Source organism: Dendrobium catenatum, unplaced genomic scaffold (genome assembly GCF_001605985.2).
Source record: "Dendrobium catenatum unplaced genomic scaffold, ASM160598v2 fragScaff_scaffold_716, whole genome shotgun sequence".
NCBI lineage: Eukaryota > Viridiplantae > Streptophyta > Magnoliopsida > Asparagales > Orchidaceae > Dendrobium > Dendrobium catenatum.
The window spans coordinates 23,482,374-23,602,785 of NW_021319178.1; the positions used below are offsets into that span (position 1 = coordinate 23,482,374).

The 120,412-nt window shown below is 36.0% G+C and overlaps 3 protein-coding genes, 1 long non-coding RNA gene and 1 other non-coding gene across 7 annotated transcripts; 1 reads left to right on the plus strand and 4 right to left on the minus strand.

Moving 5' to 3' along the window:
• Positions 1-27,534: 27,534 nt before the first annotated feature.
• Positions 27,535-27,958, minus strand: LOC114579952. Its single transcript, XR_003701233.1, has 2 exons — positions 27,821-27,958; positions 27,535-27,620 (listed from the first exon to the last, which is right to left on the minus strand). It is a non-coding gene; the product is annotated as an uncharacterized LOC114579952 (long non-coding RNA).
• A 16,857-nt stretch (positions 27,959-44,815) lies between these two features.
• LOC114579916 lies at positions 44,816-55,170 on the minus strand. Of its 2 annotated transcripts, none has more exons than XM_028695943.1 (4): positions 54,904-55,170; positions 46,291-46,432; positions 45,111-45,164; positions 44,816-44,972 (listed from the first exon to the last, which is right to left on the minus strand). In XM_028695943.1, the coding sequence occupies exons 1-4, from the start codon at positions 55,110-55,112 to the stop codon at positions 44,859-44,861; spliced, it is 519 nt and encodes a 172-aa protein (XP_028551776.1). In that variant the 5' UTR covers positions 55,113-55,170; the 3' UTR covers positions 44,816-44,858. The 2 variants fall into 2 exon arrangements, with proteins under 2 accessions (XP_028551776.1, XP_028551775.1); XM_028695942.1 differs by having other exon boundaries at positions 44,817-44,972; positions 46,291-46,435; positions 54,904-55,167.
• A 129-nt stretch (positions 55,171-55,299) lies between these two features.
• TRNAP-AGG lies at positions 55,300-55,371 on the minus strand. The gene has a single exon. It is a non-coding gene; the product is annotated as a tRNA-Pro (tRNA).
• A 10,549-nt stretch (positions 55,372-65,920) lies between these two features.
• Positions 65,921-67,509, minus strand: LOC110094999 (protein MITOFERRINLIKE 1, chloroplastic). The gene has a single exon (XM_020820361.2). It carries the CDS (start codon positions 67,440-67,442, stop codon positions 66,321-66,323), a length of 1,122 nt encoding a protein of 373 aa, XP_020676020.1. The 5' UTR covers positions 67,443-67,509; the 3' UTR covers positions 65,921-66,320.
• Positions 67,510-80,747: 13,238 nt separating this feature from the next.
• LOC110095000 (glycine-rich RNA-binding protein RZ1A) lies at positions 80,748-93,144 on the plus strand. 2 transcript variants are annotated; one of them, XM_020820362.2, is made up of 5 exons: positions 80,748-80,856; positions 91,288-91,418; positions 91,880-92,412; positions 92,487-92,944; positions 93,026-93,144. In XM_020820362.2, the coding sequence occupies exons 2-3, from the start codon at positions 91,308-91,310 to the stop codon at positions 92,387-92,389; spliced, it is 621 nt and encodes a 206-aa protein (XP_020676021.1). In that variant the 5' UTR covers positions 80,748-80,856; positions 91,288-91,307; the 3' UTR covers positions 92,390-92,412; positions 92,487-92,944; positions 93,026-93,144. The 2 variants fall into 2 exon arrangements, with proteins under 2 accessions (XP_020676021.1, XP_028552026.1); XM_028696193.1 differs by lacking the exon at positions 80,748-80,856 and adding an exon at positions 91,054-91,072.
• The last annotated feature ends 27,268 nt before the right edge of the window (positions 93,145-120,412 follow it).

Here is a 120,412-nt window from a genome sequence, read left to right on the forward strand (position 1 = left end):
TTTTTTAAAAAAAAAAACTTAGAAAGCCCTTTAGGAGCCCTTATGGTTACATGCTTCCCAACCTTTAGGACATTGTAGTAACTACAATTTTATTAGGATTCTTTTATTTTTTTTAGATTCCTAAACCCATTTTACATATGCGTATGTCCAAAAGATTAGAAATAAACATTGTTTCATCCTATAAAACACTAGTGACACCTAAAGACAAAAACTAAGGACTGAGTTTTAGAAAATCTAGACTTTTGGTGCATACTCTCTTTAGGATAAAAATATGAAACATAGAAAATATAGTGACATTCTACCATAGGATTAGTGCATTAATATCTAAGTCTAATTAATTATGAGTAATAACTAACCTATGATCAAAACCTCCAACAAATTAGTAAGAATTCAAATCAAATGTGTAAAAGATACTTAACTTCTAATCAACTCATAATTCACATGTATAATCATTAAGAGACCAACTTGGACATAAACTTAAACTAAAGTTAATCGATCTATTAATCATCCTCTCACTAACCTAAACTTGAAAGATATGAACTAAATTAAAAGAACAAACATAAATTAAAACATTTAAGTTAAGGACTTCTAAGCTCTAATTCATTAAATCACTTCATAATTAATTACACAACTAATATAAAACAAATTTAATATCGAATGTAAATGAATTAAAACCTAATTAACTAAGTACACAAGATAAGAACTTATTAAAAGCTTAATCATAAATTAAAGTTTCAGAACTCAATAACTCACATAAAACTTAATTTATCTTTTAAAATCAATCTCTCAAATTGATAATAAATCACTCAATCTATCTTTTTTTAAAATTTCTAACCAACTAAATTAACTTAATAAAATAGGTTACCACTGCGTAACCCAGGCCTACGAGGCTATTAAGTTAGCCCTAATGAAGATGAAATAAACCTCACGGCCTCAGTGAGCAATAAAAGTGATAATCAACTAAACAATAAAATAAAACTCTTAAAATCAATCTTAAAATACTAATATTTAAACTTGAACTAAAATTCTCCTTTGACCTTTAACAAATCAAATCACAAACAACTTTAATTAAATTATCATATATATGATATATCCAAACCACACAACCCGCTACACACCCTAGAACTTATTTGCTAAGATCAGCGACTCTAGTCTTAGGCTAGGCCGCTAGTGTATTTTACTGTAATGCGAATACCTTACCTGAAGGCTATCTTTAATGTGTTTATTTACTAAATTATTTTATTTAAACTTTTATTTATGCACTCATTTCATACATCATTCTCTCTTCTCATGTTTATAAATACTTGTATTCCCTTCCTATTGTACCTCTATGAATGCTTAATATCAATTTCTCTATTCCTTCTTTATTCCTGCGTCTCTCTAGAACTCTCCATCTCCACCGAGATAGAGTTCTCTCACCAATCACTACATGTCAACCATGCAGTGATCAATTAGAAAACAACATGTAAGCCATTTTGACTCATGGTTTAGTGATTATATAACTCGGAGTCGGGGATTTATCAGTGCAATGACAAGTCTTTATAAGACATCTAATCAATCTTCAGATATAATCATCCAATATTCTGTAACCCAGAGATATAGTGCCTTTTACTTTTTTTGGGTGGGAGAAAATTGTGCAAAGCGTGCACTAAAACAATTCGGAATAATTTGATAAAATTGATATTTTAGAATAGAAATTATAAATAATTAATTGATATAAGAAAGTGATATGTAATACTAAAATATTTTTAATAGCTTTATAATGAAATTACTGAATTTTAATATATTTTACTGCACTTCACAATAATATTTTTAAACCAATCATCTCTCAAGTTAATCAGTCGAGTCAATGTTAGCTCAAGCATAGATCATATATAATTGAAATACATAATGGAGCTTTTATGGATGTTAACTTTAAGACCAGAAACTTCATCAAATTCATTTAGGGGCTGTTTGGTATCGGATTTACAGCGGGATTTAAGTCGGATTTACGTTAAATCTAGCAAAACAGTTTTTGTGCCCGCGTTAAATCCCGGGATTTAGTAAATCCCGGATTTACGGATTTACAGCTTAAATCCGGGATTTAGTAAATTCGAGGGTAGCCAGTAATTAAATATTAATATAATTAGATTAATTAATATAACTTAATATATCTATTATTAAATATATAATTAATTGTATAAATAATAATTAATGGGTAATTTGTACTTAACATATTATTAAATTGATAACAAATTATATTTTTTTATTTTTAATTATAAATTTATTTTTAAGTTACAATTATCTTCTTCACATTTAAATATTTAACTGCTATAAATCCTGAAATATGTTACCAAACAGTTTCTTCGGATTTAACATTTGGCATACCAAACATTTTTCAGGATTTAAAACATTTCAGATTTACTAAATCCGGATTTACAGGATTTACTAAATCCCACTAAAGTTAAATCCCACTTGTTGCCAAACAGCCCCTTAGAATCCTTTTCAAAGCCTAAAAATTATCTACATCAGCCTTGCAAAAAATTAGAAAATCGTCAACATGCATGAGGTGGTTGAATGATGAGGTCCCAACCTTAATACCAACAAAAGAGTTAACTTGCACTGCTTGATCAAATTAAGTAAAGTTGTTGACCTCATTATTTGATATCAATTTCCCCGAGTTCATCTCTAACACCTAGGTCTTCAGCATAGTATAGACGTCACCTATAGGATTTCCTTTAGGTGGTTGCCCGCTAACGTAGCTGACTCGATCGCTTATTTCGACCTAAATTGTCGCGAAATAATTTGAACTAAATCTATGTTAATTAGGATAAATCAGACACCACTTGAACTCGTTTTGACCCGATCGACATCACATAAATAAAAAAAATCATTACCTAATTTTATTGCAATTTAAACCCAAATCAATTCAACTCGACTCAATTAAAATCAAATCAACATAAATGAAGGATAAATTTAGTCATTTAAGGTTATCTTAATTTTAAATTTTAATACATAATAATCGTTTAAATCATTAAAATTTATTCCAACTTAATCCTTAAATAAAATTTCCTTTCAACTCAAGGAAAAATTATTCCGTCGGGTTAGCTGACGTAGAGCTACATCAGGTAGCTTATAATATGTCGTCACATGCACTTACTCTTTACAGTGCGGCCCGACGACCCGACTCGGACCGAATCCGGGATTACAAATGTTTGCGTATTGCTAGGTATTACTCGGTATTGCTTGACAATAACGAGTAATACCGCTATGTGAAGACCAATACCGAGCAATACTGAGTAATACCTAAAAGAACTCGGTATTGCTCGATATTGAACTCGGTATTGCTCGGTATTGGTCTTCACATAATAGTATTTTTCATTTTTGTCGAGCAAAATCAACCAATACCTAGCAATACTGAGCTACGTAAACTCCCGGGTCCGTTCCGGATCGGTCGTCGGACCGCGCGGTAAAGAGTAAGTGCACGTGGCGACATATTATAGGCTACCTGATTTAGCTCTACGTCAGGTAATCTGACGGAATAATTTTTCCAAATGAAGATTGATCTTTTGATTTTTTTTAAAGGTATAAACCAATCTGAGCTGTCAAATTGTTTTGAAATTCCATTTGCACGACCTAGGCGGAAATGCCCCACTCTCGGTCTCCTCTCTCTCTCGTGTGAGAAACCCCAGGTCGAACCCCATTTTCACCCTCTCCCAGTTTGCAAGGCTTCCTCCCCCATTGTTCGCAAGAAGATCGAAGCCCCTTTCCCCCGCTGTTCCTCTGTCCGCACATCCAAGATCGTGGAAGAAACCCCCATCCCGTCGGTCTTCTCCTTCTCCCTCGTCGCTCCCCGAATTCGCCAAGGACGAACCCCCTCCCAGCCGCCCGAACTTCATATATCCGACGCCAACCCTAGCCGATGACCCTTAGCAGCTCGTGAGATTTAAGAATGGGCTTTTTGATTTGGTAACTTCCTCTTCTCCGTATTCTTCCATTTTTTCTTTTATCTTATTTTTCTTTCTGATTTTCCTCTTCTTCTTCATGATTTTCTTCTTTCCTGTCGTCCATCCCTACTTCTTATTTTTCTTTGTTGAAATAATATTAATATATTCTGATTGGAATTGAATTCAATGGGCCATAATTGATTGTGTTGATTTAACGAATATTAATCGTTATCAAATAGCGAAAGAGATTTGAAGCATTTCTATATGAACAATATTGCTTCATGAATTAATACGTAGCTCCTAGGTCTTCATAGCCTAGTGTAGACGTCACATTTAAAATTTCTCTTATGTGGATGAACACTGACGTAGCATCGACTCGACCTTATTACTCAACCAAAATCAAAATCAATTCAATCCAAATCTAATGTAATTCCAGATATAATAATCTAATTAAATGCCATCGAGCTTAGTTGGGTTTGACTCGACTTCAATCCATCGAGCTTAGTTGGGTTTGACTCGAGTTCAGCCAACCCTTTTAAAATCCATTATATATATATCTTTGCTAATTAAATCTAATATTTTTTTAGCTAAATAAAATGTTAAAATCAATTAAATAAATTATAAATAAATATATCTTTAATAAAAAAATTCTAATAAAAGTAAACTCAATAAAATTAAAATTTACTTATTTAATGAAATTTTAAGACTTTCTCATAAATCATTTAAATAAAATATTTTAACTTTTTTTTTTGGGAAATTTTGGGGCGATGCCCATATCATTGATAAAATGAATTACAAGTAAAGCAAAATAAAATTATAATTCAAAATCTCAATCAACAAAAAGAAATTTAGGATTCTTAAGAAGCCAAAATGAAAAAAACCTAACAGAATGAAACCAAAAGGAAACAAAGTGGCAATATTTTAACTCTTAAACCAATTAAATGAGAGTTAAACCGGTCCACCCTCCACATCCCACGATCTCCCTCTCTCTCTCTCTCGGGAGAAATTATTGTGTACGCAATCCGAACGCAGAATTGTGTTCGGATGCTGCGTATTTTTTGATACATTATGTTTTTTACGTATTTTTTGTATATTTTTTATGTATTTAGTGAGTATTATTTTTTTGCTACTTATTTGCCGCAATTCAAAAAAAAAAAAAAAAAAAAAAAAAAAAAAAAAAAAAAAAAAAGTCCCAAACCTCCTTGTCATTGCCACGAACCGCCTGCCCTAGCACTCCTCTCCCTCTAATTTCGCTAAAAAGAAATACTCCCGTTCGCCCTTTTCCAGTTCGCAAATCTCCCGTCGTCGCTCTCTGCAGTTCGCAAATCCCGCCTGAATCCTCCTCTCCAGTTCGCGAAAGACCCCAGGTTCCCGTCGCCTGCTGTTCGCAAGCTCTAGCTCGCCCCTGCAGTTCGCAAATCAACTCCCTCTCCGTCTCCTCCCAGTTCGCGAGCCCGTCGCCTCCCTGTGCCGCAAGAAGCCCAAAGCCGAAGCCTAGCCTAGCCCCATTCGCAAGAACCGGCCGCACCTCCCTCTCACGGGTCTCCGACGCCGATCGCTAGCCCTAGCCGCAGACTCCCACCTCGTCTCTTTCTATCTGTTGAAGAAACCCAGGCCGATCCCCCACATATCTCCGGCGACAGCCGGATCGCGATCTCCTACGGCGTGCGGGATTTTGGCGGAGCCGATTCGCAGCTATTGGTAGAAGGTCAAAATCTTTTCTTTTCTTTCACTGCTTCCATAGAAATATAGAATGACAAAGGTTTATCACTAGTTTCTTTAACTCTTTCATATAAAATATTGCTTTGTCCCAATCGCGATTAAGTTCAAGCGACTGCAGTTCATTCTTGTTTCTAGGACTCCAATGCATTTTGTATAGAAATCTGAAGTTTTCTGTGGGATAATGACATCCATGACTTTCCCAATGATGGTGCATTGTATATTTGTTCACTTGCAGATGGTTTTGTTCTTAACTCAAATAACCTTGAGTTTATAAGTTTGATGGCTGCTTCTATTTCATTTTTCATGGTTGCATTGTCTATTTTCTCCATCCTCCTTTGTTCTTTCTAGTTAGAAAAGTATTGGAGGTGTGGGATTGTATATTGCATGCCATGTATGTACTAATAGATTGCGAGTTCTTAGAAAAAATAAATTTCCACTAAACCTTTCTATCTCTCAATTATATGCAAATAGTTGAGTTAAGTTTTTGTTACTAAAATCGATTTTATGACATTTGAAATAATTGCAAGATGTGTTTCCTTCATTCATGTTATATGTCTTTGCAAATGGGAAGCTTATAAGTTTAATTTGGGAGTGGATAACTTATGATAGCTTTGTTCTTACTTGAAATTGGAAAATGACACAAGTGGTTTTGTTCATAGTTGGAAAGAAAATCATTATGACATGTTTTAATTTATGTGAAGGAATTAAAGAGTGTTAGGGAAGATGTGGAAGGGTGTATAACATCCTTTTGCGGTTGTCAGAGAGATATATTGGTGTGATGAAATTTATTTCTTAAATTATTGTTTTGAAAAATTAGAGGCATTGAGATGAAAATTTTCTAAGATATGCAAAGCCTGTTTGAGAAAGTGAATTGACTCGTTGGTAACTTGTCTTGCGTTTCAGTGTTTATATTTCAAACATATCAAATTGTTGGAGACATACATGAAGGTGAAAAATCTTTGTTCTTTAATGAGCCTTGTGTGTGTCTCTTTTAAGTGTGTTAGAAGGTATAATAATGTGTGTGTGTGTGAAAAGTGAATTTGGGATTTTGGAAAGGTGAAAGGTATATGTTTTGAAGGGTGATTTATGGATGTGAGTGTTAAGAGTAAAAATGTGAGATCTTTGAATGGTAAAGTGAAGCTTGATTATTTGGAGAGCAAAAAAAACTTAAACAACGTTCTGTCAAGGGGATGTTGTGCAATCTCTAGGAAAAAATATATTTTTTAAGCCTACTTTTAAAATTGTTTCATAATCATTGTATGCATTCAAGTCAATCAACATGCATTGCATTAAATACAAATTAAATTGAATTTTATTTCTAGGCATCATTCACCCTATTTAAGTTGAGGGGCCAATTAGGATCTGTCTAAGACGTCGGCCTCTAATTCCTCAAAACTTAAATAACGTTCCTACCCATCTTTCATAAAGAGACTAGACACATGGTTTTAAAGCGCATAGGTGGTTAGCTGACTCCTCAATTCAGTCCTAGGTAAGTTCAGATTTGCACTTCATTAGATAGGTTCGGGTTACTACTTTGTAGTGCCCAAATTATATTTAGGTTCTGAGGCAGATTTTTTTTAATCTTAAGTTCTCATCATTCGGGAATATAATCCCAAATTTCTAATAAAATACCAAATCAAACATTAAAATCTTCTTTTAAAATGTAAAACCCAACATAGGATAGATTGAGGTTGCCTTTGAGCTTCTCAGAATTTAGCACCTCATACTTTTTCTCCTTTGACTCGCTAAGAACTGTTCAACATCGATCTTTCTCCTTGGAAAATTCTTACTTATGTTCCTTGTCTTTTACTTTGTAGTCAAAAGATATGAAATCACTATTTTAATCGAGAGTTTTTTTAGGAGTATCCCTTTTAGGATGTAATTAACTATAGGGGCTTGCCCTTATAGAGATTTGAGAACTCCAGATTAAAATAAACTTTGTTTTATTCCTATAAAATAAGGAAAAAATCTTTGGGAACACAGATATTTTTTAAAAATCTCATTTCTAATTTTAAATATACTTATAGAATATTATTATTGTTTTTTTAGGTAATATAATATTCTATTTGTTATATTCAATTTTAGAAATGATGAATTTTATAAAACTCATTCTTTCTTTTGGGTGTTTTAAATACTGTTATGTTCGTCTTTTAAGATGATATAATATTCTCTTTGTTACACCTAAATAAAAGTTTACTTAGATTAATAAAATGTTGGAAATGGATGTTTTCTAAATCACACATAGATCTAAATCTACTTCTCTTGAAAGGAAATATTTCTTTGAATAAAATTTTCTCCTGAAAAATTTTCTTGAGATTTCATGCTAGAAGCGTGGAAAAGAAATTAGAGTCATTATTATGTTCCATTTTTTTTAATGAAGGATTAAAGGTGCAATGTGTTGCTTGAAAGAATTTTGGTTTAGGGAAATTGCTTGTGCTGGAATTCATTTGCTATCAATTGTATATATGACACTTGCTTCTTGAAAGAATGTTTGGTATGAAGAATGTTTGGAGGCATGTTTATCATTGTGTGATGAAAGAGTATAATTATGCTAGACAACTTTACCTGATTTATATTCCGATCATGAAAACGAAGTTGTATAGTTTATGTCTAAATATTTCTCGAATTTTGGAAGAAAATGAAGTTTTTTCCCAACTTCTCCTTCTCTAATTGACAATTGGAATAATTGTTAGGGTGAAACGAGTAAATAAAATGGTGTAATGATTGCAAGAAATGCTTCTTTTTCATATCATCTTCATGGTCAAGGTTATTTATGTTGGTCGCTTTAATTGTAAAGAGAAAGTTGGAAGGTGTTACTTGCATGTTTAGGTCCATTCTCCTTTAAAGCAATAACCTCTTGTTTGAAATCATGATTTATTCCTTTCATAGAAAATGTGTTTGTATTATTTGTAATAGAGATTTCTAAAGAGCATTGGTATATTTTCTTCTTCCCAATAACTCATGATTATGAAAAATTACAATCCTTTCATAGAAAATGTGTTTGTATTATTTGTATCATTGGGAGGGTTCATTTAGGTTTGGAGGGTGGGGAAGGCAGTCTTTTGCCTTTTGATTGGTCTTTGTGTTTAGATTTAGAGTGGCTTGGAGATCTTTTTTTTAGATGAGATTGGATTTTGTGGGGGACAGGAGAAGTCCTCTAAACCAGAAGATGAGGCAAAAAAACTATTTAATAAAAGGTTTGTAGAAGGGGGTGTTCATTCATAAGACCCTTTTAAAAAAAAACTTAAAAAAGTATTATTGAAATTCAAGAGATTTCCATCCAAAGGTCTAGAAGGTATACTTGAAGAGCTTTGTTCTTACTATGGATTTAATTGGGGAGGGGGATCTGCAGGCTTTCTAGGTTCTGAATGAATCACATTGGCGTGCAAAGTAGTGGTGTTAGAAGATGGTTGCTTTAGTGGATGAGGACGAGCTTTGTGACTATGGCTTCTTCCTCTAGTAGGGGGTTGCTGGGTTTGGCTATCTGAAATGGTTGAAGGATTATTTGGCATAAAGAGTGGGAGTGGGTGAGTGAACCACATTCTTGGAAAGGAATTAGCTTCCAATCGTACTGAACTCACATGGAATGTAGCTTCCCTGCAATATTAACACTGATTTCATCAAGGAGCTTAGAGTTTTTGTCAATTTGCACACAAACCTTAGCAAATGCCGATCTAGTTTTGTTTGTAGTGTGATTGTCCACAACTAAGGGATGACCAACAAGACTAGAAATTTTTGAAGTTCTAGTGGGGATTCCAACAAGAGACAGGGAGGTTATGAGTATTAATCCAAAGTGGAAGGAAAACAAACTCATCTTTCTTAGGAAAGAAGTAATAAGACCCATTCATAAAGATGAATGGCTTTCCAAAAAAGAACCATTGGCAGCTATTATCATGCCCAAGAATTTAATTTGGAAAAATTATTTCTTTATCTTTTATCAGACAACAATCAGAACTATATAATTTTATTTATATGCTATAAAATCAAATATCAGCAGAAGCAAATTCTGCTGATCAAAATATACATATGCATCTCTATTCATTTCTAAAAAATGATATACAATACTAAAGAACTATATAAATATATTTCATCATTTCAGTAAAGAAAAAGAATACAAAAAAATAATTACATACAAAAATAAATTACTAATATTAAATCTGATTAGCCTTACACTTGATCGTCTGCCCCGACTTAAAATAATTTAAATCACATTTAATTAGCTAAATAGCATAGTATGTCACCAAATGCTATAATTAAGCCAAAGCATGGTAAAGAAGCAATATGCAGGCCTAATCAATTCAATACTAGTAATAATCATAATATCATAAATTAATACAAAAATAATTAAACTAACAAACAATAGAAGTGTAGTAAATAAATAGAAAATAATATGATACGAGAACCAGTAAAACAATATAGTTTGAAAACAAATAAACCAATGCAAGTGTCAAAATTATAAAGCAATTATCTGATAGGCCCGTTCATCCTGAAGCAGCCCAGGAGCCGGCCCAGAGGCCGACTTATTACTACAGGTGGCAGACCAAGGGGTCCCGCCCCCTTTGAATTGTCGCCCACGTGTAGGGCCCGCTTGAAACAATTGAGGAAGGAGGATTGGGCGGCTAGGGAGAGAGGAAATTTTTGAATGAGAGAGATTTGAATTAGGAAACTAATTGTATTATGAGGAGGATTGGTTCTAGGGTGAGGTTTATGCTTTGTTTGCTTTTCTTTTGAAGTTTCTTTTGCGTCTTGGGCTCTAGGCATCTTGTTTAGAGGTTGGGAGAGAACGATCCTCCTCTCGAATTGAGGATCAATTGTATATTGTTTGGCATTTGTTTTGCGTTTATTCTCTTATCGCAATCTATTGTTTTGGGGCTGTTTTCACCCATATTTTGCAATTATCTCGCTGTTTTCACCAATTATAGATAGGTTTGCTTGTGAACTCAAGTATTCCCCTTAGAGTTACTTGCGAACTCAAGTATTTCCTATCAAATTGGTATTAGAGCAAGTCTCGGGACTGGTGGAGGGCTGTTTTCAATGGATTCCGGCAGCATTTTTTCACTCCAAATAGGAAGAAGTTGCTGTTTTTCGACTCCAAAATCCTATTTTTGTGAATCTACAAACTCCAGATTGTGATGGCGGCCAAAAAAGCGGATGCCTTGGAGGAAATACTTGAAGGGGAGATGAATCAAATAAAAACGATGGTGGAGGAAAAGATTTCTTCCATGGAGGGACAAGTCGCCGACCTCCGAGATATAATGAAGAAAATGTTGGAAATTCAAAATCAAACGGCTGTTTCAGTGGCAAAAGGGATGGAAGGAAAAAGTAAGAATTTTGAAATCCGTATGGAGGAAGATGATTTGGAGATCGTGGAAGGAGAAGGAAGAAGATCCCATCTGGAGCCTGTCCTGAGGGTAGAAAGAGGAGGATCTGGGGAACGCCAAGAGGGATACTACGGCCGTCTAGCTGCTGATTTTGAGAAAAGAAAGGGGATTTCGAAGGGGTTGGGGCTATGGCAGAGTAAGGGAATACCCGGAAACATTTGATGCACCTAGCACTTGGGAGAGGGGAAATTATGTGAGAATCAGGGGAAATGGGAGCGACCAGAAGGTGAGGAAGTTTAAGATGCCCATATTTGAAGGAGAAGATGCGTATTGGTGGATTTACAAGGTAGAGCGGTACTTCGTCGTCAATGGGTTGACGGAGGAGGAGAAGATGACAGCAGCGGGATTGTGCTTGGAAGGTAAAGCCATGTCGTAGTTTCAGTGGAGAGACCAAAGGAGGCCGATCAGGAACTGGAGGGAATTTAAAGACTGCATAATAGAGCGTTTTCAAATCGATCAGGGAGGACACTTCTATGAGCAATTTTTTGCTCTAATACAGGAGGGATCAGTATCAGATTACCGGAAGCAGTTTGAGTACCTAGCTAGCAGGGTGGAGCGACTCTCAGATACAATATTGGAGGGAAATTTCATGAAAGGATTGAAGGCGGAGATCCGAGCAGCAGTGAAGGTTTTGATGCCCCGTGACTTGGGGGGGGGGGGGACGCTTGGGGGGGGGGGGGAGGGGGCATGACGTTGGCCCAATTGGTGGGAAATTATTGGAATTTGGAGAGGGAGCCAGGAGTAGCAGCACCGGGGGCATATACAGGATGACAAACACTCATCTCGCACCTAAAGGTCCTGCAACAGGAGGGAGTCGAGAGGCCACCAAAGAGAAGATAGGAGGAGGACACGTGGGAAACTTCAAGCGGCTGACAGAGAAAGAGATGCAGGAGAAGAGGGCTAAGTGGTTGTGTTTTCGATGCGATGAAAAATACACACCAGTGCATCAGTGCAAGGACCAAACTCTTCAGGTTCTCACAGTGCGATGATGAGGAAACTGAGGAGGGAGGTGAGGAGGAGATAGAGTAGGAGATGGAGGAGAAGCTACACTTGGATCTGGCTGAGGTTTCCCTAAACTTAGTGGTAGGATTCACTACGAATCACACCATGAAGGTGAGAGATAGAGGAGAGGGAGGTGGTGGTGCTGTTTGATAGTGGGGCTACTCACAATTTCATTTCAACTCAGGTCGTCGACCAACTGGGAGTGAGATTTGTGCATACTGGATGTTACGGGGTGATGATGGGTATGGTAAGGTGGAGAAAGGTCAGGGGATTTGCAGAGGAGTGTGATTGACGATCCAGAGGATACATGTGAGGGAAGATTTTCTTCCGCTCGAGCTTGGGAGTACAGACATCATCCTGAGGATGAAATGACTACAAACTTTGGGAAACACTAAAGTGAATTGGGGAGCACACACGATGGAGTTGACGGTGGAAGGAAGGTGGTGATTAAGGGAGATGCGGAGCCTTCCAAATCCCTGGTTTCTCTTAAAATGATGATGAAGGATATTCATTTGGAGGGCGGAGGGTATTTGGTGGAGCTGCATAGTTTGGAGGGAGTGAGAATGGAGGAGGGAGGAGACATACCCATCTCCATTCAACCTTTGATTCAGCAGTTCCAAGAGATTTTTCAGCCACCTTAAGGATTGCCACCGTAAAGAGAGCAGGAGCATGTTATCGTATTGAAGGAGGGAGTACCACTCATATGTGTACGACCTTATCGCTACCCTCAGTTCCATAAGGATGAAATCAAAAGGTTGATTCAAGAGATGCTGGAGGTAGAGTTCATCAGACTCAACATCAATCCTTTCTCTAGTCCCATTCTATTGGTGAAAAAGAAGGATGGTAGCTGGCATTTTTGTGTGGATTATAGTGCACTCAAGAAGGAAACTATACCTGACAAGTTTCCTATACCAGTCATTGACGAGCTGTTAGATGAATTGAGTGGGACCATGATCTTTAGCAATATATACTTGAATTCAGGTTACCATCAGATCCGAATGAAGGAGGATGTACCCAAGACGGCCTTTAGAACTCATGAAGGACATTATGAGTTCATGGTGATGCCATTTGTCCTCACCAATGCTCCAGTTACTTTTCAGGCCCTTATGAATAAAGTTTTCAAACCTTAACTCAGACGATATGTACTGTTATTCTTTGACGACATCCTGGTCTATAACAGGACAGAGGAGGAACACTGGGAGCATTTGAAAAGGGTGTTAGAGATACTGCAGGAGCACCCAGCTGAGGGCTAATTTGATGAAATGCTGCTTTGCACAAGCTAGTGTAGAATACTTGAGTCATATAGTATCAAAAGGAGTGGCAACAGATCAGTCCAAAATTGAAGTAATGCTAAAGTGGATAATGCCAAAAAATCTGAAGGAATTGAGGGGGTTTCTAGGACTGACGGGTTACTACAGGAAGTTCGTTAAGGGGTACAGCTCCATAGCATGACCACTCACTAAACAATAAAAGAAGGATGAGTTCTTATGGGGGGAGGCGGCCACATCAACATTTGAGAGCTTGAAGAAGGCGATGACTACGGCGCCGTTCTTAGCCTTGCCAGATTTCACTCAGTTCTTCATTGTGGAGACAAATGCGTCCAGGTACATGCTAGGTGCAGTGCGGATGCAGAGTCATAGACCCATTGTCTATTTTAGCCAAGTATTGACTGCTAGAGCACGACTGAAATCAGTTTACGAGAGAGAATTAATGGCTATCGTTTTGGAGATTCATAAGTGGTGGCCCTACCTGCTTGGGAGGCATTTCATTGTCAGGACATATCAGCGAAGCTTGAAATACCTGCTAGAACAGTGGATGGTAACGGAAGAACATCAAAGGTGGTTGTCCAAGTTGCTAGGGTACAATTTTGAGATTCAGTATAGACCAGGGGTGGAGAACAAGGCGGCAGATGCTTTGTCCAGATTTATGGGGGAGCTACAGATAGTGGCACTATCCGTTCCTTTAATGTTTGACTGGGTCGCCATCAGGGAAGAAAGTGCTAGAGATGAAGAATTGGGAAGGATCAGGTCAGATTTGCTGAAAGAGGAGGGTAGCCATCCAGGGTACTCATTGGAGGGAGACAGATTGTTGTACCAGGGAAGATTTGTGATGCACTGTACCTCAATCCACATCCCAAATTTACTTCAGGAATTTCATGGAAGCACAGTTGGGGGCCATTTAGGAGTGCAAAAGACCTACAGGAGACTAGCGACCAAGCTTTACCAGAGGGGAATGCATAGAGATGTAGAGGAGATGGTGGCGAGGTGTGAGATCTGTCAGAGGAACAAATATTTGGCTGTCACCATGGGGACTACTACAGCCGTTGGCATTACCAGGATGAGTATAAGAGGAGATATCCATGAATTTCATGGATGGGCTGTCCCGTTCGGAAGAATTCACATTGATCTTGGTGGTGGTGGTGGATAGATTGAGCAAATATGCTCATTTTATTCCCCTCCGACATTCGTACATTGCGATGACAGTGGTTTCAACATAGGTGGTTAGATTGCATGGGGTATCAGAGGTAATCGTGTCAGACAGAGATAAGGTGTTCCTTAGTCATTTTTAAAGGGAGTTGTCAGGTTATAAAGGACAATTTTGAAGAGCACCACTTACCACCCACAGACAGATGGTCAAACAGAGGTGGTTAATTAGAGCTTGGAAACCTAGTTGAGATGTTTTGTGTCGGAGACATCCAAGCATTGAGCCAAGTGATTGTCATGGGCGGAGTACTGTTACAACACCTCTTTTCACTCGGATGACTCCATTTAAGGTGTTGTATGGAAGGGACCCTCCTCACTTGGTACACTTTGGGAGCAGCAGTACTTCAGTTTCTTCAATGGAGGAGTACTTGGAGGAGAGGGATCGAGTGTTAGAGGAATTGAATAAACATCTATTGAGAGCTCAACAGATTATGAAAAAACAAGTTGATGGGCATAGGAAGGACATCCAGTTCAAAGAAGGAGAGGTGTTCTTAAAGCTCCGACCATACCGACAGAAGACAGTTTCCAACAGGAGAAAGGAAAAGTTCGCTCCAAGATACTTTGAGCCTTATGAAATATTGGAAAAAATCGGAGCGGTAGCATATCGGCCGAAACTACCACCCACGGCGACTATTCATCTGGTTTTCCATGTGTCGCAGCTGAGAAGAGCCATTGGACCATTGGAGATTACACAGCCAGTTCAGAGTTCCCGGCCACACTTACTGAGGATTTAGAGGTAATTCTGGAACCCTTAGAGTTGATGGGGGTTCGCTAGAAAGAAGATGAAGCGAAAGAAGTGCTTATCAAGTGGAGGAATATGCCCAACTACGATGCCACGTGGGAGTTGTACGAGAGGGCGAAACAATAGTTTCCTAGTTTTCACCTTGAGGACAAGGTGATTCTTTGGTAGGGCGGTATTGATAGGTCGGTTCATCCTGAACTAGCCCAGCAATTGGGAGAGAACAAGCAGCAGACCAAGGGGGTCCGCCCCCTTTGAATTGCCGCCCACATGTGGGGCCCGCTTGGAACAATTGAGGAAGGAGGATTGGGCGGCTAGGGAGAGAGGGATTTTTTGAATGAGATATTTAAATTAGGAAACTAATTGTATTATGAGGAGGATTGGTTCTAGGGTTAGGTTTATGCTTTGTTTGCTTTTCTTTTGAAGTTTCTTTGGCGTCTTAGGCTCTAGGCATCTTGTCTAGAGATTGGGAGAGAACGATCCTCCTCTCGAATTGAGGATCAATTGTATCTTGCTTGGCATTTGTTTTGCTTTTGTTCTCTTCTTGCAATCTATTGTTTTGGGGCTGTTTTCGCCCATATTTTGCAGTTATCTCGCTGTTTTCACCAATTAGAGATAGGTTTGTTTGCAAACTCAAGTATTTCCCTTAGGGTTACTTGTGAACTCAAGTATTTCCTATCATTATCGGATCAGTACTTTAAATCAACGAAAATTAGTAAACGAATCATATAGATCGGTAAAACCAAAGCATTGGTAAAGACTTATTGACCTCATTTTTGTGTAAGACCATTTACTAATTGACAATCACCCAATTGTCAATCATCTACTTTACAATATGTACTTCAAGTACACTATAATTATCCAATCTTCTAGCAATTGGTCAAACTACACTTCCAGCAGTTAACCAATCAATCAACATACACAAGCAATCAATCAATTAACAAACAATTATACAGCCAATAATCATATGTTTTACAAGCAATCATGCAACTAGCTGTCAATCATTCAACCTACATATCTTCAATCATTTCAAACAATCAATCAATGCATACAATCAACCTGCATCCATCAAACCAAGCTTTAATCAACCATGTATACCCAGTCACGTTGATCAATCATCACTTCTAAAGTCAACATTCACTAAACTACAATCACCTGGACAATTGTAGCCCTACACTTCAATCAGCTGACCCAATGCACTGCCTTGCTCAGTGCATTGACCCATCGACTTCAGTCATGAGCTCACTTCACTAGGAATTTCATAGGGTAAATCATCCATCAATACACCCTTCAGTCATCATCTAACCCAGTTGAGTTAGCTCAGGCTAGCTCAATCAAACTTCAACACCTCAATCACTTCCAATTTAACTCGAAATGAACTCTGATTTTCACTAAACCTTCTTGATTATTGCTTCTAGTTAAGTGGATCGGATTGGTCACCATGACCCAATTATCATAACCTTGTCAATTAAATCCAGTTTTGGCCAAACCAAGTCAAATTAGATGACTTCAATGCATGCAACGAAATCAATCATATCCAAACCTCATCGAGGCTCCAATCTCACTTCAATGCATGGTGTGAACATCCCCAAGAATGCCATGAGTCAACCTATTTGACCTAGTCAAATTATTAGACTTGGTTAAACTCTTATCGGACAAAATTTATAACTAATGGAGCTCAAAATTTTGATAGGCATACAAACAGCGAAAAGAAAAAATTTAGAAAGAGGCAAATTTGCTAACAGCCTTAGCGACTAGTTTGCTGAACTAGACTTGAGTCGCTAACAAGCCAAGCGACTAGCTTGAGGTAAATAAGAAACCAAGAAGGATAAGCTAGAAGAGAACAAGACCTAAAACTCCTAAGATCACTGCTATCGAGGTATTTTTTAAAACCTAGAGTTCTACCTAGGATTTTATTTAGGTTCTTGATGATTCTACCTGAAGCTTTAAAAACATCTTCCCAGTGCTTGTGTAACCAAATTCTACTTCTTTTAAGTTTTTAAAAGATTTCATCCATTGCATAAGAAGTTTGAGCAAAAATCTAAACCTAGGGATTTCGGTTTCTTTGGTTGAAGAAGATTCCCGAACCGTCAGATCTGCTTAAATTGTTTTGACGGTTTTGTTTTTATATTATTTGGCGTCTGATTCAACCGATCTACGCTGTTAAGACGGACGAGATTCGACCGATTGCATCCATATGTCTGCTATAAAGAACGTGAGTCGGACGGCTGAACATCGTGCTAACCTGGTTAAGTTGCTAATCAAGTGTTGTCGCGTGGTTATCTATTGTGCTACCGCGTGTAAAAACGAAGTGTTGCCGGCTGAGTTCCTCCAACTGCCCGCTGACGCGTGTAAAGCCGCGTCCCGCTTGAGTTTTATTAAATGGCTTATTAATAATTTTAATGGCAGAAGCTTGATAAAATTATAATATATTATATTTTTAATCAAATTTGACAAATGAATATTCATTTTCTTCAAAATTAAAAGTTCTTTGTTTTAAAAATAAATTTAAGTAGAGATAACAAGTGTAGAAAGAGTAATTAAGCTTTAAACGTTTTCTCACTTTTCCTAAATACTTTCTAAATGCTTGTTTAATGATTTCAAACTTAAAGAGCATAAATTAGGTATAATCTGAGACATGTAATAATTTTCCTCAGGTCATTTGAATCCAGTTCTATTAATTTTTGAATTTATAGAAACGTAGGTTATAATTTGACATAGTTTCTTCCTAAATTCATTATAAATTATATAATCAGCCATTTAATGAGTATGAATACTCTCTAGAATCATTAAATGATCGTCTTCCAAGTAAATATAAACTCATGAAGATTTTGTGAGCATATAAAGGGTAATTATATTAACCTCATTTTTTTATTTTCCTTTAAGTACTCTCTATATGTTCAAGAGATTAAGCTCAAACTTGTTTACAAAATGATATGATATAATTCTGATATATCATATTATTTTTTAAGCCAATCCAATGGATGATTAAATATTAATTGAAGGTACAAATAGTTAGGCCATAATTTGACCTAACTATTTGTAAACTCTTCATTGTTATCAATCCTTTTTAGAATTGGAACAACATGATTGTTGTGGTTTGATTGTTTATTTTATTATAAGAGTTAGAAACATTGATTGCAAACCATTCAAACATTTGCCATTTAAGGACAATAATTAAGGACCTTGTCTAGCTAACTTAGGCAATTCATAGGAATACATACATACATTCAATAGGGATGAAAACTTTGAACATAGTAAACTTAATGACATTATACACATTGGGATTAAATTCACCCTCATTTTCCATTAATTAATCTACAAGCAACAATTAATCATAATAAACCCTTCATTAAGGGTTAAAACTTCAATAAATTTATTATAATTCAAATAAAATTCATAAAAATACCAAACCACACTCAATAAACTCCAAATTAAACATGTAATCATTGAAAAAAAATCCACATCCAAATTTAATTAAATTAATGAATAATTAATCACTTTTAATTAAATATTAATTAAATAAATTCATAAAAATATAATTAAAAATATAAATTAAATTTAAATAAAAAATAAAACCAGAGATTAAAAATTTAAATTTAAATAAAATTTTGAATTAAAATCTAATAATAATCCATTTCTTAATATAATTAAATAAATGTAATAAATATAATTAAAAAATATATAAGTAATGAAATAAAATTATGAGATAACTATTTAATATTATTTAATTTTATTTAAATATTTGTCTATTTATTTTAATTGGAATGAATATTCATTTTCTTTTGAATTAAAAGTAATTTATTTTAAAAATAAAATTAAGTAGAGATAACAAATGTAGAGAGAATAATTAGGTTTTAAACATTTTCACACTTTCCCTAATTACTTTTGAAATGCTTGTTTAAATGATTTCAAACTGAAAGAGCATAAGTTAGAGGTCATTTGAACCTAGTTCTATTAATTTTTGAATTTATAGGAATGTAGGTCATAATTTGACATAGTTTCTTCCTAAATTTATTGTAAATTATATAATAAACCATTTCAGGTGTATGAATACTCTTTGGAATCATCATTGTTATCAATCCTTTTAGATTTGAGCCACCATGATTATTTTGGTTTGATTGTTTATGTATTTACAAGGGTTAGAAACATTGATTGCAAACCATTCAAACATGAGTGCCATTTAAGGATAATAATTGAGGACCTTGCCAAACTAATTTAACAATTCATAGAATACATACACATGTCCTCTAACACCATTAGACTCCATCCCAGTAACAACATCAGAAGAAACCAACCCCTCCGAAAGATGATCACCCCCTGACCTATTACCCGCAAGAGAGTCATCCCTAGAATCAGACAGAGGAATCACACCTTCATTAATGTCTCCAATAGGAATTGGAAAATCACTAGAACAACCTAACCGATTTGTTAAGCAATTGTGAGGTTCAACAGCCTCACCAGCCTTAGGATCAGGCGTCCCAATCTCGTTACCCATCAAAGGAGAAACCGAAACCAAAGCAGCATTGGAATCCACCTTCAACTCTAATCATTGGCCTCAACAGACACAACAGTATCCAACTCTACAGCTAAATCATGCACACTAGAGTCCTCTGCAACAATTCTAATAGGGGCCACAACTATAGGATCAGACGGAACCTCCACAGGGCCAGTAAGCACACGAACTTCCCCACCTCCTCCTAACATATTATTTACTTTAATAGTAGGCGGAGACAAAGCAGAAGAGTCAAGGTTAGGATGTAAACTCCGACATTCAGCCTTCGAGTGACCCAAAGAAAAGCAATGCATAAAATATTAGGGGAAATCTTCCAAAACCTGCACAAATCCTATGGTCTCCGGACCAATCCAAATTTTATCAGGATAATGTTTGGTCACATCCAGTTCAACCAAAACGCGAGCAACAGATGGATGTGAACTAGAGGAAGTCGCATTATCTATCTTTAAAGGATTACCAAAAATGGAGCCTAATCCATGAAGAATACGCGGAGCAAACATATGAGCCGAAGATTAGGAAAAGAGATCCAGATTGGGATAACAGGCGATTCAATCTCAATGTCCAAGGAAGGAGTTCATTTAATCAATTTCATATAGCAATTACTCACAAAATATGACATATGAGCAAATAACCTACATTAATCCAAATCGTTAAAGAGTTTAATCAACACATTCTGTTGGTTAAGAATGTTAACAGAATAATCACCATTAATGATGTAGACAATGGGGGGGGGGGTCAAATCAAACCCAAAAATATTTGGTTTTGACTTCCCTTGAGCTTACTAGCTCAATAAATTTTGAGCTGAAATTTAGCTCATTCTGAGTTGGTTTTTAGTTCATTTATTGAACTAAAAGTTAGCTCATTATTAGCTAGGTTTTAGTTCATTAATTATCTTAATTATGTAATTTTTATTTATAGTTTTTATCTCTTAAATTTTAGTTTGTCCCTTGGGATTCCAAAATGGCTTTGGAATCCATATGTTGGCTGTTTTTCATGCTTGGCTCCTTGGCTTCCACGGTTGGCTGTTTCCGTGCCTTGGCTCCTTGGCTTCCTCGGTGGGCTACTGGTTTTCCGTGTTGGGTGGCCTTTCCCGTGCCCTGGTGCCTTGGTTCCGTGCTTGGCCTATTGAGTTTCCGCGGCTGCCTCTTCGGGTCTTGGCTGGGCTGTTTCCCGTGAAGTTGGGGGGGCTTTTTTGTGGTTTGTGTTGCTTGGATTCCTATGGGAATTCAATTATGTGGCTGTTTGGTTTCTCCTCTCATACCTATATATATGAGATGTTTTATAATGTTTTAAAAGAGTGATATGATGTGATTTTTGGAAGATAAAACCTGCAGGTTTTCTTTGGAATAGCTTGCGAGCTATGTCATTGTCCTTCTCATCTCCTCTAGGAAAGACTTGCGAGTTCTTTCCACCCTTCGTCTTGGCTTCTAACCTCTTTCGTCTCTCCGCAAGTACCACATCACCTGTATCTTTCTTCTAATGGATGAAATCTTCTTTAGGTGTTTGTTTTGAAGTCATAAATTTGTCAAATGTTTGTAAGCGTCAAAGTTTGTAAGAGTCCTTGTTTGTAAGTCCTTTTATAATATTAAAGTTGTATTTTTTTTATTAGTTATATTTTGTCAAGTTTTTGAGTATTTTATGTCTTTCTATTATCCTAGAAAGAGTTTTTTTTTTGTGATAAAAAATTTGGATCCCTCCCCAAATTTTTGATTGCATTAATTAAGCTTGAGGTTGAAGAAGAAATTCCTAATAGCATCAAGTGATGGCCTTCAGCTAGGGAATTTTTCAACTAGAGCAAATTCAAAAGGAACAACAAGAGAAATGATTTATGCTTCCGAAATCCACAAGGCCATCATACCCTGATGAGAAGAAGCCTTAAGGTTAGGAAAAGAGAAGGAAGAAGGCGACACACCAGATAAAACATCTTTAAAAAAAGAGAGGATCCATCCAAAAAATCAGGATCCCTAAAATGGGAGGCACCATAAAAACAAACCGACCGCAAACAATAGCGAAAACGGAAAATAAGAGAAGAAGGAACTTCCCTGAAGCACTCGAGGAGCATCACCAGGCGAGAGAGGCGGAGAAAGAGCCACAAGGGGCGGCTAGGGAGAAGCTTTAGCACATCCCAGAGAGAACAGGAGAGAAACCATCAGGGATCTACGAATCTAGTTCTATTAAGTTTTGAATATTTAGGAACATAGGTCAAAATTTTGACATAGTTTTTTCTTAAATTCTTTTTAAATTATATAATAAACCATTTCATGTGTATGAATACTCTATGGAATCATCATTGTTAACAATCTTTTTAGATTTGAGACACCATGATTGTTTTGGTTTGGTTTATGTATTTACAAGGGTTAGAAATATTGTTTGCAAACTATTCAAATATTAATGTCATTAAGAATAATAATTAAGGACATTGCTTAGCTAATTTAAGAACAATAATTAAGGACCTTGCTTAGCTAATTTAGGCATTTCATAGGAATGCATACACATCCAATTAGGATGAAAACTTTGAACATATGAACTTAATGACATCATAAACATTAGGATTAAATTCACCCCATTTGCCATTAAATAATCTTCAAACAATAATTTAATTAGAACTAAATGTAATTAATTATAAATGTTTATAATTAATTAAAAATAATAACTACAATTAACCAAAATTAATTAAAACAATTATAATTAAAATTAACTTTAATTAAAAACTAACTCATCTCTCCCTCAACCTCTCTCGGTTTGGCGGATTTAAGGATTTGGCCGAAGAAGCATTCTCAAGGGAGAAAGTTACCCTCACAGCCAAAGAGCTCCTGTTGTTGCTTGCGGTCAGACAGGAAGGGAAGCCGACGAAGGAGCAAAGTCGAACAGCGAAGAGGGAGCCTGAGCGAGCTCCGTTGTTGGTTCCGATCAAAATGTTGGAACTTCCGCTCCAACAGGAAGGAAATGGCGTCGAACGAGAGAAGTCGAACGTCCAGGGAGGAGGCCGAAGAAGCAACGAATGGGAGAAAGTTACCCTCACAGCGTGTGGAGCTCCCGTGCTCGGTTCCGATCAAAATGCGTAACTTTTGATTCGACTGGAAGGGATATCGCCGGAGGAGCAAGTTCGATCAGCCACGGAGAAACAGAAGGAGCGCTCGACCTGGAGAAAGGACCTTCGAAGCTCTCGTTGTCGCCTTCGATCAAAGTCGTAGCTTCCGATCTCACAGAGAGGGAAAGTCGAAGGAGCGAAACCGAGCGACCACGAGGAGCTGGAGCGAGCTCCGTTACTGGTTCCGATCAAACTGTCGTAACTTTCGATCTCACAGGAAGAAGAGAGCGAGAGCGGGAGAATGAGCAGTCGGGAGTGAGAGCTTGCGGGGGAATGAGAGAAGGAAGGAGCGAGAGAGGTTTCTGCCTCTTTTCTTTTCAATTTAACGACACAAAGTCGTGTGGGAGAAGGGACGTCGACGTGCTGAATTCGGCGCTCGACGTGCGACTGCGTGGGATGGCAGGTACGTTGATTTTAATTTAATTTTTTTTGTTTTTTTTTCTCTCTTTTGTTTTATACGGCGGGTTAACAATGCTTTAGCCATGGAGGTTACGCAAGACAAGCAGAACAACCATTGACCATCGAGAGTGGGAATTGTAGAAGTCCACGGTTCTGCTGCAGAAGATTGAAATAGCTGGAAAGACAAGTTAGCATAATACAAGTAGAGAATACGACAGATGAATCCGTGAATATCGTAATTCCTTCATTGCCTTTTTACTGTGACTCTGCAGTGTATATAGAGATAGGCAAGAGTAGAATACACGTGTATGCATGATAGCAAGAGTGTTTGTTACAGATGAGAGACTGTGGGCTCCAAAAATTCGGCCCCGGCCTCCCCGACGTGATGTTATTTTTGCTTTTCTTTGACGAGGGAGTTTTAACGAAATAAGTTACAGGGTAAATTCTGGAAGGCATATGGGTTTGTAGATAAGACACCCAGAGATTTCGCCCTCATTTTGTGAGGACTTTATAATCTAAGTTCTAGTTTCCTATAGGCACAAGCCCCTGTAGTTAATTACCCCCCCCCCCCCCCCCCCAAAGGAAAACTTTCCATACGAGAGAAAACTTTCGATTAAGGCTAGTCGTCGATCAGATACGTAGAAATACGTGTTATTTGGAATATAGTAGCAGTAGGAGTATGGAATGGTTGGAGAATTTGGGAATTTGAAGGATTGAAAGATTTGGAGATTTGATATTTAAAATTAAAAATTGCACCATCTTGCACTTAAAGCGGATGGTGGGGGAATGGATGATAGACCCGATCAAAATCTCATGGTTTCGTCGTCCCGGGCCATCGTGATCCCTGGTCTACTTAGTCAGAGGAGGTAGTCGACCCAACCTGACAGAAGGATCATTGTCAGCAGCCATAGGTTGCTTCGTCCAAGAGGACCTTGTAGACCTGGGGTGAATGTTTGTCTAAGGGGACAAATTTGAATCTACCTTAGCTAACAGAGGGCTTTGTGCCCTATCGATCATATCTTATTGATTCATATCTCAAGGATTTTATGCAAATAAGGAGCATATCAGCTCTGGCCATAACTGGTATTTCGTGGTGCCATTTGGCGGCAAAACTACTCGGTTCAGAGGGCCCTAGGTCATAACCGTTTATCCTGCGGTGTCATTTGAAGGCAAAACCGCCGGTTAGAGGACACGTCCCACGTCCTTATTGGCAGGAGATTGTTTGAAAATGGATCCTGATGATATTTTCGACTAGGCATTTAGCTCTTTATGAGCTGAAGTTATATTTCAGATGTGTCCACCTCGGCAAACTGTTGCAGAGTGTGGATGTGTTTTTGCTTTAAGCATTAGATGGTTTATTTCAATTTTAAATATCTTTGGATTTTGAAATGAGATTGGATTTTTGGATTTTTTGGAGCTTTGAATTTCGTAGGCATTTAAGTGGAATTTAAAATATTTGGAATTAACCCCCTCCAGTTGAGATAAGTATTCAACACGGCCATCATTGGGGTTTTTTTGGGTTATTTTCATTTAAAACTTGAACCTTATCGACCCTATCAACTTGCCGATAGGGGATCAGGTTTCGTAGGCTTTATGCATTTGTTAGTGAATTCATATTGTTATAGACCTTGAATGCCTAATATAAATATATTAAAACAAATATATCGGTCGCCATCATCGTATACTTGTTTGATTGTTCGAACCCTGTCGACTTCTATTGACCCCTATAGAAGGATCGGGTTCGAACTTGAATTCACTTATTGACGCGCGCAGCATCCCTAGACGTCACGTGTGTTCCCACAACACGCTCGTCGGGTCCCATGCGGTGTTTGGGGGGCATTTTGTAATTAAACCTTGTCTACTCCTTTTTATCTGTTTAGGAGGATCGGGTTCAAATTTAGTAACCCGCGCAGCATCCCTAGACGTCACGTGTGTACCAATAACACGCTCGACGGGGCCCATGCAGGTTTCATGATTGCTTTTACCCCTTTTAGTTTACCTATGTGTATACAAACTACTGTGTACGTGCGGGGGTATTTTTGAATATTTATGAAACGCCTTCTATCCGCTCGCATAGAAGTTGCGAATCCGGTAGCACAACATTGTAGTCTTGTGGACGCCTTTTGTCTGCTCGTATGAGTGTTGCAGATCCAGTGGCGTACTGTAGCATATTCTGAATAGAGTTGTTCGCTGCTTTGTACATGTAGACTGTCGTGCACTACTTGCATGATTTATACAGGTAGATTGTAGAGCACTAACAAATCTCCTGCTTTGGGTCGTAGGAGCTTGTACTTGTCATATTCTCCATGCATTTTGTTGTGGTCTTTAGTCTTTTCAGTGCATCCGCTATTGTTGCATGTAGGTAGTTAGATGACTTCTTTCACAGACTGAAATTGACTTCAGGATACTGCATTTACTGAAATCTTTTTGCATCTACCCAGAGATAGCACGTTGTACATACATCTATATCCGTAGAGATATTGTATGCGTTGCAGATCTTTTACATTTGCTCACAAATATCTAGTTGCATGTATAATGGGCCTCCTTCAGCAATTCGTAAGTATTCATATTTGATGTAGTTGCTTTGTACTCTGTTTGTGGACAATACATTAGGTGCCAGCGGTCTTCCATAGCAGCTTGTAGGATTTGGTATTTGTTGGTGATTATCATCGTTGCACATGCGTATGTTTGCTGCAATTGTTATATTTTCTTGTGCGTCTTTCAATTCTTCTAGCAACTGTTGCATTTCCATCAAAGTGATGACTCCTTGCTACTTTATTGAAATCTTGCATTATTGGTTGCAAATGTATTGTTGTATCTTCCTTCAACTTCATCAATTAATATACTCAAGGAAGTTATATTTATGCTTTGTTCATAATGAGTACTTACGAACTTGCTTACATGATTGATACAAGTGTCACCATTATCATCCTTGTATGATTTGTAGTATTTGTTCATGTATTTGTTTGTGAGCATTCAAAAACTTCAAGCTTATTGAATTTCATTGTACGTTGCTTATGTGCAAATTACATAATTCAATGAAATTATTTGGTGTCATCACTATTATTGAATCATACTTTCCAATCCCTTGGTTCACAAAATTCATATGCATTCACTTGCATTTCACTTATGCATTCATCAAGTGAGGGCTCAATTGCTTATGTTTATTTATTCATGATTGATCCTTTGCATTTTGTTCAAGCTTACACTCAATTCATTATTGATTGTTGCAAATGAGCCATGCTTATACATGCTCACTTGTACTTGAGTCATGACTCATTAATATACAAATCATGGTTTCATTCAAAGCATTATATCATGTTCTCTAAGCTTAGTTCAAACTTCATTTTCATGAACTTGATTACATATATATTTTGTTCATTTGAAGTCCATGCTCAAGCTCATTTTGTTATCATTTGTTTTAAGTCCAAATTCTTTTTTTTTTAAGTTTAAATCATTTTGAGTTAAATTCATGATCATTTTAATCATTTGAATTTTATGTCATTTTCCATTTTGTCCAAGTTCAAGTCCAAGTCCAAGTTTCAGTCCGAGTTCAAGTTTAATTTGTCCAAATTCTATCCAAGTCCTTAAATCTTCAGTCAAAATTTCGGCAACCTCCCGGCGTCTCCCCCGTTTAGGGAAAAACTACGGGAAACTGAGCCTTTCCCACCACGCTAAGAAAAGCGTGTATGGGTCATCGGTACCTGTTGCAAAAGAAAATAAGTTATTTCCCCGCAAGCGGGTACTTTTTTGTCACACCGCATGCGTCGAAACGAGTTTTCTAAAATTTCTAAAAAACTTTTTTTTTTTTTAAACTCTCTTTTTCTTTCTCTTTTTTTTTTTTTTTTAAATTTTCTTTTTTCACATTTTTTTTTTTTTTTTTAAACTCTCTTTTTCTTTCTCTTTTTTTTTTTGAAATTCTCTTTTTTCACATTTTCTCTTTTTTTTTGCATGTATATAAATATACACATATAAAAGCACATACATTCTTCTCTTTCCCTTCTTTTGTGACACTTAGACATAATGATACAAATAGTTGATGAAATCAACTCAATTAACTACTGCTCACAATAAAAATAAAAGAAACCTACTCTAGCTAGCCTTCTTTTATATATATATATCTCAAACTCATGTATTGTTATGAACATCACAGCTAGCATGCACATGTTTACTTTGAATTTAATAATAGCATAAAAGTAAGTGACATCCACTCAATTAGCTACAGACCTTGAACAATAATGAAAGTAAGAATCTCACTGCAACTTTATCTTCCCCTTTTTTTTTTTTTTTTTGATATATGGTGAGCTCACGTGAAGGAAGAGTATTGTGAGAGATTTAGGGATGGAGAGATAAACACAGTTCTGCAAATTATATGAGGGAGAATAGGGTCAGCTAAAGACGAACTTGCATGTGGATTATGGTGTGAGTTGCCTTATTTTGATGCGGGGAAGAGACGAAATGATGGACTTTGTCTGATAGCGAGTTTGGATTGTAGTGGGTTGAATGTTTTAAAGCGAGAACCCTCCTAGTTGTTGTGAGAAAACGAAGTAGAGGCCTTTACCTGTTCCGGCCAGTTGCGGCAAAGAAGCTAGGAGGGAGTACGTGGGAGGAAGCAGCAACTAGCTTGGCGGCTCTCAAAGCAGATCGCACAGGCTATAGTGATTGCAAACCAGGAGAAAGGTGAATGAGACCAGTGCTGGAGTTTGATTGTGGAGGGATTTGACGGACTGCTAATGTCGGGTAGGGGAAACGGAGCTGGGATTTGATCCAGTTAGCCTTCAATCAATAGCTCTTGAATGGTTTTGCTTTGGTCTGAAGCAGGTAACAGATCAAACTTTGGCTGAATGAACTCAGTTGTGGAGACGGCTCAGGCTATGGAAAGGGATTTCACGTGCAGCTGTTTGAGGGAGGAAGAATGGGCTACCGGAGCTTTCACGTGAAAGGCTAGATAGTGGAGAGTGGAGCTGCTTGTTTTCGGTTTGAGGTGTCGAAGCAAGTGAACAGAAGTTCTGCAGCCGGGTTGAGTAGTTCAGACGGTGGAGAGTGGAGAGAAGTAGTTGAGCTTAGCTATGAAGATACGGGAGGTGAAGGTAGGTGATGCAGCGCCATGTGCTACACGAGAGCACTTTTTCTGCTTTTCCGTTATTTTGCCCAGACGCACGAACCAGTGCTGTGCTAGCTTAGTAGCTAGTGCACTTTTACCTTTTGGCCCTTTTGGCCTTTTACAAGTATTTTGCTTTTAGAATTCTAGAATACTTATACTACAGCAGAAAGAAGGAGAGGTAACTTTTTGTATTGGGAAAAACTTTATCAGAGCTTCTGCTCCTTCGAAACATTCCCAGGTGTGAATATACCTTGGGATTTACTGTTACATTGGCTCTCATTGTTTTCAAGCTTTTGCAGGTTATTGGCTTGTAGGTCTCGCCGGCGACCTCCTTTCTGGGATTGCATCAGCGTGGTATCAGAGCCAATCTGGCAAGATGACCGACCGAGGTAAAGAACCTGCAACCGACGACGCTCGGAGTCTTGAAGCACTGTGGACGAGCCAGGCCAACATCACACGACAATTGGAAGCATTGTCGACCGATGTCCAGCGCCTCTCCATTGATATGCGCCGCGAGTTTAATCTCAATCGGGTAAGGAATACACACCTCTACCATCGTCGAGGGCCAGAACCGCCTATGGTTCGTGGGGGGCGACGAGGTGGGGGCCTTGAACGGAACGAGCACCGCCACCCCATACCCGCTTCTGATCGTTCAGATTCAGAGGCGGAGTCACAGATGTTCAGGAATGATGAGGATCCTCAGGACACCGATGACGAAGACGACGACGTCAGTCAGATAGAAGAACCACACAGGCAGAGGCGTCGTCCCGTGCAATACCGAGGTTACTATGAATTCAAAGTTAAAATTGATATTCCGTTTTTTTATGGGCATTTACACATCGAGGATTACCTCGATTGGGAGAAAGCTGTTGAAAATTTTTTTGAATACATGGATATAGATCCAACGAAGCAGGTGAAATATGTAGCCTGTCGGTTGAGAAGCGGGGCAAGTGCGTGGTGGACGCAACTCTTAATGACTCGCCAGCGAGAAGGAAGAGGACCCGTGCGCAGCTGGACTCGGATGAAACAGTTGCTTCGTGCCCAATTTCTCCCTACAGATTATGAACAAATCCTCTATATGAAATACCAACAGTGCATACAAGGCAATAGAACTATTAGTGAATACACTGAGGAGTTTCACAGACTCAGCGCCCGCAACAATCTGCAGGAATCAACCAACCAGCTCGTTGCTCGGTACATTGGCGGGTTGAGGTATAACATACAAGAGAAGCTGGAACTTAATTCCTTATGGTCTCTGTCTCAGGCAATCAATTTCGCACTTAAGGTCGAAATGCAGCAGCACCGAGCTTCCCGATACGGGAATTCACAAAGACCGCCCTTGGAAGCTCACACTGACCACGCCAGAGGAACTTCCAATTCGAGTAAAACTTCGGTTGCCCCACCGTCTCCGTCTGCCAAACCTTCTGTTCAAAGCCCCGAGAACAAGACTCTGCCCAAAGCTAAAATTGCAGCCCCCAGCAATCCCTATGCTAAGCCATCCAACTTAAAATGCTTTCGCTGTTTCCAGCCCGGGCATAAATCCAATGAATGTCCCCAGCGGCAACAGTTGCAAATCCTTGAAAATGACGAGGGGGATGCCCTGGATCCCAACAGTACCCGAGAAGAGGAAGAATTTGAAGATATTGAAGGCGATGACGGTGAACCTCTAATGTGTGTCCTCGAGAAATTGTTGATCGCTCCTCGTATTGTGCAGCCGTCTCAACGGAATGCCATCTTTAAAACCCGCTGCACCATTGGCGGGAAGGTCTGCGATCTCCTCATAAACAGTGGCTGTACCGAGAACATCATTTCGCGCTCAGTAGTCCAAGCTCTCAACCTGAAGACAACGCCCAATCCCCACCCCTACAAAATTAGCTGGGTTCGAAAAGGAATTGATATACCGGTATCGGAAATGTGTCAAGTTACATTTTCCATTGGGAGGCAGTATGTCTGCGAAGTGCTCTGCGACGTGTTAGACATGGATGTATGTCACGTCATCCTTGGGCAACCTTGGCGGTTTGATGCTGGTGTTATGTACGATGGTAGAGCTAACACGTATTCACTAGATTGGAAGGGAAGATGCCTTCGCCTATTACCTGGAGTTCGTGATCGCCCGCAGCCCGCCTCTACAAGCAATCCTGCCTTAGTGATGCAGATCGTATCTAGACCGAACTTATTATTATCCTGGAAAGAGTCTTCTACTCTATAGGCACTAGTAATCACTGACGTCTCACCTCCCCAGACAAGCATACTTCCCGCTGGCATCACAGAACTCCTGGAGGAGTTTTGCGATGTATGCCCGCAAGAACTCCCTGCGGTTCTTCCCCCACTGGGAGACATTCAGCACCAAGTTGATCTACAGCCTAATGCATCGCTGCCGAATCTTCCTCATTATAGGCTTAATCCTACAGAGCAACAGATTATGCATGGAATCATTGAAGATTTGTTAAGCAAACAACTTATCCAAACAAGTATTAGTCCTTGCGCAGTTCCGGCTTTGCTTGTCCCTAAAAAGAACAATGAGTGGCGACTCTGTGTAGACAGTCGATCCATCAACAAAATAACAATCAAGTATCGATTTCCTGTACCAAGGATAGAGGAACTCATCGAGAAACTAGACGGAGCTTCAGTTTTTTCCAAGCTCGACCTACGAAGTGGCTATCACCAGATCCGAATACGTCCCGGCGACGAATGAAAAACTGCCTTCAAGACTCCATTTGGTCTATATGAGTGGCGTGTAATGCCCTTTGGCTTATGCAATGCGCCATCAACATTCATGAGAATGATGCAGCAGGTACTCAAACCTGTGTGGGGCAAATTTTGTATTTCATACTTCAACGACATCCTCGTTTACAGCAACTCCATGGAAGACCACAGAGAGCATCTCCGTCAGCTCTTCATTATCCTCCGAGACAACCAGTTATTCCTCAATCTTCTGAAATGCAAAATTGCCACCTCCAGTGTGTTCTTTCTCGGATTCGTGGTTTCCCAGGACGGTGTCAAAATGAATCCGAATAAAGTCAAAGCAATTCTGAACTGGCCAACCCCACGCTCCTTTTTCGAAATCAGGAGTTTTCACGGCCTTGCGAATTTTTACCGAAAATTCATAAAAGGATTCAGCATTATAATGAGCCCAATTACGGATTGCTTGAAGCTAAAAACTTTCCAATGGGGCGATCTTCAACAACGCAGCTTTGAAGCGATCAAGACGGCCTTAACGTCAGCCCCTGTTTTGGCGATCCCCTGCTTCGACAAGTTGTTTACTGTCGAAACTGATGCTTCTGGCGTTGGTATTGGCGCTGTTCTCTCTCAAGAAGGTCGGCCCATAGCTTTTTTTAGCGAAAAACTATGTCCATCTAGGCAGCGCTGGTCTGCATATGAGCAAGAACTCTATTCCATCATACGAGCTCTCAAGGAGTGGGAACACTACCTCCTCCACCAGGAATTTATCCTTTGCACAGACAATCGGGCGTTACAATTCATCAATAGCCAGAAACACGTGAACCGTATGCACGCCCGATGGGTCTCTTTCCTCCAGAAGTTTACCTTCCTGCTCAAGCATCAAGCAGGGAAGAACAACATTGTTGCCGACGCCCTTAGCCGAAAGAACTTATTATTAACTCAGCTCCAAACTGAGTTCTCGGGTTTGATATGTATCCAGCAACTGTACCCCAATGATCCAGACTTCGGGAGTATCTGGACCAAGTGCCAGCAGGGTCAAACTATTTCCGGGTACTACATTCGCCATGGTTTTCTTTTTCATAATAATCTTTTATGTGTTCCTTTGTCCTCTTGGCGATAGCACATTATCCGGGAAGCCCATTGCGGAGCGTTAGCCGCACACATGGGACGGGACAAATCACTAGCTCAAGTGAGGAGCAGGTTTTTTTGGCCGAGACTCCGTCGAGATGTCTTTCGCTTTGTCGACCGCTGCTCGGTCTGTCAAAATTATAAGGGAGGAGCACAAAATTCGGGTCTGTACCTGCCCCTTCCCGTCCCCGACTCCATCTGGGAGGATCTCAGCCTGGATTTCGTTCTCGGTTTACCCCGCACCAAGAAGGGTAACGACTCCATCATGGTAGTCGTTGATCGCTTCTCGAAGATGGCTCATTTCCTGTCATGTTAAAAGACAGCCAACGCTTTGCATATAGCACACCTCTTCTTCCATCAAATTGTGCGGCTTCACGGTGTTCCGAGAAGTCTAACCTCCGACAGAGACGTCAAGTTTATTAGCCATTTCTGGCGAGAGTTGTGGAAGCGTTTAGGCACAGATTTACGCCTCAGCTCAGCCTACCACCCCCAAACTGACGGCCAAACAGAGATAGTCAATCGTACCTTGGGGAGCATGCTCCGTTGTCTAGTGCAAGATTACCCGAAACAATGGGAAGACATGCTAACTACAGCTGAATTCGCGTACAACTCTATGGTCAATAGGTCCACGGATAAGACTCCATTCAGCATTGTTTACACTAAAATCCCAAATCTTTCTTTGGATGTCGCTATCCTTCCCAAGTGTAAATCTGGAGCCGCTACCCAATTCACAAATCAATATTCCAAGATGCTAAATGATGTTCACAGTCAATTGACTCAAGCCAACCTGAAGTATAAAGCCGCTGCTGATCTCCACCAGCGACAGACCCTCTTCAATGTGGGTGATCTTATCATGGTGCCTCTTCGACGGGAAAGATTTCCCCCTGGTACTTACTCCAAGTTGAGTCGCCGTAAGGTTGGGCCGGTTCCTATTACGGCTAAAATCAACGACAACGCCTACACTGTGGAGCTACCGCCGGGTTACACCACCTCCCCCACCTTCAATGTTTCCAATTTATGGCGATATCATCCCCCTGATGATGCCGCCATTGTGTTAAGCTCGTCGGAGTCGAGCTCTTCCGACGTCGGGGAGGACTGATGCAGCGCGTAGCACCATGTGCTACACGAGAGCACTTCTTCTGCTTTTCCGTTATTTTGCCCAGATGCACGAACCAGTGCTGTGCTAGCTTAGTAGCTAGTGCACTTTTACCTTTTGGCCCTTTTGGCCTTTTACAAGTATTTTGCTTTTAGAATTCTAGAATACTTATACTACAGCAGAAAGAAGGAGAGGTAACTTTTTGTATTGGGAAAAACTTTATCAGAGCTTCTGCTCCTTCGAAACATTCCCAGGTGTGAATATACCTTGGGATTTACTGTTACATTGGCTCTCATTGTTTTCAAGCTTTTGCAGGTTATTGGCTTGTAGGTCACGCCGGCGACCTCCTTTCTGGGATTGCATCAGTAGGACAGCTGCGTATAGTAGCTTGAATACAAGATTGGCATGAGGTCCGAACGTTGATCTGTAGCTTGCCGTCAACTACTGTGGATTGGACTTTAGACCATAAGAGCAAGTTTGACTGAGGCCTGATAAGGGCTGGAGTGAGCTCGCAGGAGATCTGGTCCGCTGAAGGAAGCAGAAGAGCTGCAGCCGTGAGGTGTGCCCAGCGGACAGAGCAGAAGTTGGGTTGGGGAGTATACAAGAACTGTGGAGGAGATTTTTGATGGAAGGAGTGGAATGGCCTTCAGAGCACTAGCAGGTAGCTTTGGTTGTTGATGCGGTGAGGGAATATGAGAGCTTGCGGGGTATCCATGAAATGATCGCAAAGCAGAGCAGTGCATCCGACAGGATTTACGGGATTTGATTTAGTGATTCGACGATACGAGGTTCACATTGAATTGGACTTGATTTTAAATTTGACTTTTCGGTTTTGGGCTAAATCTACTGTAAAAGCTAATAATGATTTACTATTATCAGTATTATCATCCATTTAGAATGACATCAATACCTCAATCAATCAAAATGGCGTCGGTTTGCGTGTTATTTTCTCAATTTGCGTGTTGATCGCACCGTTTTGCGTATCGATTTCACTAAATATCCAAATTAGACAAATTGATAGTGCATTTAGGATATTGCCGATGTCTCGATCGCAACGACTCAGTCCGTTTTGTGATCGGGCCTCATTTGAGCATCGCTGAGGCTTTATTTTCTTTGTAATGCGTGCCTTCACAACATATTTGAGTCGCCTTTGAAATTCGCGACACCACCTCAAACGATCCAATTTGATCAAATAACATGTATATTACTAATGTCGACGACGTTCCAGACTCAATGGCGCCATCCGTTTTGCAATCGGGCGTCATCTCGTCATCGACGAGGCTAATTTCCCTCGTAATGCGCGTTGTCTCAAAATTCATGTCACCCATTAGGATGATCCAAATTGAACAAATAAATTACAGTTTTTGAGTATTTACAATATTCTGAACACAATGATGAAGTCCGTTTGTCGATCCAACATCGTTTGATCAACCTCACGGTTTAATTTCGGGTGTTGGTCCCTCTTTTTTGATTGAACTCATCCAATTCGATTGCGAGAGGCCTCGACCCAGCATAATTTAGTGTTCTGATAGCAATGATACCATCTGTTTGGCATTCGAAGGTCATATAACCCCTTAAGTTATGTGTTTTGTCAACGCACGCATTGCTTAAATCATTGTTTTTGCCTCTTTTCACATGGTTTTACGTGTAGGAGTCAACAGAGACTGAGATCATTTACCACATGTGCTGGTTTGTTGCTTGTCAGATAACATGTGCTGGTTTGTTACTGTGAGCCTTGTTACGCCCCTGCATACTGAAGGGTCTTGAGTGACCATCAGTTTGTCCCGCAGAAATGAGAAGCGCCGAGTGAACAGTGGTTTGGTGAGTATGTCAGCCACGTAATCGACTGTGCTGATGGAAAGAATGTGAATGTTGTTATTGTGTATATGATATCTGACAAATCGATGATCAATCTCGATATGTTTAGTTCTCGCGTGAAATACCGAATTTTTTGCGAGAGCAATAGTAGACGCATTATCACAGTATACGTCCGTAGATAGAGGGAGAAAGCTTGAAGTCACAAAGTAGACGTCAAAGCCATGGGATGTTTATTGTGGCCGCTACGGAAGCTCTATCCTCTGACTCCATTGAAGATCGAGCAACAGTGTGTTGCTTCTTAACACCCCACGATATAAGTGTGCTGCCAAGAAAGGAACAATAGCCGCATGTGGACTTTCGTGATATTGGGTCGTGGACTTTCATGATACTGGGTCACCGGCCTAGTCAGCATAAGAAAACTACGTGAGAGATAGAGGGCTCTTAGTGATGGGTTTGTTATGAGATAGCATGCCTTTGATATATCAAAGAGTATGTTTAAGAAGATAAACGTCTAACTGTTGGGGGTTGTGCATATGCTGGGAGAGGAGATTGACGGCATAAGCAATGTCTGGACGCATCAGAGTGAGGTACTGCAGCGAGCCCGTGAGCCGACGATATAGTGCGGGATCTGAAAGCAGAGGATCTAAGGACAGGTCAATGGGTAACTTGGTGAAGGTTGGATTGGAGAGGGGATTACATTTGGTGAGGTTGGCTTGCTGGAGAATGGATAGGGCATACCCTTGTTGGGATAGAAAATACCGACTGGGGTAATGGATGATGTTGATGCCTATGAAGTTATGTACCAGCCCAAGAGCTTTCATATTGAAGCTTCTGTTTAGTTGATGGATGAGAGTGGAAGTGGCAAATGGGTTGTTACCCGTAAGCAAGATGTCATCCACATATATAAGCAGATAAATCCTTGTATCCTATTGACTGAAAATGAGAAGTGATGGATTTGACTTGTTGTGGTTGAAGCCGAGAGACATAAGATGTGTGGTAAAAGTGTTATACCACTGACAAAGAGTCTGCTTTAAGCTGTTGTTGACCTCATTTTTATATGAGGTCACTTGGGCCAATCTTGACCCTAGATTAATCCTGATCCCAGATTAATCTAGACCCTAGGATTTTCCTGAATCCTAAGATCCTTCTAGATTTTAGATCCTAGGTTCTACGATAGATCCTAGGATTCCTCCAGACAAATCTATATCTTAAGATTTATTTCAGATCTTAGGACTCTTTTAGATTTCAAACTTTAAGATTTATCCTAGACTCTAGGATTCTTCCAAGTCAATTTAAATTCTAGGATTCTCTTAGATCCAGACCTTAAAATCTATTTAGGTCTTAGGATTCTTCAGGAGTCTAGATCATATGACCTATCTAGAACCTATGACTCCTCTAAGTCCTAGACCCTATAATCCCTTTAGATTATAGGATCAATCTAGACTTCAAACCAATCCTGACATTAAGCTAACCCAGATCTCAATTCAAATCAAACCTCAACCAAAATCCAGACTCCAGTCCAGTTCAAGATCTTAATCTCCAGTTCAAACCTTAATCTTGTTTCTAATCAAACTTCAACCTTATCCAATCAATTATGATCATAAATGATTTAGATAACTCAAACTTAATTAATCAAACTCAAAATCCAAATCAAATCCAAAATTCAAACCCAAATCCTAAGTCCAAAGGCCCTGTCCTAAAGACCTTTTTCAGGGATTTTTCAAACACTTCAAAACCCAGTCAATTGACCTCTGATTCAGAGTCTGTCAGTTGCATATTGATGGGACATGTCTCTAGAGGCAACCCTCCAAATTTGAGCCCATTCTGAGATTTCTAACCCCAAAAATTAAATCAAAATCAAAAGGCTGTAAAACTTTTAAATATTTACAGCCTATGCCACTAGATCTGCCACCTAGTGGATTTTGACCTTGGAGCTTTCTACAAAGCCTCTAATCACCTCCAGACCCCTGATTATGACCTATTGAACATTAAACTGCACTTTGGTAGACCCAACCTAACCCCCAATTGACCAGGGGTCAAAATGACCAAAATGCCCTTTAATGACAATTTGGAAGTTTTTCAAAGACTTCAACCTACCCTTTTCAAATCAAACCCCAGAACCTCTTCCATACATCCTTATCACCCTTAGGAGTGCATTAGAATTAAGCTCTAACCCTGGTCAAGCCTTTTTGACCAAATCGACCTTTTTAACCAAAATGCCCCTAAGGGATTCAAATGTTGATTTCAAACCAAACGACCTCCAAATTGAATGCAACCACTTCCAGCAAGTTTTAAATGTCAAACCAAACATGTTGGACCCAAACCCAGACCTTGGGTCAACCTGGTTGACCAAGTCAACCTAGGTTGACCAAAGAGGCTCTTAAAGGTCAAAATAAGTATTTTGATTAAATTGACCTCCCTGGACCTTGGGACCACCTCCAATGATCTCCAAATACCATTTCAAACCTATCCAGCCTAGACCCACACTTTGGGTCAACCTGGTTGACTCAGTCAACCTAGGTTGACCAAATCAACCCTTAAGCTCTTTCACTTTGAATTAAACTTCAAATACATTCAAATATCTATCAAACCTCTTCAAGCTATTTTAATCAACTCCTCAACTGTCCTTGGCTGCCACCTCAGCATTGTTGACCATGTTGACTGGTCAAACCAGTCAACACAAGCATTCAAGGTGTGGGGAATGGTTAAAAAGGTGGTCAAATGGTCAAATCTCCTACTCCAAATTAATTCACTCATTATCAAACCACTCCAGCAATCCTAAATAACTTCTGCATGCTGGTTGCTAGCTTTTCGTGCTTTCACTGCATGCTGGTTGCTCGAAAACCCGAGACACAGCAGAAAAGTAAACACCGGCCTAGCATAAAACTAGCATGCAGAAGTTATTTAGGATTGCTGGAGTGGTTTAATAATGAGTGAATTAATTTGGAGTAGGAGATTTGACCATTTGACCACCTTTTTAACCATTCCCCACACCTTGAATGCTTGTGTTGACTGGTTTTACCAGTCAACATGGTCAACAATGCTGAGGTGGCAGCCAAGGACAGTTGAGGAGTTGATTAAAATAGCTTGAAGAGGTTTGATAGATATTTGAATGTATTTGAAGTTTAATTCAACGTGAAAGAGATTAAGGGTTGATTTGGTCAACCTAGGTTGACTGAGTCAACCAGGTTGACCCAAAGTGTGGGTCTAGGCTGGATAGGTTTGAAATGGTATTTAGAGATCAATGTAGGTGGTCCCAAGGTCCAGGGAGATCAATTTAATCAAAATACCTATTTTGACCTTTAAGAGCCTCTTTGGTCAACCTAGGTTGACTTGGTCAACCAGGTTGACCCAAGGTCTGGGTTTGGGTCCAACAGGTTTGGTTTGACATTTGAAACTTGCTGGAATTGGTTGCATTTAATTTGAGGTCGTTTGGTTTGAAATCAACATTTGAATCCCTTAGGGGCATTTTGGTCAAAAAGGTAGATCTGGTCAAAAAGGCTTGACCAGGGTCAGAGCTTGATTTCAATGCACTCCTAAGGGTGATTAGGATGTATTGGAAGAGGTTCTGGGGTTTGATTTGAAAAGGGTATGTTGAAGTCTTTGAAAAACTTCAAAATTGTCCTTAAAGGGCATTTTGGTCATTTTGACCCTTGGTCAACTAGGGGTCAGGTTGGGTCTACCAAAGTGCATTTTAATGTTCAATAGGTCAAAATCAGGAGTCTGGAGGTGATTAGAGGCTTTGTAGAAAGCTCCAAGGTCAAAATCCACTATGTGGCAGATCTAGTGGCATAGGCTGTAAATATTTAAAAGTTTTACAGCCTTTGGATTTTGATTTAGTTTTTGGGATTAGAAACCTCAGAATGAGCTCAAATTTGGAGGGTTGCCTCTAGAGACATGTTCCATCAGTATGCAACTGACAGACCCTGAATCAGAGGTCATTAGGCTGGGTTTCAAAGTGTTTAAAATTTCACTCGAAAAGGCCTTTAGGACAAGACTTCTAGACTTTGGATTTGAGTCTGGATTTTGGAATTGATCTGGATTTTGAGTTTGATTGATTAAGTTTGAGTATCAAAATCATCTATAATCATTTGGGTGATCATTAATTACTGGATAGGATCAGAGTTAACTCACAGGTAGGATCAATACCTGAACTGGAGTCTGAGTTCTGAACTAGGTTGGATTTTAGATTTTCATTGAGGCTTGAATTGAATTTAGATATGGATTGACTTGGGATCATGATTGATCTGGAATCTGGATGGATCCTTAATGACCTCATACAAAAATGAGGTCAACAAATGGACCTCCAATATGTGTAATAGAATGAAATTCTATTGCACATATTGGCGTTGACCGAAGGAGGTCAAGTCTGGAATTTTGATCCTAATGGTAGACAAATTCTATCCCTGGGGAGAAGAAGATCTGGCTGATCGTATAGAAAGGAAGAATTCCGAACTACAGAGGCTTGAATTTGAAATTTGATACTAGGGTAGTGCCACGAGGGGCGTACTCTACCACTAGTGGATCTAATCCTAAGGAGAGAAAGCACGATGACTCACATCTGTCCTTAAAGAAAAAGATAATTAAAGATCTTATGGGAAGGAAGCCTTGCTTCTTACGAAAGATCAGATCTGGATTGATCGTATGTAAAGGAAACTTGCTTTACACAGACGATCAGGTTCAAATGATCGTATATAGAGGAAACTTGCTCTAAATAAGATCAGATCTGGGATGACCACTGGTAGAGGGAACTTGCTCTACAAATGATCGGGTCTGGATTGGTCATATGGATTTTCGAAGAAGACATGCATGATCTGGATGGGGAGCATCTTCAAAGCCCTTTGGTTGTGCCATGTAAATAGTTTCAGTGAGGTTTTCATGGAGGAATGCATTTGCCACATTAAGTTGTTGAACCGGCCAGTCATGATGCAGGGCTACTGCAAGAAGAACATGGATGGTGGGGAGTCTGGCTACAGGATTGAATGTCTCAGTGTAGTCGATGTCATGTTGTTGCTGGTTTCATTGCTACCAATCGAGCCTTAAACTGAGCTATGGACCCATCAGTATGGTGTTTGGTGCGATACGTCCAGCGACATCCAAGAACTGAGGTGTCCGGAGAAGGAACGAGCGTCCACATTCCCTATTTCTGTAAGGCAAAGAATTCGGCATCCATGGCCTTTCTCCACTCTATATGTTTGATGGCATCGAAATAAGAGGTAGGGTCAGATGAGGTTGAGAGTGAAGCTTGATGATGGAAGAGAGTTAGTCGATTTGTAGGCTTTAGAGAACCTGTTTGAGATCGGGTACCATAGGATGGTGAATAGCTTGTGGAAGTGGAGCTGGGTTGTTGGAAGATGTAGATGGAGTAGAGTTTGATTGGTTGACAGGTATGTGATTGGAAGCATGTGATTGGGAGGGTCTGAGTGAGGAGACGAGTTGTGGATCATGGATAGACGGGTAGGGCTAATGCGTTGTATGGGTTGGAGATGTGGGTATAGTGGATGTAGGAGTGAGAAAGTAAGGAGGGGTGGTAGTTTGGTCGGCTAGTAGGGGTGTAATTTGAAGAGAGACGAATTAGTGGGTGGAGAGTGTTTTGCTAAAGGAAAAGAGTGCTCAATAAATGTGACGTGTCATGAAATGTAGATACGATTTGTAGAGGGGGTCTAAGCATTTGTAACCCTTGTAGGAGTCCAGATATCCCAGGAATACCCATGATTTGGATTTAGGTTGTAGTTTGTGGCGAAATTGAGATGGAACTAGTGGAAAGCATTCGCAGCCAAAAGTGTGGAGATGAGAGTAGGAGGGAAGGGTGTTATATAGTAGTTGATATGGAGATTGATTTTGAGTATTTGGAGAGGGCATTCGGTTAATTAGATAAGTGGCGGTGAGAGTTGTGTCAAGCCAATACTGATATGGAATGGAAGCTGTTTAAAGCAGTGTACGAGTTGTGTCGAAAATATGTCTGTGTTTCCATTCAGCTAAGCCGTTCTGTTCCGGGTATAGAGATAGGAGATTTGATGTAGGATGTCTTGTTGTTTACGAAATTGAGATAGTTGATTATTACAATATTCTTTGCCTCCATACGTGCGCAGACATTTAATTTTATGAGAAGACGTGTTTTCGATTAGATTTTTAAAATTGATAAATATGCTAGTAACTTCATATTTAAAGAACATGGGAAATAGCCAGGTAAAACGAGAGAAATCGTCCATAAAAACTATGTAATACTTATAGCCTTGATTAGAAGGGATTAGGGAGGGTCCCCATACATTCGAATGAAGTAAGGCTAGCGGTTTGAGTTGACGATTGAAAGAATTATCGAATGCTAACTTATGACCTTTAAAGGTCTTACAATAAACACAATCAAATAAAAAACTATGTATGTGAAGTAGAGGGTTGGATTTTGAGATGGTAGCTATGACACGTTGATGTGGATGACCGAGCTAGTTGTGCCATAGGATTGCGTTGGAGTTGGTAGTAGCGAAGAAAGTCAGACAAGTAACTGATGAAGTAGAGGAGTGGGATATAATCCATCACGGCAAGGTCCCTGTAATATGATTTGATTTGTTTGTAGATCCTTGAAGAGAAAGCCAGAGGAATCAAATGTGTTAGAGATATCGTTATCTCTAGTTAGATTTGAAATATAAAGTAAATTGTGTGTGATAGCTGGAATATGAAGAAGGGTGGAGAGTTTAATCTTATAAAGCGGGGTAGGAAGGATGCCATCACCAGAGTTTGCAATAGAGATGGAGCTGCCATTACCAATGATAATGCAATTTGCACCTTGATACGGACAGTACTGCGACATGTTGCTGAGCGAGTTTATGAGATGAGATGATGCATCAGAATCAAGGAGCCAGTCTGTAGAGGGAGAGTCTGATGCCACTATCAGAGCTTTGTTCTATGTGGAAGCAACATTGGGAACGTAATTAATGTTCAGGTGATGCCAACATATTGATGCTGCGTGGCCCTTCTTGTTACAGATCTGATAAATTGAGAGAGAAACTGAGCTGATCGGTTGGTATTGTTGAAGTTTTGAGGTGAACGACCTCTGGATCGACGACCGCAACCTCTGTATGAGTAGAGGGTTGTGTGGGGATCGAAAATGGGAATGGCCCGTGCTGCCTCTGATGCTATATTAATTTCTTCACTAAGAAGAAATGACTAGAGGTTATCAAAACTGATGGGTGAGAGAATGGTGCGTATGGAGGTCTTGAAGGCTTAATAGGGAGTTGGGAGACCATTGAGAGTATAAAGGATAATATCTTCAATGTCAACAGTGGATCTTGTGGCAGCAATGTGGTCAATGAGTGTTTTGATCTCAGAATATTGGGTCATGGTTAAATTTTTCATTGATATGTTATGAAGCTCATTTTTTAGCTGAATTACTCCAGAGCGATTTGAGGATTGGAACCTGAGCTCAAGAGTGGTCCAAATAGCAGTTGTAGAGTATAGGTGAAGAATGTATGGTAAGACTGAGGCAGTAATGGTAGAACAGATGGCTGTAGCTAGGTTTTGATCTGTAAGCAGCCACTGTGTGTATGAGGGATTAGGGGTGGTTGTGCCATCGTGTTGGGGAGATAGACGAGGATGAGGTATGGATGAAGGGTCTAGGAAAAAAAACCCATTGGCACAAAAGAGTTTGCTCACCTAAGATTGCCATAAAGAATAGTTATCATTGGATAACTGGGTGGGGGCTAGATGTTTGATGTTGGAGACGACGAATTTCAGGGAAGGAGAAATGGAGGGATTTGTTTGACTATTTGCAGAGAGATCTCCAATTTGAGAGGTATCTGACTGTGCCATGGGTTTTCTTGTACTTCATGCCTGCTCTGATACCATGTAGAAGTCTACAGTTCTATTGCAGAAGACTAAAACAACTGGAAAGACAAGTTAGCCCAATAAAGTAGAGAATAAGACATATGAATCCGTGAATATAGTAATTCCTTCCTTGCCTTTTTACTGTGACGTTGTACAGTTTATATAGAGATAGACAAGAATAGATTACACGTGTATGCATGATAGCAAGAGTGTTTGTTACAGATGAGCGGCTAAGATCATTTACTGCATGTGCTGGTTTATTGCTTATTAGACGACATGTGTTGGTTTGTTGTTGTGTGCATTGTTAGGAATAAAATGGCCTAAAACTTTAAACTTAAACAACAAAGACAAGTATTGGTGCAGCTACTGCAAAAAGTTGAGATACACTTGGAAAAAAATGTCATAAATTGAATAACAATCCAAGGACATTTAAATCAAATTCTCATTTAAATCTAATAAAAAATGTCATTTATAATACTTTCTAACCAAGTCTTTTTAGGTCTACCCCTATCTTTCTTAAAATGGATCAAATTTAATACATCTACTCCCCTAACCGGGTCATCGGAAGGCCATCATTTTATGTGGTCAAATAATCTAAAACGACTCTCTGGTCATATTTGTCACTGGAGCTACTCCAACCTTTCAGGCATATACTCGTTCCATACTTTGTCTCTAAGAGTAAAACCACTCATCCACCTAAGCATCCTCATCTCTGTAACGCTTAATTTTATGCTTCACTTTTAATGGTCAACATTCTGCACCAAAAAGCATTGCAGGTCTCACCATCATCTTATAGAATTTTCCCTTAAATTTGAGGGGTATATTTCTATCACATAACAGACCTGATACATTCCTCTACTTCAACCATTCAACTTGATTTCTATTAATAAATATCTCCATCTATTTCACCATCGCTTTGAACAATAGACCTAAGATATCTAAAACATGTACTCTTATTAATGACTTGATTGCCCAAAGTCGCAATCCCCCAATTAAATCTATTACTCCTAAAATTACACTCTATATATTCGATTTTAGATCTACTCAAACGAAAATCTTTAGACTCTAAAGTTGACTGTTAGGTCGGCCCTAGAGCTAGCTGAACCGGTCCAACCTCGACCGGTTCTTTGCTACAATAGGAGGGGGCGGAACCAAGGGGAAGAGAGAGAGAGGCCAGTTGGAGAGATGGGGCCCACAACTTAATTAAACTTGCTTTGGGAGGAAATTTTTGAATTAGGGGCTGTTTAGGGATTTTGTACATGTCCTCTTTGTTTTAATTAGTTCTTTTGGGGAGGATTAGGGTTTCATCTTGAATTGGAGAGAGATTTGAGATCTATGGTTTGTTCTTTTGGGCTCTAGGCTTTGCTAGAGAATTGGAGAGTTGTTTCTTCCTCTCGAATTGAATAAACTTGTATCTTATATTATTTTTCTTGTTCGTGGATTAAAAAGAAGTTTTCCTTGTGTTTTCTCTCCAATCTTTTGAAATTTCTGCATCGTATTGCTGATTTCACTCTGAAATCAACAGATTTCTCGCTGTTTTCACCAATTATTGATAGGTTTGCTTGCAAACTCAAGTATTTCCTATCATTGACCTCCATAATTCAAGTTTTTATTTTAACTCCCTCTCTAGCTTATCAACAAAAATAATATCATCAACAAAAAATAATATCATCAACAAAAAACATACACCAGGGTACATCCTCTTACAAATGTCTAGTAAGAGCATCCATGACTAAAGCAAAAATATATCGATTTAAAGCTGATCCTTGACGTAATCCAACTAAAATAGGAAAATACTTGGTCAAACCATCTTGTGTTTGAACACAAGTAATAGCTTCTACATACATATTCTTAATGACTTAAATATAAGCATTATTAACTCCTTTCTTTTCTATAAACCTAAACCAAGAATTTAAACAGGATGACCAAATTTTAAAATATGATAAAAAATCAAATGTATGGTATTCCATACCCAATATAGTCTGCAGACGAACGATCAAGGCCACTACACCCAGCCCATGAGGCTCCACGAAAGATATTACCCCCACCAACTACTATAGCAACCTGAATTAATTGAACAAATCGATAAAATATTACATGCTAAACAACTGCCACATTAGCAAAAGTTTGATCTCATAAGATTTGCTCAATTGTATCACCTAAAATACAACACACACAAAAAAAATTAATGAGCAAACACACCTGAACGCCAAGCTTGATCACAGATGCTACTTCTTTGGCTATGGACATTGTAATCTGCATGCAACATAGAGAATGATACCGTGAAAAATCACCAAGAAATGTAGATACATGGTTGCAACACAGTGATTGAGAGTTTCTTTAGGTTCTCAATAAAAAAATATGAAATTTCCATGAGAAAAAAATAAGTCAAATAGAAAGCTTCGTAACATACTAATACTCCTAGAGATACTCATGAACCCCCTAAAAAATCACTTGAAAACTACAACGCCCAAAATAATAGGCCTCATAACATATTAACATTGTTAGAAATACTCATGAAACGGCTGAAGAATCACTTGTTAAGCATAAAAAAGGTGAATACTTCCACATAGATAATAAAACACCAAAGCAGAGTATAGCTAGTCAGCATTATTTGTAGAATTAGTTAGATAAAATGATCAAACTAGTCCATTGACTCATTATAAAGCACCAAAATGATCTCGAATTATATTAAAAAATCATTTTAATCTCTCAAGACTTAAAAGAATCAAAATAGTTTCATGGTCGGGTTGTTTGATTCATTTTTAAAGAGTTGGGGGAACAAAATGATCCTTTAATATGGTTAAAAACTATTTTGGCCCTTATAAAAAATCAAGGAATCATCTTGATCCTGTTCTCAATTAATTTGTATTGCCACATAATATCAAAGTGCTTGAGTATTTATAAAAGTAGGCATAGCAAAAGTTGATGACCAAAACATCAACTATAATTTGTAGCCATAATTTGTGATGAGCTCCTCATTTCTTCTGTGGTTAGCATGGCAATGATACACAGCAGTGAAAATGTTGCTATCACTTGCTGGCCAACGATGATGAACATATTTCTACCAATTATTTATCATTCAGCAATCAAAGAGTGCGGACAGAAGAGGGCTTTAAATTCCTGTGCAGATGTGCTTACTGTTTATCAAGCACTAAAATGACTGCTGTATATAGAATCTGTCTGTATAGAGATTAAGGTTTTATTTGGGACAGTTTTTTTTACTGCTTCTTAAAACAGTTTTTTATTGTACTAAAAAACTGTTTTAAGAAGCATTAAACGAAGCCTAAATCTCCACCTGATCTTTTTCCATTTCTGGGCAAAGTATTGAAGCATATATATTAGAAAACCAAAAAAATGTATGAAAATTCTCAGCTCCTACCTTTGGATCAATATTTTCTGTGCGATCCCCAGCTAGTGCTTCCCCGCTTACTTTCAGCAAGACCCTTTGCCACCTATACGATGGCTTTGGCCTAGAGTCTTCGTCAGAGGCTAAAACGAAGGGTAGCATCGTTGCTATTTGACTTCTGAACAAAATAAAATAAAATAAAATAATCTTAACAAAGAAGCTAAACACACTTATCAATATGCAGTAGATTACTGAGCAACCTTAGATTTCAAGAATGATAATTCCCCTCCACGCCCACCAGCCAAGAACTTATGTATGTTCCTAGAAATCCCAAGCACTCATCTTAACCAAAAAATTTTCTGTAATTTTTTCTCTTCAAAGCCCCAAAACAGCGTACATATTTATTAAATTACTTTTAATAGATTTAAATAATTAACAAAGATATGTTTTTTATCATTCCTGCGTATTATCAAAGGGCAAAAAAAACCAAGACTTCTTAAACATTTTTTTAAGTAAATATAAATTGATATAAGAACACATTAAAACCATGCTCACGTATTAGTATTTTGCCCACTTATTTCATGAAAGAAGGATTAGAGTGGCGTTTAGTCTCCTGAGAGGAAAATGGCCATTCTCTTATAGTTTATATTATTAAGCAAATGAACTTAAAATGTAAGATCAAAGCCCCCAATCCTCTTAAATATAATCAAAACTGATGTCAAAAAAACCTTTTGCAATTTAAAACACATTTGGTCACTCATTAAATGCATCAAAAAAATTCATGATGGTTCAATTGTACCATAAAAAAATAGGTTTGTAAATGCCGTAACTTGGAGCATTTAAAATTTCTGGATCTCAATATGAAGGTTGGCATGTCTGACGTTAAATAATGAATAAAATGAAAACTAACAGAACTTTTACGAGTCATCCTATCTGACATGAATCTCAAAGTTTAAAGCTATTAAAAAAAACATGCGTACATTGAAACAAGCAACCTAAAATTACCAAAATTATCATCACCATTACCCCCATCCCAACTAGTTGAGGTCGGTTATATGAATCATCATTTTTCATTCATTCTAGCTAAGTGATGTCTAAGGTGCTAAACATATTCTTTGTAAATATTTTTGAATAATGTTTCTACAAGTTATGTTAGGTATATACATTTTCCTTTGTAATCCTCTAAAAACTAACTATATCTACACATCTAATGGGTGCATTCTCTATCACCTAAGTCTATTTTCAAGTGCCTTGTAACTTCAACAGATGTCACTCCATTCATTCCTTTTAACTCCAACATAATCATTATTTAACCTATCCTTCATAATTTTGTCGCACATCCATCCTAGCATTTTCATTTTTATCAAGCTCATATTAGACATTCAATGAATTTTTCTATTACCCAATACTTAAATCCATACAATATATCCAACCTAGTTCTAGTTTTATTAAATTTATCTTGAAATCTCCGTGATATCTTCTTATTGAATAGCAATTATAAGGCAATTCTCTATTTTAATCATTCATCCTTAGATTTATAAGTTATATCCTCATTCATATTCATATTTTTCAATAAAAAGATTCCAAATACTTAAACATATCACACCTTAGTATTTGCTTATCTAATAATAATATTAATTGACAACTATTAACATCATACCTACTAAAATTGCATCATATACCAAGTCTTTATTTTAACTAATTTAAAGTCATATCTCCTAAAGAATTCCTTCATTATTATTCTAGCATTTCACTTATTTCAGTAGATTTTCACTAATTAGTACTTTCATTTACAAAAAAAATAATTAGTAAGGCTTTTCACTCGAGTACCTTCATAAACAATACAAAAGGATATAGACAATATGTTAATACTTGATATAATTCTATTGTAAAAAGAAACTATTTCATCACTCCATCACTACTTTTAATACTAGCCAGAGCTTCATTATACATATTTTTAATAGCTTTAGAATACATACTTACATTTTTGGGCTTTCTACACATTGATCATATGCTTATCAAGATTAGCCAAAAAAATGATATGAAGATCAATTCTCTATTAAATATATTTTTCCATTAATTATCCTATAACTAAAATTGCTTTCATAATTGATCTTCTTGGCATGAAACCAAACTAATTCTCTAAAACGGATGTAATATCTTCTAAGCATATGATCCACTACTCTCTACCATAACTTTATTGCATGACTCATAAATCTGATTCATCTATAATTATTGAAAGCATGAACTCCTCATTTGTTATTAAATATGAATACCAATTCATAATCTCCAAACATTTGGCATCCTCTTAGCCGTCAAAATTATTATTATGATTTATTAACCAAATCAATACAATATCCTCATAACTACCCAAAACTTAATAGGTATCTTATTTAGACATAAAGGTTTATTTTTATGCACTTCTTTAGAACTAAGTCTACTTGATTTTTTATGAATTTATAGCATACCTCGCTATATTGTCTATCATGCTCTTCTAAAATAATATTTTCTTAAAACTCTCATGTAATAATTTCTTTAAGTAAATTTTTTCTCTTTTCTTGAGGCCATTCATCTTAAACTAAGATCTTATTATATTCGCCTCAAATGCATCTAGCTTGATTAAAGTTTATGGATCTCTTGTCTTAGTCATTCTATATACCGCATTTTCTCCCTCCTAAATATTGAGCATATAATATAAATCATCAAAAGTTATAATTTTTGCTTTGCTCGCTATACTCTTTAGAAGACCTAAAGCTTTCTTATAATAACTGTTAGTTTCAATAGCTTTCTTACAAGTTTCTACCTCATAGGAGCACGCCATCAATTTCTTTGACTAAACCGTTTGGTTCACTTGCTATTGGAGCCAACTTTTTCTCCAGATATGACCATCATTGGGCTTGTAGATGTGGCTAGGCTAAAGACCATTTACAAATAAAGAATTCATAAACAGTTATGCTTAAAAAAGAATTTAGACTTTGAGAAGTTAAAGTTTGGTAACTCGTATATGTACTTTTATCTTTTTTCAATGATATGTTTATGGTAGTTTCCTATCAACATTTCTTTCAAATTGCAAGCACATTGGCATTTGCTAAAAACTTTCAATTGTGTTTCAGAATATTTTGTTGTCAAGAATAGTGTCTAAACTACTCATCATGCATTCTGGTAGCATAGCTATATTCCATAATGAATTAATCAATGATTTTACTATCATCTATAATTTAATAAATTATATAATAATTATCCTACAATTGTTTCATAATCTACAACTACAGCCGCCTCAAGAAGACCCTAAGAAATTTTCTTTTTTTGTAATTGCATGTTGGTGAAACTAGTAATTACTTTAATATTGATAAAATTATAGTTGCAATCATTGAAAAAGTAAAATGAGTGCTTTGAAATGATATCATGAAAGATAAAATTTTAACAAGATAGCTATTTTAATTTATTTTTATTTTAGAACGAGCTTTGATTTTAGTAAGAGTTTATATGGTCATGCTTAGGATATTATCCTATCAGGGACTTTAATTTGTATTGATGTTCTTATTCCTTGAAGACTTATGAATTACTAGATTACTCTGGCTTCAATAATCCTTTCTTTGTTTGGTGGCTTCTCTATTTGATAGCTTATTCAGCCTCCATGGCTTTCTAACAATGGAGTTTTGAATTAATATTTCAATGCCTTTTTGAGAAATTTTCAAAGTGTTGTAAGCTCTACTCTCTAGTAAGAGTCAAGGCCCAGATTTGAAATTATGCAAATGGGTGTTGAGAAATTTTCTTTTTGTGAGGCAAAATAAGCCACAAGGTATTCGATTTAAAGCATAAGCATAAAAATTAAACCATTAAATTAATTAAAATATAAAAATAAAATATTTTTGAGTGATCCTCCTTAGGACTCAATAATAAGTAATGCCATACAAATTGAGATTTTCTCACAGCAAATTATTTCAAATTAATCCAAAAGTATAAACATAACATCATAAAAAATCATACAAGCACTCGATAATAAGTAAGAAGTCCAAGATAAAAAAGTAAACATAAATAAAAAGTCTAAAATAAACAAGAATGCAAGTCCTAAAACAAACTAGTTATGATTTAGGACTTCTAATTTGAAAATCTCTCACATTCCCATCCCTTAGAGGGTCTTCATTGAAATCATCATCATAATTAATTGCTTTCTCACATCCCTCAATCCTCATCCTCATTTGTATCAATCTCCACCCACTCTTCTTCATCCTTCATCATATTCAACCTCAATCATCTTTTCCTTCCCCAATCAATAAAATTCAATAAAAATATTATTTAAAATAACGACCATATTGACATTTTATAATCTCTAACTTTCTATTACATAAAATTTTATACAACATTTATCTTACTTTCTTGTCAACCCTTGTTGTTTATATTCATGCCTCCATCAAAAATGTCAACATTAAGATATTCCTCTTGTAAGAAACCGAAACTTCTTTTTCATACACCACAATCATTTTCCATGCATTTTTTCCCTTTTTAAATGCTCTAGGTTTAGTTATAATCTCACTTGGGCTTTTGATTTCCAAATAAAGAAGGTTCAACACCACCTAACCCTAAAATAGAGATCTAAATCTCATTGCATGCACCTCAAGATGCGACTTGAGAGACACCTCAAACAACTGAGATGTACACCTCTTTCACACACAATGGTGTATGCCTCAAGGCACTTTATATGTGCCTCGCTTGAGGTCCCCCTCAAAGTGCACAATTTTAACCATGGCATGTACCCTTCTTGGGTATTGTAAGTGAAGTATGGGCATTCTTCCACTAGTTGTTAAGGAGTTGTCAGCTTCATCTCCCTTTCAATCCCTAAGAAAGGTACCTATGTTATAGTATTAGGCCCACCATTGGGCGGCTCTCTCAAGGAGTCAAGAGTTGCATAGCTTATTCCCTTTTCCGAGTTAGGATACCTCACCTCACACATTAAATATAGTGACCATCTTTGTGCAAGATCAATTGAATTGTAACCCATTAGCCTTATTTATGATTTGAATTCCTTTGAGGTTCTCTATGCATCTTCTATGCACAACTATTGAGTTGTGAAAAGGCTTTTTCTGATGATCCAGAGTCACCTGATACTCCAAATATAAATCTCATTAGTTATTTATCATTATTGTCCTTATGTACAACCCACACAATTACCCTTTAATTATTTATGAATTCAAAAGAACATCTTTCGCTCGAGTTTGCTTTCACCAATCTTACCTTACATTAACTCTAATTTCTTGGCATCCATATTTTATGATGGAAGATCTTAATCTTCAAACCTTGTGCCAAAATGAATTATCTCCTCTATTAAAATAAAAGAGTATGTGATAAAGGCCATAATCGAGAGTGTTCTTGATATCACACCTACCGCACATTAGTTACGTTGTTTCGGCTCTGCATGTCATTCAAGAAAAATCTCTCGAATATGTTTCCAATGTCTTCCATTGATTCCCTCGCTAGTTTTGTTTTCCATCCCCAATAGGCCAAGATCATAGTTCTCTGGTGAGGCTCATTTAAAGCTCAGAAGGAGGAATAAAGAGTCATCAACGGAAAAAAATGCATTTTTAAAATAAGATAAAAACTGAATACCGACAAGAATTATAATGTTTACAAGAACACTAGAAGTCTTGTAACGAGAGGTAAGTAAAACAAAATTTACATCTTTTGATGATTTATATAATAGGATTGGTGTTAAGGAATGAGTAAAAGGAAAAAAAAATAAAATAGCTAAGGGAGGAAATAAGAAATCTAGATATTATGATCATGTAGATGCATTATAAGTAAGGATAATAAGTTCTTGTTTAAAAATACAGACATCAAAAAAATATTTAAAAAAAATATTAGTTTTAGAATTTACCTTAGAGTTTAAAGTTTTTCGTTTGAATAGATATAAAACTGAATATATGGAGTGTAATTTAATTGGTAATAGATCTCATGGGGGGATTATGACTTTGGGCGATTAAGTCATTAATAAGAATACACATTTTAGATATCTTCGGTCTATTGTTCAGAGTGATGGTGAAATAGATGAGGATATTATTAATAGTATTTAAGTTGGATGGTTGAAGTGGAGGAATGCATCAGGCTAGTTGTGAGATAGAAAAGTACTCCTCAAACTTAAGAGAAAATTTTATAAGATGGTGGTGAGACCTACAATGCTTTAATGCAGAGAATGTTAGCCATTAAAAGAGAAGCATACAATTAAGTTAAGTGTTGTAGAGATGAGGATGCTGAGGAGGATGAGTGGATTTACTCTTAGAGATAGAATGTGAAACAAGAATATATGTGAAAAGGTTGGAGTAGCTCCAGTGGTAGATAAGATTAGAGAGAGTCGTCTTAGATGGTTTGGTCACAAAAAATGTTGTCTTTCTAATGACCAGGTTAGGAGAGTAGATGCATTAGATTTTACCTATATTAAGAGAGGTAGAGGAAGACCTAAAAAGAATTGGTTAGAAAATATTAGAAATGACATTTTTTATTATATTTAAATGAGAATTTAACTTTTAACATGACATAATGGAGAAAAAAGATTAATCTAGTCGACCCCACATAGTGAGATAAAGGTTTGATGTTGTTGTTGTTGTTAGAAATTACCAATGTGTGTGAATAGATAGATAAAAAGGAAGGGATGGAAAGGAGGTAGGCAATGCTCCTGTTAAAATTCAGAAATTGTATTAAGTTCACCATCTTTTATTGTCTACACATATAAACCGTTCATTCTCATCTTTTAGTAAAACTACTTATGGTGGAGTTTCATCACTATTATTAATTCTGGCCATTTATGGAGCATGCATAAGAAATTTGAAGGATATTGTTGAAGATCTTAGTACATAGTGTACAAGATGTAGAAAAATCATATAATAAGCACACTTCGCTGTCATAAATTCTTAAAATTTTAACAATTATTCAATCATTTCAATTTAGAGTTAAGAAGTTCGCACAAATAATTTGGAATCTATACACTTGTAGAAAATCATATTATGCCAAACTAGATTAAAATCAATGATAGTTTAAAATAATAGCAAATTAGGAAAAAATAGAAGGGGAATAATTCACTAGCTGTAAGCCTTAAACTTTTACAAGGAGATCATCTATCATAAAAATATTCAAATCTCTTACTTTATCAAGTTGCTGCCTCTAAAAAGTTAAAAAAAGAACATCAAACTAGAATTTTTTATTCAAGAAATAGCATGCCCAACAGCCCAACATATTGGACTCCTGTTAATGCAGGGTCTAGGGAGGGTTATTGTACTCAGTCTTATCATTGCATAGTAAAGAAGTTGTTTCCATTACATGAACCTAGGACCTCTAGAATTCATTATAGGCAACTTAACTAATGCTTTAGAACCATCATCTAAACAAATGCTTTTGCAAATGCCTTAGACCTTTATATATATATATATATATATATATATATATATATATATATATATATGAAAGCAAAATCAAAGATGTAATAGAGGTAAGGAGAAATAATCGTACACTCGGCGACATAATGAATCAACACCAAATCATTTCATAAATTGCAAAAAAAATTGAGCGTACATCCAAGTATCATCTAAAAAGTTTTCCTGTTTGGTTCTTGTGCATCCTGAACACTATAAAAGAATTTGAGATGAAGGGTTATTGTTTTGTGAAGGGATCTCCTCTTGCTGTCAAGTTTTGGAAGAAAAATATGAAATTGAATAACGATTAATTTAATGGTGTGCCAATTTTAGTTATGTTTCTCAACACGTTTTATGCCAAAAATTGATGTTTACCCCAATTTATTTTTACACAACACTGAACATCAAAACAAATAACGTAGAGTGGCTGACAATTATGGCTATTAATGCTATCTAACGGCTTGATTCATGATACTTAAAACTGGAAAACAAATAGGTGTTCTAATGCATTATATGAAAATATGAGAAAACAGAATTCAGACACTTGATTCATGCCCACTAAAAGTCTAGAAACAACTAAATGCACACTGGCATTAAAGTGGAATATGTGAAAAAAAAAGCTAAATGATTACATAAACTTTTTTTTTTTAAACGGGAATCCACCCGCTGCCACCCTGAAAGGACCCTTGGTGGCGTGACTAATCCTTGGCTGATCTAGAGGAGTCACCCACTCCAGAAACCTCCTAGCCTGCACTTGATTGGGCCCCGCTTAAGAGTCGTTGCCCCTCGAGGTGGGTGATTACAGAAACTTGATTCATGCTAACTCAAAATCTAGAAAAAATTAAATGCACGCTAGCATTAAAGCGGTACACGTGAAAATAATGTTAAATTATTACACCCCAATGGATAGATAATTCATACTGAAAAAATTAGTATAAAAGGTTTTCGAGAGAAATAAATTTGAACACGCTTTAACAAGCGAATGCTTTATCAATTCCGAGGTTGCAAAAACTATGTTTACTATTGCAAGTCGTCGTTTTTAAAATAAGCCTTACGTTAATTCGATGGTTTCTCATAACCTCAAAGGGATTCTGGCTAGACTTCTCTGGTCTTTTGAAATTTTAAGGCAAACGACAATACAGAATTGACAATAAAAGCATTTGCTCGAAATGAAAAAACAATCAAAAAACGCAATAACATAAACACAAGAAAAGGACGAGATATTGGATTCTGTAGCACCCACCTGCCATTTTCCGAATCAGGCGACAAGCAGCAATACAGAAGACGAGGAGGCTTTATCTGGGAATTCGACAACGAAGGCCATTTTGACCTAGAAACAAAAGAAAGAGAAAGGGAAGAAGAAGTGGCAAAGCAGTAAAGCAATGGAGAATAATGGCGACGAAAGGTGCGAGCACTGGAAGGAGGAGAGATAGAAGCGGAGAAAGTAACCATTCGAAACGAATGAAGCGGACCGACTGTGGTAAGAAAGTGCTCGCTTTTGTTTTTCAACACTGATACGGTGATGCTCACAAAGACACAAACTTATCGAAAATTTACAGAAATCATTCGTAAAATTTTTTTTTTAACGCCATTGTACTGATCAACAAAATAAAAAAGAAATCTCCACACATTCAAAATTGGGGCATTCCGAGAATTGAACTCGGGACCTCTCGCACCCTAAGCGAGAATCATGCCACTAGACCAAATGCCCGAATATGCTCAACTTCTTATAGCATTTATTTTTCTATGTAAAAACTATTACTAAAAGTTTCTCATTTTAATCTTAAATATACAAAACCCTCTTACTTACTAAAGTTTTCTTAATGCACTAAAAATATCAACATATTTAATAGTGAGAGATGGACAAAAATGCTTTTATGGCCAAAAAATATATTTACAATCCTATTTTTAATTTAATCACACACCTCTTCAAATTATCACTTTTCAACATATTCCTCCGTCATTATCGTTGCTCACTTGTAACTTCTCTTTAGATTTCTTCCTTTGAATTTTTTTGTGCAATTTATCACTAAAGGCAAATATTTTCTAAAGATCTCAAGAAGAATTCAATCCTCATCACCCGACTATCATCATCTGACAACCATTTTCTGATCATCATAATTGTTTCATCATTATCCAACTTCTATCAACGGACTATTGTCAATCAATTATCATCGCTCAGTTATTGTCATCCGACTATCACCATCTGATCATTGTCACACAACTCACACCATCCAATTATTTCATCCATAATATTCTATCTCACATTCACATAAATACTAACTCCAATAATATTTGTAATATATATACACATAGGATCATTACATCTGGATCAAGCCTAGTAGTTTTTTCCCTTTCAAATTTTTCATGTAAAAATTATAACATTTTGTGTTTCTTTTTTTAATCCATGAAGATGTGATCTTCGTACCAAAAAAAAAAATTTATCTTTATCACTGTGAATTTCTTATAACACAATTATTTATAATGTTTCTCTTCACCATCTCTTGTAGATCAAGTGTTATGTACAATTTAGATTAAGCGTTCTTTACAAATTAGAGTAAGCGGTGTTTCAAATTATTATTAGTAATGTTTGTGATAGATAAGTAAAGAAATTGTCACAATTAGAATATATAAGCATTCTTTATAGTGCACTCAGAAATGTTGCCGAAAGTTCTAAAATAACCAAAGTGAGTTTGCAGTTGATATGATCTTAGGAATTATTAAGGGAAAATAGCCTCACTTAAAAAATATAGTTTCTAAAAAAAATCAGAATATTTTAGAGAATTAATAATGTTTTACTCTAACTATGCTCTTACCTTACATGAATACAAGGGCGGAACACCTTTGGGGCTGGGGGGGGGGGGGGGCAATTGCCCCCCCTAAAAAAAAAATTATTATACTCTTATTTAGGTGATTTTTAGTCTTTATTATAAGGATTTTTAGGCAATTGCCCCCTCTAAAAATATTAAAATACTATCATTCTGCAGCAACAGAGGATCCCCTACCCCCACCACATCAGGGGCAACAGGACAAACTGGACTTGAAACCGCGAGAACAGTAGCATTCACCAAGGCCAACTCAGCCAACAAATTAACAAGTGCAAATGCAGGCAAACCCAAATTAGAAAAGACAACAACCTCCTCACAAGCACTAACATTGGAGGGAGGGCACAGAATATCCTCAGCAATAGAAACCTTGCCCCCACTGTCTAAAATGTCAACTTCCTTACATTCACTAGAAACATCACAAGCAACCGAAACAACAAGCGGTTCAACCAAATCCCCAGAACCCACCTCACCAACAACTTCATCTAACGCCTGATTAATCATAGGAATCGATTCATCCCCCACCAATACCCCAGGAGCTACTAAAGACGAAACACCTAAAGTAGGATTCTTAACATTTCCAGCCAGAGGGATAGTAGAATTAGATAGCGGATACGGCTCACAATGCCCCCGAAGATGGCCCAGCCGTTTACAAGACACGGAAATCAGGAAAACTCACAAAATGCACCTTTTGAGTATACCCAGATAACTCAGGCCCGAGCCAAATTTGGAAAGGGAAAGTTTTAGTTATGTCCAGCTCCACCAACACACGTGCTAGGGATGGCCGAGAACCTACCGAAGTTGGAGAATCTACCTTCAAGGGTCTACCAAACATAGAACCTAATGCATGAAGGATCCGGGGAGAATAAAGATGAGGTCTCATATTTGGAAAAGGAAACCCAAATCGGAATAACCGGTGATTCACAGCCAATGTCAAGAACCGGAGACCACTTAGTGAGCTTCATGAAGCAATTATTCACAAGATAAGAACGATGGCAAAACACACGGCTATAGTCTAGTTCGTTATTCAGTTTAACAAGCACATGCCTCTGATCAAGCACCGTAACTGAGAACTCATAAATAAATTTGAACGAGAAAAAAAATTCAAATCGCAACGAGAGAAGGACGACGAGTGGGGAAAAAACCGGCCAATGCAAATTGAAAAGGCAAAGCAGAGAATTAATCTCCTCCTCAGAAATCCATAACGAAGGTAAACCGCGAAAAGGACCATGACGAAGCTCGGGGAAACACTCCGACGAGGACCTAGAAAGTGCTTCAACGAACGAACAAGATTTAAATGAAACATTTAGGAAACCCGGATCCTCAACTCGCCGGACCGCCATTCCGGCCAGAAAAGGCTGGAGGAGGAAAGACGAGAATGACAAGTCGAAAAAACTGAACGGAAGGCGTAAACAAGAAAGGAAAGACAACTTCCCTGAAACATGCAGATGATAGCTGTCCGGAGAGAGGCCAGCACGCCGGAAGAGCAGCTAGGGAAAAAGCCCTAGCGGAGCAAAAGGGGCGAGAGTCGAGAGGAGGGGAAAAGCTAAAAGGAAACCAAATGGAGTTCACACCCAGTTAAACTAATGAATCTTTGATAGAAAGATTAGGGATTTTATTTGAGACAGTTTGTGTATTGCTTTTTGAAGTAACTTTTTAATACAAAATTTTTTTGAAAGTAACAAAAAAATAGTTGCTAAAAATTGCCCCCAATGAAACCAAGTCTATAATGTAAATCTTGAAAAAATAATAATAATAATAATAAATAATAAATAAATAAAAAAAGATTTTACGGGTTATCTATATAAAAAAATAAATACTTAAGGCAAACTATAATATATGATATGATCAATATGAATACTCGCTCATCAATAATAATACAAAAAGAAGACCATATTGTGCCCTACTTTGGTGATGCAATGGATCCAGAAATACAAAATGAAAGAATATATTTTAAAAGGTTGAACTTAAAGGAATATTCAAAATCATGAGCAACAATAATTTATACTCTTCTTCAAGATGCAGAAGATTATTATAGATTCAATATAGGAATTCTCATTATTTCTGGCTGGATTATTCGCCGAAAAGCGGAGTTTGAATATCTACCAGCGATAAATGAGCATCGGAAATGCCATTGTGACGGTTTTTTTTTCATCGGAAATCTTACCGACGGATCTCCAAGGGAAGGAAAATACGACCGACTTAAGTTGTTTAGTGGGAGAAAATTACGCCTGCATAACAACAGATTACCAACGGAATTTTCAGCCGATTTTTTCAGCCAAAATTTGTTGTATCAAATTTCCAAAGAAAAATTGCAAAAATCCACCATAAACCTGTAGCACAGACAAAAAAAAAAATCTTCTCCTTTTAATTATTCTACAATAATTCAGAAAACAAGTATGAAATACATAAAAGAGCTAAATTTAATAAAATATTTAAACACACACACAATAACATATTATAGAATTCATTTTACAATGATGAAATAAGATACTTTACAAATAAAAGTAAATTATTATAAAATAAGCCAACAGAGTAAAAAACGCTTCTATGCTGCATATCGAAGCCTATCAGATCACAAATTTGAATATTTTTAGGGAAAACACAACAAAAATTCCTAAGAACATCTGATTTCACCAAGATAAAGAACACAATTTCGCAGCAACTTTTCAACCCACGCAAAAGCATAAGAAATTGATTTAGGAGATATTTGGTTGAAGGAATTTGGAAATCAAATACAATACTTTTTTAATAATGAATTTCAAATACATGTATTTTTAAGTATAATATGGGCGGCAAAGAGGGGGTGGCGGCAACAAGAAATAGCCGGTAATAATAGTGGGTGGCGATGGCGATGGCGGTGGCCAGCTGCACTAGATGGTGGTAACGAGCAACTACGAGCAACAAATATACACGATGCATTTGAAAATCATTCGAATTGGGCAATCTTGAAATACATCAAAAATAAATTAAACGATGAAGTCCAAATATATTAGAAAATCCAACCAAGTGCCTAAATTTTCAAAATCCTCGCATTCCTTTTATTCTGCACTCTACTTCAAACCAAATAACCCCTCAGTGCAGCACAGCATCATCACCAGATGAAGCCATCCATGCACCAAAAAAACATTAGCAGTTTTATTGCATAAGGAAGAAGGTTACACTGATAACAAAAGTATATCGCTTCCCCAAGAGCATTACAGCCTAAGCTATAGGCTGTGTATGGATTGATCTCTGATAGCAATTTATATAAGAGATGAGCATCACATGGCTAGGAGCCTCCTAGTACAGATGGGTTCAACGGCTAGGATGAGGCAGAATAAAATAGCCCAGAAAGTGGGCAGGAAACGGAATGGAAAATACTACTGCAGCAGAATATCCTTAGTCTGCTTTGACAGCCCCCCTCAAGTAAATAGTTCGGTCACAAACTGTTAAATTATTTCAAAGAAGATGAAACGGTTGAAACTCGTGACTGGTAAAGCTTTTGCAAATATATCTGCAAGTTGATCATTAGTAGAGATGTGATGAACAATAATAGTGGACGACTTAATGCAATCACGAATAAAATGATGATCAACTTCGATATGCTTAGTTCTAGCATGAAATATGAGATTTTGAGCTAGAGCTAAGGCAGAGATGTTGTCACAATAAAGAGGTTTTGGTGTTTGCAATGGAAAATATTACTGCAGCAGAATATGCTTAGTCTGCTTTAACACACTAACCCAATAGTGCACATACAGATGTTGATATAGCAGTTTACATTAATTCCAATCCAGAAATATTTTATTAAAGTATTTTATTTAAACATAAAAGACCTTATTTCTTTATGCGTGCCCCAATTAATTAAGCAGAAAGTGCTTTTACAATAAAAGCAAATACACCATCTAATGTACTGTGGGATACTGATGTATTCCCCAATGGTTGCCTAGAAATAAGTATTCAGAAGGACTAGCGTTCCGAGCAAAAGATTTAAGAACTGGCGACAGAAATTATTCTATAGATGTAAGCCTCTCAAGTCCAGATCAAAAATCTCCTTTGCACCATGCGCCCCCACAGCGAAAGCATAAATGTTAGCATAGCACTACAAAAGCTTAAGTGCTTAATAATATTCAAAAGATGCCTGCATCACAAATGCTATTAGCATTTTTGCGAGCTAGATAATTCGCAGCAGCAGAATGGGAGAATTCTGCATCCTAGCTTTACACAAAGGTTCCACTCACAAACAGATAAATGAAAAGAGCTTAAATATCACCAAACTTTTTGAGTAGAAAATCCAAAAAGAGGAAAAATCAAGAGGCCCTGCCCAGTTGGAATACTTCCACCATGTGAATGTTAATTACAAGCCTTTGACCTTCCCCTTAACTTGAAGCGACAAGATTACATGAGCATGAAAAATTAGTAATAAAAATATGGAGGATTCTATAAGAGAAGAAAGGCAATCGAACAGTTGCGGCTAACTGACAATGGTCTGACAGTGAGGTCAGGCTACAGTGGCTCAATGAAGGCGCTAGTCATCTGACGGCAATCCAACGACAACGTTTCGGGTGGTAAAGGGTCAGAAACATGCGGTCAGGTGATGGTTGTTGGGGAAGTAAACACGCAGCGAACACAAACAAAAAAGAGAAAATGCAGCGAAAAGAATGAACACCAGGATTTAATATGAAAAAACCCAAAATCAAGAAAAAATCACGAAGTCACACCAAGCCAGAAATTCACTATGAAAATTGAGATAAACATGTACATATCTATTTCTCTCACACTCTCTTTTTGTCTCTCTTCACTATTCCACTGTTCTCGTACATGAACAAAAAAAAAACCACTTAAACAACCAAAGGATGCAACCCTTCATGAAAAAACGAGAAAGAAAACTGCCCAACCCACCTTGCAGTGCCGTGACGCCAAGTTTGGAGCATCGCAATCCTTCACTTTATTTCCAGTCTACCTGACAGCACCGCAGCTCCTTCGTCTGGAGCGCCGCAACGCTCCTTGGCAAACCGAGGTTTAGAGTGCTACAGTGCTTCGCTCTCTATCTGTCTCCAAGCAAACTATACAGTGCAACAACCCTTGAATACACAACACAGCAGCGCTATACAATTCTATTGGAAAAATATTTTTTCAATAACTCGACCAATAGAATTGAGGCCCGAGGCAACACTACAACTTGATTAATCAACACAATCATATTACACACAAAACTAATAATCTCCCATTTAGAAACTAATTGCGATCAATCCTTCTCTTAATTTGTAGCACCAACAATCATAGTATATCATAGTATTTATAGTGTAGCTCACCCCTGCTCTCATCCTTCATGAAAACCAATTAAAGCTATACATTGCTTCAGTTTACTAATTGTCACCTTCTTCGTTAGAATGTTTCTAGGATTCTTGGTCATGTGAATCTTCTCCAAAGATAATGACCATATTCCATAAGCAATCTGATGAAATGATATCGAAGTTTTTTTTTTTATGGAATAATATCGAAGTTGGATGTGCTTCATCTTGGCATAGAATATAGCATTTTTGGCCAGATGAATAGTGCTCATGCTATCACTATACAACTTCTCATTCCTTTGCCCTCTACAAAGAAACTTCTCAACCATATCATGTCCTTACTAACCTCAGTGATAACAGTATACTTAGCTTCTATGGTTGAGAGCTTAAAAAGGATCTATAATTTGAAAACCCAACTCACTGCAATCTTTTCCAAAATGAAGATTTAAACAGCTATGCTTCTCATACTATCAAGATCTCCAACAAGATCAAAATCTATTTACCCATGTAGATCAATCTATGCATCTTCAAAACAAAGAGCTTTGTTAACTGATCCTTTCAAGTACCTAAGAATTCACTTAACCACCTCACAATGAAGTTTTTCTGGGTTACTCATAAATCTGCTGACTACTCCCACTACATATGTTATATATAATCTCGTACAAACCATAGCATACATCAAACTTCTAACAGCTGAAGAATTCAAAGTCCTCTACATCTAATTTTGCTCAGCTTCAGATTTAGGTGATTCTTCCTTAAATAGCTGAAAAATGATACTCAAGAAAGTGCAACCTAAATTTGCCTCACTCATGTTGAATTTCTAAAACATATTCTGAAACAGTCTCCTGCCAGTCACCGGTTACTATAACTAGATTTAATTTTTTTTTAAAATATTATTTACTTAATTTGATTTACAATCTTAACTACATTAAAAATTTGTCCGTCTTATAATGTTGTTAGGCTTGTTATCTCTCAAATACATTTTGCCCATATCACCTTGAGTGTAGTTCTTGAATATCCCTTATTACGACTGACAAGAAATGAAGCACCTAAATTTATAACCAAATCCAGAGACAAATCAGATAATTTGACTAAAAATTTGTTGGTGATGCATTTGCGAAGTAACTTTTATCTTGACCTCCACCATTAGTCATCTTTGGAACAATATAGTCCTTTTTCAAATGAACTTTTTTTCACAATTCAAGCATATAACTTTCACTTTACTTGAATTAGATTTTTCTCTCTTGAATTTAGATCTTCCTCTACTTGGATTTATATTTATTATTTAAATCCTCTGACTTCAACATTAATAGAAAAATTTATATATTCATCATTCACCTTCCTGCAAACCTCTTTATTAAGCACTAACCCCACAATATTCTCAAAGTTCAACTTTGAAATTCCTAACGAATTACTCACAACAGTGACCAGCCCATCCCAATTATCTAGCAATGAAGATAACAATAACAATGCTCTCGCCTCATCATCAAACTTGATGTCAACTGATTCATCACAGTGTTTAGATATTCAGATGTTCTGCAATTGAAATGTAGTCTAACATCTTCATATTAAATAATTTCTTCATCAAGAACAATTTGTTTGAGGCTAACGGCTTCTCATACATTTTAGTTAGTGCAACAATGAGAGTGACTGTAGTTCTCTAATTTATAATGTTGAATGAAACATATGAAAAAGTGAAAGTCGAATCAAATCTAAGGTTGTATGATCAAGAACCTCCCACTCCTCCATAGTCATTGAATCTAGCTTCTTGGTGACAGCCAACAACAAATACAACTTATATTGGTATAGAAAATCTTCAATTTGCATCTTTCAGAATGCAAAGTTTGAACTGTTTAACTTCTCAATCTTATATTTTGTTTCATCGGCCATCACTGTCACTTGAACTAAAGAATATGGCTCTAATAACAATGCAGCTAGGGGTGTCAATTTCAGAATGCAGTTAGGGAAGTAAACATGCAGCTAGGGGTGTCAATTTCGGGTCACAGGTCGGGTTCGAGTCGAACTCGAACTGACCCAGCACTATTCGGGTTCCGGTCAACCCGACCCGTTTTTACAAACGGGTCGATTTTTCGGACCCGAACCGACCCACTTCGGGTTCGGGTCAACCCGACCTGACCAGCTTCGGGTTCGGTCATTCGGCATTTTCCGTACAAGCGACAACTCGCGGGAGATGGCAGTGCCCGCCGGTGGTGCAGGAAACTCGGGGCATGCACCAGACGGCGACACGACTCGTGCAGGCGACGACGTGACTTGGGCTATCGGGCAGGCAACGCTCGTCACGCGGGCAGGCGACCGCGACGCGACTCCGTCTCGGGCAGGCTACGCGCGGGCAAGCTACGCGCGGTCACCCAAGCAGGCGACCGCAACGCAACTCTGTCTCGGGCAGGCTACACGCGGTAACGTGGGCACCGGGGCATGCAAAGTGGGGCATCCGGGGCAGTTTTCGGGTCATTCCGGGTCATTTTCGGATTTCTGGGTCTACCCAAACCCGACCCGATTTTGCAAAAGGGTCAATTTTCCGAACCCGACCTGCTTCGGGTTCGGGTCAACGCAAACCCAAAATTTTATGGTCGGGTATTTGGGTCGGGTACAATATTGACACCCCTACATGCAACGAACACAAACAAGAAAGAGAAAGTACTGCGAAAAGAAAGAACATTAGGATTTAATGTGGAAAAATTCGAAACCAGGAAAAAATCATGGAGCCAACCACACCAAGAAATTCACAATGAAAATTGGAAGAATTTTATATATATATCTTTCTCTCACTCTCTCATCGTCTCTCTTCACTTTTGCACCGTTCTCGTACATGAACAAATAGAAGGAAACCCACTAAAACTACCAAGGGAAAGAACTCTTTATGAAAAATAAGAAAGAAAATTGCCCAGCTCGCCTCACAGTGTTGTGACGCTCCACTCTCTATATCCAATCTACCTGACAGCGGCGCAGCACCAGGATCTGGAGCATCGCAACGCTCTACTCTTTGTTTGTCTCCAAGTAAACTATACAGCGCCACAGCACTTGGATACATAGGCTGAAGCACTGTACCATCAACATCACAACGCATTTGATGATAGCAATTGGGTGATGGCATAATGGCGGCGATCGGGTGGTGAACTAACAACAACGATCAGGCAGCAAACGTTTGACGATGGTGGTACTCTGGTGGAGCTTCTAAATCTTCAAATCTTTGAGCACTCTTGCTTCTCAAGCCAAGGGTTCTCTTTCATGTAGAGGGGGTATATTTATAGATTTTTTAGAGTGGCATACTCTGTCAATATGGAGAAAATCTTAAATATTCCATCAAATGGCTTGTATCGATTCCCCTTGATTATAAAATGTTCATCCAACATCAAAGTGTATTAATGTTACTAGAATTAAGCGATCTTGAGTTCATTGGATTCATCTCATCTATACTTTTGTCTTAGCTATAAGCATGCTAAATTTGGATATCATGATTCATCCAATTATTATTCTAAAATTTTTTACCATACTTCAAGCTCTTGATATAGGCTGATTTGAACTCGAATGAGGTCACTTTTGGAGTAGTTAAGTTCATTTTGTCAAGCATTAATTTGAATATGAGTTCGTTGAAATCAAAATCTAGACGGTCCTGAATTTAATTTTAGAAACTTCCAATTTAAGTGTGCACCAAGATTCGTGCTTGATCAAGCCGATTTTTGATGATGTATCAAGCATCATCATAAATATAGCTGGGGGTTATGCTAGTATGGGAGTAAAATGATCAATTTCATTCATTTATTTATTTTTTATTATTTGGGTCATTTGCAAAAACGCTTTGCAGTTGATTTCTATTTAGGAAAAATGTCAATAGTCTTAAAACTTTGCAGAAAAAGGCTATACTTAATCCTATTTTCAGGAAAAGACAAACATTATATGCATTTGTGCTTGGCTTTTTTGAAACCTAGTATCACCATTTGTCATAAAACCCTACTATACAAGTTAAATAAAAGTCTAGTAGTAATATCAAGAATGCGCAATAAACACTAATAGTAATACCCAGGTAGCAAGAAAACCAAGAATATATGTCAGGACTTCAGAAACCCTAACATGTTTGCTAGGATTATTTGTCCTTTTTTATTCAAAACGATAGTATTTCTCAACAACAATGAACAAATTATAAAAAAATCCCCTTTTTTCATATTATCATCTCATTGGAATTTCTTCTCAAACATAATACAACATAAAGGCTCCTTGGATACAGCGATTCCATTATGTTCAACGAAAACAAACCATACAGGGCATAAAGCTTCCTCTTTGTACCTTTTAGTTTCTTCGTTAAATGGCTATCTGCAATTACAAAAGGATAAACCAAATAGCATGCCCCCATATATACCACTTAGTTCCGAACAGGAAGAGGGCAAGTAGCTTCACACCAACAGATTTTTTATTAATATATTGTCCACTTAAACCATCCATGAGCATTACTCAAGCCAAAATTACTGTATTGATGATTGGAAAAAACTTACCGGAACAACATAAAGCATTACATCTACGGAACAATGATGGCATTTCGGATATTACTCCACCACATCAACAACAGGCTTCTCCCTATGCTGCACATACTGATGAAGGATAGCTAGTCTCGCAGTCTCGAAGGCAAAGTATCCAATTGCAGAAAAACATGAGCTGTGCAAAACCCTAGGACCAATTCCCCTAGCCAGTCCCGCCCACCCCTCTTCCATCAATATCTGTCTCACAGTCTCTGATATCTTCTTCGTAGCCTCCCCATGAGCCTGCGTCATTAGCCTCGTCTTCACCACATCCAGAGGAGTAGTCAGCGATGCCGATAACCCCCCAGCAATTGCACCACACAAAACACTCTGTGCTGGCTCAAGATACGCATTTCCCGTCCTGCTCAACACGAAGCTCTTCAAGTACTCGAACGATGAGTAACTCAGAATCCCAGCGGGTAGATTCCGGAGTAAAGTTGCAGAGTAACCAGTGTACAGCCCCATGATGCCCTCTTTCTCAAGAATCCTGAGAACAACCTCCCAGGATCGGCCGGCTGCGCCAGTCTGCATCCGCTGGGTAATGAGCTCCTTGGGAACCATGATGGCGGAGGAGATTATGTTGCCCATGGCGCCGGCAGTCGGCGGGATAAGAAAGAGAGGGTATGCGGAGAATTTGGAGAGAAGGGATTTTCCGAACTCGCATGTGCCGAAATAGACAGCGGAGGAGGAAGCAGAGCCAACGAGCACGGCGGAGACTCCGCGGTAGAAGCCAAAGAGGCCGTGACTCCGGAAGGTCTGGAGAGCGGCGTCGAGGGCGCCGGCGTATATCTGGGCAGCGCCGCGAGTCTGGAGCTTGGTCTTGATGGTGTCAATTGGGAGTAGGCAAACGTAGGTGAAAGCTCCGGCGATGCCGCCCGCAGAGGCGCCGATGAGGGCGCGTTCCAGGACGGAGAGGGAGCGGTGGAGGGATCGAGATGGAGGAAAGGAGGCGAAGGAAGGGGAATTGAGCCATTGGGACCGAGAGGAAAGGGAGGTGGAAAAGAAAGTGACATGCCCTCTTCTTTTAGTGCGAACCGTGTTGAAATAGGGTTTCGGAGGAGAGCAGAGGAGAAGGGTATTGATATTGATGAAGAGGGAGTTGAAATCTTCAGGTAGTTCGCCGGAGGAATCAGAGAGTCGGAGATCCATTCCCGAGAATTTGCCTCAGTCTGATTTGGCGCTTAGAACAGAGAAATGGACAATTGATATTGCAGGACATAAATAATCTAGAGGCCTTTGCTTTTGTAAAAAATAGATGTATTAAGAATAAATTAAATGAATTTTCTATTTAAAATATGAGAATTTTACATACATATTACTTTATTTTATGTTATTTATAAATTTAACATCTAAAATATTAATATTACATGTCTATCACCCATATATAATTTTAATATCAAATATATCACTCCTATAATTTATTTCTACCATTCATATCATCATATAAATTTTAATATTTCATTACATGCACATAAATTTGTTCTATGAGTGGTAGGCATGTAATATTAATGTTTTAAGTATTAGATATATAAATATGATGAAATAAAGTGGTATGTATGTAAATCCCCCCTTAAAATATATTTGAATGCTTGTAAAAAATTTTTAAGAGTTTAGCTTTTTTATATTTGATTGTTTAAAAAGTAAAATCAGTTTTTGAAATAATATATGATTGGCTTCATCTCGAGTGTAAACACGTGTGTTTTGAAATGATGCTATTTAGAAAGCTTTATTTTAAACATAATGTATTTTGATAATGCATTTGAAAATCAATTTGAAGTTATTTTTAGTGTATTTAAAATTCATTCGTTTTAAGTTGATTTCAATAACACCGCTTGTTGTAAAGGTGACGACAATCATTATTGGTCATTGCCCGCTGCTATTGCCACAACTAGTCGTGCTCATCACCACTGGCTGCACTTACTGTCAACTATCTTCAATCAACAATTGTTTTAAATGCACAACTTTTTTTTTTTTTGCATTCTCTTATTTCAACCAAACAAAAGGGTAAAATTTAGCATTTGTAGTATACTTAACCAAACAACTTAAAAATATAAAATACACATATTTATGTTACATATAATTCATCTTGTATCAAACCAAATAACTCCTTATGAATTTGTTAGACTTCTAACATTACAATGCTTATGGATGCCAATTATCGCTTATTATTATATTATCAAATGATTAATTATTCAACTTAATAAATATCTTTGTTGTGTCCTGAAGTATTCGCGACATTAGAGAAATATAAAGTTTAACATCTTAACTTTGTACAAAGATCCAGCACGCAATCAGATAAAAAGTGAGGGTGTGTCATTCATAAGAGACACCAAGATTTTTACGTGGAAAACCCTAAAAGCGAAAAAAACCTCAGGGCTTGACCCAATTTGAATGAATTCATTATTATTTGCAGTCGAGTACAAATGAGGCCCTTTTTTTGGGGGAAGGCCTTAGCTTGATGTAACAAATGTACATCATATAGTGTGTTACATGATGGGACTTGAAAGAATCACTATTGATACATCAGTTTGGTCTATAGAACAATAGTTTTCGGGCGACGAAGGTCGAAAAGATCGTAGTCCGGTGACGGTGGTCGGAGGGACTGTAATCAGCGGGTGATAGGGGTTAGAAAAGACTGTTGTCTGGCAACGAAGGTCGGAATGACTGCATCTGTCTATATAGGTCAAAAGGACCGTTGTAGGTAGGTGATAGTGGCCAGAAAGATCTTTGTTTAGCAACGGATGTCGGAAGTACCGTTATCGGTAGGTGACACCAGTTAGAAAGATTGTTGTCTGGTGAAGGAGATCGAAAGGATCGTAGTCAGCTAGCGTCGGAGGTTGGAAGTTCAGCGATGGGCGGAAGTTCGGCATTATGTAAAAGTTTGACTAAAGTCCGGCAACTGACAAAAGTCTAGTGTTAGGTAGAAATCAAGCAATGGGAGAAAGTTTGGCATCGAGTAGAAGTCTGATGAAAGTCTGACGACCGGCAGAAGTTCAACGATGGGCTGAAGTTTATCGTCCAGTAGAAGTCGGATGAAAGTCTGACAACATGCAGAAATCCGACAACGGGGGGAAGTCCGACGTCGGGTAGAAGTCCGCTGAAAGTTTGGTGAAGGAAATAAGTTTGACAACGGGCGAAACTTCAACGTCGGGGAGAAGTCTGACTAAAGTCGACCGTCGGGCAGAACTCTGACGTCAGTTGGCGGTTGGGCAAAACTACAGCTTCAGTCGGCTGTCGGGCATAACTCAGGCATTGGTCGACTGCCAAGCAAAATTCTGACGTGAATCGGCGGCCGGGCAGAATTCTGACATCAATCGGCATTCAGGCAGAACTCCAGTGTCGGTGAGCTATCGGGTGGAAGTCTAGCGGTGGTCGAGGAAGAGTCTGGTGGCAAGAGAACTTATCATTCTTTTCTTGTTTGGGCTCTCTTCCCCCCTCCCCTTGGGCATTTTCTTCCTCCCCCCCCCCTTGGGGATCCCCTTCTATGAGAAATGATTGGTCTATTTATAGTTTTATGAGAATGGCATGACCAGCAAATAGGAGAAAGATCAAGTGTAATTTGGGAATGGTTTGAATGGACGGTTGAGGTTGAATCATTTGATCATGAACTATTTATTAGCCATTTGAATGTCTTTATGATATAAAAAATTCATGATCTTGGGCTCGTTGGATTTGTCTCATCACGTTGTTTGATTCGCCTATAGTGATTGCTTATGCATATCAACAATTGAAACCACATGAGAGAAATTATTCGATACATGATCTTGAGTTAGTTGTGTTGCATTTGCATTGAAGATTTGGAGACATTACTTGTAATGAGTCAGATGCGAGATCTTTACTAAACATCGGAGTTTGAAGTATACTTTTACTCAACAAGATTCAAATTTGAGTCAAAGAATGTGGTTAAAGTTGATCAAGGATTATGATCTATCTATTCAGCATTAGTCTGATAAGGCAAATATGGTAGCATATGCATTGAGTAGGAAGTCTTTAGGTACTTTTCTTTTTTTATATATAGATTTTCTTATTCGATATTTCAAGAAATTAGAGATAGATGTGGTATCTACTAATACAGATCCAAATTTATTAGCTCGGATGATTATTCAACCAACTATACATGAAAGAATTCAAGAAGCTCAGAAATCAAATACAAAGTATCTAAAGTTGAGTGATCATATTAAGTTTTATCAGAGTCATGAATTATCTTTATCTTATTATGGAATCATTTTCTATAAGGATAGACTATGGGTTCCTTCTATTGGTGAGCTGAGAGTTGAGATACAGCATGAGGCACATTACATGGGCTACACTATTTATTCAGGAAGTAGTAAAATATATGGAGATTTGAAAGTTACATGCTAATGGCATGGATTAAAGAAAGATATAACTGAGTTTATTTCGAAGTGTGAGGTCTGTCAGTTAGTGAAGGCGGAACATCAACGACCAAGTGGTCTTCTGCAGTCATTATCTATCCCTGAGTGGAGTAGATGGTGATAGACATTGCAATGAGTTTCCCCAGATCGAGGCAGGGACATGATGCCAAGGTTTAACTCTTTGAAGAGTTTGTGAATATTTGTATTAATAAATTATTGGGGAAATTCATGACTATGGTTAGTCATTTAGAAGTCTTATTTATTGAAGTCACCAATAATATCAAGATTGATTCGATTAATCTAAAGGTAAATATCGTGATGCAATGGATTAATGTGAATTCTTCATGGGTGAGTCAATTCATCAGAGGTGTTGAGTTTTTACTTGGGCATCTTGCTCATCAATGCTTAGCTGCTAAAGTGAAGCTTACCAATCTTATTATACAAGCCACATTATAAGTGGTGACTTCTTCTTTAAGTTTCATCAAGTTTATGCATACTTGTAACCACTCGATTTTTTTTTTTTTAATTTTATTAATGTTGACTATGCATTTGATGTTATTTTTTTATCATTTCAAACCCTTATGATCAATTGGCTACAATTTTTTTTTTGTTGCAAAATGATAGTGAAATGTCTCATATTTCGCTAAAAACTTAACTTGTGGAATGATGGAGGCATGTTTCAATTTCTTTTAACTTTCTTTATAAGTAGTGCAAAATGTTCCTATTCAAACATTTACTCATGTTACATGGCTTCTTTTGAGAATTCTATGCATTGAGAATTCTCCTCTTCCCCTTTGTTCTGAGAATTTTTATTTTTAAAAATATCTTTTGTCTTTTCTCAACTGTGTGAATAACTTTTTGGCTTCAAATTGGGAGTTTACCTTGTTGGTTTCTCAATACATCATGAATTTGGTGATTCTAAGATTGGTGAGGGCTTCACAATTTGAGCTATAAAATCAAATGAGTTCCATGATTCAAAGGAGGATGAGTTGCATTTTTAGAGGGTTTGGTTTTGTCTTGGACTACATGTCTAGGTCTACAATTCTTTGTAAAGATAGAGTCGGTCATCTATTATTATAGTATAATACCTACGTAGATAATGTCAATTTCATGAACGAGTATTTTAACATTCATTGTGTACATGTGAGAATAATGGGTAAGGCAGAGCTTAATTTTTTTCTTAGTCCATATTCACCATATAAGGGAACAAAGACATGGTAGTGCTTTCTTCAAAATATATAAAAAATGAATGATTTGAAAACCAAGTAAGAAACTAGAATAGGAGTTTCTTTTTTGTTAAGTTTGTAGGGGGGTGGCCTTTCATTACAGGATCTAGTGAGATTCTATCATTCATATTAGATGCTCTGTATTTGCCTAATGAGGAGATTGAGTTTTACCTCAATTTGTTGGAGAGAGAGTTATATTGCATTAAATATATCTCTTTTGTGATAATTGTGGCCACACTTGTGATTAATCATAAGCGACAACAAGGAAGACCTCATGTTTGCTGGGTAATATTCTAGCCAAGTCACTAACATGACGACTACTTAATTCATCATTACAGCTCCAATTGCCCCATGTCGATAATAACAATGACTTCTATTTCAATAGTAATTAATAATGCTTTGTAATTGTTATGATGTCAACTTCATATGTTGAAGTGGTCTCAAGAGTGGTTTCCTCTACACCCTGAATAAGCACCATCATGTTGTTGTAATGTAAGAAGGTTGAAAAAAACTAACAAGGAAAGCAAGGGTGACTTCTTCTTGATTCTTCCCATCCTTACAAAGATTTCAAGGTAGGTTGTCAATTGAGGAAGGGTAGTTGGAAATTAGTTGTGATGAAGAATGGTAATTAGTTTTCAATGTTAATGTCGACCCCCGGTTGCCAATAAATAGATTACAATTAGAGACTCATGATCTCATCCTTGCCTTTACATTCAAAATGCATGCATAATCATTTATTAAAGATGTCAGTGAAAAATCTCCGCATGCTTGTCATATGGTGATTCATTTCTTCATAGCAAAGAATGCTCTTCTTGACTAGCTCTCATGAAGTACTCCTTAGGAATAACGACAAGCTACCAATAAAATTAGCGCAACTTGAGAAAGAAAAACAAGCTCTAAAACAGACTACTTTATTCAGCCAAATATTAAAGAGATACTTCAAAGATTTCAGGAAAATGGTGGCCATTCATTCTTCTTGCGATCTTAAAGTATTTATTTGCATAATCAAGCAAGGCCTTAGTGTCTTCTCTCGTTGAGTCAGAGCTAGCCAAGAAAGAGATCATCTAATCATTGTGCTCGGCACAATTACAAATTGTTGAGTTGGAAGAGTCGCTGAGAAAGTCACAATTAAATCAATTTGAAACTTCATAAATGCTTGTGTTTGTCAAGTTCCTTAATCTTTTTTAGTACAAGAATGAAGTGGTGGGTAAATTCCAATAAGTTATAGCCTTCTTCTTTGATATTTTGGGGTAGTGGCACATAATCAATTTTGTGTGGTATAACTTTTATCTTCTTTTACAAGCGCGCCAACAAATTTTTGGAAGACGATGAGAGACTCGAAGATTATGAAGATAGTGAGTATCGAATGCTTGAGAATGTAGATAGTGAGCATCCAAAGCTTGGGTAAAATTTTATTTATGCATTTTTTTTTGTTGAATTTCCTATACACATGAATTCACATTTTATAAATTAAATGAAAAACATACAAGTTCATTTTCTTTATTGCCAATATATTTTTTAGTGTAAGCTATTATGTGAAGATTTGATTATTTGCTTTGATATTGAATGTCCTTGGCATAGTAAAATGAATTTTTTTAAAAATTAGTACTTTAATAACCATAGAGAATCTAGTCGATATGAGCAAATTTTATCTGGGAGCCTAAGCTCTTCTATAGGGAGCAGTCTTTGTAAATTTCAAAATTGGCCCTACACTGAGATCACTTTGACCCCAAACATAAATTAGTCTACCTTTTACTCAATTTATCGAGTATTTATTTTAGAAATAAGTCATTTCCAATATTAATCTAAGTTACTAACAATTCAATTCTAACTTAAAGTTGGCGAACTTCAAGTAAAAAAAATATCTTTCACTTTTTGAATTCAAACACCTTTTTTTTAATTCTTTTATTACTTTTATAAATATAAGTGTATCTATGATAATAAAGAGTTTTGAGAGAGAATAAAAGTTAATAATGTAATCCAAATTAGGTTGGTGAGTCAAGCTTTCCTTTTCATGCCAAATTTGGTGAGATAATTTTTTTTAAGAAACATTGGTTCTAACATATTACATGTCAACTGGGTTCCCTAAGTGAAGGGGATTCCTTTAAATATGAATTTTTTGAAGTGCTTGTAGTTCAACCTTGATTGTTTGCTACTCACAATGCTTAGCTTTTGGTCTGTAGCATCAGTCGTCGCTCATAGCACATAAAATGATGTTGGATCCAAATTCATCCAAACTATAATAAGAGGACTTCATAAGAATTTAGTTGAACACTGAGGGGAATTGGGGGGGGGGGGGGGGGGGAGTGGGGGGAGGGGGGGGGGGAGAGAGAGAGAGAGAGAGAGAGAGAGAGAGAGAGAGAGAGAGAGAGAGTGAGTGAAACCCATTAAGTAAAAATAAGCAAATCTCTTGAACATTAAGAAGTTACATCAATGGGTCAAAATTGTAAGTTATTAGGCCAAAGATGACAATACATCGATAGTTAAGTGTTTATATTGTTATAAAATGGTATCAGAGCAACATATCAACTGGAAGATGAGAACTAAACATTATATAGGTCAAAGTAATACGTCATGTGGGCCAACTCTTAAAGTACTATATATCCAGACTATCACTTGAATTTTTAAGGCTACCTCTAGAATCCTATCTACATGATAGATAATTTTGGGATAATGATACTAAGAAGAACATCAACTATTTAAGTGGGAGAGATTATGAAACTCATTAAGTAAAAATAAGGTAAACTTATAACATCAAGATGCCTTTGGTATAATGGTCAAAATTTCAATAAGAAACTTAAAAGTTAAGTGTGTTTTTATGGGAGCATTACTAAGATGTGACCTTTTGGTAAGTTACACTAATGAGACAAGATTGTAAGGTCATTAGGAGAAAATAGATAATAAATCATTAGTTAAGAGTTTGTGTTAGAGAGAGAGAGAGAGAGAGAGAGAGAGAGAGAGAGAGAGAGAGAGATTGAGATTTATTTATACATGTGCCACATAGTTGTATTGGGTGGGTTCAAATGGTCATATAACTCCATATTTATAGAATTCTTGAGTATTGCTGGAAAATTATATAAATTAGACAAATGCATGAGAAATACAAACTTCAATGTGTAGCAAAAAATGTATAATATTTATGAAACAAATAGACATGGACTACATACACGTGAGCAGATGCACATAATTGGGCTCGAATCTTGATAAGTTGACATCCAAGAGGGATGGGGCATTTGTTGTAGGGAATTTTTCATTTGCTGATTATGATGACTAACTCGTTAGTTGAAGTTACCCACGTGATAGAGGAAGTCACTATAAGGAACAAACCACTCACATGCCCGCTACTCCGTTCCTAACAACAGCAGATGACTCTCCTCTCTCAGAAAGCAACACCTAACTGAAGAATATTATACTCTTCCTCCTCTATATAGATGACATGATGTTCACTGTAGAGAATATGAATGAAAATCAAATTCACCACTCATGTTCTCTTTATGCTCTGTTTTTGCTAACCCTTTATTGATGCAGGTTTCTCTCATGGTATCAGAGCCATAGGGCTTCACAGCCGTGCTCACCATGTCAGAACGAGAAGCTTCCAGTGCCCAAACTGGTTCGCAACCCAGCTCTTCTCTCTCGGCATCCATGGCAAAATTCTCCATACCCTCTCCTCTAAAATTCCTCATGTCCAACATTAACAAAATAGTTATCACTCAGCTCAATAGCGATAACTACGCAGTTTGGAGAGTCCACTCAGCTCAATAGCGATAACTACACAGTTTGGAGAGTGCAGACGCTGAAACTTTTCTCCGCCAATGGGTTCAAAGGCTACCTCACCGGAGCTCAGCAACTGCCATCTGAATCTAGCACCGACCATCGACTATGGAAGCTAGTAGATCTAAATATGGTGTTGGCAATCTTCTCCACCATCTCTCCCTCCATACTACCCTTCACCCTCAACCTATCATCGGCTCATAGATTTGGCAAATGCTGGAGAATCGTCTTCAACCTATCAACAGGTCACGGGTCATTCAGCTGAAAAACACTCTTCACAACGTGACAATGGGCGACAGTTCAATGTAAGCGTATCTCGCACATATCAAAAGACTGGTAGACAACATCGCCGTAGCTGGATCTCGCGTTGATACCGAAGACATCATTCACTATATCCTCAATGGGCTTCCGGCTACTTACAACTCCTTCTGCACCTCTATTCAAACCTGTCAAACCTCCATTACACTGGAAGTTTTATACTCCCTGCTCTGTAGCAAGGAGATAAATATTCAGAACCAGCTGCTCAAGGATACCTCCCTATCCAAGGACAATGATGCATTCTACAACAACTTTTGTCCTAACAGAGGAAGAGGCAGTCAGTCCTCTCAATCTTCCCGTTCAACCAGAGGTAGAGGAGCTAACTACCGCAACCCAGGCTACGTCAGCACAGTAAATCCTCCCTCTGCAACACCCCGACCCACATGCCAAATCTGTAACAAAGTCGGCCACATAGCCGCATAATGCTGGCATAGGTGTAATCTCAGTTACACTCCAGCTCCACCACGTGTAATGTTCACACAAGCTCCGTCCAATTCTCCAGCCGAATGGGTTCTCGATTCAGGGGCATCAACCCATCTTACATCCGACGTCAACAATCTGCATCAACCACTTCCATATCAAGGAGATGACTCAATCTCGATCTCTAATGGCAGCACACTCCCCATCCAACACACCAGCGACAATATCCTTCCTCTACCACAATCCAACCGTAAGTTCTACCTTCGCAACTTACTTCACATCCCTGGCTTATCTCATAATCTATTATCAATTCATAAACTCACGACCAATAATAATTGTTCCATTTCCTTCGATTCTTCCGGTTTTCGTATAAAGGACCTCCAGGACAACCAACAATCCTCCATGGTAGAAGCCGAGACAGTCTTTATCCTCTGCCGACCCACTCCTTCAACCAGCAGAATCATGCTCTCCAGTCCATCCATGACTCCAGTCATCCTTGGCATGCCAGACTTGGTCACCCGCATCAACTCATCTTACATACCTTAGCCAAATTAGAATCCTCTATTAGCATTTCAGAAACCTCTCTTGTTTGCAAATTTTGTAATATGGCCAAAAGCCATAAACAACCCTTTAGTAATAGATCAACTGATGTAATTGCTCCCTTTATGCTAATCCACATTGACGTTTGGGGTCCAGCTCCGGTGTCATCCCTTAATGGCTACAAATAATATGTAATATTTATCGATGACTATACTAGATTCTACTTGCTTTATCTCATGAACACCAAGGCCGAAACTTTCTCCAATCTCCATCAATTCATAAACTTAATTCAAAATCAATTTAACAAAACCATCAATACACTTAGCTCCGACGGTGGAGGTGAATACACAAGTATTCAATTAAATCAATTTCTCTCCAAACTCGGCATTATACATTAATTCAGCTGCCCTCATACACCCGAGCAGAACGGTTTGGCCAAAAGGAAACACCATCATCTACTTGAAACGATCAGAACACTTATGCTGGCAGCTAATCTCCCTCATTACCTATGGGCTGACACTTTATCACAGCCAACTATCTCATAAACAGGTTACCAACCAAAGTTCGTTCCCTTCAAATTCCATTCCAACTACTCTACAACCAAACACCATCTTATCTGCATCTACGAACATTCGGCTACTCGTGCTTTCCATGGTTAAAACACCAAGCGCCTAATAAACTATCACCACGATCTCTCGAATGCACCTTTATAGGCTACTCTCCCACTCATAAAGGATACAAATGTTATAATCCCCTCACCCACAAAACCTACATCTCTAGGCATGTTGTGTTTGATGAACACACATTCCCGTTTCAAACTCTTCCCTCAAACTCACCCAATATCCCACCAGACACCACAATCTCCCCACTAATCCTACTTCCAACATCTACCACTAATCCTATAATAACCTCCAACTCATCCCTCCCAACCAGCTTTAGCTCCCCAATCACAAACTCAAACTCCCCTCCATACCAACCTCCCCTCCACAACTCTCAACTGAACCTCTACCAAGTTCAGCCCTTAACCACTCCCAAGCCGTCCCAACAATTCCACCTCCCCACCCCATGCAAACTCGACTGAAATCAGGTATCATCAAACCAAAATCCATCTTCAATCACCTAGCCAACCCAACTGATGACTTCACTCAAAATTCTTTCACTCAAGCTAACAAAAGCCCTCACTGGCGTGCTGCCATGACGGACGAGTTCGAGGCTCTCCACCAACAGGGGACGTGGTCCCTTGTACCTCCTCCCCCTGACCACATCATCCTCGGATGTAAATGGACGTACCGAATAAAACGAACCTCGATGGGTAAGATTGAAAAATATAAAGCCAGACTCGTGGCCAAAGGATTCGATCAACAACATGGAGTAAATTACCATGAGACATTCAGCCCGGTCGCTAAGCTACTGACCATTCGAATACTTCTAACGATAGCTCTCCAAAGAGATTGGCCAGTTATCCAACTAGACGTCTCGAATGCTTTTCTCCTCGACGATCTAAAAGAGGACATCTACATGCGCCAACTACAACGGTTCATCGACAAACAATTTCCATGTCACATCTGTCGCCTTCATAAGGCCATTTACGATCTGAAACAAACACCTCGATAATGGTACAACAAGCTCACAACACATCTCCAGCAAGCCGGTTTTCAATTCAGTAAATCAGATCCTTCATTACTGATCCACACTACCGGAATTACCTACATCTACATACTCATCTATGCAGATGATATGCTAATAACTAGCAACGATCACTCAGCCATTCATCATTTCCTATGTCAACTACAAGCAGCCTTTGCTCTCAAAGAACATGCTCCAGTATCTCTATTCCTTGGCATACGCATTACTAAATCAGCTGGAGGATTCTTTCTAGATCAACAAAAATATGCCTAGGACATCCTAGCCTCAACCGGCTTTCTCAACTGCAAGCCGTCCCCCACACTAAGTGCTCTAAAGCAAGTCCAATTTTTAAAATCGAACCAGTCCCCACATGATTCGTCCTTTTATCGTCAAATTGCGGGATCACTCCAGTACCTAACCATCATCAGGCTAGACATAGACTTCAACACAAATCAAATATGCCAGCGTATGCACAACCCGCAACCCAGCCACTTCCAAGCCTTAAAAAGCCTCCTCAGATATATACAGGGTACCATTAACTATGGATTACCCAATACTCGGGGCAACCTCAACCTACAAGCATATGCTGACGCCGATTGGGCATCGGATCAAACCAATCGCAAATCAATCACCGGGTTCTGCACCTATATTGGCTCTAACTTGATCTCATGGTCAGTCAAAAAGCAGGCAACCGTTGCCAAATCTTCCACTGAAGCAGAATACCGATCCCTGGCTGCTGCTACATCTGACATTCTATGGATGCGCCGCCTTCTAGCTGAATTTGGAGCACTCCAAACCCAACCTACAAAACTACATTGTGACAACACCTCTGCACTAGCTCTCATTAACAATCCTATCTTCCATGCTCGGACCAAGCATATTGAGATTGACTAACATTTCATTAGTCATCATATCAAGAACAAGGAGGTTCAAGTTCAACACATCAATTATATAGATCTCGCCGACATCCTTACCAAACCACTACCCATTTCTCGGTTTCAAGATCTGCGCACCAAACTAACTATCCTCCCAAAGGATAATCAGTTTGAGGGGGGGCTGTGAGGAATAAACCACTCACGTGCCCATTACTCCGCTCCTGACAACAACAGACGACTCTCCTCTCTCAGAAAGCAACACCTAATGGAAGAATATTCTACTCTTCCTCCTCTATATAGATAACAAGATGTTCACTGTAGAGAATATGAATGAAAATCAAATTCACCACTCATGTTCTCTTTATGCTCTGTTTTCGCTAACCCTTTCTTGATGTAGGTTTCTCTCAGTCACCAATTAATTGGGCGATTTTGATAACTCGTGTGAGAGAACTACTACCTTGTTTGAATGAAGTTGTCGACTTATATAGGGAAACCACCATCTCGTCTGAATGCCTGCTAATTCCCTTATGAGTTAGACAAGTTTCTACGTAACTCAGATTATCTAGTTCGAATTAGGCTTTGAGAAAATTTGGTGTGCAATTTGTACTAAAAAGAATAAAATCTTATTTATTTTAAAATTTGTACTCATAAATGAGTTAAAATAAATCATCCTATTGCGAAAGATAAAAAAGCAATTCAGTAAATAGAAGTCTTTATTTTCAGAACAAGTTGAGCGACTCGAATGCAGGACCACGCGGGAGACACAAATGCCTCAACCGCCATGCCATAACACGAGCCGCCTAATAGAAGTCTTAAACACACTCAAATATTAAAAAATATAAATAATAATTGCATATTTAACTTTTATTAACCTTTAAAAGTTGATTTAAATTCAAGTAATTTAATTGTACATAAATATTTATACCATAAATTGCACATAGGCCCGTTAAAGTGGCCCGTAATGCTGCACAAAAGCTAAATAATCTAAAGGGGATTTACATACATACCACTTTATTTTATAGTATTTACATATATAACACTCAAAACGTTAATATTACATGTCTACCATCCAGATAACCAATTTGGATGCATTAAATGAAATATTAAAGTTTATAAGATGATATGAATGATAGAAATGAATTATATGAGTGAAATATTTGATATTAAAGTTGTATATAGGTGGTAGATATGTAATATTAATATTTTCGATATTAAATATGTAAATAATATGAAATAAAGTGGTAAATTTTCCTAATATAGAATTGGCCTAATTCCCCGCAATTAATCCCGCAATTAATCATTATATTATTTTTTGTTATTTTGACGCGCGACTATAAAACTCATCGTCTGCTCTTTCTCGTCACCGCAAGCGTTCACGACTCTAGGGTTTGTTCATGTGTAGAGCTGCGTAACGGTACCTTCTATTTCTTCACCGCCCCATTCATATTCCCAACCTTTCTACTTCATCACGTATTTTTGTTAGCTTTTTTGTATTGACCTAGAATGTTTCCGTTGCTTGTTCTGGTTTATAGCATTGCGATGCGTTCTCTTTGTTGTGTTATTAGTTATGCAGTTCGTTCTACTATTTTGATGGTTGATGGTATTTTTTTACGGGCGGTTCTGTCTTAGATCCGGAGTTCATTATCGCCCTGGTCGTTATAGAAATCTGTAGGTTGACTTATGTTGCAAAGATTTGGCCTTGGCTTGTATGTTAATATGTCGGATATATCATTCACAGTTTATTTTATTGTTATTGTGTTAAGAGTCTGGATTAGCCCGATCCTGTATTCCTTACTGAAAGAAATACTGATCTTGAGAGTTCTGCCCTGCTCGCTTTCTACGATAAGTACTTCTTCAACTGCTTCCCTTGAATCCAAGCCATGTCTTCATTCCACATCCAATTGGAGGACTTTCTCTGGCACAGTCTCCATAAGCGATATGAATCCACTAGTTCAATATCGTTCAATTATGAATTCATTGAATGCCAAGATATCTAAAAACATGAAACAATCAAGGTATATCTTTTTGGATAGTTCATTAGATTGCCCAAGATTTTTGTAAGATAAACAGAGCATCCCTCCAGAAATATAAAAATAGGTCTTATTTCTATACACGTGAGAAAATTTTTTATGGGAAATTTCGAACTTAGAGAACTACAAGCTCTAATTGTCATTTAGAATTGCAATCCCCATCCTTGAGATTTTACTTGTCCAAATTTCTTTCTTACCTTTCTTGTTTTCTTGTTATTCCTCTTGCTAGAGGGACAACAATATTGACCACTTTCTAGCACCTTGTTTCTTATGCCAATATTTTTCATCATTAACAATGATGATATTTGTTTCTTGTTATTGATTGATGCTGACAATCATCATTGCTCATAGTTCAACAATTGCTATCATAAATTAAATATCATCCATATCAATTACCATTGATGACTATCATCGCCCACTATTGATTGAGATTGATTATCATCATATCTAGTATGATGTTGCCTATCCATCGCTACTCACCAGTGACTGACGTCGACAATTATCACTGCATGCCCTCTCAAATCTTTTTTGTGCTCATATTTTGGCTCTTATGTTGACTCATGTTGAAGATCATTTTTTGCTTTTCTTATAACGGCCACATTTACTCCTTCGATTCACTTATTTTAACTGGTGCTATCAACCATCCTTGCTGGCTAACATTGACAATCACTTTTTTCTTGTCTTATGATGATTGATATAATGATATTGCTGGATGCCAAAACTCATTGACGCTTGTTCTTGGCAATGTGTTTACTACCGCCGTTAGTTGATGCTGACATTCGTCTTCGTGATCGTCACCCTCTATAGTTTACATGTCAACTCTATCGCCTTCTAACACTCTCCACCACCATTATAGTATACATTCCTTATAGTTTAGATCTTGTATTCTTGCTTCCTCCAGCTGTGAAGAAGGATAGATTTTTATAATCTTCATCCTAGATAGTAAAATGGTTTTAATTTTTCTAGGCCTCGTGGTTTCCCTTGTAATTTTTCAAATTAACTTCCAGAGTTCATATGTATATATTATATTATTTGTGTGTATGACCTTTACAACCATAAATTATCTCATTATTGCCAAGAATATTTTGCATGTCAAAAAGTGACTTTGTTTGTATTAAATAGTCTCACTATCTTTTGGTTCTGAATATTTTCTCAATGACAAACATGTGTAATGATCATAACAATAGAGCCTCTAGCTCCAACTTTCATCTCTCCAGGAACCAATCATTCACATTGGGCCTATGCTCCTTTCATTCTAGACATTAATAATTTTGTTGATGAATGTGCCTTGGGCTCATCTTTGAAGGATCGTGTTCAAACATTCTGCACCATTTTTGTTGGAGGTATGCCTTCTAGTTTAGATCTTGTAATGTTGCTTTCTCCAAATGCAAAGAAAGACCAATCTTTATTATATCCAACTTATCAATGGAATAGTTTCAACTAGGTTAGACATTGTGGTTTTCCTTTTTTGAATATTTCACATGAAATACCCTGCATGCAATATTTTCATCTATGCATGCAATATTTTCATGCAACATTAAAACTATAAATTATATATCTACTGCCATGAACTCTTTGAATGCAATAGTTTGGCTTCATTTGTGGAAAATAATCTCACCATCATCAATTCTTTGAATATTTGCCTAATAGCCAACAAGCATAATGATCGTAATAACTTTTAATTTAGATCATTAATCTTGACTTCTAGAATCTTATCACAAGCCTCCTAGATATGAACTTGGTTCTTACAATGATGCGCCAAAGATTTTTTTTTAAGTATCCACTACTTTTAATGATGTGATCATGGCCTTGGATTCTACTTTTGATATTTCAGTCTCTGCCTCTCTTCTAGTTGATCCTACTTTTTTTGAGAGCTTTCTTTTTTGCTACTAGCATCTTGAAATCTTTTTCTCTTTGACAAATCTCTGCTCATGCCTTCACTTGCTCGTCTTGGGCATCGTCACGCTATGAATCTACAATGAAAGGGAAGTCACCATTGTTGTATCTCAGCTTGACTCCATATTAGCTGGTCCTCGAAGGTAATTTTTTTTTGTTTTTAACATTCCACCTTTGGTCGTAGTTACCCCATAAGTGCCTGAGCCTTACAAACTATTTGTTTTAGGTGCTTGACAGAATATCTGTTTATGCCTTGAGGTTACATCTTTCATAATATTTGAAAAAAGAGAAAAATAAACATCATATTGAAATAAGAGTTAGAAAAACAAAGGTTATTTATCAACTTATCTTCATATTGATGCTCGATGTAAACATGATTTATAATAGGCATATTTCTAAAGATCGAATCCCTACATCAACCTTCGGTAAAGGAGTTCTACCACTCTATTTTTCTTGAGATGGATGGCCGACCTCCCCATGAGCTTTGTTTCCATTTGATGTGGTGTTTTTCCATCCACCTTTAGGAGGAATTCCCTCCTTGTGATCCTTCAAAAGTAGCTTAGGCGAAGCTCTGGTGGTTGGGGACATGTCTCCTGGCCTTTGTTTGGCTTCTTTAGTTTTAGTGCATTGGTTATCCATAATAGGGGTGTACATTGCTTTGATAAAATTAAAATTCAAGCTGAATTGATCTTATTCAGTTGGTTTAGTTTGGTTGTTATAGTATCAATTCAACTATTAGTTATAGTTTTAACTTTCTCTATATTTCAATTATTGGATAAAAAAATGAATTATACTGATTTCTTTGAATATTAAATTAGCAAAACCCATGAACTATAAATAAACAAGTTTAAAAAATATCCAAATGGATATTATTTATTCTATATGCAGAATTTTAAGTTTTAGCAATGATTACTTGGTAATCTTCTTAATACATGCTATATAAATTAAAGGAAAATATGTTTATTGTTAAGGTAAATTACATTGTGGTTCATTCAAAACACAATTGAACTTATCGAACTAAAATTTGGTTTGGTTTAGTTCGACTTGTAAAATAGTTTGGTATATTCACAAAAGCTAAGGCCAAAATTGCATCCAACTCCTTTTGTAGATTTTGTGAATATGCCAAACCTTCTCTCGGAAATTGTTTATCATCAAGTAGAGCTTTTTTTAAGGACACTTTATTTTTATTTTGTGAAAGAACCTTCAAATTCAGGTGGTGGATCTACATATATATTTCTTCAACATCCCCATGTAGGAAAAACATTCTTTATATCATATTATTGCATGAATCATCCACAAATGCTTCCAAGAAAAATTAAGATGCGCATTACATTCATTTTTGCAGAAGGGTAAAAGTTTCTTTATTGTCAATTGCATAGGATTGAGTATATATCCTTTTGCTACCAATCACATTTTAAATGATTTAAAGCTTCCATTTGCTCATTTTTATAGAAAAAAATCATTTGCATCATATTGTTTTATTCCCTTTAGTAGTTCAATGATTGGCTAAGTGAATTTTTTTTATCAAATCTTTTCTCTTATGGCATTCTTCAAGTTCTTATTTTTAAGTCCCTCAAATAGAGTTTGTTGTATTATATTGGAATTAAAATTGAGATTTATAAGGAAGGCTTTATAGGTTGGAAAAAAAATTAAAGATGTGTATTGAGAGATGATACATATGAGAATGCATAGTAATTGGTTGATCATTGTTATTTGATAATAGTTTTGAGTGTTGAGCTTGTTAAAGATTTTGAATGTGCTTATTCCTTCCTGTTTACATTTGAAATAATACAATGTCTAGATTTTTGGAGTTTGATTATAGGAATGTCAAGATGAAAGATAGATATTTCATCAAATTTATCTTTCAGTTCAATGCTCTCCTCTTGAAGACGAGTTTGATTGGCAAAGTTTTTCTTCTCATTGAAAGTGATATCTTTTGAAGTAGTAACACATACTCTTTTTAAGGGGGGAATATCCAACTAAGACACATTTAAGACTATAGGATTAAGTTTACCCCTGTGTTTTTTGTGGATGTGAACATATGTAATGCCTCAAAAGATATGTTGTAAAATTTTTTGCAAGTTATTTTTAGGAAAGAATTCAATTAGATAGTTTATTGGATTTTTTTAACCAATCATTAAAAGTGTTATCTTTTAAAGTAGTAACACTTATACCCTTTTTAAGGGGAAGAATATCCAACAAAAACACATTTAAGAGCTATATAGGATTAAGTTTACCACCGTGTTCTTTATGGATGTGAATATAGGTAATGCCCCCAAAGATGTGCAGTGAAATTTTTTTGAAAAAGCTATTTGTGAGAATGAATTTAGTTAGATTATTTTTTGAATTTTTTAAACCAATCATACTCGAGGGTATTCCATTGATTAGATATGTGAAAGCTAAGAGAGCTTCTTTTATTATTTTTTTGGCACTTCATTTTGGATTGAGAAATACTCATGACTTTAAGAGATGACAATTTTTCCTTTATATGCAACTCCATTTTATCGCGGAGTGTCTAGATAGAAGGATTGATGGATAGTGTATTATTTTTGGAAGAAAAATGATAATGTGTGATTAAAGTAAGTACATGCATTATACATCCAAATTATTTTTAATTTTAGCATGAATTTTTTTTACATCATTGAGTTAACAATGGGGAGAACACATTGACATTATATTTTTATTTGATAAGATATACCTATATCATCCGAGTGTAATCATCAATGAAGATGAAAAATCTTTCATCTCTAAAAATGTTAGGGATTTTGAAAAGAGAAGGAACATACGTTATAGTTTTTAAAAAAGGGATGCCGTAGTCTATATTGATGTTTTCAAATTGCTTGTGTATTCTGTATTCAAGGTGAAAATAAAGAAATGACTAATGATTTCCGTATTTAAGATAATATAGCCCATCTTTTTCTTTACTTGCAAAATCATTCATTGTAGGGAGGTCTTAAAATAAATAATAATCAGCAAAATAAGTTACCTTGCAGTTATGGTCTTTTGTCATTTTATGGATTGATAGAAGATTTAATATAAGATGAGGAGTAGATTATATATCATTGATGATGAAGTGAAGGAATTTGAAATATTTCCTTAATCTGAATGGTTGTTAGAGAATCATCGACCATTACTTTTCTAATTGTAAGGCAAAGTTGAAGGTTTGAAAAGATTGCCAATTTTGGTCATTCGGTAAGTGGTTCTTGAATCTAGGATCTATGCTTGAGGTGCTGAAAACATAAGAGCTAGAAATCATACCTTTTTAAGCTGGAGAACATGATTTAAATGGTTTTACTAAAGAGTTATAAAGTTCTTGAGTTTTTCAGTTTCTTTTGTATTGAGCCCTTCTGATTTTATAATTTGGGCTTGGTTTTTTTTGTGATCTTTGTTATTACCACCGTGGCTTGGAGGTTTTTCATGGAGTTTTTAGCATATTTGTTTTATTTGCCCTATCTTTTTGTAGTAATTGCAATATAAATATATTTGGAAGAAAGTTTTTGTCCTTCTTAATGGAAATATATTATAGGCAATATGGGTATCAAAATGGGTTAGTGGGTTGAGTTCGGTTCAAACTCGAAACTAACTTCAATCAAATCCAGTTAACCTGAACCTGAACTTTTTAATAAACGGGTAAACAATGTGGACCCAAACCTGACCTACTAGTAACCCAAATGACTCTAATCTGACATGATAATCTATTTTGATTAAAATTTTTTTATAACTTATTAACTATAAAAATTAAGTTAATTGATAAAAATAGAAAATTATGCCTACAATCAAAATAATTTAAGGAAAAAATATTAAAGAAGTCACTTTTGGGTCAAAAGCATATTCACGGGTCAACTCGAACTCAACCCGTCTAGTAAACAGGTCACAATTCTAGGCCTGAACCTAACTCGTTTATTGAACAGGCTAACCCTTACCTAAATTTTTGGGTCGGATCTAGGTTAGGTGGGCGGGTCGGGTCATTTCTTGACACCTTATGAATGAAGAATTGCCTTTTCTTGAGGTATGGTGGTTTTCATGGTGGATTTTTTGGAGATTGGAGTGTCGAGCATTACCATCCTCTTCTTTCATCGGTTCTTATGAGAAAAAAATATAATTTAGTGAGGATAGCTTTTTTATACTTAAGATTTGGACTTGAATTTTAGCAAAGTCATTATTGGACCCAAACTCTCTCTCTTTTTACAAATTGTTTATGAGTTATCACATAATTGCAGCATGACATTTTGAGACTTTGGTAATAATTTAGTTCAAGCAATAAATTTTCATTGTATTAAGTACTCAATTACAAGAAGGTTCTCATAGATCATTCTTTTTTTTGGAGTATGTTTTTTTGGCGACATCCCAAACTTCTTTTGCAGTAGAGGAACATATATGACCCATTGATTTCATGTATCATGATATTCCACAATTATTTCATGATCATGATAGTCCAAACTTTGTGTCCTTCAGCTTTGTAGGAGGATTTGTAAGGTGATCGATCTTTCTCTTTCATTTCAGAAATGCCTTCATAGTTTGGAACTATTTTAGATAGTTTCTCCCATTCAAGTGAACTAGGTTTGTAGCTCATGAAGTTATCCCTTAGTTTTGCTTTCATCATTTATGATGGTTGACTTCTTGGAAGGGAAATTAAAAAACTTAAACATGATGAGGAGAATGAAGAATCTTGATATGAAGTAGAGAGAATAAAGGTTGGAAGAAGCAAAACCTAACCTCAATTTAATATCATGTAGTAAAATAGAAAAAAATTACTTTGAATTTTGTTGTTTGATTTTGTATAAAGTGTGAAAGTACATGTAGATTTTTCCAGAAGTCTTAAAATGTAAATAAATTGAACATATTTACAAAAAAAGTAAAAATGTCCCAAAGTGGTTTTGGCGGCTAGAAGAGGAAGACGAGGTACACATGTTGCAATCTAAGTGCCATAAGATGATCAAACCAATTGTTAAAAACTTTTCACATGTTCAATAATCTTTACTTAAATTGGTTGATTTGTGGGCTTCTCAATCATTTGTCAAGAATTAATCCTTTTATAGTTCTTTTTTTATTACATGATTTATGGATTATTTATTTATTTATTTTTGTTTATTAAGAATTTTTATCAACTGTTAGATTTTCATCAGGGGTTTGGATGGTTGCAAACATTTAATTGGATGAATACATTATTAGGAAACGAGAACACTTAGTCACTTACCAAAATGGAGCTGCCCCATCACCAATAGATTTTTGTTTTCTTAGAAAGAAACAAAATTCTTCTTGCGAAGTTTGTAAGGTGATTCTAGGAGTCTGGCGACACAATATCATGTGTATATAACATAAGGGTTAAAGAAAACAATTAAAGCAAATTATTACCTTGGGATAAAGTGGTGGAATTTGAAAGGTAAGAGAAAGTATTAATTTCTTAAGATAAGTTGTAAATGAGGTATATTGAAATTCCTTAGGTAAGCTAAACCTGATGTGAGATAAGATGGCTAGTTTCGTTAATATAGCACAAAATGTTATCAAAGGAAAGAAATGTGCATTTTTTCTGGGCTCAGGAGGGTTCTGATAGTGTTCTTTGAGAGAGAGAGATGTGTTGTGGGCAACTCTAGATATTGAGGTGTCTCATAGATGCATGGTAAGTTGAAATTCCTTAGTTAAGCTAAGGCTAGTATGGAATAAGATGGTTAGCTTCATTAAGAAGATTGCCTATAAGTTTTATAAAGGTCTAAGAATAGATCATAAATACATAAGGAGTTTTAAGCACAAATGTTATTAAAGGAAATATATATGATTTTGAAGAGTGGTAAAAATTGAATATTTAGATGCATACAATGTTTATAAGAAAATTAGTGGTCTTTCAAGTAGAACATTGAAAATAAAATTTACAATTTTTGATGTTTTATATAGTAGGTCTGGTATTAAGAAAGACAAAAAAGCGATATGTTGATAGCCAATTTATGAATTATGATATAAGAGATACAGAGATTTTGATCATGTCATATGCATTATTAGCAAATATAATATGGGTTTGGTTGAAGTTGAGAACATAATGAAAAGATGAAAATGGTACGTTGGGAAATTATTAATTAAGGTTTTAAGCAAGAAATTTTAGGTTTTGAATCCAGACCTAGTGGGTTACATACTTGGCAATTTTAAGAAAAAAATTATTTTGGAGGGGTATATTAATAGATAATGAGGTATATATAGCTTGATTAAAAAAATAAAGTGAAGTTAACTTTGAAGGAGATGCATAACGTCAGTACATTAGGTATAGATATGATACCAAATAATTAGAGAAAAAAATATTTTTGTATCAATATTTAATAAATGGTATATATTTTTGTAGATAATATAGTTCTAATCTAAAAGACATTCATTGAAATAAAAAATGTAATAATGGAGAAAATATTTAGAAGATAAAATTTAAAATTATTGGAAAAAATAAGGAGTATATGATATGCAATTTCAATCGATGTGATATTTTCTATTTTTAATTAATATTATTAGAATATAGTGTGAAGCCTATATGTGTTAGATAAGTATTTTAAATCTTGCTATATTGGAAAATGTAGATATATTTAATGGTATAATTTTTAGTTAATATTGGGTGGTTATTATGAAAAAGTATTTCAGGAGTACTATGGGATAATAGTACTATTTTGAACACTTAAATGTAAATGTTAAAACCACAATTAGATTGGTGTTGTTCTATGGATCAAAATGACAGGTAATAAAAAAGTAGTTGATACGTAAGTTGATTGTGAGATTGCTAAAATGAATGTGTTTCAAAATTAAGAAGGATTAATTAATGAATGATTCTATTAGAGGAATGGTTAGGGTGATATTTATGAAAGATAATAGAATTGATAATAGATTATGTTGGCTTGCATCCATTAGACAAGGGGATAAAATTAATGTCAAAAGATTAGGAACGAGGAGTAGACATAAGGTTATATGAATATAAGTTCAAAATGATTTGTGAAGAATATGTTTAATACTTCAGGTAATAATCAAGAGAAACATATTAAAAATGAGAATTCATAAAATCAACCCAAATATTTAGAGTAAGACTAATGATGAAGGTGATCATGATTTGCGTACCATTGTTGTTGATAATGTTAGTAAATATCTCTATTTGCTTGTGGTTGGTAGTACCACAACTCCTTCCTAGAGCTGGAGCTTATTTCCCAGTAACTACAAAGGTAAGGTTTGTTTAGGTTAGGTTAGGCCATAAAGAATTGCAGTTTAATTCAAATAGGTTTTGGTTGTTTGGACCCCGTAGAAGTGGATAAAAATTAATGTCAAAAGATTAGTGAGGAGTAGACGGAAGGTAATATTAATAGAATTTGAAAAGGATTTGTGAAGAATATATTTAACATCTCATGCAACACTCTACAAAAATGAATGAAAAATAATAAGCCATAAAGTTGACCCCAAATAGCTGGGATAAGATTATTGACGATGATGACTACGGATCGGGTTCCATTGTTGTTAGCAATTTTTAGTAAATCTGCCTAAATGAATTTGTGTGGGAATGGTAAATCCGCAACTTCTTTCTTCTAGCCTGAGATAGAACTGTGTAGCGTCGAGTTTTATCAACTTTGCTCGACTTATTTCCAGATAAGTTGTCTTAGTAATTGTAAGGTTTGTCTTGGTTAGGTTAGCATTTTTTAGCTGGTGCTGGAATTTGGAGTAAACTGCAAATCATATCTTTGCAAGGTATATCAATTGACGGGTATTATGGATACACACTAAATGCTGCTATTTTCTTTATGACCTGTGTAGTAATGGTGTGGAAACCACACTTAGAATGGTAGTTATTTAAGTATTTATTGTTCTAGTAAAATTAGATGCTTTGACACCTATATGATCCTATATATCTCTGACATTGATAGTTGAGTAGGCAATACGAAATCATTGCTCTGTTTTTACAGTTTCCAGCTTTCGAGTTTTAATGGGGGACACGGATGAGTACCGCTGTTTTATTGGAGGCCTTTCATACTCCACTACTGACAATGGTTTGAAGGATGCATTTGGGAAGTTTGGCCATCTTACGGAGGCTAAGGTACTTCTTTCGCCCATAAACTTGTTTTTTCATTGATAATGTATGTTGATATTGCCTTGGACTGGAAGCTTGCTTTTCAATGATCTGCGTGGTAATATTGAGTTTCTGTCTCTATCTGGGATTTGCTATATACCCTTTTATAATGATATTCTAATATTATTTCTTAACATGCTCACAGCATGATTTTTCATTATGGCTTTCATGTTGATTGAATGATCACTGTTGGTCATTTAAACTAATTATTTTGATTCGATTTATGGAGAGAAATTATTATTATTATTTTGTCCTTGTCAATAATTTAGATGAATTTATTGCGCAGCAACTTATTTTTTATTCTTGTTAAATGTTGGACTTAGGGCTGTTATTGATTGATGGTTTAGATTTAAACAGACTAACCATAACTTTATACTTCTACATGTTATTTTATAGTAGGTCCATATCACTAATTTAAGAAGCTGCAGGTGGCTGTAGACAGGTTTTCTGGCCGATCACGTGGATTTGGTTTTGTCACATTTGATGAAAAAAGAGCAATGGAAGATGCCATTGACGAAATGAATGGAGTCAGTCTTGATGGGCGGTCTATCACTGTAGATAAAGCTCATCCACAAAGTTCCGGCAGGGATCGTGATGGAGGACGTGACTATGACCGGGACCGGGATCGGGATCGTGGTGGTCGTAGCTCTGGTGGAGGGCGAGATTTTGGCAGTGGAGATTGTTTCAAATGTGGCAAACCTGGTCATTTTGCTAGGGAATGCTCTTCTGGTGACGGTGCCAGGGGGGATAGATATGGTAGCAAGGATGACAGGTATGGAGGAAGCAGTGGTAGTAACCGGTATGGCTCGGATCGCAGTGGAGATCATTATGGCGGGCGCAGCAGAGATCGTGGTTATGGTGGATCCGGGAGTGACCGTTATAATCGTGATCGTTCTGGTCCTTACGAACGTCCAAGTGGGGGCAGTTATCGCAATTGATGCAGGGCTTACTTTTGTTTCAGGTATGTTGTACTTTGTTTACTACCTACTTTTAAATCGTATCTAAACAAGCATATTCTATTATCTGATGATGCAGGCAGTGTGTCTTGATGGAGTTGCTGATGTCAAAAGCCTTGTGATGATGATAGTCTTTCTTTGTTGACTGTTGGCCACTAAATTATCTTATTATCCTGCTTTAGGATCTGCAGACATGTTCTTTTGCAAGCGATGATCTTAAATGGAATATTACTGGATGACCTGTAATGTTTTTCTCTCAACTGTTCGTATTCTGATTCCTTCTACTGCTTCTTAATGGTTGCTTGACATGAAACCGATCTTCGTTCGTTACTGTTGCCACTAAATTCGAGTTGATTTGCTGTCTCGCTTCTTTCTGGTTCTTTGTTGGTGCTTTTGTCCTTAATCTTGATGCAATAGAATCTGTAAAGGAAGAATTTTCACTTATCAAGATCAAAATTTGGGCACATCTACTTGCACACTAATTTCCTCAGGACTGGGAAAACAGTATTTTTACTCGGGTTACCATTGTAGAAACTGGTAAGTCTATACCTTCTGATATCCATGAGGTAGTTGATTTCTTCATGATCCTCTGAGTGATTTTAGTTGTGTTTTTGACAGGCTACACTCGGGATTTTGTATTTCTTGATTCTTTGTGCTCTGGGTTACTGGGTGCTAAGTCTTGCATTTGTTGGAATATGATTGTTTGAACTTTGCTAGCTGAGGCTCTTTGAAAAAACAAAAAACAAACAAAATTTAACAGTCTGGTCACTTGGTTCCCTTTTTGTTAATCCGGGAGAGCCTGTCCTGCAATATATGCATTGCTGCAGACAAGTAGAAGCCTTTAACTGCCAGACTGTGCTGTTTTATTGTCTCATTAGTTTTGGTTTCAGAGGTGAAATTAATCGCTGAGTTGTCCCATTTGCTAGAGACTTCCATCAGATGGTTCAGTCAAAAGCCTTAGCCCAGGCTTCATTTGGGACTGCTTTCTTATTGCTTCTTAAATCTATTTTTTAGTACAAAATTTTAAATTTTTGTATTATAAAACTGTTTTAAGAAGCAGAAAGAAAACTGTTCCAAACGAAGTCTTAATTTGTTCTGAAGGCATATTTCTTTTTATCCAGCTTTCTTTTAAACTCTCCCGTTGAGATTGCTGATATTAGGCCTTGTAAAATCAATCTTATGGATTGTTTTGTGGTTATTTCATTGAATTCCTCAGTGTGAAGCCGAGTAGTTTTTTAATTGCGCTGATTGGCATTTCATTCTCCTCACTTGACTCTTCTTTTTCTCGGGGAGTCATTAGATAGTAATGTTTCTCATTTTTTGTTATTGTAGAGTGTTAAAATGATTATGAAGTCATATATGCTGGATATTTGACTATTTTTATTTGCTGAGCTTTTTATTTTTTATGAATTTAACGGTAATGGCAGGTAAGCTGGTTCGGTGTAGTAGAGAGTCAACTCAGGTACAGTCCTTTTGTTATAACCTCAGCTACTGCTAACTTTCATTCTTTCAACTAGCAGTTTACTGATTTTTCTGTATCACATGATCACATTTATTTTTTGAGAAATTTACATACATACCACTTTATACCATCCTATTTACATATCTAATATCAAAAATTTTAATATTACATACATATCACCCTATAATATTTTAATATCAAATATGCCACTCATATATTTCATTTCTATTATTAATATTTGATATGAAAATGAACTATGTGTGGTATATATGTAATAATAAAGTTTTAAGTGTTAAATATGTAAATAGAATAGTATATGGTGATATGTATGTAAATCTTCCTTATTTTTTTCAGTTATTCCTATTTTTTATCTTTTGCTGTTCAAAACGGTTACAGCAGAACTTGTGATGAGCTAACCAACCTTTAAAAAAGTTTCCGTCTCCTTGCTAGAAAAAATTATTTTGTGTGGACATCGGATGACATTCGGGGACCAATTAGAATGTACCACGTCATTTTTTTTGCTCGTTAACGGTGCTTGGCACCTCTCGGTATGGGTGATATGATGCGTTTTGGGTGGTCTCCGAATCGTCCGATTTCCGCGTAGAATAATTTCTACCTTGCTTGACCCCATTACATTCCTCAGCCATCATACTCTCTGACTTGCCATCATTGAGGACTCCTATTAGCTTCGCGACTCTTTCTCACATGCAACCTTCCTCTTCATGGCTTCATCTTGCAAAGAAGGGTTTTGAAATGTAAACTTGTACGAAGATTTCATTTTCTTCCACTTCTGTTAGCATTTATTTTCATTCATTTATTCTTCTTCCACCCAAATTCTTCATTCTTTAAACTAAATGTTCATGCCCCATAGAAATTGTCATTTCAGCTTTTATTATGATTGTTTTTTTTTTCTTATGCTCGTTATTTGTTTTCTTAACATTGTTTATATTTTGTTAAGAAATACAGAATGCCTAAGATCTCAAAGCACTCCAGTGGCCGTAAGTTTAAAAAATGGACTCCATGATCAGTTGAGTTTTTTAATAAATTTGTAGTAAATATAGTGGAATTGAGTGAGATGAACCCAGTAATGTTTAAATTTGTGTTCAAATGACCTAAATTCAATCACCTAGAAGCTTGATTGAAAATTGTTCAACATTATTTATGAGAGTAAACACCTTAGAAATTTGTTATTATTATAGTTGAAACAAGCATATTGATAAGATAAAACAAAAGGTTTAAGATTGCTTAATTTCAAGATAATTAAGGCACTAAAGTGGTCAGAAAATATAACATAATCAATGGGGATTTTCTCTAATTTTATGGATTGTTCTTAGTTTTTTGTAGGATGTCAAACACCCTCGGCCTAATTCATACACATTTGAGGATTTTTGGCAGAGTAAATACTCATACTAAGAATACGAGCGCTCTTGCTGTCATTTAGTGTCAATCACAACCATTATTTTCAATCACCCTATATTTTTAATGGTCATGAGGACGTTCTTGTTGATCACCATCTATCATCTAACATTTGATATTAACATTCTCCACTGCCCTCAACTAAACATTTGTTATAGCTAGGCATTGAATAATGTTGATGATTGTTGTCACTCGCCCCTCCAACTATTGTCATAGTTCGTCCTATGATGGCAAACATCGCTCTACTATCACACACCATCAACTGTTGCCTATCCTTTGATATCCACTATCAATTGATGATACATCTATCATTATGTGTCAACAAACACCGACGCCCACTATTACTCATCCTTGAATAGAGGCTTTTGCCACCATCATCAATCAACATTGACGTCCATTATCATCCATTATCTATGTATCAACATCGGTGCCTTCTAATATTCTCTACTACGATTGCATGAGATTAACCTATATAGTTTAGACTTTTTAATTGTGCGCCCTTTTGCAGTAGAGAATGATAAATTGACAACTTTCAAAATATATTGTGAAACTTTTTTAACTTAGCTAAGCTGTTTACAACTATTTATGAGAAATGGTCCCATCGTAGTGTCTTTAAATAGTTTCTTAATAGCCAATTAGCATAATTCCTATAAAATTATAGCCTCTCACCTCAACTCTTATAGCTCTAAAGAAAGTTCTTAAACCAAGGACATGCGAGGACTATGCCTATTTCCTTCTAAACAAACATAACCTTGTTAGTGAAGGTACCTTTGGCCTAGAGAAATGCATTAATAGAACAAAGAAACCTTAAAATTACATGATTTAGGTTGTGTGAGATTCTCCCATTGGAATTTACCTCCTCCCTCGGGTTAGACGCTTGGAACTAACTAGCTCGATGATACCCATACAATGCCCTTTCATAATCAAACTTGAATTCCTTCTCCACTATAACATAACCAATGACATCTTCTTGGGTTTTTAAAATTGGTTTCAGGCGGGTTCGGCACCGCCTCAAATCTGGGTTGATCGACCCGACATGTTGACCCGGGAGCAGAGTAGGCGAGCAAGGGTTGGCTGCAAGTGCGAGCCTAGCAGTGCGCGCGACCGATGCTGGTGCGAGCCTGGCAGTAAGTGCGGCCGATGTGGGTGCGAGCTTGACAGTGCATGAGCAGGGCCAACAGGCCTTGAGGTCGAGCGAGGGGAGCAGGTTGCGACCCGAGGTGTGTGGGTGTAGGACACATACATGACGTAGTGCGTCGGTGCGGACAAGAACGCGTTATGCGGGACAACCGGAGGAATGCGGTGCGGGGCCTGAGGGTTGGTCTGAGCTGGAGTTGCGGATGCAGATCACATTCGAAATTTCAGGTCAACACAATTCCGAACCGATTTTAAAAATGGGTCAGAATATTGAACCCAGATTATTTGTCAAACGAGCTGACCGATCCCGAAATTTTTTCAACTCGGGTTGAGGTTTGGTTTCGGGTCGGATCAAATATTGACACCCCTAACATCTTCAAAACCGCCAAGTCCATCACAATCAAATTTATGCTTAATTCTCTAATAACCATTATTAATTTGTCCCAACATTACAACCCTATATCCCTAACACCCCTTATAATATCCTTTAATATGAGTTCTAATGTTTGGTAAGAGAAGATGCTAATTGGGAGATAATAATTAAATTTCTTCTTGTCAATATTTAGGAGAAGTTGCCTCTAATTTGTTATCATTTAGCAACCCATTTCAATTGGGTTTATGCTACTTATTATAAACTCGCATAATGGGTCGTATGACCCAAAATACAAGTATATCAATCACTATAATATCATCATGCGCTTTTAATGGTCCTCTTATGCACTTTTGTGCTATTTTTTCTCACTACCTTCAAAGGTTGTGTGTGCACCTGGTTCTACTATCTCTCTAAAGGTATTTATGTATTAAATTATAAAAATTATAAATTTTTATATTTATCATTTTAGTGTTTAAATTATATCAAATTATACGGATGAATATATGTTTTATTTTTAAATAAGATAAATTAATGTTTAATTTTATTTGGTCTAGAGATTTAAGTTTTATATAAATAAATGTAAAGATTTATATGTTATATATAAATTTTGTGCTATGCAAATCCATCAATTTTTTTATTTTAACGTTTAATTTTGAAGATTTTGATAAAATCTTAGTTTTGATATTAAAAAAAAAATCTATTTTATTAAACTTATAATGTTATTTGGTGGATTGGGGATTCAAAAATGAAAAAAATATAATAATATTTGCATTGAGAGCTCTTGAATTTTCTTAAAAATTTACATAGCATGGATGCTACATATGATGTTTAAAATGGTATTAATCTTAGCTTGAATTTAATGACTTTAAAATCTGTTATGATGCAAACTATGTCATGATATTTTATGTAAATTTATATTATTTTAAAAATTCGTCATCTAGAAAGCGATGGGAGGTCGGATGTGCGGAGTTTTGATAAATCCGGACTCTGATGAGATTGCGCTACGTCGTTTGTACGGTAGTGTGTACAAACGATGTGGTGAAATCTACGGGTATCAATTTAGGTCAACAGGTGGCGTTCGGGTCCAACCAGAGTTGACTTGGGAGTAAATGAGTTGACCTGAACCTTACCCGTTTAGCTAAATGTGTTAGGATTTACAACACGGACCCGACCCGTGTGGGTTAACCCGACTCTGCCTACAATCACGTAGGTCCTGGGTGCACCGCGAAGTTGTGAACACAACGGGTGAGGTGGAGCAAGGATGGGCTGGCGGTGAGGTCGGGGTCGCAGTAGTCGCTGGGTCGACTGGCATCACCGATGAGTTCAGCTTCTGCAGGCGGTGGGTGACTGGACGGACGCTAGGTCTTGTGACTCGCATTCATGATGACTCGTGCAGGTCCTGCAGTAGGCAGGAGCATTGAAGGAGGTGGGGTCCGTGGCAAGTGGCGAGGCGACTGGGCTAGATGGCGGTCAACTGTGTGATTCGTGGAGAGCGGCGAGGTGACTGGGTTAGAAGGCGTAGGCGCTAGGTCGCTAGTTAGCCGGGTTAGCTAGATCAAATTCGGGGGTCAATCCAAACCTGACGCATTTTTTAGACGAGTAAAAAATTTGAATTCGGACCCAACCCGTTTTATAAATGGGTTGATCCGAACCCAGATTTTTCGAGGTCGGGTTTTGGGTCGTGTCAACTTTTGACATCTCTAGCGCAATCTCATTGGAGTCCAAATGCGAGTTAGGCTCGAACTCCGCACGTAATAATTTCTTCAAATTTTGAGGTCGGAAAGAGCGAGTGGAATGATAGTTTTATAATGATTAATGTTTTCATGTAAGGTTCAGTTATATAAATTGATGTGCATGTGCAAAATGTTGATTAGAAGACAGTTGAGGCCCACGGCCCACCTGTTTCGAGCTTTGGATCTAAAAAGGCATTTTAGATTAAAACTTTTTTACTTAATTTAATATGAGATTAAATCCAATACTTTTAGGCCTAACTAGCGCTCAATATTATTTACTAATGAGTCGGAGTTGGCTCATTTGACTCATTTGCTCATTAAGATTAGTTCATGAGCAATTTACCAAGTTGAACTCGAGCCAGCTTGACCCTCTTACACCTCCACTTACCCTCATATCGTTTATTTTACTCTTTTTTTTTAGAATGGGGGTATCTATCAGAGCACAAATAAATAAATCCTTATGTAATTTACTCATTCGTTTATCTGTGGCATTTAGTGTAAATAATGCTAAACTTGTATCTAGCTTCTGGTCTATATATACATAGGTCTGTACTGAGAATATGAATAAGATAATATTTTCCCTTTATTCATCTCCGTCTCTGTTCGCTTTCTTGTTTCACATTTCCACAGTATCTACCCATTGCTACTCCAAAGGGAGTGTTTGGCGTCGTAACTAATCTCTCGACAGAACCTAGCGAGGCCACCCATTGGCTTCGGGGCCACACTAGTTTTGCCTCACTGAAGAGGAGAGGCCGTAATAGAGGGGATTCGAATTCGGGATGAAAGATTCCCAACTGTGCTCGCCCACCAAATACCCTAAGCCTCCGTGGGTGATTTATTTTACTCTTTGTATACAAAATCCCAGAAATCAATAATTGAACGTACCTTTTTTATATGAATAGTTACAAAGTTTAACTTTAGTAACATAAATTAATAATTTCATTGAGGAACAGTATATCATTTTTTTTATAATAGGGATAAAAACTATAGAAGGGAAAGGAGGGCAAACAGGAGGCAAGGACTGATCAGAAAGATATTCTGTCGTCCGGTAAGTGACGAAGATCAACAATCACGCAATGGCTGAGGAAGAAGTTTCTTCACACTCATCATAGCATTGTCTATCTCATTTGTTTCTGTACTCCTTCCTCTTTATTCTCTCCCTCTCCATCCCTTTAACTAGCTATCTATTAAGATCATTTTGATCTCTAAGATCTTCAAAGGGCTTTCTTCTACTCATCTCTACACATTATATATGCTTTAAAGGATAAAACCCTAATGCTAACTTATTGATTACAAATATGTATAAATTTTGTAATTGGCTGATTTCGTTTATTGTTTTAATGCTTGGATTCACGCTTCTATAGTTATCTGCTCAATAAATCTTTTGCATTCATGGTCCGGAGATCAATCAGAATACGCCATGCCATCCGGTACAGTGCATCAGTACCGAGCAAAAGTGACGTCACGAGTTCTGGTTGATCTCCGGACTCGGAACGTCCGGAGTCCGCACAGAATAACTTTTCCTTCCATAGTGGAATTGCGGATAATAACATTACTTTCTGAAACCAAAGCACTTCTGCGGTGCATCAGGGAACTGCACCTCTTCCATTATGTTCAAAAGATAAACCTAACTTCATTTCTAAGTTCTAACATCTAACTCCATATCTTCCACGATGTTAATCATACAAATAGATCCAAAGTAAAAAATAAGTATACATATAAAAAAGAAAGAACAAAAAAGAAGGTTCCCAGCCATGTACAAATTATATATGAACTGCTTCGAAGCTAACGAGCTACATAGCTAACCTCTTCTGTTCTGCAAACCAACAGAGTTATGCTGCTTTGATGGCCCCGAAGGCGGGATTGGCATTGCCCTTTCCAAGAATCCGAAGTACAAATGGAGATTTCTAGATGCCTCTGGTTCTTGGTTCTTCATATCCTTTACATTCTTCAAGGCTTGGCTGTGCAAAGAGCTAGCAAGAAGAAGAAGAAAAACAAGTGCGACAGCGATTCTCAAGTGCTGAACCATTTTTTGATCATTAGAAACTGGCAATAAAAGAGGATTGTCTTGGCATAGAAGATATAGGGGTGATGGGTGGCGAAAGGAGAAGGTAGTCTTGGAGTTTAGTTATATATTGCCACGTAGAAACATGCTTTTTCATTTGATATATAAAATGGTGTGAGATTTAGGCTTCGTTTGGGACGGTTTTTTTACTGCTTTTTAAAACGGAGTTTTAGCACAAAATTTTTTATTTCTGTACTAAAACTCCGTTTTAGAAAGCAATAAAAAAGCCGTCCCTAGGCTTCGTTTGATACGGTTTTCTTCATGTTTCATAAAGCAACTTTTTAATACAAAAATTAAAAATATTGTACTAAAAAACTGCTTTACGAAGTAGGAAGAAAGCCGTACCAAATGAAGCCTTAGGCTTTGTTTGGGACGGATTTCTAGTTTTCTTATAAATTTTTTTAATTTTTTACTAGAAAACTATTTTAAAAAGCGGGAAAAAAGTCATCCCAAATGAAGCCTTAAGCACAACTGATCGAGGAGTATGTTAAAGTTTCGTTTGAGATAGCTTTTTAATTGTTTTTTAAAACAGTATTTTAGTACAAAATTTTAAATTAAAAAATAATTTTTATCAAAATTTTTTTTAAAAAAATATTAAAAAAATTATCTCAAATGAAGCCTAAGTATGAGGCCATTGAATTCACATATGGAAGAGGTTGTTGACTAAAGAAGAGCTGAGGTTGTTTTTAGAGTGTGACGAGGCCATGCAATTATAAGGCACAAAAATATAAATTAATAGAATTAAAAAATCTTGTAAATATTTTTTGATCTTTTTGTATTAAGAAGGATTATTTGTAGTGTGGTCTTAAATTTTTTGCATTAGATTTATTCTTTCAGTAAAGTAACATTAATTAATAGGCAATATGATTTAAATTATTAGATATTTCTATAAGATATAATGATGATAGTAATAAAAAATCATGTGAATAATTAATAGTTTAAGATTTATTCTAATAATTAGTTATATTTTCATATTAAATTTAAATTACAGGCAGGTAAGTAATATCTTTTTCTATTAATTTAGTTGTTACTTGAAGAAATAATATGTGATCGTCCAGCTGCAGGATATTAAGGACGGTTTAAACAAGTAGTCCAATTTGAACAAAAAATTATATATCATTAATATATTTTTTTTTTGGATTTACAGGCATCCCAAAAAATCTGTTGGTATTATATATTAAAGAATTTATATAATATTATAATATTTATCATTTTAGTTGATTACTAATCTTATATCAAAATATATGTTATAGAAATAATAATGTTTTCTTTAAGTAAATTAAAAATTATTTTGATTCTTAGTAGTTTAGAGATTTAAAGCTTTATAATAAATAAATAAATAAATTATATTTAATGTTAAATTTTCGTGCTATGCAAATACCTCAAATTTTTTCATTTAAGTTAATTTGATCTTTATTTTGATTTAAAATCTTAATTTCATATATTTTTTAAACAAAAATTTATTTATTAAATTAACAATGTATGTTAATTTTGATGTTTTTGATAAAATCTTAATCATATATTTTTTAACAAAATTTATTATAATTAAATTATACAATGTTTAATTGACTGGTTGGGAAATCCAAAATGAAAAAAAAAATGTATAATATTTGCATTCATGCATTTTGGGAAGCCCTAAATTTTGATGGAAATTTATGTAGCATGTGATGCTACCACATGAGTTTAAAATTGTGTTAATTCTAACATAAATTTGACGATTTTAAAATATGTGATGAGATGTAAAATATTCATGATTTTTTATGTAAAATTATAAACTCTTTTGAAAATTAACTTCTACACTCGGCCAAATTTTGGAAGAAATTCATGTGGGAGTCTGGAATATGTTGAATAATAGAATTGGCAAAATTTGTGAGAATATTACATGCGAGTGGGTTCAATATTGACACGACACGAAAACCGACAAGGACCCGACCCGGAATGTTTGTGTCTTTAGACCCGACCCTTTTTACACGTTGTTTTTTTAAAACGGTCACCGGTATTGTTTCCCGGATTCGACCCACGTTAAAAAACGGTCGGGTCGGTTGACCGGCGGGCGTTGCGGGTTCAAGCCAGAAACCCGTGTGAAGCCCTGCCAGCGATCGCTGCCCGCTGACTACTTTCGCTCGCCGCAACCGCGACCTCCGCCCGTTCGGCATCGCCCCACCGATGCATCGCCCGCGTCGCACCCCTGTGCCGCCATGCTCGCCGCGCGCTCGCCAAACCGCGGCGCGCCAGGACCTCGCCGAACTTCGCGCCTCGTCCATCCCGCCTGCGCCTGCATTGCTGCCCAGTGAGCCGCGTCGAGCATTCTCCTCACGCACCGCTTAGAGATCGGCGTCGCACGCATGTGCCCGCGCTCGCCGCGTCGCCCGGTCGCGCCGTCGTCGCCTTGTCTACGCGCGTCCCTACTGCGCCGACCGCTGTCGGTGTCGGCAGGCCGCAACATCGGCAACCCGCCGTCCGGGTTCGGGTTCGCATTTTCAACCCGTTTAACCTATCCGGGTCGGAGGACTAGGAGGCCGAGTTATGTACTGCGTCGACCTGTTTGAACTCGATTAGTTCCGGTCTGATCCGAACGCCGACACCCATGACCCGAATTGACACCTCCTACATCAACTTCCAGCATGCATGTAGGTATGTTAGACTCTGCACGTAATAATTTCTTTAAAATTTAGGGATGAGAAAGCGAGTAGAATGATAGTTTTATAATGATTGATGTTTCCATATAAGGTTCAGTTATAAAAATTGATGTCCATTTGCAAAATGTTGATTAGAAGACAGCTGAGACCCACCTGTTCCAAGCTTTGGATCTAAGAAGGCATTTTAGATTAACACTTTTTTACATAATTTAATAAGAGATTAATTACAATGCTTTTAGGCCTAAGCAGCGCTCGATACTATTTACCAACATGAGCTCCTAGGGGTGTCAATTCGGGTCAACGGGTCGGGTTCGGGTCAAATTCGAGTTGACCCGGTTCTAAACTGGTCAATCCGAACCTGACCGTTTTTGCAAACGGGTCGGATATTTCAACTCGGACCCGACCCGCACGGATTGCCGGGTTGACCCGACCCGGACCCGTCATAGACTCAAACCGAAGTCGCAAGCGCGCTGCGAGCGGCAACGGACAGAGTCCGCGGACTGCGGCTGAGTGCGCGAGTGCTGCTCTGGTGGCAAGCGCGTGGAGTCATCTCCGCGGGAGGGCCAAGCCGCGGGCTGGCGGAGTCTTCCGTGTGGGTCCGCGGGTCGCGAACGCGCCAAGCGCGGCTGAGGGCGAGACCCGAGTGCAGGGTTACATTCGGAGGCGGACCGTGCGTTATCCAGGCGGACTGGGATTAGTCCGCGGACCATGGGTCACCGAGCGCGCTCGGCAAGCGGGGTTGATTTCGAGGAGATGTCGGGTTGCCGGGTCAACCCGTATCCGACCTGTTTGCTAACCGGGTCAACCCGAAACGGATTTTTTTGGTTCGGCTTTCAGGTCGGGTTGAAAACTTGACACCTACAGCGGCAAAAGAAAAATGTCTTTATAATATATAAATGCTAATACTCTTTATATATAGATTTATACTTCTATAAATTTATTCAAGAAGTAAAAAGGCTTTCTCCAAAGAAAAGATAAATAAATAAATTTTATTTGTTAATTAAATAGAAAACTTCACTTACATATAAAATGAGCTTGAGGCACCTATAATTTGAGCTTAAATTTGATTACTTGATTGAGCTCAAGTTTGAACATAATTCTATGAGTTCGAAAATGCTCATGAGTTGGCTCGTTTATAGCGAAAGAGAGAAAATGATTAAAAATTCTTATAATAAAATAATAAAAATAATGATAGATTAGAAGATAAATTATAAACAAATAATGGATATAAAAAAATGAGGTTTAAATTTTAAATATTTTGTATAGCTTTATACTTGAACTTATATATTCTAATATATTTTAAGTATCTTTTATAGTAATATTTTTTGAACAAACCGGCTTGCAAGCTAGCTAATGAGATGAGTCGAAGTTGACTCAAATTAACTTGACTCATTAGCTCATCATGCTTAATTTATGAGCTGTTTAACGAACTAAGCTAGAGCCCGCTCGACCATCTTACACCTCTACTTACTCTCATATAATTTCTTTTACTTATAGTACATAAAATCCAATAATTGAACATACCTTTTTGTATGAATAGTTACTCACTTTAAATTTAGTAACATCTATTAATAATTTTATTGAGGAACAGTATATCATTTTTTTTTATAATAATAGGGAAAAAAGGAGGCAAGGACTGATAGAAAAGATATTCTGTCGTCCGGTTAAGTGAACGAAGATCAACTATCACGCAATGGCTGAGGAAGAAGTTTCTTCACACTCATCATAGCATTGTCTATCTCGTTTGTCTCTGTACTCCTTCCTCTTTATTCTCTCCCTCTCCATCCCTTTAACTAGCTATCTATTAAGATCATTTTGATCTCTAAGATCTTCAAAGGGCTTTCTTCTTCTACTTGTCATCCACATCTCTATTTCATAAGTTCTAAAAAAATATCAAAATTATTAACAAAAAATAATATAATTATTCTTTTTTTAAATAAATGAAATTTAAATATGATACATCAAAGTATCCAAAAAAATTATTATAAACATAAAAAAGATGAGAGTCATTCTCAATCATCACAACACTTCTTTCTTAATTGTAAGAGCTGGAGTTATGGTGCTTTAGGTGGCAGAGATGTTTGTATACAAAATAATCTACTATTTTGTGCTGGTGCATGCTATGGCATTGTTCAGAACTGTCTGAGAAGGAAGGGAACAAACTGTTTAAGAATTGATCATTTACATTTCTATATGTCTTAGCCATTTCACAAACTGTTGGAACATGTGACCCCCTTGCTTTCCTTTCCTTTCTTTCAAGGTAGACGACCCCACGTATGGAGTAGCTAGCCCCAGCGAAAGATAAGATTAGAGAGAGTAGCCTTAGACGGTTTGATCACATAAAACGGTAGCCTTTCAATGACCCGATTAGGAAAGTAGTGGTATTAGATTTGGCTTGTGTTAAGAAAGGTAGAGGTAGATCTAAAAAGACTTGGTTATAAAATATTAGAAATAATATGTCTTTATTAGATTTAAATGAGCATTTGACTTTTAACATGACCCAATGGAGAAAAAAGATTCATGCAGCCAACCCAACATAGTGGAGCAAAGGCTTGATGTTGCTGTTGTTGTTGATTACTTTTTTATAATCGGGTGAAACAAAAGATGGTTAAAGCGATTACAGTGGAATGATGCAACTTGAAAATTTTAGACTAAGCAAGATTAGAGATGTAGTTTTTTTTTTTATTTTTATTGGGAAATATAGAGATGTAATTAAGTTATTAAGCTCGTTTAATAAAAATTAAAAACTAGACATAATCGTCTGTTTAATGGTCGATTTGTCATAAATAATTAAATCGCATGATTTAAGGGCAGTTTACTAGAGGCGATTTGCTAGACAAGTCAAAATCGCTCGTTTAATGGGCGATTTTCCAAATAAATGAAAAATTGTTTGTTAAACGAGCGATTTTGTCAATTATAGGGATTGAATCTTCAACACAATGCCTAGGTCCCCTCTGTCTTATGTGTTTGTCTCTCCCGATCCCAGCGCAACTCTGCCGGCTGTTGTTTAAGGTTTCTTAATATTTTTTCTTGAAAGATCTTCCTCTCTTGTGAATAAAAGTTTTAAATAAAATTTTTTATAGAAAAGTATGTTACTTTAGAATTAATTTTAGAAAGCTATTAAATAAAATCTATAAATTATTAAATTATTAATTAATTACTAAATGTTTGTTCCGGTCTAACTAAGATAAAAGTATTTGTCGATTAAAAAACCAAGATCGATCATAATTCTATATTTGTAAGAAAGAATAATTATTTTTATTATTAATCTTATATCAGAAAAATAAAATTAGAAATTACATTATAGATAAAATATATATTAAATAATTTTGATATAATAGTAAAATCAGAATGAATTTTATAAATATAAGTAGCAATTTTTATAGTATTTGCATTTATATATCAATAGTATAATTTAGAATCTATTGAACTATTTTTATATATTATCACCATGATGACCCAAAATGTTGACATGAAGACAGGAGAGCCAAGAACCAAATCACAATACTTAAAAACTTTTTCGGGCTACACCTCCGCAAAGAGCAGAACGCAGCGAGCCCCGATCACTCAATAGTCACATTCTGTAGGTGTAGTAATGCAAGCTCATAGACGTTTAGAAATGTTCTAGACTTTTGAATTTGTCTCGCAAATAAGCTCTAATTTCCATCAATATGGTGATGGACCCAAACGACCCGGTGGAACAAAAAAGAGGTTTAAACGATTACAGTGAATGTACAACATGAAAATTTTAGCACTAAGCAGATTAGAGATGTATTTTTTTGTTTTTATTGGAATATAGAGAGTAATTAATTTATTAAGCTCGTTTAATAAAAAATTAAAAACTAGAATAATCGTCTGTTTAATTGTCATTTGTCATATAATAAATCATGATTTAAGGGCAGTTATAGAGGCGATTGTAACAAGTGCAAATCGCTCGTTTAATGAGGAATTTCCCAAATGACAAATTGTATATATGATCTTAATACGAGAGAAGGATTCCATTCTTAGATAGTTTAAATTTTAGAGAGCATGAAATCTTCAACATACTTATGCACTTATATGAGTCTGCCTCTCTCTTCTAAATTATTTTATTGTCTCGATCTCTTCTCGAGCGCGATACGTCAACTGCACGAACAACACAGCGCTATTTAACTCTGCCGGCATATTTTTATAATTAGTTAAATGTGGTCAAGACTTTATTTGGATGGACTTTTAGATTTATTTTTAAAAAAATTCGATACAAAAGTTTAATTTTTTATTAGAAAATAGCCTTTTATAGATTTCTCAGTAGAACGCTTGTACACCAAATGAAGTTCATTCTAATATACATTGATATAAGTGTTGTTTTTATTCATTTTTTTTCATTCCTTTCCTTTAATAGAAGTAAGATATGATTAAAAAAGGGCACATGATATTGTTTTTTAGAAAGGACATGATGTAGAAACAAAGTGGTTTTCACTGGTCTGGAGAGTTCTATATATTATCTTAGTCATGTAGTCGTGCGATTATTTTTTTTTTAAATTTTTTATATGTTAATATTAAAATTCATTGTAAATTTAACTAGCAAAAGTAATTAGTATATAGAAATACTATACTTATACCTCTTTAAAAGTTTTCTAGAAATAGTATATATAATCCTCTTAATAATCTAGTGTAAAACTCATTATCGAATTTTTTTTTGTCGTCTCATGTCCCATCAGCACAACTTGGTACTAAATGATCATTGATACTCTTCGATTATCTGCTATTCTGATAAACTTATCTGTTTCTCATCTACTACTTGTACTATCTTTCCACCAAGCAAAGAATTAGTCCTTCGACAAATTCCAGTGGAGTTTACGCTAAATCATATGTCCTGAATCTCATTCTCTAATTATTCTTCGTGAACTTTACTAGTTTCATTTCTCACTCTTTTAATGGAATTGGTTCACAAATCTCTCTTGCATTTATAATTGCATCTCGTCCTATGATAACTTCTCGTTGACTTCTATCTAAAGTCGATGTTATGAAGTATATGTGATATATTACATTAATGATATCAAATTCATTGTAATGTGTGAGACTATCGTTCTCTATTCCTCTTTCAATTGGAGCTATTTACTTAATCTTTATGATTTTGTAATTTATGATTGGTGTAGTCCATATCGTGTATAGATATTATTAAAATAATAATATTATATTACTTATTAATACTTACTCTCGAAACCTTATTTTCTGCTCCAGTATAAGAAGATATTTATCATAACAATTAAGAGTATATTACTATGTCCGTTCTAAGAGCGAACAAGATTTAAGTTCAATTGATGTCAATATATCATTTATAGTAAGTTTGTATCTCTAATGCTGAGGATGCCATATCATAAGAGGCGACGCTACATTATGAGAAAATGTCACAAATATAATTGAATCTCTCAAACTATTAATGTGCAATCTAAGATTGAATAAAATTTTCGTTGGATTATATCAGTTGTAGTTGAGCAACATTGTTATAACTTGAGATGTATTACTTACCAAGAAAAATTTTTATCATCATTGTGCAATAAGTCCAATTGAGTAAAATAACTATGAATATTGAAAGTACGGAAGAAGTTTCGATAACATTATAAAGGTAAGTAGAAGACTTCAAATTAATATATTTATATGTGTGATTAATAGATTAAAGATGTTGATGTATATTCAATAGGACTCATATGTAAGTTTGTTTGACGTATTTCAATATTGATATTTGGTGATAAATGCTTAGTATAGGTAAGTGCTGTGATAACTATAATAAATCAAGATATATTTTAATATTTGTATCCGGAAATTTAAGACTTATTCTTAGTTTTTTTCGACTCCCTCGTCTCGAAGTGTATATACTGTTTTTGAGAATTGATATAACTATGTGTTTGATAATTTGACTGAAATATTTTTCGAAAAGTTCAATCTTAGTTTTCTATATAGATAATAAAAATTTATTATCTCTTAATAACGTTAGATAAACATAATTTTGTACAAGCATTACTATTCTCCTATCATACATTATTAATAACTCATTTAAACTTTTTTTGTCGTACATATGTTCTATATTAATCAATGAATTGGATAGGACTAAGTTATAGATTAAATAAACATAATAGTTGTATATTGAGACCTTTTGATATAGTGAAATTACCATTTAAGGAATATGACGGTTGGTAGTCATATAGATGATACGTCATATTAATCTATTAATTAGTATGATTTGATGTGAATGAATAGAAAAAGAACAACGTAAAAGTAGTTATAATACAAAATTAAAATTCGTAATATTGGATCAAGATAAAAGTGTTCGAAACATATGAGCAATTGAAACTTTTGACATTAGATATAAACAATACAGTTATTTGGTAGTATTACTTGTCTATTTGCAACAGTTTAGCAAATGATGATCAATAAATAGCATAATATACTCTCGAAGGTAAGTTGTGAGACTAGACTAAGCACTCACTCTCAGTTAACAAATTTATTGCGATACTTGTGGATCATTTTGCTCTATAGAGTATGTATTTTTTCTGATAATAATCATTTTATACTGTACATCCCGTTAAATTTAATACTTAGTCTTTCAGTACATCTTAAATTCCATACATGTAACACTGCAGATCAACTTGCAGCTCCTAATCTCTATTTAAAAATGTATACTTGGATAAGGAGCAATTTTCTTGTAGATTCTCGCACATAAAAATTAAGAATACATTCCTACTCTCTGAGTATCTTTCTTATCACCAATATCACCCTACAAATTCTAAATAGACAATAGGGAGTAACATATTAAATTTAGTTATTTAAGTTGCCCTAATTACCTCATTGTAACTGCTCCCTGATCAGAAGTCATTATAGCGATTCTTATCGTCCATAATAAGCCCCATTCGCAAGGTTTGGCGAATGAAGTAGGATTGATATAAAAATTCGTTTAGTAGTTTTATTAATTCTGATCTTAAAAGAGAGTTTGAATTCGAGTTTCATTATAGTTAAGTAGTATTACATATATTCTTCAATTTCATGAATGAATTGAGTTCATATAAGTTCGGGATTATTAGTACCAAATAGGAAATATATGAATTCATGATCTTGACCACACCTCAGAGTTTTTTGATGATGATTCAAAAAATTTTAACCTGCTTTACATTCTTTTTAAGATGAGTAATCGAAATACCTTGAGTGCTGTGCTCAGTAGCCAATCTGTCGAAGTTTTTGTCTACATTACAGGAACACTCTAGTATAGGCATCAATACAATCCAGTACGTCATCGAATAAATCTTAAACCTTTATGCCAAATAATTCGAATAGTAAAGTAGTTAAATTGTGCTTCAAATAATTAAATTTTTTTTTCCATAGTTATATAGATTATTTAAAAATTGTAAAATAATATTTCCACTAACACAAAAATAATCAAAAAACAGACCTCACGTTATTTATTGTTTACAATGCGTAAATATTTTCTATTCTATTCTCGCGCTTATTAATATAGGCAAACACCAGCGCTATTTTAATAAATTTTGTGTTGTCATAACATGATTAATATATGAAAATACAAGTTCATCCATACTGTAATATCTCGGTGCAATATCGCCTAATAGTTTACCGTTAAAACCAGCCGTCTTAAAGCTGGGCCACATACTCCCGAGCGACTCTTGAGCACATACCTCGAAGCGCTATTTAAATTCCGTCTACGGATTCCGATCGCTGTTCGCGTGATCAGGGGTAGCAACTTTCGAATATCTGCTCGACAAATTTCCCAACTGATTCAGTCAGCCGCTAGCCTTGCACTACAAGGGACCTTTCTAGCCGTCGACGATGCACTATCCTGGATTTCTTTATCCACTGCGAGTTCATCCATCCTCCACCCCACATAATTCAACTATATTTCATTATCTCTTCTTACATATCTCTATAATTATCTTTACATTGTTCTTGGTTAATCATTTCATATATCACTATTCATCTCTTTTCGTTCCAATTAATTCCAATTAACTCAAATTAAAACAAATTAAACATAAAATCTCAAAACTTAGGACTTGCTTTCATATACTTATGTGTTTTTATTTTTATCACTTACAGTAATTTTATAGTTATCTGTTGATTTTTAAAAATATAGCTAAAAGATTCTCATTTCAGAAGCTTTAATGAATGCACAATATCCATTAATTCTCTGTACTCTTGCTGTATCTATGCACATATTTAGTTATCATGTTTTTTGATAACATATTTTACATATATTTTATAAAATAAAATTAAAAATTTTGACGGATAAATAAAGGTAATAAATCGGTTTTAATTGATATTTGAATTTATAATTAATATACATAATTTAATTATAAATATATTTTATAAACGGAAAAATAAATAATAAAAAATAGAGATATTATAAGAAAATTAATTAAAATTTAATCATAAACGTAGGTCCTTAAAGTTATATATGTGTTTTCCTTTTAATCAAACCTTTACTAAACATTTTCATAAATATGAAATTAAAAGAAAACAGTTATTATACCGTAATTAAATGATGCTGAGGATTCGGAGATCTTCTTCGTCAACGTTGATTTATTAGCAACAAGTAAATCCTTTTCTTTCTTTAGCAGATCAGCCCGTCATTCAGTAACAAATTATAATTGTAAGTGACATGTGGACACTACTTAATTCAATTACTATGTGTGATACATCTTTGTCTTATTACATCTTAATTGTTATAGTTCTTATCAAATCACTCATATTTAATCCTACTAATATGATATAAGTACTAATTGCAGATAATCAGATAAATTATCTATCAGTTACAAAATTATTAACTCTAAAAACAGAGGGCGGAGAAAGAAATACAAGAGATTAAACTCAATAAGCGTGGCCAAACAAATCCCGGACATCAGGAGACATGAACTAAATAAAATAGCATCTTCCAGCCTTTATATGAAATCAGTTAACATTAAGATGCTAAGATCCCAATCATCCCGAAGAATTCAACTTTTTCACTGTAGTTATGCCTGTCTCGATATATCATAATAGAGTACTAAATAAAAATGTCTTCACAGATCTTATATACTGTAGTACAAGACACCAATAGAATCTTAATCATCAAGACCTCCAAGGGAAAATCACATTTTCATTTGCCAAGCAAAATCTAAACGTGAAACGACAGCATTCTTTAATTAATCTTATACTGATATCAAGATGTATTATGAACAAAATCAGCTCAATCTGTATCCTCATTATATCAAGAGCAAGTAGTTCTACATTCTTTTCTAAATGGTTAAAAGGATAGTGTTTGATACTACCTCAGAGATTCCTGACAACCTCAAATGAATTATGTATCTAAGTTCTTATCTTTATCTTTTAAATTAAGAACATCTTAATAGATGGAGTCATCATTTATCTGTCATGCAAACTATGTAAAAATTAAAGAAGCTGATCGTTAAATAATGAATTACAATTGAATTCTCCCATCAAATTCAATTTACCATAACTAAATCAAGCATGACATATCAAACAATATATAGTCCATACTCAGAAATATCAGTAGATAGTATCCTTAGATTCATAGAAGAAAGGCTACCTTATGGGAATACCTATAAATTTCGAATATGGACTGCAAAAATATCAAATTTGTATTCTCAATTAACTGTTAAAACTCCTTATAATCATTAATATCACAAATATATAAATTTTCATCTATCTATATTATGGCTCCTGCAACTAATAAATAATGTGAGCAAATTTCGCACCTTTAGGAACATACGCAGCTCATTACAGCCCAATCGAACTGTAATATTTACAATAGTGAAAGCTTAGTAACTCAACATTAGTAGACATGATGAATATCGTTCCAAACTTAGAATTATGGATTAATTGACATTTCCTCAAAAATAAAAATATCCTCCCACTGCACAAAAGTTGCGATCTATGATTCAGAACGTCTTTTAATGTCATATTTGCAATAGTACACTTTACTACGTTACTCATTTATTTATCTTTCAATCCTACCCATATACAATTTAACTTCTCGCTAAATGAACAATAAACTTTATTGACCTATCAATGCAAATATTATGCAGCGCATCCATACTTGGTTGCAACTTAGTTGACTAATTATCAAAGAGATAGACTAATTTTTTATTACTTTTCAATATATTAAAGATAAATGGATATACAACTTTTAAATCTGTTATACTATATTAACATTAACACAAAGCTTCACTTTTTAATGTGCCAATTATGTGTTTTTATTCAGAATAACAAGGATATTGCGTTTATTTCTTCCAAACATTCGAACGAATAATAATCAAAAACCTATAATGTCTACCACTGAGTATGTCTTATTAAATAATTATTACAGGCATTTAATGAATAACGCCCATATAATATTATTCTTGATACTATCATTGTATAGAAAAATTTAATTTTACCATCTCTATAAATTTAGAAAATATAGAATTTATTAAGTTAATTTAAAAAAAAGTCTCTCAATATCCTGGCGATCCAAGAATTCCTACATACACATCATATACATATAGTAAAATCTCATCACGTTTACTTCTCATCCCGTCTAACAATATCTTCCATCATTCCAGAACAATAACACACGGTATATAGAGAAAAACTACAATTCATCCTTCAAAATAGTACTGATGGACGCTCTAAATTTATCCAGATTACTCTAGATCATTATTTAATCGAACTAATTGCGCAAGATATAAATTTTATCTTTTAAAATTGATTCTTACGACAAATATTTCAATACATAACCATTATTATCAAACTATCCATATTATGAAATAGAGTTTGAATAGGCTCATACCATCATAAATAAATTGCTGAGATTTATGGTGTGTTATGAGAAATTTAATTACATTGGAAGACACACAATTCAGTTATACATCATTAAGTGGTGATTAGAGTAAATTATCTCGTACGAACTTATCTGTCTCTAAAGAACTAAGCTACTATCATCTATTATATTTTCTTGAAGGAAAAAATTATAAGTTTATAGCAGTAAAATATTCTTAGGCACATAATATTAGACAAACTACTCTATGTAAATGCTCTATCACTCAACTTTCTTCACAACCCTATAGTGCTAATTCTATGTCTGCAGCACTGAAAACTAATTTCTAATAAATGAATTCGGATCATTATCGATGAGTCCTGTATTTAGACTAATATAAAGAGCGTAAAAAAATCATTTTCACCAATAAAGATTTCTAAAAAATAGCATTAGTTAATTGGTTAGTCTAGCAGTATATCGTCTTATTATCTGTTGGACAAGCAATTTGTAAACCATACTAAATTATAAATCTTTAGATTTAATAACTCAAAAATAACAAGCTAATCTATGTTTATTGTGGCATTTTGAGTTATCCTAAGCTACTTTTAATTTTAAAAAAAATTGTAGCTTGTTAGAGTTTAAAAAATAATCTAATATGTCTTATAAACAAGTCTCTGTCGTTCGATCACAAAAAACTTAAATAAGCCGTTAATACCATAAATTTAACCTCTATACATAATAAAACCTTTATATCAAATATTCTACAAGAAATAAATCAATCTGAAATATCACAAATTTTCCAAAAGGGATTATTATTTAGAGAGTCTCCAACAATAATAAATAAATTTGTTTAACGATTTTGAATCATTAGTCTAATAATTTATTAAAATACTTCTTATAATCTTTCTTACTTATAGCTTCTAACAAAAATCTATTATACATAAGATATTCGAATCGATTCGTTGAATATATTTTCAAAACTAAATTCTAATGAAATATGGTTAATTCTTAACGAATTTATATGAAATTTAAATTATTAGATCAAATTAATATTGCTATCTCCTCATTCAGACACACGATACCATTTTTATTGTATTCATGCCATCCCTGTAAACCTTAGACTGGTCTAAACAATCACTTAGTAGACGCCAAATAAATAATGGATATCACGCTTCTACTCTTTACTAGACGCGCACGTAACGACACTGTGATCAGTTTATTAGAGTGAGTGTTATTGAGAGAGAGAGAAAAGAGGATATACTTAATTACTGTATAGACAATTTGAATATAATAAAATTATTACTATTTTTGTGAACAGAACTATATTTTTAATATCGAATTAGACATTTTTTTATAAACTTTATTCTACACAATGAAGTCTCAAAAGGGTGTCGTCAAATGCAGCCCCAGGACAATAAGTTATTATTTACAGATCAATTTACAAATTATCTGGGTTATGTGTAAAATTATTTCTTTTTTTCATCAGGCATCAAGTAAAAAAAATAATAAATCTACTTAATTATTCCCACCCCACAAGAAAAACAAATATATTTTAATTAGTATAACTTTTCTGATAAAGTTCCCATAGTGGAAGAAATTAGTGAAGGCCTCGCATTATCGCTATATAGCATTATAAGAAGATACAGCAAAACAGAAATAAGAACAGCATTAATCCATAGATCAACATTTATCATTATTATGTTAGTTATTAAAGCTCAAGCTAGTGTCTAGCTTTGATTTTTTTTTTTTATAATTTTACTTAAGGATCTCAGGAATTCATCTTGACAGAACCGATAATCAGATTCTATTTGTTTTTGTTGTATATATATATTATTCACGAGCTGATATGAGTATTCCACGCTAATTATGCAGTAATGAATTGCGAATTTTCGCTCAATTATGACTTGACTCATGGAAATTTTTTAAAAAAATATTAACAAATATTTTATTTAAAAAAAAAATTCAAGTTTTAAATTAGTAATTTTTCAAAATAAATTATATAATAATATAAATAATCTATTAATTTTTTCATTATAGAGTAAATCATAATATATCAAAAAATTTTTATACTTTTTTATCAGATGGAATTAAATTTTTATTTTTTTTAAATAAAAGAACATAAAATATTTTAATTTTATATTTATATCAAATAAATTAAATTTTAAATTATATTGTAATTACATTTTATTATTTGACCATAACCCTTTGGAAGATTCATGTCCTCTATTTTTTTGTTTTTTTATAAGGAATTTAGGTTTAGGTTTTGTTTGGGTATTACGCATTCACTTACTTATCTTTTTAAATCCACATTTTTTAATAAAAAAAATTAATAATATTATAATCAAGAATACTAGAAAAACCATCAAACAGAAACATTATACCATGATAATTAATATGGTCAAAATTAGTCAATACAGATTCATGAATTCGAAGTTCCTTTGAAATTAGTCTGCGAAATCTGATGATGGTGAAAGCGATAGTTTTGGCTATGAAGTTTGCATATAAATTAATTTTCAGCTAAATAATTTTTCTCTTCTAAGATTGATGGGTTAGTTCTTTGAGCAAATATCGAATCCTTGCTCAATTACCACGAACTGAATAGGTGTCAAGCTATCAATCCTACTCATCAATTTATTTGGAAATTGGTTGCCATCAACCCTATTAATTTAGTTTAAAATTATTCTGATTGTGATGTTTTTTAAAGAAAATATCTCATAGTTCGGATGGCTGAATGAAATTAGAGCATGTTTGAACGACTGCAGTTTTCATTAAAAGTTGGTCTGTTGATAGGATGTGCGAAAATAACTAGATCGTGTTATGGATGGTTTCCGCCGATGTGCTTTCTCTAATAACAATCATCAATTCATTCGGCAATTATTGTTCCACTATTTTTTAAGAATTTATGATGGTTGAAAGTTGACATTTTCTGACAAGTTTTACTAAGATTTTGTTTGGGATAATTTTTTAACTTTTGCTTAAGCATTTTTAGTATATAAAATAAATTTATTATTTAAAAAACAAAAAAAAAATCTATCTATACCGAAGCATAATTGCAAGAGGTTGTGGATAATGCTTTACGAGAAGCCAATTCGTGGAGAGGCCAAAAGCCTTAAAATGAAAATATTCAATTAGAATAAATCTGGTCAAGCCACTTTCTTGCAGTGTTTGATTTTTTCGAAGGGAATCAGCCAATTACAATCTTTATGTATAAGATATTTTCGCTCTTTGTTCGTGTGCTGCTCTGCTTTATTATCCATTCGATGGGCTCGTAATGAAGCAGGCAGTATGCTAGTGAATGCTATTTCTGTTTCAACGGCCTATTAGGAAGATTATGTGTTAATCAAGCTAAAGATCACATCGCTGGAGAATTTGACTTTGCTTCAATCACATTATCCCGGCTTGATTCGGATATCCTGAGTTACCTGTTGGGTTTTTTTCTGCTGCTTGATTTTTGGTATTGTTGGGGGATTGATTCCTTCTGCTTGCATGATGAGTGAACTAACCATGGTTTATCCGGTTTCTCTTCCCTTGATAGGCCTCTTGCCTCTTGATGTTGGTCGTGCATTTTCTCTCTGATGTAGTGTGTATTCTCTTTGATTTTGTGCATACATGGAAATGTAGTTTTCCCTGCGATGGTCTGTTGGCTTGGTTTTGGCCCCAACCAATTTTATCTTTCTTGCATTTAGATCGGCTCTCGTATGTTGATTTCGCAGCAGCCAGGGAATAAAGTGGATTCTTCTATTGCTGGTCTTAGTTGTTGATGTTTATTAAGCTTTACTTGCTATTTTTTATAGTTCCTGTTTCTCCTGATGTCCGGGATTTTATGTTTGGCCCCTTTTTTTGAGGCTTAATCTGTAATTCTTTCTCTTCCTCTTTTTAGAGTATAATTATTTTTGATACTTCTATTACAAAAAGATATAAAATTAAAAGAAGGATAAATTGAAACTTCATAGTCACATCACACTGGCAACAATGTAATGCCTTCTTAAATGTACGAAACGGGCCGCCTATAGAATATTTATTAAACGTCTTATACGGCGCCCACCTGTTATATTTTACTTCTCTGTTTGAATCTGAGGCTAAGCAAAACTAAGGTCCTCTTTGGATTATTTTATCTCTTGTTTAGTTGTTTAATTTTTTTAGAAATATGTTTATTTAAGTATTTTTAAATAAATTATTTTTCAATTTTAAATAAAGATTAAACCAATTTAAAATTTTTAATTTATTTTTGTAAATTATGTATGCTTAAAAAAAATTATGACAACTACGTTCTATTACTCGTATACTATAATTATTGTTATCATTCATGAGAATATATTTTATTTATATAAAATAAATAAATAAAAAAAAACAAAAAGTCCATAGTAAAACAAGTCCTAAGGTTTTTGAGATTTTTTTTTATTGTCTTACTTGATGTTTTGATTTATGTAAAAATATTAGTTATGTTTATAAACAATCTTAATTTTTATTAAATAATGAATTAGTTGAATTATGTTGTGGTGGTTATGGGGAGTAAACGAATCAAGTTGTTGTCGAGCTAAAGGCCCTTAGCTAGCTCGGCTGCTTCAGTTGGGAAAACCGAGAATCGAACTCGAGCTCGTCTCACTATAAACGATGATCGTAGTCGTTGTTGCGAGGCCTAAACCCAAATTTTTTAAATTTAGGCGGAGAATTTTTAAAATTAGGTGATTTTTTAAAACTAAGCCAAAATTTTTTAAACTATAGCCAAAATTTAGGGAAAAAAATAGAAAATGTTTTACATTTAAAAAAGACTTTATGGTTTTTTATTAATTTTTTTAAATTTAATTATATAAATAAAATAAAATTATTTTGAAAATATTAATATTTATTCGAATCAGCTCGCTGAGCCACGGTCGAGCTTGGCTCAGCCGCCTGAGCTCGACACGCGTCAGCTCGAGCCGGCTCACTTACATCCTAGGAGGGGCGCCAGGTCTACATTTTATATAAATCCGAAACTAATATTATCATTGTAAGAGAAATAACTCATTCTAATAGTTTCTTCTTTAGTTCTCAAATCTTATCTCTCTCGCCGCTCTATGTTTAAGAATAGTACAATCAGGGAAAATCTCCTTCCCATTTTCTTGATTTTGGGGTTTGGAAGAAAAAGATCTTGGGGCAGTTCCAGTCTCTATATTGGAATTAGCTTTTATATTAAATTATGGTATATAATTTACGTATTCAAAATTTTCAAAAATGAAACTAACAATTTAAAAGTAGTATATCTAAAATTGAATATAAGTATTTGATTATTGAGAATATTAATGCAAAATATTTTTAAAAGTTTTTATTAATTGTATTTGTATTTTGATTTAATTATTTTTCAACATTTTTTTTTCTCAAATAAATTAGTTACTTACATATTTAATTTCTTTTATTAATATTATTCCTTCGTGACGAAGCAACCAAAAATTATATAGCAGAAAGAGGAAATCTTTAAGAGAATGATAATATTTCAATAACAATAAAAATCATGAATGAAAAATCAATCATTCAATACAGACACGGAGCGTACCAAATCCAAAAACTTAATAACTAATATTGATAACAGACACCGAAACCACATTCAAACCAGTTTATACTCAACACACTTAATACTAGTTGCTTGAAAACAAAAAAGGAAAGCCTTCCACGATTTCTTGATCATAGACTGCATCATGACGTGGCCCTCTGGAGTTGGATTAGAGTATTACATCAATTGAATTTGATGCTTAAAACAGAATCCAATATTTAAATACATGAAAATTATATATAATAAGAAATTATAGTATATTAAATAAGAATGCATTATATTAACAAAATAAGTTCTCAAATATAATTAAGTAAGATAAATTAGAATAAATGACTGAATAAAATTTACAAAATAGAATTAACTTAATATATGTTGTGACCAAAAATAATAAGTCTCGACAATCCACACAAATGCTAATCTTCAGAAATTCCAATTTAAATTATGCCTCAAGATTGCTATATCCAATCAAAGACATATTTTTTAAAATGACGATATACACCATCATTATAAATTCATATCGTTATTCTATGATCCAATGCTCTCTAAAAGCCAAAAAAAAAAAAATCATAATAATTTTACAAATAGGTTAAGATTAAGAAACTAAATGAGTATAATATTCATATATTTACTTTGCTTTTCAATGATTCATCCAAATATTTAAAAAAAAAGACACACGAAACCCCCCCCCCACAACCCCCCAAAAAAAACCAAAAATATAAACTAACCTAAAAACACTTTGTTCTACATTTTACATAGTCCATTTCCTAAAAAAATAATGTGCCTTTTCTTAATCATATCCTTACTTCTATTAAGAAGGAATTGAAAAAAAATGAATAATATAATAATATAATAATCAATAATAAATCTAAC

Coding starts and splice junctions, on each gene's coding strand:
- LOC114579916 (XM_028695942.1), bottom strand. CDS start 55,112: ATGGTTACTTTCTCCGCTTCTATCTCTCCTCCTTCCAGTGCTCGCACC. Junction 46,436..54,903: donor CCTGATTCGGAAAATGGCAG/GTGGGTGCTACA, acceptor TATTTTGTTCAG/AAGTCAAATAGCAACGATGC. Junction 44,973..45,110: donor TGATCAAGCTTGGCGTTCAG/GTGTGTTTGCTC, acceptor CAATTAATTCAG/GTTGCTATAGTAGTTGGTGG.
- LOC110094999 (XM_020820361.2), bottom strand. CDS start 67,442: ATGGATCTCCGACTCTCTGATTCCTCCGGCGAACTACCTGAAGATTTC.
- LOC110095000 (XM_020820362.2), top strand. CDS start 91,308: ATGGGGGACACGGATGAGTACCGCTGTTTTATTGGAGGCCTTTCATAC. Junction 91,419..91,879: donor GCCATCTTACGGAGGCTAAG/GTACTTCTTTCG, acceptor AAGAAGCTGCAG/GTGGCTGTAGACAGGTTTTC.